Source organism: Microtus ochrogaster, chromosome 21 (assembly GCF_000317375.1).
Source record: "Microtus ochrogaster isolate Prairie Vole_2 chromosome 21, MicOch1.0, whole genome shotgun sequence".
NCBI lineage: Eukaryota > Metazoa > Chordata > Mammalia > Rodentia > Cricetidae > Microtus > Microtus ochrogaster.
This window is the reverse complement of record NC_022022.1, coordinates 16713200-16854218: the sequence shown is the minus strand read 5'-3', so window position 1 is coordinate 16854218 and position 141019 is coordinate 16713200. Positions and strand designations below refer to the sequence as shown.

General features: G+C 38.2%; 1 protein-coding gene and 1 pseudogene across 4 annotated transcripts; both read left to right on the top strand.

The window, feature by feature from the left end:
* Positions 1 to 41559: 41559 nt before the first annotated feature.
* Positions 41560 to 42033, top strand: LOC102000905 (annotated as a pseudogene).
* Positions 42034 to 61912: 19879 nt separating this feature from the next.
* On the top strand, positions 61913 to 123183 carry Ptbp2 (polypyrimidine tract binding protein 2). 4 transcript variants are annotated; one of them, XM_005357202.3, is made up of 14 exons: positions 61913 to 62087; positions 63733 to 63763; positions 79055 to 79130; positions 86013 to 86185; positions 87096 to 87239; positions 92801 to 92965; positions 93053 to 93163; positions 100795 to 100990; positions 115388 to 115527; positions 116957 to 116990; positions 117407 to 117499; positions 120909 to 121125; positions 121231 to 121308; positions 121461 to 123183. In XM_005357202.3, exons 1-14 carry the CDS (start codon positions 62080 to 62082, stop codon positions 121588 to 121590), a joined length of 1596 nt encoding a protein of 531 aa, XP_005357259.1. In that variant the 5' UTR covers positions 61913 to 62079; the 3' UTR covers positions 121591 to 123183. The 4 variants fall into 4 exon arrangements, with proteins under 4 accessions (XP_005357259.1, XP_005357258.1, XP_013205484.1 ...); XM_005357201.3 differs by having other exon boundaries at positions 121458 to 123183; XM_013350030.2 differs by having other exon boundaries at positions 115373 to 115527.
* The last annotated feature ends 17836 nt before the right edge of the window (positions 123184 to 141019 follow it).

Here is a 141019-nt window from a genome sequence, read left to right as displayed (position 1 = left end):
CTGCTTTTTCGTTCCCACCCCCACCCTCGCTGTCAGAGCTGGGACCCCTGTTGGGTTTGAACTTTGGAACTTAATTTTCAAAAAGTTAAATATAGTCTGTGTCTTAAAAAAAAAAACTATAATTATTTCCTTAGGAAGACCATTTCCATTTTCTTAGTAAGAACAATGTGGTGATTCAGTATGCCAGGACATGCGGTGACTGTCATTGTTCTGGACATAGGCTATCTATAAGGTAAAAATAACATTGGAAGGGCATGCCATCATGAATGCCTCCTGTGGTTGGGCAGACCCTGCTCTATTCTGCTCACAGAAGTTCTGCTTTCCACGGGATGTGCTTGATCATCTTCCATCCTTCACACAGTGTTTAACCTGTAACCTGCCTGCCCTCTGTGTCTCAAGGCAAGAGCGGTCTCATTCCTTTTTTGTGGGTATTACCTTCTCAGTGCCTGGTGCATAGTTGGTACTTGATGAGTACCTGCAGAAGGCGAACCGAGGAAAGGATGTGTATAGATACCACACACTTTCTGTTCATGTACTGAAGGCCTGCATAAGGAGTCATCCGGCGAGGCACGTTTGTAGCCTGTGGCCTAAATGACTTCAGGCGTGATTCAAAAAGCCTGGAGGCAAGGATCTATCGTGGCAAGTCTTCCTTCTTTACCCAGAGACTCAAAGATAACCTTTGATTGGTAGACACAGCCTTCTGTAATAGAAAGGGCATGAGTTTACACAGAAACTGATTAAAAGCTAGGCCCTTGGTACAGATACCCTGGGACTCTAGAATACTAAGACATTCAGACATAAGAAGAAGGGGAAAGAGATGGGAGAAACTGTCTGGACTCCACACACACACACACACACACACACACACACAAACACACATACACACAAACCCTCTTTGTAAAGCTATAGAAGGTTTGGAAGAATTTTTTAACATGAAGGAAGAACAAAGGAACTCAGAAATTCGCAGCTTTCTCAGAAAACAGGACCTGTAGGAGACAGGACTCTGATTTCAACAAAGATATGTGGGTTTGAAATCCAAAAAAGAGAAGCTGCGTATGGCCGTAAAGGGCCTTTCTTCTCTTTCCCCGTTGCCATCCCCTCAGCCTCTTGACCTCTGTGTCAAACAGGGAAAGAATTTCAGTTTGGCTTTGTAGATGGAGAAAAACAAAGTAAGTGTTTATTTCTGGCCTTGAACTAGAGAGACACAGATCTCCATTCAAATTTTAATTTAGAGCTGGCTTCAATCCCCAGCACCCACAGCATGGCTCATAAACAAAGAGTGATATGTACCTCCAGTTTCAGGGAATTGGAAACCTTCTTTTGACCTCTTCTGGCCGCGCACAGATATAAGTGCAGGCAAAAGACTTCAACATGGCACGGAACACATTAACCAAGCTTGGGTGTTGCAGAATATTTGTTCCCTGTGCATAAATAGCACTATGGTGTTGCTGTGATTGGTTTAATAAAGAGCTGGAAGGCCAATACCAAGGAAGGAAAGAATAGGCAGGATTCCCAGGAGAGAGGAAGAGGAGGAGGAGTCAAGGCACTGCAGATTTCAACCAGGATATGTAGCATGGCGGTGAGGTGACAGGTGTCACGCAAGAGAATGTAGATTTAAAAATGTGGGTTAATTAACTTATAAGAGTTACTTGAAAAGAAGCCTAAGCTAAGGCCAATATTTCTCAATTAATAATACGCTGGCACTCCAAAGATAGTCCCACAAGAAAGTTTGCTACACTTAGGGGTTCCTCTAAGCCTTAGAGTTCAAGGGCATGGTTCTGAAGAACTGAAGACTTAGCCCAGGCTTGGTGTCCTGAGTGTTAGCTGGTTTCCTTTACTGTAACAAAGACCCTAAACAATTCACTTTAAAAAAAAAAAAAAAAAAGGAAAGGTTTATCTGATTCACACCTTGGCAGACTCATTGTTTTGTACCTGTGACTTCACACACCATCGTGCTGGAAGCCTGTGAGAAGGAGCTTCACCCCAAAGCAGAACATGAAAGAGAGGCAGAGACTAGGGTCCCACAGTTCCCTGTTAGGGCCTGCTCCTGAAAACCTAGATGGTTTGCTAAACCTGGCCTCATAAAGACCCCACAGCTTCCCAACAGCATCAAGCCTTCAACATGCAGGTCTTTAGGGAACATCTAAAATCTACAACATACTATCCTAGGGACTTTGAGTTTGTTTATGGAAAGACGGTTGATAAAAAAATGACCCCTCAAGGCTCTTGTGAGGGTGGTCTGATTTATGAGGTGCAAAGTTCCCTGTTAAAGTAAAGGTTCAGTAACTATTAGCTCCCTCCCCTCCTTCTTCTTTCTTTTCCTCTCACATTCTTCACTATAATAGGGATAATATGTTAAATACACCTCTGCTATTGGTTAAATTAACTGTCAAAGAAACAAATATAATGTACATGTAGATAATGTTAGAGATAATTTTCTATAATAGCAGAGAGCGTATGGGATGATTGAAATCCATGAATTATCTCAAATCACCTCCTGAGCCATAACATAAACCTTCTCCCTATCAATTGCTTTTTAATGAGAATTAATAGGAATCCATTTTTCTAGTGCCATATTTCACAGTTGCACGGTATAGCACTGGAATCAGAATAAAGATCTCCTCCCAGCTCAGCTCCATCCACATCAGTCCTTCAGGGATCTTAGCATTCACTGCACAACCACAAAACAGTGTCTCCTGTGTTGTGTGTGTTTAACAGACGATAAATCATAAGGATTGGTTTTGTTTTGCTTATTTTTTTTATAGTCAGTTCAGACGATAGCAGCTATACAATGCATACCAAGTGCTCTGAGTGGGAAGCTTCCGCATTTTCTAGGAAATTTTCTCCTGAAAACCTTGAGAGACTGTCAGAATGTCTGTTATGTAAATTAAATCTCAGCCTTGGGCAGCAGTGAATTCTGGGTCATTCACAGTATAAGGCAAAATGTCTTACTTTCTCTTAACTAACATGAATTCCCTCTAGATTTAAGGTAAGAGGTGCACACAATTACATAATAAGTATGGAAAATGCAAAGGATCAGGCTTTGTAGTCAATCACATTATAAAAGAGTATAGATTTTACAGACACTGAATAGTGTGTTTCCCATCCCTCCCCCCCCCTCTCTCTCTGTGTGTGTGTGTGTGTGTGTGTGTGTGTGTGTGTGTGTGTGTGTGTGTGAAAGGGCAAAAGATAATTCTTTCCTTCCACCGTGTGGGTTCCAGGGATTGAACTCAGGTCATCAACAAACCTCTAGTCTCAGGTTTTATTATGTAAGAAGCCATTCCTACTGCCTTCCTTCATCACAATAAGGAGCTGAGTGGTGTGGCAGCTTCTCAGAACACTGCTGCGGGAGAGCCTTCGATTCCTTCAGCCAATAGCTGAAGACCACTGGGGCGTGGTCTCTTATACTTTAAAAAGCAGCAGGAACCGGGCAATCTCTCTCTTGCTTCTGGCTCCCATTCTGGTGACTGGGCTCTCTGTCTCCTGTTTGCATGAGAGGACTGTTGTTTGGGATGGTAATCTGTAAGTTTTTCCACTCAAATAAATAACCCTTTTTATTATCCCTAATTCTTAACTGGTATGGGATTGTTTTGTGACTTCATCTGGTTTTAGAACCACCAGCTGGACTGCCTGCCGCCAGCCCAACTTGGCACCAGCCCTCCCTCAGCAGACCGCTGCCCGTGCGTGGAGCCAGCAGTTCATATAGAATCATGCACAGCGGCTTTTCTACAGATCAGCCGCAATTCTTTTCCCTTTACAGAACACTACAAATATGAACAGTCACACCAGTCCCTGTAATCTAAAAGGACGATAATTCCAGTTAGACTAATGTTTGAATGAGGGTCAATGACAATAAAATATGGCATTCTTTGAGCCCTAAAGTTTTCAGTGAGTGTATGAGAATATTGAACAGGGATTAAATTCATGATTGTAACACTGCAATGCGTGTAAAGGGCTTATCCGAGATAGTGATGGGATGGCAATGTATTTTAGAAGCTGATACTGTTCCCATGTGGTAAGTTGTTCTTCTTGCCAAGTACCATAGGAATGGTTATTACTAATATTAATATCTAAAAAGTTGTTTTATTCATCATACACAGTTAGGACTATGGCTTTTGTCATGAAGTAGCTAACCTAATCATTTCTTAATGCTTTATTATAACATTGCCACTATATGTCTTAAAGATTTTTCAAATGTTTCTAAATGTCCTGCATTGTTCTTTGAAAAAAACTACAAATATATTCCCATGTAATTTATATTATATCTTAAAGTTTTTAACTAGAAATGTTAATTTAAAAAATTCTTAAATATGGAGGTAGAGAGATGGCTCAGAGGTTAAGAGTACTTGCCGCTCTGCCAGAGGACCTGAGTCTGGATTCCACCACCCACATTGGGCAGCTTACAACCATCTCTAACTCTAGCTCCTGGGTGCCCAATGCCCTCTTCAGACTCTGAAAGCACCTTCACATACAAGTTTGCATACACTCATACAAACACATACAAGTAGACACACACATAAAAGAAGGGAAGATAGGAAGGAAGGGAGGGAGGAAAAAAGGAAGGAAGGAAGGAAGGAAAGAAAGAAAAAGAAGGAAATAAGGAAGAAAGAGTCCTTAAATTCTCCACAGATCTACACAATATTTCAAGTCATATTTATTCAATGATATGTTTTAATGAAAGTTCTAGATACTGAAATAGAAATAAATAAATGGTTACGATCTTGTTAATTGCGTGTGTTTTCATAAATCTGGTTTACTATTTAAAATAGTAAAAATGTAACATTTTAGAACATATTCTATTTTTTTCTCTTATAGCTTGAGTGGTTTGACCCTTCATGTTATGAACACGGTATTGTAAAGAAAAATTTCAGCCATGTTACTGATACTTTTGACTTTGAACTTTTTCTTCACATTCTTTTCACATGAATTATGCTTATCAGGAAACATTTTGAGCAGTTTTCACCCAGACAGAGACTTATTACAATGCCTAAATAAAAAGCATAGTTATTGTTGTTTTGGGAAGTCCTTCTGTATATGCATTGCTTTTATTAGGTAATGAATAAAGAAGATGGCTTGGCCTGTGATAGGGCAGAGTAGAGCTAGGCAGGGAAAACTAAACTGAGTGCTGGGAGAAAGAAGGCGGAGTCATGAAGCACCATGTAGCTGCCAGAGGAGAAAGATGCTAGCTGCCAGTTGGAACCTTGCTGGTGGGGCATGGACCTTGTGGTAAAATATAAAATAATGGAAATGGTTTAATTTTAGATGCAGGAGCTAGCTAGCAATATGCTTAAATGATTGGCCAAGCAGTGACTTAAATAATATAGCTGTCTGTGTGCTTATTTTGGTGGTCTGGGCAGCCAGGAAATGAACAAGCAGCCTCCCACAACAGTGCATAGTGGCCCATGTCCTTAATCCCAGCACACGGTAGACAGAGACAGGCAGAAGATTTCTGTGAGTTTGAGGCCAGCTTGGTCTACAAAGTAAGTTTCAGGACAGCCAAAGCATTAAATGAAAAGTATAGAAATTTAGAAGGAAATATGTGTGACCTCAAGTTAGATGCAAAGTTTCAGACAAGGCTCTGAAAGTAAAGGAAAAGAATGTCGGGCATCTGCTAGCTGAAATGGACTTGTTCAGATGACGAAAAGATGAACCAATGGCCTAAAAATCTATTTACAAATCCTGTATCTGTGTTAAATGAAATAAGCCAGTCTCAGAATGTTGGATCCTGCAGGATTTCACCTATGTGACATTCAGTGGAGGAGGAAAAGTGGGGAAGAACAAAGTAACGGCTCAGAGGTTGTGACTGAGAAGAGTGACAGATGTTAGCAGGAGGAATAGTCATTGTGGTGACAGATTAGTCCTGTATCCTCAAGCAGAAATGGCTACATAAATACGTATGGATGATAAAAGTAATAGAATTATACACAAAAACATAAGGAAAAAGGCTGTAGGTCCTCAGGACCCAATGAAATCTGAAGAGTCCTATTATTAACTAATTAGCAGTGACAAGTTTCCTGGTTTGGTAATTTAATATGGTGATAGCAGATGATATTGGAGAAAGCTGGCTAACGGAATGCAAAGGAAATCTTCACACTGTTTTTGCAAACTCTTGTCAGTCTTTCTTCAAAATAAGTTTGTTTTTTGATTTGTTTTGTTTTTTTTTTGTTTTTTTGTTTTTGTTTTTGTTTTTTTTTTTTGTTTGTTTGTTTTGTTTTTTAGAGACAGGGTTTCTCTGTGGCTTTGGAGCCTGTCCTGGAACTAGCTCTGAAGACCAGGCTGGTCTCGAACTCACAGAGATCCGCCTGCCTCTGCCTCCCGAGTGCTGGGATTAAAGACGTGCGCCACCATCGCCCGGCTAAGTTTGTTTTTTTAAGTGTATATGTGGGATCAGGGAGACGGATCTGTTGGCAAAGTGTTTGCCGCACAAGCATGGGAATCCGAGTTCACACCCACCACATCTACAGAAAAGCCAAGCCTGGCAGCAGGCTTCCGAGAGCTTGGCCTCAGAAAAGCAGAGGCAGAGCTCCCTGGAGCTCCCTGTCCAGCCAGGCCAGCCATTCAGTGAGCTCTGGATTCAGTGAGAGACCCTGTCCCCAAACGGTAATGTGGCTCAGCAGGTGCTTGCAGCCGAGCCTGAAGACGTGAGTGTGAGTCTCAGATCCACATGATGGAAAGAGAGAACAGACTTCCCAAATCGTTCTCTGTCTTTTACATGTGTATGCATTCTCTCTCTCTCTCTCTCTCTCTCTCTCTCTCTCTCTCTCTCTCTCTCTCTCTCTCTCTCATACACACACACACACACACACACACACACACACACACATTAAATACACACTAAATAAATGTAAAACAAAACTGGATTTGGTGGCACATGTCTTTAATCCCAGCACTTGGAGAGTAGAGGCATGGTATTTTTGTGATTTGAAGACAAATGAAGATAATGTATCTAATTCTAAGCTAGCTAAAATAACAAAGTAAGAGTCTATCTAAAAAAATGATAGTAACATGAAGAGTGACTAAGGAAGACACACAATCTACACAAGCACACACAAATATGTATAAGAATAGACATAGGCACACATGAACATGTATGTATACGTGCCTACAGAGAAGACACACACATGTGATGTGGTGGAGTCTAAACTTACTCTTACCATCAGCAAGCTCAAATCTGTTTGCATAGCCATATGATTCTAAACAGAAACTGAGCATAGAGACTAATATTGAAATCCATAACAAACCAGGGCTGTGCGGAACCTGAAGCTCTAAGTGATGCCTCTGACAGTGCTAGACTTCTTGACGATCAGAAGAGAATGAAAAAGACGTGACTGTCTTGAAAATAGCCGGGCCGCTTCTTATTCAATGTAGCACATACACCCAGTCTATTGCACTTATTGTTTTCTAGAAACAATGTTTTTTTAAACCTAATAGGATAAAAATAACTCATAGGGGAAATTAGGGCCTGGAAATTGCTTTGGAAACAGAAGGAAGGAGTAAGAAGATTTGAAGTTAATATTGAAGGCTTTGTTGGAGATTAAACTCAGAGCAGTAGACACACACACACACACACACACACTGGAAATTGAGTTTCATTTAGGAAGGCTAAAGCCAAAGATCAAAATTTTGACTCTAATTAGCTGTTTTTGTTATTTGTAATCATTTAAATTAATAATTAAAATCTCTGGAATTTGAAGTTCTGATCTTTTGCTTTTTAAAGGATGAAATCTGTGGGGCTGGAGAGATGGCTCTGTACTTAAGAGCACTTGTTGCAATTGCAGAGGGCCCAGATTTCCCGCTCAGCACCCACATCAGCCAGCTCCTAACCACCTGTAACTGCAGCTCCTATAGAGTCTGCTGACGCTTTCTTCTTACCTGTGCAGGCACCCTCATATATGTGCACAAACACACATCAGGAAAAACACACATACACATAAATAAAAACAAATCTTTAAACTCAAATTTCTTGCAGTTTGAAAATTATATTTGTATTAGTCGCTTCAAAAAAAATCCTTTTAAGTTCTGTGAAATTTTGCAGTGGAAAGTGTTACCTTGTGGATGAAATTGTTTGCATAATGTTTTAGCATCATAGAAATATCCCTGGATTTCAAACACTTCTTCTAACAGCTAAGAGTAAACCCCTCCATGTAGGCGTCCGGATGTGGGTCCACTCAGCCTTGATTAAAGGTCAGAGAGCTTGATCCTACTCTTGTTCTTTCAAAGTTATTGACAACGGGTCTGACTCAAGGTGTGGCTACCACCAAGATATCCTGATTTCGGGTATGGTTACTTGGTAATTTGGGTATTGGGGTGGCCCAGAGAGGTGGATCCACTCCACCTTGACCAAAGGTCAGAGTATTCAAGCCTATTCCTGCACCTTCAAGGAGATGACAGGAGGTTTGACCCAGGGAATGGCTGCCTACATGATGCTTGGTCTAAGGTGTGGTCACTACATGTCCTGTCTAAATAACAGAGAGCTTAACTAAGGATATAGTTGTTTGATGCTTCAAGTATTGAAGCAAGTGATTGTTCTGTCCTTTGCATCATATTAAAGTAGTCCTTTGCCTCCCTGCCCCTTGTGATTTGGGGTATATAAGTGTATGGAAAATAAATGCGGGCGATTTTTAGTATTCACCGAATTTCCCTCCCAGTGCTATCCTGTGTTTCTGTCTTTTCCTTTGTACTTCTGATTTTTCTACCTGCCATTTTCCAGTCATCATGCTTCCCTCCAAGCAAAGATGAGTAAGTTGGGCGGGACCCGATTGATGTTGTACCCGGTCGCAGGCTACGCCACCTCCGTAGTTGAAGTAGAGAGGAAGGTCACAATAGCTCTAGGTAATTTTTTTTTTCATACTGCAGAACATTTCTAAAATTCTCCATCCTTCTTGTAAATTAAAGATTAAGGCAAGGGCATAAGGAAATTGGATATTGGTGATGTGGAAGACAAGGATCAGATCTTGAATGAATATTCAACGCCCCAGATTCTAGACACTGATGCAGCTGCTCTTGCAGCAAATGGACCGCAACTACATATTTTGAATTATTGAAGCGGTGGCTTGAAACTACTCAGTAGATCAGATGTATTGCCTTCCTCCGTGAGATTGATGAGAATTCAGCTCCACTCGCCACACTCCAGTGCAGAGGACTGGAGGGCATTTAACACACTGAGAAAGGTCAGAGTCAGACCGCATTGCTTTCTGAACCTAAGAAATTCCCAACTCCTTACTACGCATTAAAATGAATGAAGAAAAGCTGTGTTGCGATGTGTAGCGTCCCAAAGACTTGCTTGAGGCATAAGGGAAAGAAGCTACGAGGCTTAGCCAGCGAGAATCTCGTTCCGTGCCTTCCGGACCGTGTAAAGAAAGCGTGTTACTGTGTGCTCTCTCATCCCTGGGACGTTATCATCATCTCACAAGTTATGTGCAGCTTAAATAATGAAGATTCCAACATCGAAAATACATTATTACTGCAGTTGGCCCTACTTTCTTGGCAGATATTCCAAAAACAAAATAATAGCAAAATGATTTTGTGATTTGAATTGATTGCAAAATGGATTTTTCATGCAAAAGCCTGGAGTCTGACTTCACTGTAGGCAAGAGTCCACAATAGTTTTTTAGGATGCTAGGCTCTGAGAAAACATTTCCACTATGATCAAAGGCAGCTAACTCTGAAGTTCGACTTTGCTGTTTGAGCCACAACAGTACTAAATAGTAGTACATCATTATTTCCTAAGTAAGGTATACCCTCCACTAAAGCTGTAAGACAACTTTTGCTTCAGCTGAAGTGCTGTGGATTTGAAAGAGAGGCTCACCTTCCCCCTCCCTGGTTATTTCCTTCTGATTAGCATATCTGACTGGTCAGGATAACAAGTGGACACAATTCTTTAGTCTCTCCTAACAGAAAAGATGACACAGAACTCAACACAGTTTTTTTTAATAATTTTGTTTCTTCTTCTGAAGGAAATATGGTATAACAAACATAGACACACACACAGACACGCACACACATACGGACATACATACACACACCACAACATATATCCTTATGGTTCCTTTCCTTATAATTGACATCCAAAATTACTTCTAGTGTCCTCATCTATATTAATTAGAAGGTTCAAAATAAAATCTTCCATTGAGACCCCATGATTGACAAGCTCCTGGAGAAAGAAAGAGAAATATTTATTAGTGGTAATTGGGAAAGCCCAAGGTAGTTGAGAAAAGGCAAGTGGTAGTCAGTGAGGCTTCACTGACACTCTGTTACTGGCTAATATCTGACACATTTGTAATCATTTATTTAGCACAAATAATTTATGAGACACAAATTTGAACAGTTACAAGCTGAACTTTTAACTTGAAGCTTTTAACCAATGATGTGGCATCGACCCCATGTATCTCTTTCCTATACCATTTGTCTCCCCCTTGACACAAGACAGAACTGTGAAACTTTCCTTTACTCTTCCCATAATTTTTCCTTATAGCTCTAAAAAAAATGTGTCTTGTTGTTTGTTGTGGGGAAGGCATGTGCGTGTCTTTGTAACGTGTGTGCAGATGCCTATACACGAATGTGAGTGTGGAGGTCAGAGGCGGATGGTAGGTGTCTTTATCTATCACACTCGACCTTATTCTGTTTTGAAACTGTCTCTCACTGAACCTGGAATTCATAGATTCAGTTAAACTGGCTGCCCAACAAGTCGTAGGCATCTTCCTTTGTCTATCTCCCCAATGCGGAGATGTGGTCTCCTGTATCTCACTTTTGTGATCCTAAGCTGGGGATCCTAACTCAGGTTCCCAGCTTGAATGGGAAACAGCTTACTCATTTCCCCCTTCCTCATGGCTTTTCATCAGCAATTTGTTGGATGAAACAGTATTTTGTTTGATGAAGGAGGGTAGAGATTTGTAAAATAGGTAACCATTGTAGTTACCACTCTGTTATTCGCTTGTCCAAGCAATGATCTAACTCAAGAAGGAATCGATGTGGTTGCTGGTAAGTGTAGGTCTATAGTTACTTTTCTGTTGCTGTGACAAAACACCATGAGCAAAGTTACTAATAAAATAAAGCGTTTAATTAGACTTGTGGTTCTAGGGGGTTAGAGCCTGCGGTGGTGGAACAAAGGGATGGTGGCAGGAACAGCTAACAGCTCACATGTTGACCTCCAAGTAGAGCCCACAGTGGGAACGACAAAAGACTTCTGAAACCTCAAAGTCTACCCTAACTGACACACCTCCTTCAACAAGACTGTACCTCCTAATCCTTTCAAATCAGTTTACCAGTCAGGACCCACGCATTTGAATATCTGAACCTATGCGGGCTGTTCTCATCCAAACCAGCACAGTGGGGTATTCATTTTCACTGTCACATGAAATCACACAGTAGGAGCACCATATCAGAACATGGGTGGACATGCCATTCAAGCCTTTACCAACTCAATTGGAGGCTGAGAAATTGACCAATAAATTGATTTTGATCAGTATTGCCTCTTGATGAATTATAATCTTTCAAGGAAATAAGCAAAAAAGATCCCTGGGGTCCTTGGATTCTTGGAGGAGGGACACTGGGTCCTTTAGTTAGTATGGTGGTTTGAAAGCAATGGCCCCCAAAAGGAGTGGCACTCTTAGGAGGCGTGGCTGTGTTGGAGGAGGTATGACCTTTTTGAAGGAAGTATGTCACTGTGGAGACAGGTGTTGAGTTCTCGCACATGTTCAAGCCATGCCCAGTGTCTGAGACTACTTCCTGTTGTGTGCTCATCAATATGTAAGGACCCTGAGCTGCTTCTCCAGCACCATATCTGCCTGCATGCTGCCTTGCTTCCTACCATGACAAAAATGGACTAAACTCTGAAATGTAAGCAAGCCAGCTCCAATTAGTTGTTTCCTTTAAAAGAGTTGCCATGGTCATGGTGACTTCACAGAAATAGAAACCCAAACCAAGACAGTTGGTTAGCCATGTCCTTGGACCTATCAATTATTGTTCTCTTATCTTTTTATTCCTTCGCTTTGCTGTCCATTTTTCCCCTGTGTACCAGTTTTGTAACACTGCATCCTGCTTCATAATCACTCTAAATGAACATGATTTGAGTTTTGGATTCTGGAAAAGAAAAACAATTTTTATCTTAATGAACAGAGTTGGCATTTTAAATTGAATCACACCTGGGCTTAAATTTTGATTCTTCTGTTTTCTAATTTTGCGATCTTGGATTATTAACTCTCCTGTGTTTCAGATTTTTTTTCCTTTGAAAAGATGGAAATAAAAGCATGTGTTCATAAGATTGACAGCGCTGTTAAACAGAGTAAGATATTAACGCTCACCATTATGTCTGGCCCAGAGAAGGTGTTGCGATGTTCAAGAAATAGAAAGATTGACAAGTCAATAAGCAAGGGAGTGAGCAAAGAAACCACAAGTGAGCAAAAAGGGAGAAAAATGCTGGCAAAACGATGATGGAAGTCAGATGCATGTACCTTCAGCAGGGGCTACTGAGGCCATGAAGGTCCAAATGGCTTCCTTCTCCATGGGATGCTACACTGCACACAGGAGTGTCCTTAGAACTGGATGGCACCGCAGCTTGCTCTATAAAATCCTCATTGAAGAAGATAAGAATGATCTTGTTGAGCAGGGTCAGAGGGACCCTGATCGGGAACTTCCTGACCAATGGCCCTCTTCGGAGCTCCCTGATGGGAGACTGAAGCACAGACGTCAAAGAAGCGGCCTGAGTGCTCTAGCTTTTGACAGTCAGAGTTCTAAGCAGGACCACGCTGGAAACGCAGCAGGTGACCTGCTGCCGCCATAGCTGCCAGCCACAATGGGAACTCCATGACAATTCTTCACTCACTGGCCCCATCTCTAACCTTGTTTGCACACTCACCTCTACTCAGTCTCGGCCTCCTGTACTCCTGTATAGACTCCCTTCTGTCCTGGGTAGGAAGTTCACCAGAGAGGGCCTCTTCAAAGACTTCCTATGGCTAAGGTTTCGAGCCAGACTCTAGGATTCAGCCAATGAGTGCCTGCAGAGGGGCTGATTCTGGTCTCTTCCACCAGTGGCTGCAGCCTTTGAGACCTGCTGGTGACAAGAGACCTGTGGCTAGTATTTCTGTCAGTGTCTTGTGGTGTGACCTGCAGGCTTGTTATGCAAGGGTCTGCTCTTAAAGACCGTGAAGCTCTTCAAGAGGGGCAGGTCTGTAAGACTTGCAAGCTCCGGGATGAGCGCCTCAAAGCCTACTAAGGGATTAGAGGTGAAACACTCACAATTTCCTAGATGGAATCCTGTTGCTGCTAAGGGCCTCAGAATTCTTACTTCCTGTACAAATTGTTGCTTACATATGACAAATCATGAGGTGGGGGGGGGAGTCCCTGCAAGCATCCCAGCAGGCAGGGAAATAAACTGTGAGAGGCAAGAAGCAAAATTCAGTTTGACTCAACTTAGTTGGCACTGGGTCAAACTTCTAGTGAGTCTAACCCCAGAGGTAGTTTATTATAAACACAGTACAAATTGGGGGAAAAAAAAAAAAGGTTTTCTGGTGCAATACAATCCCTAGTGTACAAGGAGGCATAATTACGCCAAAACTCAACCCAGAGGACATGGCATTTCTTCCAGGAAGTTGGGTTCTAGAGATAGGCCACATTTACTAGCTTAAGGGCCTAGGGGATTTGGTGTGGGTTGGGTCACACAGATAGCCTAGAGGTCATTTGGGCTATACAGCTCATGTGACATCTCCCCTAAGAATGGGTTCTATTGACTGAGAAATAAAAGCTAAAAAAAAAAAAGTCTGGGGGTGGGGGGGATAGTCTGGGATGAACATTTGGGGGATGGGGCCAGTGAGGTCTGGCTCTACAGAGACCAAAGGTCACCAGGTCACCAGCGTCCTGGGTGGAAAATGAATGGTTCCTCCTTTGAAGGGACAAGCCTGCATGATTAACATTCCTGTTCCCCTAATGATCTGTAGGGACAAGGGCATTTGTGTAACCAACAAAAATCAAAGCTGCCCTTGTTTTCCCTTTATTGTCTTGCCCACCCCATTCTTTCGAGGCCAGACAAGAACCTGGGGGGAAACAGGAGGCTGTCTCTACTGACCACTTCGGTGTGGCAAAAATGAAGCTTTTGTGTTTTGAATGTCCTGACACAGTCAACCTGAGCATCAGTCTGGATTTAGAATCACCATGGAAACAAACCTAAGGGCATGTCCAGGAGGGACTTTCTAAATTGGGTTAACTAAGGTGAGAAGCCCCACCCTGAGCATAGGTGGCGCTAGTCTCTGGAATGCTGGGTCTAATAAAGCAGAACTGAGCAGCCGCATTCATCCCGCTCTGCTTCCTGACGGAGGAGACAACGGGACAAGCTGCCACCACGATGGCCCCACACTAAGGGACAGGATCCTTGAACTCTGAGCCCAACTAAGTCCCTCCTTCCTTAAGGTGCTTTGGTCAGGCATTTCGTCACTGCAACAGGGAAAGGAACTAACGTAGTTGCCTTGCGTAGTGCTACTGTTTTATCTCAACTAGGCATGGTGCAGTCGGACCGGACTTGGAAAATCTAAGACACCTCACCACGACAGAGCACGTACGTACAGGAATCGAATGAGCCTGCCGGCTTCTCCTCAGGAGAAGACGCTCTGTATTAGCTGCTTTTCTTCTCATTCTGGCTGAATATCTGAGAAGCATCTTAAGGGAAAGGGGGTATTTTTGCTTACAGTTTAATTGGCACCACGTGGAAGTCACGGCAGCGGGAGTTAGACAGGTGCTCACCTTTGGAGTCAAAAAGAGATGGAAAGTGAAAGCCAGGCTTTAAAAATCTCCAGGACGCCTCCTGTGACTGACTTCCTCCAGAGACGATCCCCCTGAAAGTTCCAGCACCTCCCAAACAGCCCCGTAGGCGTGCCTGTGGAGGACGCTTCACGTGGAAACTGCAAAAGTTCTCCTGTCTAGTTCCCTGACTTTCTGACTTACCTCTACTTTCTGATCTTTGTTTTCAAAAGCCCTACTCCTTTATATGAAGAAGTTCTGTGCAGCCTGTGTCTAAATCCCTTTCTTCTCACTTTCTGGACATCTCTGAAGAAACTGTCATTTTGCTTGACTGTTGGGTATGGATAGAAGAAGCTATGCCCAGCTTAGACAGAAGATGTTATGGTTTATGGTGGTGCAGGTGACCCTGGCAGGGTCTCCCGACCCTGGAAGATGGACAGAGAGCTTGGGTATAGAGTTTATTTAGTGGGTATTGGGAAGGATATAAGGATGGGGAAGTTATGGAAGGGAGAAAGAGGGACAGAGAAAGAGAGGAAATAAATAGGGTGGGGAGGCAGAGGCTGCCTCTTCAGAAGAAGGACAGAGAGAGAAAAAGAGAGGAGGCACAAGATCAGCTTCCCTCAGGGTGGAAAGTGGGGAATTGGGAGTAGGCAGAGCTTCTCTTAAAAGACAGGGTACCCAGGTGGCAGGCCAGGCCAGCATTAATTATAATTGTAACACAAGATCCATAGGATTTGTACAGTGAAGTCTTTCTGTTAGACATCACTGTTAATTTGAGTAAGCCATGGATCAGTACACGGACCTTAAACTTGTAAGTTTCAATTTCTTTCAGTACAATTTACAGGCGAACACTTAATGAAAGAACAAGAAAAAAATGGCTCTGTCCTACCAGATTCTGCCTACCTACAAGATTGAACTTGATCAATCATGGTCATTCCAGCCCTCTTTACCCTTTCTACATCTTGATTCTCTTTGAATTGCCCACAGTTGCCTCTAGATGATGATTCTAGATCCAGATGCCTAGAAATCATATTCCCAAATAGAGTGAAGCTCTGCCTGGAAGCTTGACTCTATGTCAGAGTGATTTTCCTTTATTTCATCTTAGTAACCTTAAGGGGAAAACTGTACCACCAAGAGCCTGGTAGTTTTTTACATAACATCTCAGCAAGCCTCTCTTCTCATTACAAGGAATCTCTGAAACACAGGACAGACAGACTTTGACCTGCTGGCTTCATGGCATCCTTAAGACTAGCAGGCTAATAAGAAAACAATCAATAAACAGAAGAGGTTATATACAGCATGTGACATATAAAAATTACAAACTTCTCATCTTATGCCATGTTGTGTATCACTCGTGGTGGTTACAGATACTAAAAACCTTAATACAGCTTTCCTGGGTACATTTGTGGTACCCCATCTCATGCAGTATTCCTGAATGTTCTCTAGGGACATTTGTGTTACCTCATCTCATATAGTATTCCTGAATGTTCTCTAGGGATGTTTGTGGTACCCCATCTCATACAGTATTCCTGAATGCTCTCTAGGGATGTTTGTGGTATCCCTTCTCATGCAGTATTCCTGAATATTCTCTAGAGATATTTGTGGTATCCTTTCTCATGCAGTATTCCTGAATGTTCTCTAGGGATGTTTGTGGTACCCCATCTCATGTAATATTCCTAAACATTCTCTAGGGACCTTTGTGATACCCTTCTCATGCAGTCTTCCTGAACGTTTTTGCTCTTTCTCTCTCATCATATGTGACTGTCACTGTGAGCCTTTCTCAAGCTATGGGTATTATTTGTTGTCTGCTATTTACTTTCAGGTCTATGCTTTTTGTTTTTGTTTTGTTTTTCAAACAAGGTTTCTCTGTGCAGTCCTGTCTGTCCTGAAACTCACTCTATAGACCAGACTCATCTCAAATTTACAGAGATCCTCCTGTGATGTGGGAGTGATTTCTTATTAATAAAGAAACTGCCTAGACCCATTTGATAGGCCAACCCTTAGGTGGGCGGAGTAAACAGAACAGAATGCTGGGAGAAAGAAGCTGAGTCAGAGAGTTGCCATGATTCTCCCACTCCAGGCAGACGCGGGTTAAGATCATTCCTGGTAAGCCAGCTCGTGGGCTACACAGATTAATAGAAATGGGTTAGATTAATATGTAAGAGCTAGCCAATAAGAAACTGGAACTAATGGGTCAGGCAGTGTTTAAAAGAATACAGTTTCCGTGTAATTATTTCGGGGGCATAAGCTAGCCGTGTGGGCGGCCGGGTGCCAGGGGACACAGCCCCGCCGCTCATATTACAACACTCCTGCCTCTGCCTTCTGAGTGCTGGGATTAAAGGAGTGTGCCACCACCATCCAGCTCAAGTCCCTGTTTTGTTCTCTCAAATGCTAGGATATGTATGTGGAATAATTGTTGGGCTGGAAGACAAAAAGTAAAATCTATTTCCTTCCCAAGAACAAAAGTAGAAGACAAGAAATAAAAGCCATGGGGCTGGAGAGATGGCTCAGTGGTTAAGAGCATTGCCTGCTCTTCCAAAGGTCCTGAGTTCAATTCCCAGCAACCACATGGTGGCTCACAACCATCTGTAATGAGGTTTGGCGCCCTCTTCTGGCCTGTAGGCATACAGACAGAACGTTGTATACTAAATAAATAAATAGATATTTTTTTTAAAAAAAAGAAAGAAAGAAAAGCCATTTCTTTTCCAAGAACAAGCACGTCAGCATTACTCTGTTGTGCTCCGGGTATCTCATCTCCTCACAGACGGCCTGCCCTCTGCACTATAAGGACCCTCCCCTGGAAAGCAAAAGTGCAAGAGTCTTCATCTGGATACTTAGTCTACATTAGAATTATAAGCTTGTTTTTCTTGCATAATACTAAGTCCAGCATTCACTGTGTCTTTCAAATGCCATGGAAAGAAAACCTAGGTTCATTCCATCTTTTTGCTGTGTGTACTTAATGTAAAGATTCTTTTCTTTCATTTGCAAAATAACGACTTCACCTCCATGCCTCACATCTATGTTGAGAGAAGAAGGAAGCAGAAAACTAATGTGCCCTCCTCTCAACAGGGTTTCTCTTCTGGGCAACTCTCTCCCCTCTGATCTAAACTGATATTACTCCTGATCAAAACTGTGTTCTCCTGGACAAGCCAGTCTGTAACCACAGCCGGGGCGCGAGTTATTTTAATTTTCTAGCCTTTAAAATAATGAAGTATATTTTACAAATATATCACCTCTTCCATTGATTTAAGGGAATTATATTCATCAATTTAAGGGAATTATATTCATGGGCTGTATATACTGTGTGTATACTGCTGTGTATATAATGATGTCTATGTCTTTTACATTTTATATTGGATTCGACGAGGCTCCTTCCCTAAGGCACTACAAGTAATTCTCAAGCGGTCAACATTTTGCAGAATAATTTCTTAAAGATCCTACTACAGAGCTAGAAGTATGCAAAGGGGGTAGGAGAAAGCGGCAGAAGGCAACAACGGGGAAAGAAACACTAGAAATGAGAGGCAGAAGAAGAGAAACTGAATCAGATGTCAGGACAATAAGTTAACAGCCGCCACAAGTGCTTGTTTCTCAAAATCAGAGTCAGGGCACACCCAGTCTCTCTTCCCAGGGTGTTGATGAGGGCACTGCCAGAAGAGAAACACATCCAGATGTTTCAGTGCCTCCGCAAAAACACATATGGAATGTTTCTAAAAGAGAGAAATTGTTGATTACATTATACCGCACAAGAATATTCAAACACAGACAAAGATAACTTTTTCTCTTTTGTCTCTTAGGAATTCAAAACTAGCAATAGCCTTTAAACTGTATCCAAAAGAGACCTGCCAACAGTATGCCGTGTACAGAAACTAGAGGGAGTCCAGCTGAGGATGCAGCACAGTTAACTGGGAGAGGATTTGTCTGGTGAGCATGCATTCCTGTGTTCCATCCCCAGCACCACAGAAACCAGGGGTGGGGATCAGAAGTTCTAGGTCGGCCGGGCGATGGTGGCGCACGCCTTTAATCCCAGCACTCGGGAGGCAGAGGCAGGCGGATCTCTGTGAGTTCGAGACCAGCCTGGTCTACAGAACTAGTTCCAGGACAGGCTCCAAAGCCACAGAGAAACCCTGTCTCGAAAAACCAAAAAAAAAAAAAAAGAAGTTCTAGGTCATCCTGAGCTACACAATGAGTTAATGAGTTAAAGGCTACTTCTACATGAAAAAGAAAAGACATGGCCATGAGTCAAAGCTCACGTCACTCCAATTTTATACTCCAGACTTCAATTTTATATTCCCTCCTTCCCTTGCTCTTTTTCTTCCTACACACACACACACACACACACACACACACACACACCGAATCTCTATATCCCTCTAGTGTTTTGGACAAATACACACAAATTTTCAAAATAGCAATATGGTTTTGCAAGTAAAGGCAAAATATTAAAATATTAGAGAATCCTGTTTAAGGAGAGGAACATTTTTAAATTATTCCCTTTAGTTTTATGTCTTTAAAAATTAAAATGGGCGCCGGGCGGTGGTGGCACATGCCTTTAATCCCAGCACTCGGGAGGCAGAGGCAGGCGGATCTCTGTGAGTTCGAGACCAGCCTGGTCTACAAGATCTAGTTCCAGGACAGGCTCCAAAACCACAGAGAAACCCTGTCTCGAAAAACAAAACAAAACGAAACAAAAATTAAAATGGGACAAAAAAACCCACTCTAATGTCTTGTTCTTCTTGTCACAGCTTACATCCTTAGGCATGAAAATACACAGATAATTTACCACACACTTATTATGCAATCATGAAATAGTAGCAAAAATTGTTATTTCCTTTTAAGGTTTATGTCTCTAGCATCTTAATACTATATTTAGCTCTCACTTTCAGAAGCACTTCAAAATCCACTTTTAATATGTATCCATATACCATGATTCCACAATTACAAGTATGTTGCGAGCTTAAAATATTGCTCATAATTAATACATTTAAGAGAGATCTCATGAATAGTATTTAACATTTTATCACAGTAGGATGGTCACATTTTAAATTCATTAATTCACCTGACTTACTCGTCTGCACCTGAGATGTACGAGTATTTGCGGTTGCGTTTTTCTTCCTGTGGTCTGTGCTAAGGAGACTAGGGATAGACTCTGCCATCTTCTCTAAACGCCGCCAGCATCTACTGTGGTATCTGGACACGGCTAGTGTCCAGCAGACATTTCGGAATGAATGGATAAGACCAGCCTGCATCTTCAGCATTTGCTTCTGCTTTCTGCTGCATTTCTAGGCAGCGAGGCAGCTGATTCCTTCTCTCTCACAGAGCAATCCACAGCCAGATAGGCTCATTTGTCTATCTGTTGCTTTCATTGGTTAATTAATAAAGAACAAAAAAAAAACAACAAAAACAAAAAAAAATGTTGAACAAATCCTGTAGATCAGCTAACTTCTAGATAGCTCTTAGAACTTCTACTGTCTACAGGAATCCATATTTTTAAATAACAATGAATGAGAATTCTAATCCTGTTCTGTCACTATTTTGTTTTGTAATCTTTTTCTCATTCCATCATAAAATATACATTAACATAAGTTTCTTAAAGGGGCCTATGAGGTCTAATTAGTATTTTAGTGTGTGTGTATGTGTGTGTGTGTGTATGTATCAGTTTTGGAAACTCAGAGAAGAATTATAGTAATTCTGATAGTATAGTAACAGTATATGCTTATAGTAATTCTCTAAGTTTATACATATGTAACATATAGTATTTTTATATATAATTCTACATAGTTATAAATATATAATATGGTAATTCTATATAGTAATATAGTATATAGTAATATATTATATATAATATACTCAAGTTACAAAGCAGCTTTATAACAATACATATTTTTAATGTGACTATTTTAGGGTTTTTTCCTTATGCCAATATTGGAATCTAAAATAATGATAGTAGCTTTGCTTCCCGAAAACAAAAGTAGAAACACCCTTTTCTTAAAGCACCCAATGCCCCTAATTTCCCAACCATTGTTAAAGTAATAACCTTAGTACTTTCTATTAAGAACCAAAATCATAAGCAATAAATTCAGTGTGAGTAAGGAACATGGCTGCTACACTTGGCTTGAGCTCTGGGTGTTTCTAATGACATACTGACACCATCCATGATGCATTAATGTTCTATGAGTGGGGTGCTCAGGATCCATATAACAAGCCAAATGTTAATTTAAAACAAAGCTGAATGAAGCAATGCCTATGGAGAAAAAGGCAACAATACAAAGGGGTGGGGGCAAACTCTGAATGTCACGGTGACAACCCCAAATTTTCTTCTGTTTGTTCTGCTGAACTGAAAGCAATAACAGCCATCATGCATCTATTATGGATTGATTCCCATAACTTGTCAGTGACTAAAAGGCAAATGTCCAGTCATTTAAATATTTCCAGTACATATCAAGAGTGACAGTATCAGATTCCCTCAAAGTATAGATTTTGTTATCACAGAATCCAATTCCTTTGCCTGCCAAACCCCTCATACATATATACACATAACATATACAAATGTACATATATGTCCATAAATATATATACTAATATATATAGTGACATCCTTCTAATAACAGAATTATTTGAATTCAGCCTGCCTATCTTTTTCTATTCTCATCATTACTACTAATCAATAATGTAATTTCATCTGCACTCTGGGTATTACTGCTTCTGTTTCTACAGCCTGTCACTGAAGTCGGCCCTGTCTGTTGCTGCCAAAATAACTAATTAGAGGAATTAAGAGTGGAGCTAGAGACCAAGGCGAGATTGCAGGGTGGGTGGACTGAGGGTTCTGATGTGACTTTGTGCTGTGCATCAGGGTGGAGGTGACTTTTCAAGCTATGGTTCTATAAAGGATTCACTTCAAAGAGTGAAGTGTAACTCCACAGCATGACAGTAGGTTCAGTGAAGTCCAACAGCGCAACAGCCGGTAGCTCAGGATAGAAACACTACCATAATTCAAGCCTCTTCATCCCATACCTATTCACTCCACATCTGTTCACACCACACCTGCTCACCCCGCGTGGTTGTGTACATTCCAACCCAAAACACTCATTTTTATTGTTTCCTCCTTCAGATAGCACCATAGTTAGGGACACAATTGGAGGGGTGTGTGTGTGTGTGTGTGTGTGTGTGTGTGTGTGTGTGTTGCTAGGGTCTTACCCAGAATCTCCTCCAGGGAAGGTTAACATTCTATTATTGAACTATATGCCTAACCCTTCATTATTTTTTTAATATCTGTTCTTCTACTATAGTCTTAGCTTAGTAACGGTAGGGACTTTGTCTTTTAATCCTTGTGTCCTCAACAGAACCTAATATATCATATAGAATTCATGCATCTTATATAGTGAAGACATTGTCTAGGATATGACAACGTTCTAGTAAAGAATATAAGCTACATGGAGGTTCAGTAATCCTGCAAGTTTCCAAACATGGGTTTATCATATGGACCAGAGAAGCCATAGGGGGAAGCAAAGTTATTTACAGGATTGTCTACACAACACTTCTAATCACACACACACACACACACACACACACACACACTTTTCTGTGGCCCATACAGAAAAACTTACAGCATTTTTGCTCCAAAACTAAAATATGATTGTTACCAGTGAAAACTTTTTCTGTAAATATCTAGACTTCTAATTTGAGGGAGGCAATTCTCCCATTGAGCTTTCTTTTTAGCAGATGGCTCTAGGTTTACAGATGTAAATATTGTAAAACTCTATATAAGGAGAATGATAGCAGAGACTTTAGACCTAAGGAAGAGATGGAAAAGACAACTCTGCCCAAAAGAAAGACTCTAGAGAAATCAGTGTGTTCCTTCCAGCATGGATCTCTTGGCTCTGCTTCCTTCCACTCTCATTCATCTAAGCTGTAACAGTCATGATTATAAAGAGAAAACCCCAGATGTCTACCAAATGCATGGAAGAAAACTATTTGGAAACAGATTGCCCAAGCATTGGTGCGAACCATTGCAAAGTACTTAAACATTAATTTGTTGTTTCTTAGGACTGCTCCATAAGGTATCTATAATCTGACAGGTTAAAATGGTGAAGTGATCAGTCCATCCTCACAGACCTCAAGTGCAAAGATAGGAAACTAGGAAGTTTTGCTCCATACCTCTGTATTTCTTACCACTAAAGCCTCAGTGGAAGAAATCCAAGAAAATTCCTCATGTTGATTCCTTTGGCTTTCCATTCATTAATGGAACAAGAAGGAAGAAAAACAAGACACTTGAGGTGGATATGTAACACCAAGTAGAGCAGCTAACATAATCAAACAGAACAATTAACACTATGGGAAGCAAAGTAAGTCAGGGAAATTATTTAGTAGATGTCTAATAATATCCCTTAAAAAGATTCAAGGGGCTGTTACCTTCATAACAATTCATATAATCAAGCTGTTTTGAAAGATGAAAAATCAGAAAATAAAAAAGATCTTGAAAGTCTAAAATATTGTTGAAATTTTCAGAATACAATTACTCTTGAAGAATAAAAGAGACACAACATGAAACCAACTGCTAACACCTGGTCATGGTAAAGTAATCCCAGAAAATTTAGCAATAGTAGCATACATAATGTTTAATGTGATTGACACCATTTATATATGAGAAGATGATCTAGGACAAGGTGTCATAGTTAGCTCCATCTGTAAACCTAGAGCCATCTGCTAAAAAGAAACCTCAATGGAAGAATTGCCTCCCTCAAATTAAAAGTAAGTGCCACAATGCCTGACAACACCCCAGATTTAATAAGAAGCATCTAGGCAAGTGAGAAAGCTCTCATATAAAAGTGCTTGTCTGCAAACCTGATCTCCTACAGTTGATCCCTGGAATCCACTGTACATGAAGAGAAGCACATCCCAGAAATTGCCCTCTGGCCTGCACATCTACACTGTAGTATACACATGCTTGCGCGCGCACACACACACACACACACACACACACACACACATCATATAGACAAAATCAGTATCATTTCAATAAAAATATGATTCTAGAATGTCAATCTATTTTGCCAATAGAGAAAAGAAAACTCAACAATGAACTCAAGAGAATACATAAAGCTCTACCAGAAAGCTGGGGTTCTAAAATGAGTCAGGGGTTGGGGGAATGACTTTCTGTGATCCTTTGTAAATCCACTTGACATAATATTAGAACGTTCAGTGTTGAGGAGTGTAATTTTAATCACATATGATTGTGTTTTCCTTTTTTTAACCGGTAAATCACACAATTTGGGTACTGATGTCTCATGTTCTATAATTAGTTATAAATATTATTTTTAGCTTATAACTTTGAGTCGAAATATTTTCAAAATCACAAAAGTTCTGATTTTACTTATAAAATGTGATTCAAAATAAATAATTTCCTACAATGGACAATATTAGAATGACAGAATTTGGAAGACCACCAGGAGTGCTGGAAGGACAAATTAAGGGACTTTACTCTTCACATTGTGTAAAAGTAACTCGAGAGATTCTACTGAAATACGATACACCAAAAAAATAATATTAATATTTAAAATTACAGCTGTTCTAGTTGACCTTGTATCAGGTTAACCCATGCTAGAGTTACCTAGGAAGAGGAGATCTTAATTAAGAAAATGCCTGCCCAAGATTGTTCTGTGGGCACGTTTGTGGGGCATTTTCTTGATTGGTGTGGGACAGGGCAGCTTTATCTCTGGGTGGTGCCACACCTGGGCTGGTGATCCTGGACTGTGCAAAAAAAAAAGCAGGCAGAGAAAGCCATGGGAAGCAAGGGAGTAATCAGCCCCTTCCTTTGCATCCTATGGCTTCTGCTTCTGTTCCTGCCTCCAGGTTCCTGACTTGAGTTCCTGCTTTCACTTCCCTTCCTAATGGACTCTTTGTTACCTGGAAGCCTAAGATAAAATAATCTTTCCTCCCCAAGTTGCTTTTGGTCACAGGGTGTTTTGTCACAGCAATAGAAACCTAGCTAAGACGATGACAATCAACGCTTGGGTAACTAATATAATAAACGGAGTGGGAGGGAAAGAGAAGGAGATTTGGATAGAAATGTAATTGGGGTCACTCTCAATTTGCAGCATTGTTTTCGTCAATATCATCTAAATTTAAGAGCAGCTGGTGTACAATGTTATTAAGAGATATAATGGAAAACTTCTAGAACAACAAACTGTAGGATACATAAACAAGCGTTCCTATAAAATTAGTAAATATCTTGGCACCTTGGTAACACCTGGCTAAAATAGTAAATGGAGAAATTAATTAGTCTTCAAGTCATATGGCTCAAAAACAACATGTTTTTACAAATTGAGAGCATATATTGTGAAAACAATAAATTATGTGACATTAATTCCAGAATAGTGACCATTTCTTAATTGAACTGAAGAATAAACAATGTCAGATAAGCAAAGATACATAAAATAATAAATGTATTTAAAATATCTATTTGTTTTAATCACCAGATTTCTCAATAACAAGCTTTACTGTCATTATCACTATTTGCATGCGAATTAGAAGGTCATCTTGGACAGCTTCTTCAGTATTTGGGCCTGGTGTGGTTATAGAATAATCTAGTAATAATCTGAAAAGTGACAGCCAGTCGGTGGTGGCACACACCTTAAATCCCAGCACTTGGGAGGTAGAAATAGATGGAGCTCTGGGAGTTTGAGGCCAGCCTGGTCTACAGAAGAGTTTCAGCTCAGGCAAGATTATACAGAGAATTTCTTAGTATATATTTGAAAACTTCAAATATAAAGAATACAACATGTAACCCCACTCCAAATTATCATACAGCAATTAATCTTTCCTTTCACCTACCAAAAGAGAAACTGTCATCATTTTATTTACTTAGTTTTAAGGCTTTGCTTTTTAGGAATGTAAGATTTACAACAAAATTTAAGAAAAGGCATAGACATTCTTACCTCCCTGAATAGGTATGATTTCTCTTTTATTTTCTACCCCACCAGAGTGGCACATTTACTTTATTTGATGAGCCTAGACTGTACTTCTCAGTTACCCAAAAGTCATAATCTACTTTTCGTGTTCAGGTTTTGGTGCTTTGAGGTTATTTTCGTTTTGCTTTGTTTTTGTTGTTGTTGTTGTTGTGTTTTGTTTTGGGTTTTTTTTTGGTTTTGGTTTTGGGGTTTTTTTTTGAGCTTTGAAGCTATTTTTGTTTTGCTCTCTTTTTTGAGATAATGTCTCATGTAGCTATGACTGGCCTCAAATTCATGTAGCCAAGGCAAGATGAATTTTTTTCCTGATGTATTTCATGAACAATCATTTCATTCCTCACTATCATTGGTATTTTAAATTATTGATTTGTCATTAATTCATGAGTCAGGAATACATTTAAAGTGGGGTTAGTACAAGACATTTTAGATGGGAACATTATGAAACAGCACTTCTTGCAGCCTGTGAGATGGTCTGTGAAGGAGGTTGGAGGAGTTTTGCTCTTGTGATCATGGAAATGTGGATGAGCTTATGTGTTGGCGTACAAAAGAGTTCCGCAATAGCCTGGAATGGAGTATAGCAAAGGTTTATTTATCTGGGGATAAACTCACAGAAAGAGTAGTGATCTGCAGTCCTCTGTGTGCGCTGGGAACTGGAAGAGAATCCAGCAGCCAAGAGGCCCTCATACATTTTTGGTCTGCAATTATAGACCTGAGACTATGCCCAAAGTGGGCGGGTATCTTAAAGGCTGGAGGAGTTCCCACAGCACTTAAGTTCTAAGACAGAGCACTATTTAATGAATATTTAAATGAATAGCTTTTGCCCAAGGAGTCTGTTGCCTTGACCCAAACTACCTGAACTTCAATCTGTGACTCTTCCTTCTGATTCTGTTTTCCTCTTCTCCCTCACAGGTACCAATCCCACACCTCACCAAATCATCCCTCAAGGTCATAAATAAGTCAACTCAGGAGAAAGTCTAGGATTTGAGGATCATGGAAGCCTTTATAGAATTCTTATAATAACCAAGATAGATGCATTTATTAGCTCTGATGGCATGTTCATACATAAAAATATCTATGTATGTGCATTTAAACATACAGAAAGGAGGAAGCAAGGAAAGGAGGGAAAGTGACAGAATTCAGTTTAACATCTTAGAATTTTTATTATATTGGGACTGGGGAGGGTAGCAGAGCAAGGTGATCTCCAAGTAGCTCTTGGACTAGGTTTCCATATGTTGCTGGGCCCCTGGATTGGAGATAAAGAAAGAACCTGAAGAGAAAGAAGAAAAAGATCAAGAGAAATATGGCTGACTTGTCTTTTGGCCCATGTGGTTCCTGCTTCTGAAAGGGAATCCAGCTTGTTGAAGGTCAATCAACCCCATCTGAAGTTATCATCGTTACATCTCAGGGGCTAGGAATTACTTACATTTCTTTTGTCTTGATGGTAAGTCATGCTTGTTTTTGTAAAAATGTGTTTTACATAAAAAGGTTTTATATGAACTACCGCCTTCTAGTAGAGGTCAAAGAGAATTAAATTTGCCAAAGATTTTTTTTTGTCAGAAATGGTACTTTCTTATGCTTAAGCAGCTCTCGAGGGTGTGCTTATGTGTCTGTGAGTTTTTTGCAGTTCCCTTCTGTTTCGCCTCCATTACACTGGCAACAATGCTTCAGATAGGCTATGTTTTTCTGATACCACGTTTTTCTTTGTATGTCAAACATGTCTCACAAGTTGGTTCATTGTTATTTTATTAATATAAACACGAACATCGTATTTGAAAGAATACCTGGAAGAATACTAGGTATAAAAACACAGAAGCTACAATGAATAAATGCTGGGAATTGACTGATAAAACAGAACATTTATTTGGAGTTATTACAATTGTCTGTCTTCAAAAATGCAAGGACATCAAAAATGGTCCTTTAGTGTGGTCTGTTAAGGGACACTATCTAGACATCTGTAGGATTTACTAGAAAACAAATTAAATGATGGACTAGAGAGATGGGCCAGTGCTTAAAAGCACCTCCATCAGGAGGTTTCCCTCTCCCTGTAGCTCCAGCTATAGGGGATTTGATACCCTCTTGCCTCTTCTATGCTCCACAGGTATTGCTCTCTCTCTCTCTCTCTCTCTCTCTCTCTCTCTCTCTCTCTCTCTCTCTCTCTCTCTCTCACACACACACACACACACAGAGAGAGAGAGAGAGAGAGAGAGAGAGAGAGAGAGAGAGAGAGAGAGAGAGTATTAGATACACAAGATCCATTAGGAGCCTCCACAATAGAGAGGGGGCCAAAGATTAAATGAAGAGCCTGGAGAGTCTGGGTAAGACAGCCCTTGTCTGGATTGTTTTTGTTCCAATTGTAGTAGCACCTAGAGACCAGAGAGAAAATACACTATTTGGTGGCCTATATTCATTATGTTTATATTGATGTCATGAGGCATGATATTGGGTTCAGCACACAATAGTAGCAACAAAGGTTTGCTAAGTGACCATTTAAGTGATGACGACTGGGTAGCCAGATCCTGGAAGTGCATCTGCTTGTGCCAACAGGAGAACTAGGCTCTGCGGACATTGGATCTGATGCAACATGCCTGGCAAGTTTTCTTTTTAGATGTCATAGTAACCTGGCAAAATTCACTTTAATAATGAGTGTTGGCAGGATACTGCCAGTGTGATTTCATCGGAGGTTAAGAAAAAAAAAATCCAGAGGTTAAGATGAATCACACATAATAAGTTCACTCCTGCTTTCTTTTTTAAACAAAAAGAGGATCCTGGAAAGACAAAATGTTGCTTTCATTACTTTAATTAAATATACAAATATCTAGCAAAGCACTTACATGTTATTAAAATGAAGTACAATGTGGGTAGGGCTGGTAAACATTTTCTATTTTGTTTCCAGACCAACCTATAGCCTAATTACTGGAGATAATTTGTTTCTGTTGTTTTTATGCTTCTATCTGGAGAAGTCCAATAAAGCACATGCCACCGAAAAGACAGGGTTTCTCTTCCCCATTTCTGAAATAATTCCTCCTTAAAAATGTCCCTGGCTTAAAGAAAATTTGAAAAAGCTTTTCTCTTTGAAAAAAACTCACATGATTGAAGAGATTTCACCTTCAAAGGGTTTGCTTTCCAAAGGAGCCCCCTTTGAGAATTTTAAGTATTGCATGGGAAATATATTCTTTGAAGATTTTCATGTTAAAAAACAGTTGCGTGTCTTGGGTATCCTCTTTGAAGCTTTTTTTAAAAAACAATATTTAAAGGATTTCCCCCCTTCAAATGTTTTCATGATACAGAGACTGGTTTTCCAGGAATATATTCATTCTGCTAGAGCCATTTGCTTTTCTTTCCTCCTCTCTATTACTCTACCTTTGACTATTTTGTTCTGGTGAGACTACTATAACAAGACTTCTAAATACTATGAAAATAAGATGGGGTTTCCCAGCCTCTTCCTGTGTCATCTCAGATTTAGAAGTATTATAAAATTACTAACTCCTAAGTAACCAATGTAGAAGTAATGCCATGTCCCATGATATAGCTATAATTCTAGATATTCAGGAACTCGATGTAGGAAGCTTACAAATTTAACACCTGTCTGGGCTGCAAAGCAAGTTCAGGACCATCCTGAGCAACCTAGCCAAGCCATGTCTCAATAATAGGAAAGAAGTGAGGATGTGGTGTGATAGTAGAGCATTTAGACAGCATGCATGGGAAGTCGGAGTTCTGTCTTGGGGTTCTTGTTCTCATTAATACATGAATTTAAGAATGGACTCAGATCGGAAGCACACAAATAATTTTATTAGAGTTTAAAGGAAAACCTCCTAGGCCAATAAAGCTGTAAATATTATCAGCTTTCTGGAAGAGAAGAACGGAAGAGAGAAGGGAAAAAGTAAGCCACATTGTGAAAGCCATGACAGAAGTCACCCATGTGGCAGACAAGAGTCCCAGGGTGGGGAGGATGGGTTTAGAGAAAGAGTGATTGACGCCCAAGTGTCCTGGTTAGGGTTACTATTCTGTGACAAAACACCATGACCAGGATGAACTGAGGAGGAAAAGGCTTATTTGACTTGCATATTTTGAAGCACAGTCCACTGAAGGAAGGCAAGGCAGGAACTCACACAGGGCAGGAACCTGGAAACAAGAGCTGATGTAGAGGCCATGGGGGAGTGCTGCTTATTGTCTTGCTCCTCTTGGCTCACTCAGCCTGTGTTATATAGAACCAAGACCACCAGCCCAGGCTGGCACCACCCACGATGGGCTGGCCCTCCCACGCCAATCACTAATTAAGAAAATGCTCTGCAGGTTTCCTAAACTGGCAGAGGTATTTTCTCAGAGGAGGCTCCATCTCTCCAGTGATGCTAGCTGTGTCAAGCTGACATAAAACTAGCTGACTCACCAAAGAAATGGGAAAAACATCCTTAACTTGTAGCCAGCATTCAAATGAAAGAACTGGGAAGAGAAAAGGAGAAATTCACATCTTTCTGATCCCGATCTCAGAAAGGCAGGAAGATCGGCTGAACATTAGGGTGTCTCACTGAGACTATGATGAGGGCTGAGCAGGGTAAGAAAAAGTACAGTGTCTTACTAAGAACAAAATATCCCACTGCCACTTTAGCATGGTTTAAAGAGAGTTCATCTTCTTAGGAATGGCCCTTTAGCCAGGCGATTGACCTGGCCCAACGTAGCCAGACATTCTAGTCTCTTGGCCAGGAGGTATTTTCACTGATCTCTATTGCTACTCTGATGTAAGGGAGTAAGGCAGAGGCAAAGGTATCAAAACTAAAGAAGTTTGTAGGAACTGGGGAATGCCTTAGGAATTACTTAATAACCTCAAAATTGATTACAGATAATACAATATCCTTCAGTGAATGATATCATCCTAGTCATATTTTGAAGTCATATATAACTCAAGAAGAAAAAATCTCCTAAGATACATTGTGTGATATATATATATATACATACATATATATATACATATGTATATATTGTGATATATATGATGACTTGGGATGATTAATATCAAGTTTCTTTCATTAGACTAACTTCTTAAAAGACTCTAATATGTCCTGGATGCCAGAGTGCTTAAAATAAAGCCCTAGTCTTCCTCTCAAAGAGGTTATGTTTGATTAAGTCTCTAAAATGCCCGCAAGTGGAATCACATAGAATTCTGTGTTAATAAGCACAGGGGAACTGAAAGACTGTATTAGAGTTTAAGGAAAGGAAGACGCAGGATCAAGTCTGTATTCAGCAGGTAGCTTTGGGTAAGCACTACAGCAAGGTTTTCCATAGACACTCATGATTCATGAGTGGACCAGGAAGCAATTTGATGGAATACAGCTCTGCACTCATTTTAACAAGACAGAATAGTAGAAAATAGACTACAGAGCAATAAAAAGATGATATGCATGTCAGTCTCCCAAAGTAAGAGAAAGTGTGCTTTTTTTCTTGAATTTTTCTTTTTTTTTAAGTTTATGTTTGTGTATGTGTTGGGTTGCAATGCTATTATCGCAGTAGCTCTCAGCAAAACAAAACTGAGAGAAAGTGAAAAGCTACTATGTTTAAAGATGGAAACATTTGAAGAAATTAATATGGGAGAAAAGACACATTAGACAGAGGCGAAAAGGTGTAGACAGGTTGAAGGACACAGTAGCTCACCTTCTGGAAGACAGGGTTCACCAAACGACAGAGGGAAGACTGGAGAAATAAAACAAGTGGAGGAAAGGGGGTGAACTACAGAGGTACTTGACATCAAAGCCAAAGATTTGGGGTATTATTCTGAGCACAGAAGAGGCATTGATGGGTTCTGGACAAGCAATACAGAAGCAGAGCTATGCATCAGGATAATTGAAGTATTGTAATAGACTTTAATGCAAGATATTAGCATTAAAGGAGCAATTATGAGGTATTTCAATACTAATGGAACAAGCATAGTGTTTGTTATTTCAAAAATGAAATATATATGAAGAATAAATACTCTGTGAGTTTTAGAATACCAGCATAGAGGAAACCATAATCACAATAATCACTGCAGTCCCAAATAGATTTTCTTTCTATTTAAAAAGTGGGTTTCAAAAAAATCTTCACTTTGATTATGTTCTTTCAAATAGGATGTATGAATTTTGAACTACAGTGGGGCTGGAGCAATGGCTTAGCGGTTAAGAGTACTTGCCACTGTTCCAAAGGACCTGGGTTCTCTTTATAGCAACCACATGGCTGCCCACAACCATCTGTCACTACAGTTCAGAGATTCTGATGCCCTCTTCTGGCCTCTATGGGCATCAGACACACACAAGGTGTGCATATTCATACATTCAGGTAAACACATATACACATAAAATAAATAATAAATAAATCTTTAAAAAATAATTAAAAAGCATGCCATAGCAACAATAAATAAACACTAAGCCTCGGAAATTAGATTCCATCCAACTAATTTTGGTTCTCTTAATATTAACTTGAGACATCTCCCTATTTGTGATGGTTTAAATATGAAACCATAACTTGTCTCCCACAAGTTCGTGTGTTAAATGCTTGACTCCAGCTGTGATTCTGGGATATTCCGGAAACTTCAGTAATTGGTACCTCCTAGGAGGGAGCAACCACTGGAAGTGAGTTGTTAAGCACTCTTAATCCTGGCTCTTTGTCTCTCACCCTTTCCCCATCCACCGTGAGGTCAGAAAGCCTCTCTCACACACGCTAATACTACAGGTACTTTCCATGAAAACAAGAGAAGTGGAATTCGGATCCCAGAACTCACATAAAAACTGGGTGCCTGCAGTCCCTCTTGCTATTCCAGCCTACAAATTAGAAGAGATCCACAAACCAAGCTGAGATCGGCTGAGAGACTATAGAAAAGAATACGTTGAAAGCATAATCATAGAAGAATCTGACATTTACCATGTGCACACACACACACACACACACACACACACGTATGTGCCATGTATACACATGAGAAGAAGAAATAAATGAATATTATTTAAAGGAATGAACTCCTTTAAAAGCAACTCTTCATTCCATTCTGATAGCCTATGGCAACCGCTCTTTCTGCCTTTCTCATCTTTGGCTTCTGCAGAATCCCCATATAAGTAAAATCACACAGTATATGATTTCATATTTTGGGATTTCATTTAGTTTGATGCTTTCAATATTCCCTATGTTGTATCACACATCAGAATTTCATTCCTCTCTAATGTGACTATGTCTTTCTATTCCAGCATCTCATTAATGCTAACTTAAGGATTCCCTGAAATCCTCTTGTAGACTTTCCTGCTTTATCTGACTCTAGCACTCAGCAGACCAGAGATGTGGGGTTCTTCCTGCTGCCTCTCTGCAGGCTAATCGTTTCCAATCTCCTATTTAAAAAAGGGGGGGAAGCTAAAGGAAGCCTTTGGCAGCACCACCTGCTGAAGAGCAGGTCAAATACCCACACCCTTGTCTGTTCCCAGTGCTGCCACACTTCAGTTTCTGCACTGAGGAATTCAAGAACCTGGACCTTCCTGAATGTCTCACACATTGCCTGACCATTTATCTCCTCGTCCCAAGCTCCCAAAGCATCCTTCCCAATACTTCTGGGGTAATCGGCTATTGTGATATATTCACTAAGCATTAACATGTTGAGATTTGCTAAGAGGATTGGAATTCTTTATTATTTTAAAACACTTGTAGTCACTGAAGCATCGCAGGTCACTTGGAAGAATGCTTGATAATCGCACATGTAATTCCATGGTGACAAAAAAAAACTCTCTGTGAATATGTTTATATGATAATATTTTGAAATGGCTGAGATATTTAATTTCCAGCTCCATTAAATCAGTTTTGTACCATTCTCTATATACCTGAGCCGGTTGCTAAGGAACTATTCAATGTAAATATCAAGTAATTCAGATTTGGGCTTCAAAGGGCAAAGTGATAAATCTGAGAGATCAGAGAGAGATAATGGTGCTTTGTTTTCTTTTTCTCTTTTCTCCACTTGCAAATGCACAGAGATATCCTGAAGCCTCCTTTGTTCCTGTGTTAGGGGCCCCTATACCTTGCCTGTCACTGCACTTATCCCTCTTAGGATGCTATCAGGCCTCGGGGAGAATGTCCACAGTCGCCTAGGTACCGCATGAAGTCTGTCTTGTGTTTTTTTATGTTTCTTTCAATTTTGTCATTCAAATTGAAGCCTGACAACAAGCTTAGGCCTATTGTGGATTCTCAAATATCTATTTTAAAATGAATAGATGGCTGAATAGACCAACGGAATCCACTCTTTCTTCCTTTCCTAGCTTTGCCTCCTTTCTCTTACAGAAGTGACAACTGGGTGTGCAGGTCACTGAAAAGACCATACAAGTCCTCCTTCTAGGTTCCACTCTACAGCAGTTAACTCGAGTAGCAATATGGTTCAAGGTTGACCAGGTCAAAATCAATACTTGGTTTTTCTTGGAGTTCGTGAGAAAGGAGAGAATCTTCTTATAGAGTGGCTGAATTAAGAAACTATACCTCAGAACCGAACAGAGCCAAGCAGAAGAGAAAAGAGCTGGCAGCTAAATGGAATGTCTCAGGTTCCCAGACAGATTTAGGATCTCTGAAGCCATGTCTTTCTGACCTTTCCTGTGTGCTATCAGTTCTGCGAGCCAATATATAGCCTTTCTATTAGCACATTAGTGGAAATCTGCTGTCATGTACAAATTAGATCTTGCTGATTGTAACAGCAAGCTTTAAAGTAGATGATACATTTGAAAATCCATAGTAATTATGAGTAAAGCACGTCAATGTAACTGTAATTGTTAAGGCATTGTTGTTAACTTTCGTGAGCACCGTTGTTCTGCACAGCAAATACTGCAGTGTTTTACTCTGTGGATTGACTACATGTGAGCAACAACCTCTCACTGTTCTGCTCCTTGGAACCTCCCAACTGTTCCCACTCTTTTGTGGAAGCACACAACATACCTTAGCTCTCATGATTTGCTGGACGATGAGTGCAGGACCTTAACGGATGCCATCCACCCTAGGAAAGAAACAGTGCTTTTCCTCAATGGTCTTAACCACATTCCTGAGACCACTAAGAACAAAATGAGAGAAAGAGTACTCTCCCTGAGGAGTGTGGTGATGGGAGCATGCTCGTAATTAGGCCCCTGTTACATTTTTTTTCTAGTTACCTATGGCTGTTCAATACTAGACAATGCTTAGGATGTACACATACTAACAAGTAATAATAATCACCTTAAATTAAATTTAAATGCTGACATATAACTAATAGATAAGCTACTAAATAGCGTAGCTCTGAACTGAAAATCTCTCTGCTGTCCCTTCCTAGCCGAATGATTATGGTTACGTGCATGAAACTTTGGTCTCAGGTCTCTTGCCTTTAAGACAAAGTAGAGTACCTAAGAATCCTCCAACCCTTAAAATCATTTCAAGCTGTCCAGTAGTTTTTGCTACAAGTTTAGTAAATTTTGTAGGAAGTTTGATATTTTGTAAGGCTGTCCAGATAGTATGAAAGTTTCTATATTCTTTTTTAAAGTAACACTTATAGTAATTTTTTCTGACTTCTGTGTAGAAAGCACACTATAATGTTGAATATACCCCCTACAACCCCAGATTACTATGTTGATCTTAGCTCCCAACATGATAGTAGTCAAAACTTTGACTGGTGGTACGTTAGGAAGCCATGATCATGAAGCCTTTGTAAATCACATTCTTACCTTTAGAGACTTTGTGAGAGGCTTTCCTGGGTGTGCGTGCACACACACACACACACACACACACACACACACAGAGAGAGAGAGAGACAGAGACAGAGACAGAGACAGAGACAGAGACAGAGACAGAGACAGAGCTGGGGAAGACAGAGGGAGAGAGTCCATTTACTTCAGAAAGAGAATCCATGACAAGCCAAGTTACAACCTGGTGAAACAATGAGTTTTTATGGGGGTTACCGTCAGGAGTATGCATGAGGACATACATGAGCATGTTATCAGTTATCAGCTGTCTAACTGAAAAGCCTACCTCAACAAGGGCTAGGACTCAAGAAAGCTACAACCGTGGAGCACCCTACACAGCTTTCAGACAGCTCCACAGGTCCAAGGATTTCCTCTCTGCTGGTTGGCTGGCTGGAATCCTCCCAATCAGTTGTTTACTCCCATTGACGCTCAAGAAGAGCTTAGAGAATCTTCCCAGTCTCTCCTTCCCCAAACATGTGATGTTTTGCTTCCTGCCTTCATTTCTGGAGTCTCCCTCACCATCCTAGCTGGAACTTTCCAATACAGAACAAGCAGTTCTTCCAGAGAAATGTCAAGGTTCCTTTACCCTGCACCCACGAGAAGACACGATTAGAGGTCACCATCCCGGAATCTGGGAAGCAGGTTCTCACACATTGAATGTAGCAACACCTTGGTCTTCCAAATAGACTGCTGCTGTTTCTCAGAACCTGAGCCTGTGGTGTTTCAATACATAAACCTTGACTGGTTAACGCGGAACATGGGAGAGAGGTGATGATGTAGGAAAGCAGAAAAACATGTAGGGAAGAGAAACTCATTTATAACTAGGATGGCCATATAATTTGGACAAACGGACAAAATCATGACACTTTAGACAGGGAGGACACTAAGGATAATTCCAGCGGGATGGCATCTGGGAGTTAGAACTGTCCCAAACAAACTAGGGTGTGTAGTCACTCTGTGAATAATTCACCAAGGCATTTGAAAGTAAACCACCACCAGCATGCGAGAAGGTCAACATGACTTGGTTTGTAGACGGGTGCCATCCGATGTCACAGCCCAAGGATAAGTTTTGTAGCATGCAAGGAAATAGACGAGATTGCTTTCAGCCAGTTCTTCAAAAATGCCTTTCCCCCGAGCCAGACCTTTGAAAGACACTGAATAACAATGCACTCAAGATTAGGTACTACGCAAACGCATCTCTTGAAAATTGCAGGTTGAAAACAGACCTGTGCATTTCCCCAGTCAAAGGAAAGGTCAGAACAGCGTCTCGTATTATTAAAATTAGCAGTGGCATATGGGAATGTTTACTATCACTTTAATTCTAGAAAAATGGAAAAAGTTCTTATTTCTGTGAATAATAATTTGCTTACACGTGAGAAGGTGATTGAACTGTGACTTATTACTGATGATGCTTTATAGTTTCATAGCGCTTGGAAAATAAGATGGATTTTTAAAAGATGGCACTATTATTTTAAGGTCTAGAGATGGGCTCAGGGGTAGAGTACCTGCTGAGCATGTGCAAGGCCCTTTCATTGAATCCTACATCACAAAATAACCAAATAAATAAAATACTATCATTTTGCTGCCAATTCAAACAGCTACATGCCCTTCTTCTACTTTCATTGTGTTTCAGCGGTGTTTCTAAGTGGATGTTGTGGAGTTGGTTCTGCTTTTTCCTCCGGGAGCAAGATATGCTTGTCTCCATCCCTCCAGGGCTGGGGTGGCAGGTGTACACAACAATGTACAGCTTTCACGTGGGTGCTAAATATTCAAAGTCCAGTCCTCGAGGCTCACAGAACCTGAGCTCTTATCCGCTGAGTTGTCCCCCGATTATAAGTTTTAATAGATTATTTTTAACACGTCTACATTCCAATATGCCCACCTAGCAACTTTTACAATTCAGGTAAATTTAAAATTCTAAACTCTGGAAGCGCCATGTTATTTAAAAAGCAAACCCAAATGTATATTGGATCTTATGTAATAAAATGGTAAAAGAAAATAACCTTCTTTTCACAGATGTAGGTTTCCAATCCAGGGCTTCATGCATTCTAGGCAAAAGCTCTCCCACTTGAGTACATCATCAGGCCTGTAATAATGCTTTGTGTTTTCTGTTCCTGATCTCAGACTTATTAATGCTTCATGATCTTTATGCTGCTTTTTTCTTTAAAAGTTTTGAGCCTATTATAATATCTAAAGTATCTGCTAAGCTCCGTCATCTAAGGCTTGGGTTAGAGCTCAGCTGGGGCAGCGCTTGCCTGGCGTGCACAGAATTGTGTGTTCAGCAGCACACACCTGGTTGTGGTGGTGTAAGTCTGTAATTTCAGCACAAAGAGCTTGGAGGCAGGAGGATAAGAAGTTTAAGGTCATTCCTGGCTTCATAGTGAGCCTGAGGCCAGTTTGGACTATGAGATCCTGGTTCAAAAGTAAATAAAAACCATCACCTCGATAATTTATGCATATAATTCTATCGATTGATAGCTCTCTGATAGGAGACTCATTTTTTCTGCTTGTTTGGATGGCTTTCAGTTTTATATTGTATTCTGGACACGGCAGTTTTTACATTGTGTATGTTTGTATTCTTTCTCCCTCTCTCTCTTTCTTTTTCCTATCCTCTTTTGTCAGTGCTGAGGGGTTAATCAAGAACCTCATCCATGTTAAGCACTTGCTTTACCACAGAGCCACACCCCCAGCTCTCGTGTTTTTTGGTGGATGTTGACATTTGTTTGGCAGACATTTAAGGTCTTTTTGGATGAGACCGAAACTTTCAAGATTCTTTTTATAGCTTGGGTAGGGATGATCGTGAAGAATCTTAACACCAATTCAGGCTCATAGCTCCTCTGTGGCCTTTCATGGATCTCTCCTGAATACCCAGGGGGACAGACTCCAGTTTGCAGGGATTCTAATCTCTCTCCACCTTATGTGGCACTGGGGTGTCTCAGCTGACACCTCCTCAGTCACTCTTACTGCTCTGATTTCCTCTCTTTATTGAAAATACATTATTTTCTCATACCATGTATCTTGACTACAGTTTCCCCCTCCCTCTATTTCCTTCCCATCTTCCTTCCCAACTGGATCCACTCCCTTTCTGTCTCTCATTAGAAAAGAACAGGCTTCTAAGAGACAACAACACAATAACAAAATAAAACACAGTAAGATAAAACAAAACCACCACGTAGAAGTCGGACAAGGCAAACCAACAGAAGGGAAAGAGCCCAAGGGAAGACACAAGAATCAAAGACCCTCTTGTTCGCACACTCAAGAGCCCCATACAAATACTAAGCTGAAAGTTATCATACATGTACAGAGGGCCTGGGGCAGAGCTGTGTAGTTGTTTCCATCTCTGTTCTTTTGAGTCTCTTGAGTTCTTACGAGCTTTGCTCAGTTGATTCAGAGGGCCTTGCTCTCTTGGTATGCTTCATCCCCTCTGGCTTTTACACTCTTTCTGCCTTCTCTTCCGAGGGGTTCCCTGAGCTCTTAGGGGAGGGATTTGATGTGTGTTCCAACGTCTCTCTCTATATAATGCCTGGTTGTGGGTCTCTGTACTCGTTCCCATCTCCTGGTCTTGTAAAGGTGCAGCTCACTGAGCACCAGCAGAATTGGAGATCACTCTTTCTGATGGCTGGACCTTTTCTATGCTCCTTTAGCATCCCGTCCTCGGCACTTCATTCCTGAGGTGCCTTAGCTTTGGCCAGATCTGAATGCAGCAATATTGTCTCTGCTTTGCCTGACTGTCACCTCGCGGCAGCCCCATAACCGCTTTATGGTTTGAGCTGGAGGGTTCCCAGGGTTTGCCTCAATGTTTCCCTTTTCTCGCTTCTGCACTATTTGTCCAATATATGAAAACACTGTTCTTTGCATTTTACAGAGTTCCCCCACTGCTTCCGATTTTAAATCTTAAGGTGTGCTAAAGAATAAAGACATTATTCTCTAAAAATCCTATTTTTTTTAAAGAAGAAAAAATTCTTTGTGATATTCTTATATAAGAAGGGAACCATGTCTATCAGAGCTCCTCAGGGAAGTGCAGCATTATTCGAGAGCATTATTTCTTGGAGTTAATGCTAAAGGCTCCCAACACCATGTGTCACTGAAATGATACGTAAGAGATAGGCGGGCTTGAACAAGAAAGGAGACCTAGCACTCAGAGACACCAGCTCAGTGCCTTTTCTTTGTGGTCAATTTGTTTTATTCAGCAATGAATTTTCTATTTTCCATTCCAGCCACTGAAGCTGGGTTAGGGGGTTAGCTGAGAACCCAGATATTCTCATGTGCAAATGTGTTCAGTTTGGGGGTCACAGACTGAAGACAGTGATCTTGGGTGGGGAAAAAGGGAAAGAGTACTGCTCCCTGCGGCCATCATCACTCTGGCTCACGAACCTTGTCCCCACTCCAATTAGGCCAAATGCCCAGACTGTGGTGAACCTTATTGCTACCAGAGATTCACGCAAGCTCTTGGCCATTATTTTTTTACCCAGCTGGTGCAATGTAATTAATATTTTTGAACTTTTAGTACTGTAAATACTTATATGCTATGTTATGTACTTACATTAAAGGTTATGAAATATTTCATAAAACACATACTTATAGTGAGATAAACTTTGTAAATATGAAATTCATAATTTCCATTTTAATTTTTTTGAGTTGGCTGCTCCTATAAATACTTTGTTACCAAATAAACAACAAGCAAAGCAAACATAGGTTGGGGCAGGGGAGGTAACAATCTTCTTTCCAATGGATCATCAAATTTAAAGATAAGGCATACAGAGACTTAGGGAGGTAATTAGAACATTGTCGATGAGAATGGATGGTGGAGAACAAGGGATACTACCATAGCCCAAAGGGAAAGGCTCTTGTGTAGAAGTGAAGCAAGCAGATATTAGTTAGGTGAAGGGTAGTGTAACATGATGTGGCATAGTTGATCATGGGAAAGCTAGAAGATGTTAGATAAGGGCACCGAAGCAAGAGATGGTGTGGATGATGCTAGTATCAGTGCCATAAAGTGGAAGGCTGGAGTACCTGGGAATGAGACTCACCGTTATAAAGGTTTCATCCCGTGCTAACAAGATTAGACTTCATCTCTAGTGAAAGAGAGCCATCAAAGGATTCTAAAACATGTCGTCCTATAAAGAGTTCTAGATTTTACGTAGATTGGAACATGGAGCTAATTTAGATAATGATGACTTTAACGATCCAAAAGTTACTATAGCAAATAAATAAAGAGGTGATCATGTCTGCCCCCCCAACAAGGGGCAGTCTATAATGAGGGGTATTGATGGAAAGGAGAACACAGCACAGATGGGTACATCATCAAGGAACTGAAAGCTCTTCACCCTCAAGACGAGAGCCAAAGGATTGTGTGCATTGATCAGCATGAGGTCTGCTAGCTGAGAAAGGTTCACCTCACAGTTATATATTCGATCTGAGTGGTCTGCGAGGGAGCAGATACATTACTAAGATGTAAGCAGGTTTAGGGGGGGCAGGTTCAGTGCAGATCAAAGGGTTAGTAGGAGAAACGATTACGACAAGTGTTATTATCTAGTTGAAGGTTTGGAAATATAATGTTCTGGTGGAGCAGCCCAGGCTGGGATACTTTCCACTAGTGACACACACGTGTCTGAGTGTAGGAAGGAAGACTACCTGTAGAAGCCTGGTTAGGGTTTGTACTGATCGAGGTGGGAGCACGGAGTTTCAGAATTTCCGTGGGCAGCAGTCAAAGCTTCTTGAGGTTATCAAAATCAACATTTTCGTCATATCAAAAAATAAAAAGGAAAACTCTATTTTTTAAAAAAGCTTGTCTGTAATATTACCATAATGTAAGGGAATGTTACCTATGAGAGGTCCTCACAAAAGAAGCAAGGTACAGTATTATTTGAAAGAATTATTTCTTGGAGTGGATTCTAAAAGCTCCCCAAACCATGTCTCACTAAAATGATTTGCAAGAGAAAGGTGAGAAATTCCATTTTGTTCAATTGGGAGAGGAGAGGGCGTACAAATCAGGAAGACAGAGGGGGAGAAAAGACCGCAGAAGTCAAACACTGCTCCAGAGACCTCTTCATTGTCATCTTTAAGAGTATGAGGCCAGGGTGTCGGGAAGAGACTTCAGTGGATAATAGTGCTTGCAGTGCAAGCAAGACCTGAGTTCAGATCCTTTGCATTCATATAAAAACACAATGTGTGGCTTGGCACCTCCAGCACTGAAGGAAAGATGCATAGATAATAGGACCACCAGGCAGTCCAGCGAGCTGATTCATGAGCAGCACAACTCCGCTGAGCCACCGTAACCCCCTGTGCACAGCGAGGACTTGCTGCATCACAAGAAGCTCAAGAGTGAGGCTTCACTAGGGCCCCTCAAGTGTGTTCTCCCGCTGAAGCCTACAAGACTGGGTCCCCACAACTCAGACTTGGAAAACATTGAGCGTCGCCGCAACCACAACATGATGGAGCGCCAACGCCACGACAGTGTGCGCTCCAGCTTCCTGATCCTCAGGGACCTTGTGCCTGAGCTGGTGCACAATGAGAAAATGGTCGTCCTGAAAAAGGCCACCGAGTACATTTGCACGCTGCAGACGGATAAGTATAAGCTCCTGATGGAAAGGGAGAGACAGCAGTTGCTGAGGAAAATCAAACACTCTGAGATGTACTAAATGTTTCTTAAATGGACAGTCACCGCTACTTTGCACATATTGACTTGAAAAAAAAAAACTATTGTGTTGACAATTAAGAATGCTGGTATGCCTTCATATTAGTCCTTTGTCAAGTTTGGAGTTGGATAGAGGCAAGTCATGGAGTTCTAGTGGTGATTTCTTTCTTTCCAACCGCAGTGATGACCATGAAGGTTCAGGAGAGTTGGGAACCTTGGAAGGCAATTGAAGTCATGTTTACTCCAAGTTTCCAGAGTCACTTCTCCTTTTTACAGGAGTAATAATTACATTCTAATAGATGCCACAGAAAGGGAATCCTCTTTTGATCTCCCTGGGGGAATATTTCTGTAAATTCCATAGACTCACCCACCAAGAGATCCGTGTTACACTGGAAGTTCACACCTTAGTATCATAATAATACCTCAATGTTAGAGGAGCATGTTTTGTATACAGATATACTGTCAATCTCTGTTACATACTGTACTAATTCTTACACTGTCTGTGGTGTACTTTAGTCTGATGCTGATACGTAACTAAATTTGATATTTATGTTTACATATGGAAATGAAGAGTGAAGGTTTTTAGTAGATATGACTTTATCACTTTTTAATTGAGAAACTTTTTAAGGAAATTATATATGTACATGCATATTCCCTTTTCTCCAAGCCTATCTCTTTCTGTTAGTGCTCATGTGTGATGCGTACAAACGAGTAAATGCGAAGTTGTGTGCTCAATTTCTACAAAACATGTGCCCTTTGAAGTACCTCATGTTATTATGAAATAAATAGCAATGAAATGATTTTTGAAAGAAAAAAAAAAGACCACCAGGACTCAATGGCCAGCCAGCCTTGCTGAAATATCAGCAAGCTCCAGGATCAATGTCCTGTCTACAAAGGACAAAAGGAAGAGTGACAGATCATGACACCCAACATCCTTTTCCTCTGGTCTCTTTGGGTGTGCATGCAAGCACAGGCACCTGCACACACACATACATACATACACACACACACACACACACACACACACACACACACACACACACACACACAGAAGACAGCCTGACAAATACCTAGAGAATATTGCTTCATTTGTGTAAATAGACAAGGGACTGAACTTCACTTGCACATCAGGACCAAGTGTAAAGATGCAGGAGACAGACACACGAACTGTAGCCAGGGTTGATCAGATGGAAAAGAGCCCCCAGGCCCAGGCAGTGATGCTTCACATACAGTGTACTTCAAAATTAGGATGATGCCCTGCCCCCTGCAGCTTTGTGTTGACACAATTCAAAGATTCCGCTCTGTGTCTCCTGACCTCCTTACATAGGCCTTATACCCCCAAGGATGCTTACTTGATAGACACCATTTCGAGTCATCTTTCTCAAGGGCATCCGCTACCTTTTCTAAGAGCAGCTGAAAAGAAAGTGACTGGATCCCTGACCTTTTATTGCTTCTAAATAAACAACTTGAAGCATAGCTCAGTACTGTCATTTTCATATAACACGGCCATGACATTTTCAAACAGCAGAGCACTGTGAGTGCATATGAGCACTTTTTGAGAGAGCTGTACGAGCAGAACTATTCTTGCGTTCTGAGCCACTACAGACTGTTGGCACTGGACTAGGCGAGAAAGCCACACTCATAACGACCCTCTGTTCACAGATCCAGGCATTAGCCCTTACAGGCATAGGCTGGCTGTCAGGTCACTGTTGGTGGGCCCAGGACATTGTTTGGAGAAGGCTCATCAAGTCTGTCGCTATTATAGCTAGGCTGGACTAACCTGGAATTAAGCTAAATGTGTGCTCAGGCTGTCAACAAAGCAGGGCCACCATATTTTTCTCTTTTAAAGAAACAGTTCCAAACTGTGACTGAAGGAAAAATGTGTTGGGCATGGTTTAGAGTTTGGGGGATCTGGGAACCTATCAGAGGTTACAGAGGAACTCAGCTGTGCTTTTGTGAGTAATTATAACTTCAAGACTTATCACTTGTGTCCGTGAATGGGTGTTATCAGCACACTTGGTGGCATTGGGTGATGAAAGAGTGGATTAACTGAACAGGTTAAGGTAACTGCAATGTGATTCAAATGTCTGCTACTCTGATAAGTACCCAAACTAAACAAATTAGGTGGAAGAAATGCTTGCTTTGATGCATGATTGCTGGGTTCGGTAGCTTTGGGGCAATGGAAAGGCAAAACATGTAAGAGATCTGTGGTGGTACAAACATGTTTAGCTCGTGATGGCTAGAGAGGAGAGAAGGGAGAAAGGACGCCATTCTTCCTAGCCCGTGAAGGGCACGCCCGATGACTTAATGACCTTGCCTGAGACCCTACTTCAATCACCTCCCAAGAGCTGCACCCTGGAGACCAAACTTCCAACCTTTCAGAGATACTCTGGATCCAAACTCCACCCACCATTGAGAAGAAAAAAGAAAAATGCCCGAGTGCATTTGACAAAGATAAAAGGCAGAAAATAGTTCATAATTTCAGCTTCATCAGTTAACTCTTAAGTAACTTAAACTCTTACAGCTAACAAACAACATATTAATGAATACAAATTCTTAGGGGGATGATTTAATGGATAGATAATAATTATTCATAAATGAATCATAATTAGTATATCAATTGTATTTAAATTCCCTACTTGTGAAGTACTTGAAGTTGTTGAAAGTACTTAGAAACAGTTTCTGTTCTGCGCTGTTCTGAACACACTGTTTAGAAATAAATTGTAATAACTGTAAGCAATGTGGCAAAAATTCAATTTTATTTAAGTCCAGTTCTGCCTCAGAAATCCTAAATTATTATAAAATCTAAATGTTGTGGAATTTTAAAGGTAATTTGATTTTAACTTTTTTTTTTTTTAATGGGCATCATGGTTTGAGTGTGAAATGTGTTTTAGCTCCTCTCTTCTAGTTGTGATAAAATATCCTCACCTCTTTTCTAGTTGTGATAAAATATCCTGACCTAAGCAACTTAACAGGAAAGGGTTTATTTTGGCTCGCAGTTCCTAGGGCTATGCCAAGCATGGATGGAAAGGCATAGATAAACAGGTAGAGAAAGCTTGGCAGGCGGCAGGAGCAGGAAGCTGGCTAGTCACTCTACACCCACACTCAAAGAAGAGTCAGAAGGTGGAACTCAGCTATAAAGCTTCAAAGCCTGGGGGCAGCGGCCCACTTCTTCCGGTGAGGCTCCACTTCCTGAGGGCAGCAACACTTACCATTCTAACTCCATGTGGTCTACAGAAGTGAAGTCAAGAAAACAGCCGCAACACAACCAGACCCATAGCCAGCAATCTTAAGTGATTAAAAGTCTCAGTAAAGACAATCTGAAGGCTGGATGGATTCGCTACTGAATTCTAGCAAACTTTTAAGGAAAAATCAAATTTTGAAGGAGTAATGCCAATACTTCCTCCAACTGTTCTAACAAATAGAAAGGGATGAAACACTTACAAACTCATTCTGTAAAGCCAGCAATAGTCAAAATAACAAAGCTGACGTAGACACAACAACAAAAAGCAAACAACGTGCCAGTTCCCCCAGTGAACACAAATGAGAATGTTCTCAACAAAATTCTTTTTTTTTTTAAAGATTTATTTATTTATTATATATACAGTGTTCTGCCTCCATGTATGCTTGCAGGCCAGAAGAGGGCACCAGACCTCATTACAGATGGTTGTGAGCCACCATGTGGTTGCTGGGAATTGAACTCAGGACCTCCGGAAGAGCAGTCAGTGCTCTTAACCTCTGAGCCATCTCTCCAGCCCTCTCAACAAAATTCTTGCAACTGAAGTTAAGAACACAGACGATCATGCAACATGACCTTGCGGGTATAACCCCAAGGATGCAAGTTTGCTTCAGCATACACAAATCATTAAATATTATACAACATATAAATAGGCTGGAGGACAGAAATCATATAGTCACTTCAATAGACTCAGACAGGCATTTGACAGAACTCAAAATCCCATCATGACAAATAGCCTAAAGAAGTTCGGGTTAGAAAGAACAAACCTCAACAGAATAAAGGCTACACACAACAAGCCATATAATAGGCAACACTATACTAAATGCAGGAAAACTAAGAGCATTTTTTTTTTCAAATTTAGAACAATATTTGGATGCCTCCTCTCTTCACTTTTAGTTGGCATAATGCCCAACGTCTTAGCTGAAATAATAAGAAAAGATAAACGAATTAAAGGAATACAAATAGGGACAGGAAAATATCCCTATGTAGATGACATAATTCTTTCTATACCTGAAAGGTCCTAATCACTCCATTATAAAACTCTAAATTCTTATAATGTCTACAAAACCAATATATAAGACAATAACTCTGCTACATATCAATATTGAACTTGTTACGAAAGCAGAAAAAAGCAGTCCATTAACAGTAGCTTTTAAAAAATACCTTGAAATAAGCCGAACTAACGTGCAAAGTGAAAGAACTCTATCATGACAATTTGAAGACACTGAAAAAATAAATTGATGAAGATATTAGAAAACAAAAAGGTCTCCCAAGCTCAGGGGTTGGAAAGATTAATATCATGGAAATGGCTATGTTATTGAAAGATGTGTACAGATTAAATGCAATCCCTTATACACACATTCCAATTAATTACTCACAGAATTAGGAAAAAGTGATAAAATTTGTGTGCAAACACACAGGACTCCAAATATCCAAAACAGAGCTAAGCAAAAAGAAGACCGCTAGAGCTATCATAATATCGGACTATACTCCAGAGTTACAGTGACAAATACAGCATCCTTTGGGAACAAACACAGATGAGTAGACCAATGGAATAGAATAGAGGAACTAAACCCACACAGCTACAGCCATCTATTTTGTGACCAAGGTGTCAAGAACACACATTAGAAACAAGTCAGCCTGCTTGATAAAGTAGAGCTGGGGAAATTGGATATACACACAGATGCACGTTTCTCAATGTGCACGAAAATCGATTCAAAGTGATTCAAAGACATGAATATAAGAACAGCAATGTTGAAATTGCTGGAGAAAAAAAATTGCTAGGTAAAAAAATCTTTAAGATATAGGCGTAGGCAAAAACTTCCTTTCAAGGGTAGAAATAACCTCAAATAGCAGTAAGTGGTATTGCATTAAATCAGGTACTTAGCACAGGAAGCAAAAAAAAAATCACCAGAGTGAAGAGTTTCATATCTTGTTGTTATGAGGACACAGCCTGACAGAAGCTTCTTAGAGGAGAAAGGGTTTATTTTGGCTTGCTGGTATGTGTTACTGTCCGCCAGAGTGGGAACTCACCATGGGCACAGCATGAAGGAGCTGATCACATTACACCCATGATCAGAAAGAAAGAAGAAAGAATGCATATGTGTGTAGTGATATTTCGTTTGTCATCTAACAAATAAAGCTTGTCTGAAGATCAGAGTGCGGAGCTAAGCCACTAGTTAGCCATAGAGTCCCGGCAGTGGTAACACACACCTTTAATCCCAGCACTCAGAAGACAGAGGCGGCAGACAGGTCTCTGTGAGTTCAAGGCCAGGAGATTGACCCAGTCGGTGATAGCTGGTAGCTTTAGTTCTAGGATTAAAGTATTTGGGAACCACAACCTTTAATCCCAGCACTAGGGAGGTGGAGACAGGAGTGATATGGCTGGGCGAAGAGAGGAATATAAGGCAGGAAGAAAGAGGAGCTCAAAGCACTCAGTCTGAGGTTTCAGTCTGAGGAAGATTCGTGGAGACAGGGTCTTGACCCCTTTGGGTCTGAGGATTCCGCAGAGGTAAAAAGTCTCTCTTAGTGGCTGGATCCTTCATTTCCCTGATCTTTCACCCTGATGTCTGACACTGGATTTTATTTATTTATTTATTTATTTATTTATTTATTTATTTATTTATTTATTTATTTTTGGTTTTTCGAGACAGGGTTTCTCTGTGGCTTTGGAGCCTGTCCTGGAACTAGCTCTGTTCTGTAGACCAGGCTGGTCTCGAACTCACAGTGATCCGCCTGTCTCTGCCTCCCGAGTGCTGGGATTAAAGGCGTGAGCCACCATCGCCCGGCTGACACTGGATTTTATTATTATTATTATTGGTATTAGTATTATTATTATTATTAAGACCAATTAGAATTCGCCATACATGCATGCTTGTACTGGGTTCACTTTTTCCTTTTTTGTTCAGAACAACTCCCTACTAGATGGAATGGAGCCACAGTTGTCTGTAACTTCAGTTCCAGGGAAGTAAATGCCCTCTTCTGGTCTTTATGGGCTCCTGCACCTATGTACAAATACTCTTACACGGACACGCATAAGAAAAAGTAAATAGATATTAAATCTTTCTTTAGAGACAGCTAGAAAGGGGACGATGGGCAGAAGAAAAACTCCTATGTGGGCGAGAGTGGGGATAAAGTCCACGTGGCTGGATGAGCTCAGAAGCGGGGCTGTGGGAGGGGGGAGAGGGATTAGCAGAAAGCAGTTAGGGAGGTCAGAGAGAAGGGAGCGGGGAGGTGAACTAAGGACGAGAAGGAAGCGTACGTGAAAATGCCAGGATGAAACCCATTACTTTGGACACTAATTGACAAGTCCAGTTCTTTTGCTGGCTGGGCCTCACTATGAAGCCCTGACAGTCTTGGAACTTGGAATGTCAAATCAGGCTCACAGAGCCCCACCCAAGCGCTGAGGTTAAAGACTCGCAATACCACAGGTGACTTAAAAAGTCTCTGATCCCTAACACCTGTTTTATCACAGCCACACCACTACTACCAGCACCTAAACCCAAAAAGACGAAAGGGCCGGGGAACAGGGAGGACCAACAGCAATGAACAAATGCCACCCCTCCGAGTGAGTAGGATGTAACAACTGCCTTACGGAAAATGAGACTGCATGGCACAATGATGATATCCCCAAATATGTAATTGTAGAACTTTGCATTGGGTACACGGTGATGACGGGCAAGGCAGTGATACATTTTGAGAGATGTTATGTAACTTATTTTACAATTTATAGTCTCTCATTCCAATTAGTGCAGAGAAAGGACCATAGTTTTACTATTTTTACGTAAAGGGTGGAAGATTTTTGTGGATTCAGTCAATTAAATACAAATGAGGGGAGGTGAAAATCAAAATAAAATGTTTATGGTTTAAGACTCTTACACTGTACCTAACAGAAGTAATTAGTTACCTTTAAAAAAAATAGAAGGAGGTAAAAAGGGAGAGAGAAAAATGCTGGGTGCAGAGAGGCAGGGAAGGAAGAAGAAAACAAAAACTCAAGGTACCAGTATCAGATGGGCCTTGGCAAGTCCCAGAATTAAGGTGTGACAATCCAGAGCCTAAGTATCCTCTGTCCCTCAAGCCCCTTCTACCGTGTTCTCTTCTCTCTACACTGGCTTCATTCTTTTGCTTCTGAAGAAGTATCTGCCTCTCAGCATGAATTAGAAAATGGCTGTTCACTACTCCTCTGTTAGGATGCCTACAGACAGATCACTGGAGTCTTTCTCTCTGAATTTGTAGGCTGTAATCTACGACTAGACAAGCTGCCTGTTCATGATCAAATCAGCTATGGCCAAGAGGATTCTGCTCACAGAGTGCAAGCACTGGAAGCCACTCTGTGCGAAGAGGGTTTAGGATCTAGGAAAGACACGGCATAGAGAAAGGTTTTGTTTATGGAGAGCCCACAGAGTCCACACTGAAACGCATTATGACACATTCTAGAGTAGAAATCACCAGGTCCGGCCAAGGCTTTGCCCAGCACAGAGGTACCTTCTGCCCTCAATGACAGACACACTCAGCTCCTGCTTGTGCACCACCACAGCAGAGTTGACTTAAGCGGGAGGCAGTTCATTCCAGTGTGAGGCAGCTTCATTGTTAGAAGTTAGTTTTTATGCTGAGCTGAAATTTGCCTTTTTATAACTTTAATCCACTCTGCTCTGTCGAACAAAAGCTATGCTATGCCTAATTCCCCCTTTTGTATATGGCAGCACTTTGTTTGTCTGAAGATAAGTGTTGTGTTCTTCTCTGGTTTTCCACAGGGTAAACATCACTAACTCCTTCCAACCTACTCCGGATGTCATGGATGGTTCATTCTTCATTATTTTAGTAGGGAGTTGACTTTCAGATGTCTAAAAACATATTCTGATGCAAACACATGAGGTGTAAAAGAATTACCTTGGCTCCCACCAGATTCAGTGTTCAGAATATACGTGAGCAGGCAGTGGCATTATTCCTTTGTGCCTCTCAAGGTGTAGGGAACAGCTACCGTTCACCAGGTGTCTTACATTCCAGGGAAGGAAGGCAGAAACCAAGAAATGAATATTTAAAAAAATTACTATATAGCATGCTCTAATAGTAACATGCGCTTTCAGAAAGTCAATACTACAAGGGCAGTATATTTTCAGGTGGTTATTAGGTAGCTAATCAGATATTAGCAGGCTAAAAGGTCCATCGTCATTAGCAGCTGATAAAACCTGAAACTGAAATTTCAGGACTTTGATTACTAGTCAAAGAAGAGATTCTGAGTAACATCTTATGTTTCTCAGAAACATGGCAAGTTCTAAATTGCCCCCAAAGAATATAAAATTGCTATCTAGCTGGATGCTTTCTGGTAATGAACAACAACAAAAACCCATACCATTTGTCCCTCCCCTTAAGAGTTAATTCACAAGCTCCTGTCAATCGCCTAGGCAGGAAAACAGTTTCAGGAAGGCTCTATGTGCTGGAGACTTAAGGAAAACGTTTAAAGCCTACCCTAAAAATGTAGGTTGATACAATGGTCTCTTGGGCCTTTGCCCACTCTCATGCCCCACTTTACTAAAAATAACCTCTATCTTTTACTCTATGCTCTGTGTCTCATCTGAATTCTTTTGATAGAAACATAAGGAGGGCAAGGGAGTTGAACAAAGGCCAGCATGGGATCCTGATAACATGATTTGGGTAACCCTCTCAGATGGCAGGGGTTGGGGGGGGGGTGAATAAAGACTGAGAAATGAAGGCATTATCTGTCAGGGAGACAAGAAATACTGAAGGAGAACAGAACAGCTTATACTAAAACCCTAAAAGGAGATGGGCTCTTGCATGCCAACCACATCAGGGACCGTAGAGGAGGCTGATGCTCTGGTCAGGAATGAACAAACAAGAGAGGAATGAGGTCAGAGAGAGGACAGCAGAGCAGTGCATACTGGCTTCTAAACCTGTTAGGATATTAGTTTGTACCCACATGAGGGAAGGTTTCACCTCAGAGGAGTCTAAGCAGAGAACTGAGAAGGCCATGCGTCCTAAAATGATCTCCTCAGTTCTTAGGAAGAACAGGTGGCTAAGGCATAGCACTGTTTTCTTCCTTTCTGCAGGCTTTACATTTAGGTAAGTTTCCGGTGTGCTCTGTGTGGTTACTGGTGTCCATCAGAGCCCAAGTTCCCAATGAATGCATTTGTGCCATCATCAAGCATAAATTTCAGGGTTACTGATTTACCTCTGAAGCGATCTCTGCTTCAGCTTAGTTTGACTTTGGGTCTTACCAGAGCTATCATGGTAGCTGGAAAACATTACCTTGATTAGCTTATCCCAGCGCTAGAAAAGAAGGTCAAATGCATCGAAATTGTTGGCTACTCCTTAAGGGAAGGAGAGAATGAAAGTAAATCTGCCCATCACAATACTTTCCACATTCATCTTTACATAAATAGTATTCGCTTTCTTAATGCTTATTCTAATTCAAGACAAACAGTCAGCAAAATCTGAGTAGATGCCAATGGGACTATGGTGCCCTTAGTTGAGTGCATTAATTTCATTAACAGGATCTAACACTTTAATTGCTTAAGGTCAGTGTCTCACGTTTTCTTTATGGGAATTGTTATAAAGGCACGAATCTCCTGGTATGTCAAGCACTTAACATAGCAGTCATTTGATTTTTTAATGAGATGTATTTATGTGTGTGTGCCTGTGTGTATGTGTGTTTGCACACGTGTGGATGTGCATAGTATAGCACATGTGTGGTTTCAGAGGACAATTGTCTCCCTCCATTTTTTCGGGGCTGGGGATGAAAAGTTTATAGTCTTCACCACTTATCGAATTCACCCTTTTTACTTTGTGCTTGCTGTTGAAGATGTGATCTCTCACTTTCCTGTTTCAACTGCCTGCTGTCTTGCCTCCCACACCATTATGGATGCCTCTCTGGAACTGGAAGGCAAAATAAACTTTCCCTATAATATCTGAAGTATCTCCTTTTGTTTGTGCTATTTTTATCACAGCAACAGAAAAGTAATGTATTAGGCGTGCTGACAAGCATCTTTTTCTACTTTGCTGTCTTGCTGCCCTAATATTTTATGTAGTTCTGTTTTTACATGTATTTATTTATTTGGGGGATGTCACAGAACACATGTAGAAGTCAGAGGACAACTTGTAGAAATCTATTCTCTTCTTCCATGATGTGTCTGGGGAATTTGTATCATGAATTCTAGTTGGTCTGAATAATAAAAACCCATATTCAGATATAGGGGTTAATGAGGAAGAACAGAGAAGCAGAGAGGCCAGCACTAGAGAGTTCTTTTTTTTTTTTTTTTTTTTTGGTTTTTCCAGACAGGGTTTCTCTGTGGCTTTGGAGCCTGTCCTGGAACTAGCTCTGTAGACCAGGCTGGGCTCAAACTCACAGAGATCCGCCTGCCTCCCCCTTCTTTTACCTCTACCAATGCTCAAACCAAAGGGGTGATCTTGTCCTCAGACTGCATCTCCAGACTCCATCTGACTCCACCAAACCTCAGACCTCAGGCTGTGCTGCGCTCCTGACTCCTCTGGCCTTATATTCCTCTCTCTGCCCAGCCAAATCACTCCTGTCCCTACCGCCCTAGTGCTGGGATTAAAGGTGTGGAATCCCAAGTGCTGGGATCACCTTTATGTGACCTCTGTTTCTCCTTTAGACAGAGTCAATCTCCTGTAGCCCAGAGCAGTCTTGAACTAACAAAGATCACCCTGCTTCTATCTCCTGAGTCTGAGATTAAAGGTGTGTGCCACCACTCCCTAGCCTCTAGTGGTTTAGCTCTGTGCTTTGATCTTTGGGCAAGCTTTATTTGTTAAAACACAAACAAAATATCAGTACATGAATTGAAGACAGGTAACTGAAGTATTGTTTTAATCTAAATGAAAGATTTTGTGTGTATGCTCATGGTGCAGTCCTTTCAATGTTTTGTGTCCCTTATTTTACTTTTGTAGTATAAGTCATCTATCACTTGAAAATCCGGTTACCATTATTTATTGGAAATATTCAATAAGAACAAAATTGCATTCCCTTTCTTTTCTTAACTTCTTAAAATTCCTATGGTTAAAAATAGGCATGGGGTGAGAAAAACATAGACTCGAGGAACAGTGCTCCATCAGAGACATCTATTATGAATCAATTAAGGACAACCACATTGGGAGTATTTTCAACCCTCATTTCTCATTTCATCCTTTCTATCACTAAAGAGTCAAACTACTTTGCAAGCTAGAAATAGTGAGAGATTTTTAAGAGGCTAACTACTTCTGTTTGCAATGTTCCTTTTTTGGGTAATATTTGTTACTTAGTCTATGAAAATTTCTCCCATGTAGTCAAGATATTTTGATCATATCCATCCTACACTACCTCCATCCAACTCCCACTAAGGTGCCATCTTCTGTTACTCCCAATTTCATATCTTCCCTTGTTGTTGCTGTTATTAACAGCTTTCTGAATTCAATTGGTGATACCCATATGAGAATGAATGTGGGGGTCATGTCCCAAACGAAAGTGACTCTTACCAGCAGTCATCAGCTTTCAATAGTTCCTCATTTCGAGAGTGGAATCTCGAGGGTCCTTTCCCAAGCCATGCTGGAGTTCTGACTGCCTTGACCTAATATTGGTCTTATGTAGGTAATAACAACTGCTGTGAGTTAGTATGTATAATAGCCTTGGTCAGAGTCAGAAATTTGGATTTCACAGCTCTCCTCATTTGTCAGCTCTTACATTCTTTCTATCCTGTATTTTGTGATGCTCCCTGAGCCTTGGATTACCAGAGGTTGCTATAGATGATTTAATTATAGCTAAGCATACTAAAGTTACGTATTTTGACACTTTGACCAGTTATTAGCCTCTACAGTAACTGTTATCCATGACAAAAGGAAGGTTCTCTGAGCCAAATTGAGAGTAACACAAGTCTATGGGTATAAACTTAAATATTTAAAAGCTGTTTGAGAGCACGACCAGTTAGCAAAACAATAGCAAGTTTCCTGTTAGAGCCCATAATCTTTCCCATAATGTTTGACCATGCTTACAGTCCTGGGAATGACATCCCTCTTGTGAAACAGGCTATAACCCGTCAGAAAGTAGTTGGTGACAACCACATCATTCATGCCACTATGGCACCCATAGGATCATCTTGTCATGCAGGTCAGCACGGTCTCATGCGGAGTCCAGTGCTGGGTGAAACCACTGATGTCTTTTTTTCCTCCAGAAGCCAGAATCATACAAAATAACATAGGCTACTGCCATTACTCTTGATTGCCTATTGTAGGGAGCCAGATTGTTCGTCCCGGCCACCCAGCTAGCTTAGACCCGAAATAATGACACAGAAACTGTATTAATTTAATCACTGCTTGGCCCATTAGCTCTACCTTCTTATTGGCTAATTCTTATATTAATTTAACTCATTTCTATTAATCTGTGTATCACCATGTGGTAGTGGCTTACCAGGTAAAATTCCCAGCATCTGTCTCTGGCAGATCCATAGTGTCTGACTCCGTCTTCAGTTCATTTCTCCTTGCCTACCTAAGTTTTGCCCTATCAACAGACCAAGGCAGTTTCTTTATTAACCGATGAAAGCAGCACATAGACAGAAGGACCTCTTACTAAGTGATAAAATTCTATTGCTGAAGACATCCTTTACTTTGGATGCAGGACATTAAAAAAAAAGCAAGCTCAACTAACCATGAAAACTTTCCTGCTGGGTAGCTTACGTAGTGATGAAATCTGGTTCCTTTCTTTGTAAAGTTACAAAAGAATTTAATGTGTAAGCCTTACTCTTTCCTGGTATGACCTAAAATCTGTATATTCACAAATCACTACTCTTAGCTTCCATTTATGTGGGTGTTTGCACACAGCCACATATATTACGATATGGATTTCAGATTTCATTTGATGGCTTATAGTATTCCAAAGTGAGGTGATGTTGTTTCCTTTGTATCTCATTTCCCCACGTCTCTTTCACTTTTCTCCGTGTTCTTTATTTTCTGTCTCACCCTTAGGTTGAGTCTTTATGTGGTATCATTCTGAAAAATGCTGATCCAATCAAAGGTATTGTATGCTCTTCTAGGAATAATCTTTATCATGTGCACAATATGGGAAGGGCAACCATCTCTGCTGAACTTTCCTTCAGTAAACGTGCTGACAAGCAGTACTGCTGCTGAATACAAAGAAGGCAGCAGTGCATTAAAACCATACTTTGCTCCCTATGACCTAATCCCTTTTCCTTTCTTTCTTTTTTTTAAACTATTTATTTATTTTATATGCATTGGTGTTTTGCCTGCGTGTATGTCTGTGTGACGATGTCAGGTCCTCTGGAACTGGAGTTACAGACAGTCATGAGCTGCCATGTGGGTGCTAGGTATGGGACCCATGTCTACTGGAAGAGCAGTCAGGGCCCTTAACCACGGAGCCATCTCTCTAGTCCCTACCCCAACCCCGTATGCTTCTCTTTTTCAATCTAATACTTAGTTTCTATCAAAGTAAAACATTCACATAGCTTTTAAAATAAATAGTTCTGCATGATCCGTGAGGAAATAAACTGAACCCAAACTGCACTTTAGTGACTCAGGTAGGAGTGACCACTTTCAAGTTTCCCACATTTCCCTGACCTAGTGACCTCCTATTCCTCAGCTCTGGTGTACTTGCTTATCTGCCATTTCTCAGCTGTGGATTGTATACAAACTATCTGCTGATTTCTTGCTTCAGAAGATGAAATATTTTAACCCTAACACGTTGGAGTTATACATGTGCACACACATGTATACACACGCATGCACATGTGTGCACACCCACACTTCTCTACTATTGTCTGCAAAATTGCTTCACAGTCTTAATTTTGAGTGTACTATGATGCTATTTCATTGCTTTTTAGTTATTCTGGAATTTTATGTTTTTAAAATCTGGTTTGGGGAAGATGGCTCATCTGGTAGAGGCACTTGCCTCTTAACCTGATGACCTGAGTGGATCCCCAGAACCTACATGGCGAATGTAGAGAACCTGCCTCTTAGAAGCTGCTGTGCACTTGCTCCCACGCTTGGACAGACGCAACACAGGATAAATACATCCATGTTAAACTTTTTTTTAAAAAAATCCATATATTTTTGCTTCTTTTCCTATGTCAAGAACCTCAAGTCTCTTTTTAATGGATCTATATATTTAGTGCCTGTGCACTCCATGTCTTTCCTGGAGACTTTCCTGCAGCGTTTACTCTCTGTTCCTTCCACAGGAACATAGGGGCAGTTTATAGCTAGGACCTGGGGCTTCTCTCGCCCACATCTGATGTCCTCTTGGGTCACATATGGATGTCAGCTTTTCTGGAAGCTGCGTTTCCTTCTTTCCTGAGCACTGAAAGACCTATCACAACAAAAGACCTTGGGTGTGTGGAAGAGCTTGGTGGTTGTTAGTTCTGGTTTGTTTTACTTTAAGGCATTGAAAAGGAGTATTTTTTTTAAAAAAAATTATTTTAATCTATGTGAATGTGTGTGGGTATCGGCAGGTGAGTGCAGGTGCCCCTGGAGGCCAGAGGTGTCAGCTTCTCAGAAGCTGGAGTTACAGGCACTACGAGCCATTGGACATGGTGCTGGGACCCAAACTGTGGTGCTCCAAAGCAGTGGTACAGGTTGGGCTTTTAACTTCTGGGCCATCTTTCCAGCCCTGAAGCAATTTCATTCTGTCTTCACATGTTGATGATGGCACAGAAGAGACTCTTCTTCCCCAGGATTCAGTTTTGTGTTTGTCTATTTTGAGGGATTAAAATAAAGCAATCTAGTACAGTATTCCCAGGACTTGGTTAAGTAACGCCAAGGATATTGGTTCTCATTTCTGTGTAAACTTTAAATATCCTATTCAAGTGCTTTGCTCATTTTTCTGTTTGATTGCTGGTTTAATTTGTTTACCTTTAGACTGCATTTTTATTTCTTTACTGTGTGTTTGGTATGTATGTATGTATGTATGTATGTACGTATGTGGATGTAAACATGCCATGACCATCTGACAACCTGCAGGAATTGGTTCTCTCCTTTCTCGGTATGGGACTGCCACAGACTTGATGGCACATTCCTTTTTCCTGCTGAGACATCTCCTCTTGGCTTTTGACAATTACTTAATTACATTAGCAAATTCTAATCTTCCCCAAGGGTCTCAAGTCCCATGTAGGGCAATTTAGTAGCATCTTTCACAATTAAGAAAAAAAAACAACCAACGCTTTACCTTTTAGTTTTTATTTATGGTAGTCACCTAACAGTTAGATGTATTCAGGTATGAAAAGTGACTAAGGAACAATGGAATTAATTGCATTAATTATTTTATTAATATTGTTCACAAAAATTAATATAAAGGCCACCTATGGCTTCATTGATGACTAGTTAAATAAAGAATCATTTACTTGCGGAATACATAGCCATGCAGAAAGAACAAGATACTTCTAAACTCCATGATGTATTTTTATCTCTTAGAGCTCAAGGATACATATCTTTAATTTACAAAATAATCCCAGACACATAATGATTATCACCTTTGAGTAAGAGAACAAATATTTTTGTCCTCGTTTAGGTTCCGGTTACTGTGATAAAATAACCGACAGAAGCGACTTGAAGAGAGGAAGGGCCGTTTTCCTCTTACAGTTCAGGTGATACTGCGTCACTGTTCTATCGCTGTGAAGAGACACCACGGCCGACTTATAAAAAAAAGCATTTAATTGTTGGCTGGTTTACAGTTTCAAGAGGATGAGTCTATAGCCATCCTGATGGGGAGGGTGAAGGCAGGCAGGCAGGCAGGTAGGCATAGCACTGGAGCAGTAGCTGATCCACAAACAGGAGGCAGAGATTAAGACTGGACCCCAAAGCCACCTCCAGGAAGTCCACACTTCCTAATCCCTATAGCTCTACCAGTCGGGGAACAGGTATTCAAATATGCGAGCCTGGGGGAGGGGCATTCTCATTCAGACCACTGCAGTCCATCATTGGTAAGGAGTCAAGGCAACAGAAATTTGAAGCCGCTAGTTACATCCACAGTCAAAGCAGAGAGCGAAGGAAATCTCTCATCGTAAAGAGAAACTTTTTGCCTATTTATATCTATTTTACACCCCCATTCCCAGTGTGGAGTAACCTAGTATCTGCCTTCTGTTTCTAATTGTTTTCCATTTCCAGGGCGTTTGCATGCATTTTTATAGCTTTTGAATTTCCTTTCCTCTACTTTGAATTTATATTAGCTATTTAAAAATAAAACATTATCTAATCGGCATTATTATTTTTTCTCTTGTGAAAAGTTAAATGATTCTCTTCTGTACTCTAAGCAGACCATAGTGGGGCTAAGAATAAAATTCTTATGTTGTGAATATGGTCCCATTTCCTATTTTTACTGCATCAATATTAGACCTCATTTTGGCTTAGCTTGTGCTGAAATTTAGATTTAATCATTGTTCACATAAGTGAAAATCTCTGTAAAAGGTCAAAACATTTACCATTCAGATGGGAAAGAACAAATCATTATACTGAAAGAAGATATGGGTATGAAAATAATACTGTCCAGACACTTCATCTTTTTATAGCCTTATCCTGTTCGGAGTCCATAAAATGAAGAGAATCTTGTCAGAAATTACAAAGGTTGGCCACCCTCTACTGTTGAGATTAATAATCCAGGCCATAGTTAACCCATAAAAACCAAACAGATTGAGATTTGGGTGGGACTTTACAAATTCACCCGTGACATTTCCCTTGGTTTATGCATTTGCACACTAGTTTCATTAGTGACGTGTTTAACCTTTGTAAAGAATGTCCATACAGATATATCTATATAGACATGGGCTGATGCAAAAATTCTAAAAAGCCAAATATATGGCCTGTTCCTTCTCCAGAGAATAGACCAGTAAGAACATTAAGAACAGTAATCACGGTGACAGGAGCATTTACTGCAGCCAGTCAAACCCTTTGGGCTTCACAGCCCCTGAGGACGATGGCATCATCTTTACTATCATGTCCTCGAAAGAATTCTTCATCCCTGGGTTATAATGAACATGTCTAATGTCACATAGCTAATAAATGGGACATCTCAAATGTGAAGCCAGGCTCTCATGGGTATGTTCCTGTGGTATATATAGCACATAGTGAATATAATCTTATCCCACCACCAGGAGCCTATAATTGCAGATGGCACCAAACTCGGCATCTGTTATTTCTTTCTGTACATCCATCTTCTTTACACAACTTATGATAAGTTAACTTCACGCTGCTAATAAATTAGACACAACCAGAGATTAACAATAACTAATAAAAGCAGAGGAATGTAACCAATGAAAGCCAAGGGAATGTGGTTTTTTTGAGGGTGTCTTAGAATATCTTGCTGCATTCCTACCTGCAAGGAAGCATTTCCCAACTTCTGGGCATCTGTGGACTGCCAGGATGACTAGCCTTTTGTTTTCGGACCACTGTTGAGTAAAATATGAAGCTCTTGCACACATAAACCCTGAGGTACTAGGACAGTTAAACTGATGAGAGATACCTACCCAGTGACTGACTAACTGGAAGATAGCACACAGCCTTGATACACTGGACGTGGAGATTGTTCAGGTCCCGACTGGACAGAGAGGAGATTTCATTATGCTTTACTTGAATGATGTATAATTTACAACTTCTAAATTGTTTCTTCCTAGAATTTGCACCGAATATTTCCAACCATGGTTTACCACTGAACAAATGGCTGAAACCGAAACCTCAGGCAGGTGTCCAGGGAGCTTACTGCTGTGTGTTGATGCATTACTATCATCTCCAACTTACAATATATTTAATATATTTAAAAAACACTCTTATTTCTTTTTCCCTTTCTTTTTTTTTTTTTGTTTGTTTGTTTTTTCGTTTTTCAAGACAGGGTTCCTCTGTTTAACAGTCCTAGCTGTCCTGGAACTCACTATGTAGACCAGGCTTGCCTCTGCCTCCCAAGTGCTGGGATCAAAGGCGCACACCACCACAGCCTGTCTACACTTTTATTTCTTTACTACACTTTAAAATCTAGTACTTGATGTATGTTAACTTGTGAACTACGTCAAATATTTTCTACGAAGTACTGATTTAAATAAGCCAGCACATTGATTATGTTGAATGTTTGCTCTCCTATACTTTACTAGGAAGAAAAACAGAGAATGTATTTCAACGAATACTTGACACTTGACAGAGAAATTCTGTCCCTCATGACACAGTCTGTCTTCCCCAAGATAAAGCAAGAACCAATTAATCGATATTGATTGAACCAATGTGAGATCTATAGAGTATAAATGCCGTATTCCTCCCCCTCCTTGAGAGTATAGATATTTAATTGTTGAGTGAAACCACATGAACAAAGCCACAACACATGAAAAACTATTATTAATGGAAATTATGATGCGTCCTTTATGTATCATAAGTCAATAGTGTAGTCAAAACAAAGGCATTATAGGAAATTAGATTTGTAAAAACAATTGCCAGTCCCTGAGGCAAATCAAGAATATTTGACCATGTGGTAACTTTGAAAAGTTATTATAGCAACGGAGTGTGTGTGTGTGTGTGTGTGTGTGTGTGTGTGTGTGTTGTTTTTGCTTTTGAAATAGGCTTTCACTAAGTTGCCTCATCCTCTGGAGTAGATGGGGCCTGGTTCTGAAGTATTATTTTAAAAGGTCTATTCACAACCTACCCTTTAGTGAAGTGAAATTCCAGCAGGTAAGGGTAAGCGGTTTTCCTGAAGGAGACATGGGCAGATTCAGAGGGGTCATTGAGAACAATTGGAGAAACACGGTTGGTTGAGTGTTGCGAAGTAGGTAGTGACGAACAGAAGAGGGTGCTGGCATTAGTGTCACCCAGAGAGCATTTTCCAAAAACCCAAACCTTGTTGATGCTACAGATACATTAAAGAAAAACAGAAAACGTGCACTATACTATTAAATTTAAGGTCTTGAGTCCTATGAGAAAAAGAGAGACTTTGTCTAGGCCATTTTTAACATTTTCACCCTCTCTGACCAACGCTAACTCAATTGCTTTCACCCCCATTCTCATTTTTTCCATATCCCCAAAAGTGCTGGAATGTACACCTCGCTCAGCGTGCCACCATTCTCATTTAGGGAACTGGGAGATACGTTTTTTTTTTTGTTTTATTTATTGATTTTTAACAGATGCACAGCAATTACTAACCGAAATCAGGATCACGTTTTCATCCACTTGGCAGGATTGACTCCAGGTTTGGAAGCAAACGCCAATCTGATGAGCTCTCCTTGTTTAGAAGTACTGTTTTTTACTAAGCAGTGGGTCTTGTTCAGTAGGGTAAGACTTTGGAGGAAGGACAGTCTACACACGCCGTAGAGGATGCAATTGTTAAGTATTTTCCCTGGGGCTGAGAGGGTGGAGAGGGTCACCAGGCTGGGGCTGGCTTTGACCTGTGTGGGTGGAAAGAACCCAGCTCGGGGTTGGAAGGGTAAAGTGGAGGCTGCCTGGGAGCAATCCTGCAGCCCGGGCCAGCCTGAGGCATAAGGGTGCAAGCAGGCTGGAGGCTGTCCTACTCACACCGCCCACAGAAGGGAACCCAGGACGCCCAGCCAGCCACTGCAGCAGGTACGTCGCAGAGGGCGGGAGCAGGCGCGCGGGCAGGCGGAGGCAGCCAACGGCGGAGGCGCCCACTCCCCCCGGTCCCTGTGCCCCGCCGCTCGTCTCCCGCCGCCGGGCGCCCGAGCGCTCGGCTCTTTCCGCCGCCGCGCGCTGCCCCGTGCGCTCTGGCACCTTCGGCAATTTCCGTCGGGCCCTGGCCGCCATTTTCTCGCCGCTTGTGTGGCTCGCTGGCTGCGTGGCTCGGTTCTTGGGAGCGAAGCTTTGTCCGGTTCGGCAATGGACGGGTAGGTACCGGGGCCCGTGAGGAGATGGAGGAGGGAGACGAGGGTGTCCGGGCCGCGGCTGGGATCCCGGTCGGGTCTGGGAGCGGGGCTCGGGCGGCCCCTCCCAGGCCGCGCCGCCGTTACCCAACCCCCGCCCCATCACACACACCCCTCCTCGGGCTTCCCTCAGCGGCTCGGGCGGCGAGCGCGAACCGCAGCCGGGCCCGGGAGGCCGGGGAGGCCTCGGGGCTTCTGCGGGGACGCGGTGGGGGCCGGGCGGCGGGGGATGGGGCGGGAAGCCCGGTGCGGCCCTGCCCCCTCGGGAGCCATGTCGACGCCGCGGGGGGACCCGAACCCTGGGGTGGCGGCGGTGGCGGCGGCCGCGCGAGCGCGACTTGGGAACGCCGGGGAGGCCTGTGCGGAAGCCCTTAGCCCGAGGCCCGCCATCCCCGGCCTCGCCCGAGCCACCGCGGCGGGAGAGCCGAATGGGAGCCGCGGGGAAAGGGAGGGCGCGTGGCGGCGGGAGGGAGGAGGGCACATGTCACACTCCTTTGTTTTCATCCGAGTCTGGGAGCGGGGGCGGGAGGCCATCGAGATGCCTTTACAACAGCAACAAAAAATGTGAAGGCTCGGCCCACAGGGCCCAGAAATTAAACCATAAACAAAACAAAACCCCGTGAAGTGTTTGAGGTAGCAGCAACCACATGGGCAAAGGCCACCGAGCCGTGGCAGAGACAAGAACAGATATTCCACACAGGGCTTTTTTTTTTTTTCCCTTTCCTCCCTTTAAAGCTACTTTGGTTAGTTTCTGGGGGGGAAAAACTTAAACGAAAACCCAGTCAAATATGGAAGAGTCGTGATGCATCTTTGCGAGCCTGGGCGTGAAGATAGGATGCAGAGTGAGGAGAGAGCTGTGAGAAAAGATGAGGACCAGAGTCGCGCCCCTGCTAACACCACGTCTCTGAGGACTCAGTTCAACTCATTGTTAAGAGAAGAGGGCATAGGTTTGGGTAAAAATATGATACTACTCACGGCTCATTGAGGGGAAAGGGATTTAAAAGAGACTCAGGTAACATGAATAGTTAGTAAAATGAGTGTCAGGAACTGAAGAATCTAAAGTCAAATCTGAGTTTTTTAAGTTCGTTACCAGTCTAGCGTTTTCTGATTTTTTTTTTAAAGAGTTAATGAAAAGTAACAACAGAGAGTAGAAATCGTGCTAGAGATTACCTTAATGGGATATCGTTTTCCACGTGAAATGAAGATTCAGACATGGTCTGAATTCCCTCCAAACAATTGGTGGCAAAACTTGAGCAGAAATCTTCTTTTCCAATTCCCAGCTTCTATCTAGATGACCGGAGAACTTGAGTTATGCTGCTTACGTCCGTATTCAAGCACTGTAGGAATGGCGCAGTGTTCTGGATTTTTATCTTGCTGCTAAAGGTTCTGAAAAATTAGCCTAAACTGACTGAAACAGCTCATGTTTCAAGGTGTTTCTGAAACTCCAGGTAGATAATAGCTTTAAAACATATCACTGAGCATCTCTGTATTTGTTTTCTAACTTTATTGCCAGTATCTGGAGGATTTCTGAAAGACCTTGAAAGTTTTAGAGTTGAGCAGTGGCCGTGAGAAGAATAAGAGGTTGACCCTGTTCTTTTTTCCTTTACAGAATTGTCACTGAGGTTGCTGTTGGTGTGAAGGTAGGAGATGGTGTTTGGAAGTGAAGTGGAAACTAGACATGTTGAATATACTATTGTCACAAAGAACTGAGAATTTCAGTTAGCTTTGACCACAAAACCCAGTTAAAATCGTTTCCTTTAATTTATAAAGCAGTCTATAGACAACTATGCAGTTGGATAGTGTAAATGACTGTAGGCTTTCATAAGTGTTTTTTTTTTAACTCTTTAAGTAGTGTTAACTTTGTTAGTTTAAAATAGTTTGACTCTGATTAAAGTGAAATTTGTATGTTAGGGATGAAGCCCGTTGGAAATTGCTTGCCCTGACGCCAAAAAGGAAGAGTTGCACAAGTACTTTCAGCTGTCTTGTCTGTAGTAGGTTTGTACTTGCTTCTTGGGTAGGAAAAATGCTCAACCCTTACAGTTGACTCCATGCTTGCTTGCCATCTGGCCCTTCCTGGACGACAGAGATTTTGTCTGGGTGTATTACAGACTTGTTTGCAAGTCTCTCTGCCCTGTTAGGGCATATTCCTTGTCTTTTAGCTTTGGCCCAAGCCTGAAATAAGGACATTTCTCCTCCCCCTCAACCATATTATAAACATAAATATAAAACCCCTCATATATAAGTCCCTGTAGGAAAATTGTTAATATTCCTGGTTTACTGAGGTTGATCCTCAATATTTTTTTGGATCTTAAAAAAATTGAGTTTGTAATGGCTTAATTTTTATAACAGACTAGTAGATGTTACTGTGTTTTCTGTTTATTTCTTGAGTTCACGTTGTATAGAACATTTAGTTTTATTGTCAGTCATTTTCCAAGTTGAGATAGTTAAGAGCTTTGCAGTCAGTAATAGCTCAAGAGTACAAAATGTGTTGATGTTGTAGTTTTTATCCAAATAGATGGCTTCTGTGAACTTCGTAAAAGAATAAATGATACAAGGTATTTTGTACAAGTGACTATAAGTTTGTGGTCTGTTATTAGCAGTTAAGTTTACACACAAAACCTCATTAGTAGTCAGGAAAAAAGGGAGGAGATTTAGGCTAGACTGCCTGGATAGGATATGTTAGCTTTACCAGTTTTTAGTATTCGAGTTTAAGGAGAAACTATTAGAAACTTCAATAAATATACTACCCATTTAAAAGGTTGTTTTATATAAAAGTTTGCAAAGTTAAAATTTTATATACTTTTCTATAACATTGGTTAAATAAATATTTCAGTATATGATCTAATTGCCTGTATTTAAAGTATGCAATGTTTTGCTTATGTACACGTGTGAAGCCACCACTCCAATCGAGGTAGAAACTCATGTTACTCCTAGAAATGCCATTCTGCCCCTGTGTAGTCCTTTCTACTCTCCCACAGAAGCCAGGGATCTGCTGGCATTACTGAGTCATTTGCATTTTTAGAACTTTAAACAAATGGGATCCAAAGGGGAGGTCTTCTGGCCTATTACATGCAACAGAAAATTTTCAGTTATTTACACATGTGTATTGATTGATCCTCCCCCACTCCTTCCTTAATAGTATTATACTACCTGGTAATTAAAAACTCTGGTGGGCATTTGTGTTTGGAGGTATTAAAAGGTTGCTGTGAACATTTTTGCACATTTTCGTGTAGACATACGCTTTTATTTCTCTTGGGGCCCATTGTTAAGAATGGCTGAATCATATGTTTGGCATATGCTTAACTAATTGAGAAACTGCAGTCTTTTCCACAGTGGTTATACTATCTTGCCATCAATAGGGTATGAAAATTTCAGTTCCTCCAGAGACTTCTCAATGCTTTTTAGTGTTTAGTGGGTGTGAAGTGATAATTTAATTGTGGTTTTAATTTGTACTTCTGTGTGGAATCTCTTATGAGCATTTTCAGTGTGCCTTTTGCCAGCTGTTGTTGATTCCTCCTCTTCCTCCTCTTGGTTTTTCGAGATAAGGTTTTACTATGTGCACCCGGGTGGCCTTCCAACTAGACTAGAGATCTGCCTGACTCTGCTTCTCTGTCTCCCGAGTGCTGAGATTAAAAGGCTTGCATTGCCGTGACTGATGTATTGTAGTCAGGGTTCTAGTCTAGAGGAATAGAACTGATAGAATGAATCAGTCTCTCTCTTTCTTTCTCATCCGTGTGTGTGTACACAGACTCACACACATGTAATTTATTAGGATAGTTTATAGGTTGTTGTCTTGGTGTTTCTATTGCTGTGAAGAGACACCATGACCATGGCAACTCTTACAAAAGAAAGCATTTAATTGGGGCTGGTTTACAGGTTAAGATGTTTAGTTCTTTATCATCAGGGTGGAACAGTGTGGCCTGCAGGCAGTCGTGGTGCTAGAGAAGGAACTGAGAGTTCTACATCTGGATTGGCAGGCATCAGAAAGAGAGACACACACACTGGGCCTTGCTTGAGTGCCTGAAACCTTAAAGCCTGCCCCCAGTGGCACAGTCCTCCATCAGGGCCAGTCCTTCTCCAACAAATAATGCCACTCATTATCAGCCTGTGGGGACAATTTTCATTCAAACTACCACAGTTGTGTTTCAGCTAATCTAACAGTGGCAGTGTTCCAGTGGAAAATCCAAGAAACCAATGTTTGTTGAGTTCACCAGGCTGCCTTTCCCAGCTGGTCTTGTGTAAATGTGTGAATCCTGAAGAAGCAGGCTCTAATATCAGTGAAGGAATGCCTCCAGGATATATGAACTTGCCATCGGGATTGAGGGCAAGCAGACAAAAAGCAAAAGCTGCTTTCCTCCATGTCCTTCAGATAGGCTGCCACCAGAAAGTGGTCTTTCATCTGCAATGAACTAACCAAGAAAAATCCCTTAGAGTGTGGCTAGCAGCTTGGGTGTTGGTTATTTTCAGGTGTAGTCAAGTTGACAACTAATAGCTATCACACCTGACTTGTATCTGTTTGAAGTTTTTGTTCGTATTTTACTTTTGGATTTTGACAGGCTCTGGACATGTTTTTTATTAATAGCCTGTACAATGTCTTTCATCTTGTTGCAGTCTTTGCACAATGCTATGAAAAGTAGTAGCTATGGTGAACTCCATTATAGTTCCCCAACTTTTCATTTATGGATGGTGCAGTTTGTCCTGTCTAAGCCTTTTATAACCTAAAGTAAAATGACTTCTTTGTTTTCTAAGAGTTCTCATTTTAGTTTAATACTTAAATCTTGTCTGCGTTTAAGATGAAATTGTTGTTTTTAAGTGCCTTTCCATATTTGTTAGAATAAAAACAAAACAAAACCCTAGAAGGAAGTAGGGGAAAAGATGGTGAAGAAAATGTAGACTACAACATGAGAGTCAGGAAGAAGGGAGCAAAAGTCAAGAGCCCCACAAATCAGAAGTTAAAACTTTTTTAAAAGGATACAAAGCATGGATTGAAAATTTCGATTTATATGTAGACCTCAGTTTTTCCAGCACATTTGCTAAAAATAATGTTTTCTTTATTAATTAACCTTGTTGCTTTGTCAGAAACAAGTTATCTTACAAAAAGTTGCCTGTATGCTGGTACATGCCTTTAATCCCAGTACTTGGGAGGCGGAGGCAGGCGGATCTCACTGAGTCTAAGGCCATCCTTGTCTGTAAAATGAGTTCCAGGACAGTCAGGACTGTTACCCAGAGAAACCCTGTCTTGAAAAACAAAACAACAGCAACAACAAAATATTTGCCTATATATGGTTTTATTTCTATACTCTTTCCTGTTAACCGGTTTTTATCTAGTTGCCAAAAGCATACTGTTGTAATTACATACATACTGACTCTTAAAATCAAGTTGCCTTGATTCGCCAACTTTGTTCTTTTTCAAAGTTGTTCTTGCCCCTGACTCAAAGAAAGCATGCTAGAATTTTAACTTGAACGTGTTAAGTGATTTGAGGAAAACTAACAATTTAATTCTGAATTTTCCTGTTAGTGACAAAATACAGTTTATTTTTTCATTCACAGGGGCCTTTTAATTTTTTTGCATTGTTCTTTATTATTTCACTGTAAAGTTTTATACATTATTAATTTGGGGGGGGATTGGATTCATCCCTAAGTATTCACAGCTTCTGTTGTTATAAATGATTGGTTCTAAATCTGTGGGCTGTGACTCCAGGGGTCACCTAAGATTATTCGAAACAGATATTTATATTAGGATTCATGACAGCAAAATTATGAAGTAGCAATGAAAATAGTTTTAATAATTTAATCCACCTTATAAATCTGATGCGTTTGTTTTAGATTCTAACAGAATTTTTACGTTTACCTTTGTTGTACTTAGACAGTTTTCCCTCTTGGCTGTTTGGGCACCATTTTTCTTTCCTTGCCTATGACAGCCAGTAAGTATTAAGTTGTTAAGAGTTGTCAGCTTTACCGTGTTCTTCCCAAATTATGAATTGTAAGTTGTACAGAACAAATAGTGGAAGGAAGTCATTGCAAAGTGAAGCTCTGTAGGTCTCGGGTTTGTTTTCTCTATGAAGAAGTTTTAAGCTGCATAATTTAATAGAGTAGGGCTATTTAGGCTACCTATTTCTTCTTGGGTAACTGTTATAGTTTGATCTTCTGTAGACTTGGTGAATATGTTTGGATGGAGTTGTTCATTGGACTCCGTTACACTTTATATTGTTTCCTTCTTTTTGAGGTAAGGTCTCACTGTTATTTTGGTTGGCCTAAAATCCTGTGTAGACCAGACCTGTTTTAAGGTCACAGAGCTGCCAGCAAATGAGGCTGGGTTAAAGTTGTGGTCCACTGTGCTCCAGTCCCTTTTGTGCTTTGATAGTTTAGTACAGTGGTTCTCAGCCTGGGAGTTAGGGCTCCTTTGGGGAGTTTTAACAGAGGTCACCTAAGACCATTGGAAAACACAGATATTTACATTATGATTGATAAGTAGCAAAATTACTTAGGAAATAGCAATGAAATATTTTTATGGTTGTGGGGGGTCACCACAACATGATGAAGTGTATTAAAGTGCATTAATAGGAAGGTTGAGAACCACTGGTTTAGAACCTGTAATCACTTGAACTCTCTGGTTTCTAATACTCGTTATTCATGTTTTATTCTACTTTGTTTTGATTGTCAATTATTAATGTTCTCAAAGTGGTCAACTTCATGAAGTTTTCATCATGTTGTTCACTGTGACTTTTGTTACTTTCTGATTCTTCTTCCCACTTAATAAACCCTGTGAAGTAGGACAACATTTAAGAAAAGTTACAAATTGTAACACAGATTTAACTTTGACAATACAAGGCAATAACAAACTTTTGGATGTCCCAAAAGGTTTTATAGCTATTGGTTGGTTTTTGAGAGTTCATGTTTTGAAAGGAAAACACTACAACATTTTCTTAGGAAATATCATAAGTATATGGAAGTTGTCACAGTAACTGGAGGAAAGTTGGTTGTGCTGAGTCTCATACTGTAGTGATAGGTTGAAGATTCCTATAGTTTCTGATGTTATCATTAAAATACAAACTTACAGGAGGAACTGCTTGCTCAGAACTTTTTAAGAATGCTGTTAAAATTTTGCCACACAGAGACCCTATTTTGTCTATATTAAATTGATCTTGAATTCTTTTGTAGTTTTCTTTAAAAATACATCAAAAGTGAAGAATGATCTATTGATTACATTGACACCATTCTTTTTATACAATAAAATTTACAGTAACTTAATATCATGGGTAGTTTTCCTTTGATATTAAGGACAAAAAAACCCAACATGTTGATTAATGTCTCTTAGGTCTCTTTTTATCAATAAATCTCTTTTCCTAATACCTTCTTCTTATAACTCATTGTTAGAGAATCTGAGTCATCTGAACAATTTCTACTCTTCAGTATTCTGCTGATTATATACCTTGTTTCATCTGTTCCTTGTATTTTCTGTATTGATTGTGAATATATAAATTAGATGAGACTTGATCAAATACAGGTTTAATTTTTATCAAGAATATCTTGTATATATGATCCCTATCATTTCTATCATCAACATTTATCAATAGGGTAAGGTGTTATATACTTGTTACAGAATGCTCCTATCATTTCACATTTAGTAATAATATGTAATTTTATTGGTATAGTGAAAATAATATATTTTTCCTCTTCATTTATAAAGTGTCGACAGAGGTTTCTGTCCCGCCTGGTCCTGCAGCCATTAAGTCCCAAAGAATCACACAGAGGCCTACATTAATTATAAACTTACTGGCCTATTAACTCAGGCTTCTTATTAACTCTTTTAACTTATATTAGCCCATAATTCTTGTCTGTGCTAGCCACATGGCTTGGTACCTTTTTCAGTGAGGCAGTCACATCTTGCTTGCTCTGTGTCTGGCTTCCTCTGTGACTAGGTGATAATTATAGTCGGAAACTTCTCTCATCCCAGAATTCTCGTTGCCCCGCCTTTGCTTCCTGCCTGGCTACTGTCCCATCAGTGTTTATTTAAAATATAAGTGACAGGGTACAGACCATTGTCTCACAGCAGTAAAAATTCCTTTAAGAACTTTGCCCATGAATTTTTAGCCACACACCATTTTAAAACTGGAAGTAGGCTGGATTGAATTCTTGGATAATCTCAGGGATGTATAAAATGCATCATAGTTGTTTTCATTCCCAGTTTCTTCTCATTTCCTCTTCCCTTCCCTCTTCTGCTGTAACCCTCCTTTTATTTGTGTGTGTGTGTGTGTGTGTAACCCACTGGTTTACCTGGGATTTCTTGAATGAGCCTGGATGGGAGGTTATTTACTGGAGTATGGACAATTTTTCAGTGCCTATACCACTGTAGAAACTGAGCCCTCTCCCAGCAACCATTAACTGCCAATACTCCCTTGAGGAAGGAGGGATTGGGTCTCAGAAGCTTCTCCCCCATTCCGGTTGTCTGATGATTGACCTCCAGTATAGTTAGTGTGAGTTCCTTCTTTTTAATTGTTACTACCATTATGAAATCAGGCATTTTAATGTTAATCTTCTAGTCCATTGTGGCAACTATTTTTAAAGTGCTATCGTAAATGGTGTGTTGGTGGCATGTGCCTTTAATCCCAACACTCGGGAGGCAGAGGCAGGTGGATCTCTGTGAGTTTGAGACCAGCCTGGTCTACAAGAGCTAGCCAGGATAGCTACGGACTGTTAACACAGAGAAAACCTGCCTCAAAAAAAAAAAAAAAATCAAAAAAAAAAAAGAAAGAGAAAGAAATGCTATTGCATCTTGAGCAGGTGGAGCTTCAAATACCAGTAACTTTGATAATGTGGTTGAAAATTTGTTTTATTTAATCCCAGCACTTGGGAGGCAGAGGCAGGCGGATCTCTGTGAGTTCGAGACCAGCCTGGTCTACAAGAACTAGTTCCAGGACAGGCTCCAAAACCACAGAGAAACCCTGTCTCGAAAAAACCAAAAAAAAGAAAAAAAGAAAGAAAGAAAATTTGTTTTAAAATTTACCATGCTTTTAAAAAGTCTCTATGTCCAAGATGTAGAAAATGTTCTTTAGAAACTGCAATAATGGGGGGACAAGGGGATATTTGCTCTAAGATTGTTACATCTTCAGTGAACATTAGCACTTTTTGATGGAAATATATTATGATCTCTTATTTTCTCGTTTGTATTTAAAGTTATAGTTTTTTCTTGTTGGATTTTTTTTTAGGTTTATTTATGCATGTCAGTGTTTTACTCACATGTATTTCTGTGTATCGTGTGCACGCATCCTCCAGCTGGAATTATGGACAGTTGTGAACTGACCCTTGTGCTGGAAATCAAACTCCAGACCTCTACCAAAAAATGTGTTCTTAAACACTGTGCCATTACTCCAGCCCTGTGATTTAGGGTTGTATCTCTTGTCCCTGAAAAACTTCGTTTGCTAATAACCTTGGTATACCACACGTAGCTCTTTAAAAAACAATAGCTTTTTAAAATACCTTTTTTAAAAGCAGTATTATATTGTACTACACATTTAATATAATTTATTTTTGTAGTCATGTTTTGTCTCTATGATACAAAAAAGCATAGTATAATCATTGAATTTTAAAGTTTATTGAAATTGCTCTTTGTTCTACCACTAAATTAATGGTAGATTTGTTTTTATTTGTAAAAAATTTTAAATTTTCTCTGAAACCAGCTGTAAAGAAATGACCTCTGTAGCAACCTACATTCAGAGAAGGTTAGCTAGCCTACTGTGTTGTGTACCTTCTTACATATATTTTCATTAATTGATTGTTTTATTCAACTCATCCATTATATTTGAGGTTATACATTCATTTTCCTTCCCACAATATGTAGAAAGTAGCACAGTGTGCATAATGTTTATATCTTGACATTTTACTAAATGATGTATATATCTCATATATCTCCTTAGAGGACATGTCTAATAAAGAAACATTCTCATTGCCTTCTGTAGTCTTTCACTGTTTCTACAATTGCTAGTATAAAAAATTGCTGTATTTCTTTAGCTCCTAAACAAGAATTGTTTGGTCAATGTGTAATACAAATACAGTTTTACTAGATATTCCTAAATGTTTTTGTCTGGGGGTTTGTTTACTATCCAGAAATATGAATGCCAGTGTCTCATAGCAAGAACAGATCTTGTAGTCTGTGCCTGTAGCTTCAAGTGGGTGGTTGGGGAGGCAGTAGGATCCCAAGGGCTTGCTTGCTGGTTAACCCATGTGGAATATAGGTTAACCCCAGGTCCCAGTCTCAGGAAAGAAAAAGTTAGAAGTATTGCTAGTCTTGTGGGTGAGAAAGTATTCAAATACAGAATTAATTTGGATTTGTTTTACTGTGAGGAAGATTAAACAGATTTTCAGCTTGTGATTTCTACTTCCTATGCCAAAAACTTCCAAGTTTTTAAGTTTGTGTTTGAAGTTTAGATTTCCTTTATGATTCATTTAAAATCTATTTCAAAGTTTTATCTGGTTAAACCAGTTGAACTTGACTGCATTTTTCTTTTTCACTATGCTTTTCATTAAAAAATCTTACTGTGTTTGGCTAAACGGGATGTATTTTAGAATTCATATTACAGTGGATTTCATGGGCATTAATCAGTATTAGGATGATGTTGAAGGAATGAAACAGATTTTCAGTCTACTGTTTTGAAGTTTTCCTTTGGCCAGAAAGAATATGGTCTCATGTTTTCCTCCTTTGCATATTCCTGTTTTAAAAATATTGTGTATATATTGTCTTTAGAAAACAAATCTTAGACCTGGATTGCTTCTCTTCAGAGTACTCAAGTCTACTTCCCAAGACTCTTGTCAGGCTATAACTCCAGCTCTAGGGATGTGTCCTGCTAGTATTACTTTAGGATGCCTATAGTTATCCTAAAAGAGGGAACCTTAATTGAGATAAATGTCTCTATAAGATCCAGTTGAAGGACATTTTTTTAGTTACTGATGGGGGGAAAGGACTTACTGATGGGGGAGGACTCAGCCCATGGCAGTGGTTCCAAACCTGAGCTTTCTGTCTTGGGCTCTATAAGGAAGCAGGCAGAGCAAGCCATGATAAGTAAGCCAGTAAGCAGCACCCCTCCATGGCCATTCAACACCTTCTGCCTGCAGGTTCTTCCTCCCCTGTTTGAGGACTAAGACAAGATTCAACATTTTTTTTCTATAACCCGTGGGCACCTGTGTACTTATGTGCTATAAATGCATGTAGACACCCATAAAATAGTAAAAATGAATTTATAAATAAGTCTTACTTGGTGGGTAGGAGAAATGACCAGAGGCAAATTTTATGTAGTATCAAGTTGTATCTGTTGCTTATGAAATAATTTTGTGACAGCTTTAAAAATATTTATTTATGGGGGGCACATATATCAGGTTGTGACGTGGAGTTCAGTGGACAGATTCTGGGAATTTCTTACCTTCCACTTTGTTGAAGCAGTATCTCTCTTATTTCTATTTTATTTCAGCCTAACTGGCCTGGGAGTTTGAGGATCACTCCAGTCTAGAGCTTCCGTCTTGCTGTAGTAGCATTGAGATTGCAGATTAGGGGCTCCACACATCCACCTTTAATTATAAGTTCTGGGGATCTGAACTCTGGTCATCAGGCTTGTGCTATTAGCCATTTTACCTGTGATCCCTATACCTGGCCTTATATGATATGATGTCTTAATCTATAGTATTGGTTGTAGTTTGTTCTGATTTTTTTTCTTATTATTTGATTATTTCACAGAAGTGACTTGTTGGGGTTATTAAAATGCATTGTTTTTATTCATTGTTTTCTTCCTGGAACCTTTAATATAATTAATTTGTGAGAATATAATTAGACCCTTATCTGCTACTTAAAAATATGAATGTTACCATATAGGTGTGTATGCCTGTATCAGCTTTTATTTCCCTCTGTATCTTAACATAGGTGTGCTGTGAAGATTTTTTTTTTACTCTTTCCAATTTGATGTTTGTCATGTAAATGCGAAAGGTTAACATGGTCTTCCATGTTCATTGGTTTACGTTCTGCCTGCAGGTAACCTTGGATTGAAAATACTACCTCCAAATTGTTTATGTGAAGACTTTCTTAATGTAAACAATGCATTATCTTAATGTCAGCAGTGCTGTTGACATTGTCTTATGTATTTTTATTTATATTACATATTTTAAGTATTTTAGAGACTTAATGTATATCTGGAGATGTGTACAGGCTATGAGCATTCACCTGTTTGAGCCCCCCTAAGGATCCAAAAGCTAATTCTCCCAGATACTTACGATCTTAGGAACACAAGTGCACAAATGTAATTCATTTTATGAAAATAATGTGCCCATATGTTTTCTATAGTTTGTCTTTTTTTGGGGGTGGGGAGCAGGGTCTTACTCTGTAGTCTAGACTGGCTTAGAAGTCACTACGTAGCCCAGGTTGGCCCCCAACCTGTGGCTGTCCTTCTGCAACAGCCCCTGGTGCTGAGATTCCCAATATGAGCCATTACACCTGACTGTGGCTGTGACTCTGTTTTCATTCAGTGATGATTTCAGTAATTAGCTAAATTATATGTGCAGTTGCATAATACTGTGGAGAGCTCTTCTGTGAAAATGTTCAAATTATCTCATTTGATAGATATTTGGGAAGTTGAACAGTGCTGGTATATGTATGACCGTTTTTTGAAAAGTGTGCACTGAGACTTGAGTATGTTTACTTTGCCCAGTAGTAGTAGACTATTTCCAGTGTTTCATTCTGATATAGGTCTCAGATTAACATAGAAGAGTTACATATCAAGTTCTTACTGCTACTTTAAGTATGTAGTTTGTTAATTTCTGCTAGTCTGGTGTGTTGTGATTTTTTGTTTGTTTGTTACTGTTTTCTCCTGATTAATGGAGTGTACATTGTTTTTGGTTTTTATTTTTAATGTGGAGCTTCACATTAACTTTTCACTTTCAGTGTCAAATATATTTCATACACTTACCTACTACTAAGAACAAAAAAATCATGACAGAATTAGAACTAGAAATACAATTGTTTTATATTTATCTTCTTTCATAACTCATGTTTCATTGACTGCTTTCAGGCCTGTTTAGCCTTTCTTCTCTATAGCATGTTACTTTAACCACATGTACATTTATTACATGTATTAACTACATTTCACATATGGGAGAGAACATGCAGGTTTTTTTTCCCTACTGAGATTGTGTGATCCTGCTTAATACTGTACATTTCAGGTCTATTTTTTTCTACAGATTTTTTTTAGTTTTTTTCTTTATAACAGTATTTTATTTTACTTGTAAATATTTGTTTTCATTATCCATTCGTCTGTTGATAGGTAGCTAGCTTAATCCCTATTCTTTGTTATAGTGAACAAAGCAGCAGTAACCAGGGGGTACAGATTCTCTGGGTATATGATGAGAAGTGAAAGAGTTGGGTCATGTGGTAGTTCTTTGTTAACTGTTGGAGAAATCTCCAAAGTGTTTTCCACATAATAGCTGTATTAGTTTGCACCCCTACCAAAAGTGAAAGGGAAAGAGAGATTTGGTGATGATGGTCATTTTTACTGGTGTGAGGTGGTATTCAAAGTAGTTATTATTTGTGTTTCTTTGGTTGCTAGCGATATTGAATATTGATATTTATTTTTAACACTGTTTATTCTTTGTTATTTGTTGATTGGTTGTTTTTATTTCATTGGTATATAATTTCTGCACTTTGTAAATTTTATATATAGACACTTGTTTGATGTATAGTTGGTAAAGATTTTCTCCTATTTTGTGGGCTGCTAGTTCTGTATGCAAAAGCAATAATCAAGTCTTCAAGTTTTTCTCCATTTTGGTATGCCTGTCAGAAGCCCCTGGTTGTGTGCCATTGCTTGGAATGTGTAGTTTCCACAGTTATCTTCTTGGGTTCACTTAATTTACTAAAGAAAAGGACTTAAAGCTTTATTAATGGTAAGGTGAAGAGGTGCTCAAGGTGAGGGAGAAGGGCTATAGAACTTTTTTAGGTTTCCTGTGTCTGGGATTCTCTACATGCTAACCTTGGAAACCGGACTAGTCCTTTTAGGGTTTTCTGGAGGCTTCATTACATAGGCATGTTTGATCAAACCATTGACTGTTGGTGATCAACTTAACCTTTACCTCCTCCTCTCTTCATCCTTGGTCTTCCTCCAGTGACCAGCTGCTATCCTGAACCTGCCTTGAGCCTTGCAGCCATCAGTAATCTCATTAGTATTATTTTTATAAGGACTTTTCAGAGTTTTATGCCAGAAAATGAAAATAAAGACCATATATGTATATGATGTGCATATACATGTATTTGCAATTTTATATGGACTTTAATCATTTTTAATTTCTTTAATAGTTTTTCCTAGCGGGGATTTTGTGACTACATAGTTCTAGTCTTTACTAGTGTTTCCTTTCAGATTTAATTTCTTTGTAGGGATTCTTGATAAAAATAATTGTTTAAATAAGTTTCTGATGGTGTAAGAAAATGATTTCAACAAGCCAGATTTCTTCCATCTTGCATTTATGATCCCTATGCTTTTTGTTCTTGGCTAATTGGTCTGATACTGTGTAACTGCTAATTTTTCTTTTTTCTCGCTATTATTCCTGTAGGTTTATCTGTATTGTTAATAGTTCTTCACATGTAACTTTTGGTTGTGATAGTTCTGTTTGGTATGTCATTGTTCTGTGTATTTTTATGGGTAGTGTGATGTGCTTTTCCAGCATTTAATGAGAGGTTAATACTCATACCTGTTCAGCTTTTTCTGTCAAGGATGAGTAACATCATTTTCTGAAAGTCTAGTTTTTCTCTGGAACTCGATATTTTTTAATTTTTGCGGGTCATAATTTCTTAGGCTGGCATCTTTAGAGTAGAAAGTGCTTGGCTAGAGGTCAGTCTTCTACCTAGCAGGGCCCATGGACTTCCCAACTTCCTCAGCTTCTTCTTGTTACAATTGGCAGCCCTCAGAACTCTCTGCAGGAAGCAGTAGATGGTAGTTAGGTTCAATTATGATAAACAGAAGACGATTTAATAACAGAAGAAAAACCTATTCATACCTTTTAAATTAATGACAAATGACTTGCATTTTTAAAAAAAATCATATTCATTCCTCTGACAGAAACTTTCTTAATTCAATAAAATAATTTTTTGAAACGATCATTTGTACTATAATAGATGTCTTAGTTTTTCTAATCATACTTATTTACCAAGAGACATTCAAACTCATTTTGATATGTAAATTTTTTAGTGGAGTGGAAAACAGGTTGACATTTTAGATGTTTTGGAGATTACAGAGTACATATTAGGATAGGTTTTGATTCTGAATTTAAATATTACAAGTTTGATTTGGTTTTAGCAGGTACTACAGTGAAACAGCCATCACTTACTATCATTGTGTGATTTTTTTTATAGTATCAAAGTTAAATGACTAGGTTGCGTAAGAGTTCATGTAAAATTCTATTAGTTAATGTAGTAAATTTAACATCAATATTGTAGAAAAGTTTCCACCATATAAAAAATTTTAAAAACTCAACAACTTTACCATACGTTGTGAAGGTTTGTGGTAGGGAGAAGGAAGTGAGTGAGTTAGGGATTTGCGTTAACTCAGAACAGGGATTTCCTACCCATCACGTTGTAGTTAGTTACTGTCTCATAGAGTGGGAAGAAAGGATACAGTGATACCACACATCTGAAAGGATGCTGTGTTTTCTTTTGGAAACTAGGGTATTTATTTGTAAGGATGGTGGTGGATGCTTAGACATTACACTCTGACCCTTCTAAAGGGTTGTATGGTTTCTTTGGCTAAGTAAAGCACTAAGACTTGCCCTTTTTATTTCCTCCCGCCTTTTACTTTTAGAATCAAATATGGAATGATTTAGATAAGGGCTGATTTTATTCACTGTAGGAAACCCCCATCCTATAGTTGGAAGCCAACTTTGTGTATATAATAATTTGATTTTGTCTTTTTATATTTTGTAATATAAAATTATTTTATACTTCATCTTGATTTTTTTGTTCAACTTATTCTGATAAATTCTTTAAGTCAGTCACTATTATTTAGTTATTTTAAATATTAATGTCCATCTAGTAAATACATACATTTAAAAAATAGACAAAACAGTTGATTTATTTTCAATATTAGTCTAGTAAAGTATATTTTTATAAAATCCAGATATTTTCAAATACCTAAAACATTGAGTAATTTGAACATACAAAACATAACCTTTCCCTAAAGAATTTAAAGATGAGTCAATTTCTTTTATTTTGTGCAGTGAACTTTCTCATTCTTTAGATGTTGCTTTTGTCTTCAGTGTTCTCGTTGATGATATTTATACCTTTTTTTTGATTATGGTAACTAATAGCTCCCCGTTTTGAATTTTGAATTTCCTAAAGACCTGATTTATGTGATTGTGTAAAATCAGTAGAATGAAAGATTCAAATAATGCTTTTGAGAAAGGCTATCTCCTCTGTCCTATTCTTTCCTTTTTGGCAAGCAGTTGAGGTGTAGCCTTTGAAAAAATTCTGAAACTTTAACTTTTCCTTTCTTGAATTTTGGGTATAAAGAAGGAAATGAACACTTTCTCTTGATACAGGTGGGAAAGGAAAATAAGAAAAAGGATGAAGTTATCCTTTGTTTTAGGGCATCAGTTCGAATCTGTGGGTTCAGTCTTGACAGGGGTCACATATCAGATAGCCTGTATATTAGGTATTTATATTATGATCCATAATAGTAGCAATATTAGGTATGAAGTAGCAGTGAAATAATTTTATGGTTGATGATCACCACACCATGAGTAACTGTAAAGGACTGCAGCATTAGGAAGGTTGAACCATTGTCTTAGGGATTTGTCATGTTCAGTAGTTGAAAAGTTAGAAATAAAAGATAAGCTTTTGTATTGCTTTTTTAGTGCAGTGTCTTATGGTAATATGGTTTTTTGTTGTTGTTGTTTTTTTTTTATAGAGAGGATCTGACGAGCTACTCTCAGGCAGTGTTCTCAGTAGTCCCAACTCTAATATGAGCGGCATGGTAGTTACAGGTAAGTGTTGCTGGACTTAGCAGCCCTCATTTACTGTTTTCCAGGGCAGAACGTTAAAACTTCGGTCAGAACAGCTTTTGTTTTGAAACATGAAATTGATAATTTTCTGAGGAAGTAGAGTTTAAATCAGATTCAATTTATTTGTCATTGTGATGCTAGGGACTGAATCAAGCACTTTAGGTGGACTTTTCTGTCCCGTCAGCCACTCCCCAAATAACCACGGCCAATAGCTTGGACTTGTTTTTAGCTAGCTCTTCTAACTTAAATGAACCCATTTCTATTAACCTGTGTGCTGCCCCAAGACTCCTTTACCTTATATCCTTACTTCCCATCCTGCTCAGTTTGCAGCTCATGGTGTCTTCTCAGACTCCTCCTTCTCCTTCCCAGCATTTTCTTAGTCTGATTCTTCCACCTAACCTTATTCTGTCTAGCTGTTGACCAGTCAGCTCTTTAGTAACCAATGAGAATAATATATCTTTACAGTGCACAAAGAATGTTGTGCAAGTGCTTACACCTGCCAGGGAAATACTCTACCACTGGGTCATACCCAGTCTTGAGACTTTCCCGTTATCATACTGTTGTTAAAGATTTATTTTTGTTAAGTGACACAGATTCTATATATTTGTTTACAGTTTGACATTAAACACATACACTGTAATGATCAAATCTGGTGGTAGACAATATTTTTATTATTCAAAACCTTGTTGCCTGTACTGTAAATAAAAAAACCAAAATTGACCAACACAATTAATTTCTATGTAGTTTCATCTTCTTTGCGCTAATAATATTTTAATGAATTTCCATTTTGTTGTCTACTTATAAATCTAAGAGGATTTATTTAATCTGCACAGAACTCTTCTTTGGTAAATCTGAAATAATATTTTAATATCTTTATCATTATTGTTATTGTAGGCAGAGGCTGTTTGTTTCCAGGCCATCCAGACTCGAAATAATCACACAGAAACTGTTAATTACCATACTGTTTGGCCTTTTAGCTTATGCATATTTTTAGCTGGCTCTTACATCTTAAATTAACCCATTTCTATTAATCTGTGCATCATCATGAGGTTGTGGCCTGCTGGCAAAGTTCCCGCAAGCGCAAGAGTCCTTCTCCTTCAGCAGCTACATGACTTCTCTTTGACTCCTCTTCCTCTCTCCTCCTCTGTCTGCTTGGAATTTCTGTCTTGCCCTATTCTGCGCTGAAGGCCCAAAGCAGGTTCTTTATTAACCAATGGTATCCACAGCATACAGAGGGGACTCCCACATCATATTATTTGATTAATTTACCTTAAAACTCTACATTTTACACCTATTTTCCTGAAGCCAGTTTTCCTTTTTCTATAAACAAAAAGGATAAAATAAGCAATTATCTTTCAGTTAATTGTTTCTGTTTTGATACACTTTGATGTACACATAAACAATCCTATTGTTTCAATTAACTAAAAATGGTAAGATTATATTTGCTAACTGCAGTATGCTGATGTAAAGATGAATTTCTAGTATATATTAATATTTTTCTGTATAGCAGTTATGAAACTATCGTAGTGTCATATTCTGAGAATGAACACACAAGTTCACATATCTGCAATTCTGCTTTGTTAAGTTTTTTTATTTATAATAGTAGTTGGTACTAGGAATATTTTAAAAATTAAAATCTACAGCTATACATGAGTAACTGTAGTAGCCTTGACTCCTTTTCCAGTCATCTTCCAAATCAAAGTTGGTTGTTGGAGTTGATGAACAGAAAGTATAAGCTTAACTGAATGGAAACCCCTGCAGTGAGCCTCCTACTCCTTCTACTTCTCTGCAAAAAGCTTCCCTGAACCAAGAAACTCATTGGAATTATAAACATGTAGGACTTGGGGGCATGGGTCCTGAAGAAAAGGAAATTGTACAAATTTAGGTAGACGGAATTGGTGTAGGGGTCATATTCAGAATTTTGATACTAGCTAGGTTGCATTTGTATTATAGGCTTTATTATGTAGATGAGATTATGACAACAGCCCAAAAGTAAAAACAAATGGGATTACTTTTGACAAAGTTCTTAATATTTTACATTAAGTAATATAATGTTGACTTTAACATAAAAATATTCTGAAATTGAGCTTATATACTAAAATCTTAGTGATACCTCTAAGAAAAGATAAAAATGTAGCTAGTACATAATGGTGAAAAAGCTGGAAGATTGTTTGATTTTGATAATGACTAAACAAGGTATGCATCTCTGATGGGTTGACCACTAAGTATACGCTAAACTCTTACTATATAATTCTGCGGTACATAGCATACTGTTTTGGGTTAAAGATAAATGAGTTGGTCAGTTGACCACAATAGAGAGAATTCAAAAGTAAGTCCATAGATTTATGGGCAGTAGGTTTATGGGAGGTACAAAGTCTTGTGAGGAGAAAAGAGATTTAAAGGAATACTATGTAGCATTTTGCCTTCCTATCCCATTGCAAGTGATTTTTGGATTTATATCTTCCAATATAGGTAGAAATGAACTCTGTGTTGTAAATGTAAATCTGAAAGTTTTAAAATTTTTAGAAGAAAACAAATTTTGTAGGTAGTGACTCAAAAGTCATTGAAGAAAAGAATTAACTATGTCTGCCCTTCAGAGACAAAGGCAAGCCATGTGTAGCCAAATATTTTTTTACAAAGAGTATAGCTATAAAAGCTAACATTAAAAGCTGTGAGGTGGTGGCACATGCCTCCTAGAACTTGGGAGGCGGAGGGAGGTGGCTCTCAGTGAGTTTGAGGCCTTGCTGATCTACAAAGGGAGTTCCAGGACTTTTTTGTAGAGAAACCCTGTGTCTAAAAACCAAAACAAAAAACTAATAACAAGATTGTATATAAACTTATAAATGGGCAAACTCATGTTTAACAGTAAGATTATAGATTATGAACAACCCAGTTTTAGAAATTGATCAAAATACTTGCACAGATATTAGGCAAAGAAGATAATCACATAAAGTATTGGAAAGAGTTTTGATAATTTTACTGTTGTAATGTAAAATTCTAAAACTACTTTAGAAATTTGGCAGTTTCTCTTTCAAATATATTTAATTTACTCATAAAGTCCATATATATGTTGATGATATCTATCCACCATTACCTCCCTCCTGTTTATTGCCCGTTATCCGGTCCTCTTCCAGCTTAGTGATTCCTTTTGTATTGTTACCAATAACTCCTTTAGTTAGTGCTGTCCATATTAGCTTGACTGTGTGGCCATCTTCTGGGGCACTGGTAATTTGCCAGCAGACATGTCTCCAAAAGAGACCTTCATTAGCCATTCATCATCAGCATGAACAGTTTGTGGCTCCTCCACATGCCATGTTGGAATTTTGCTTGGCTTAATCTTACATAGGTAACCATAGCTGCTATGAATTAATGTGTCCAACAGCCTTGGTCATATCCAGAAATCTGTATTTCACAACTTTCACCCCTTTTCATCAGCTCTTATCTTTCTGCCCGTATTTCTACATATACTGAGCCTTGGATAGGGGAAGGTTAATAAGATGATTTATCCACAAGAAGGCATTAATGTGCTTATTACTTTGATCAGCTGTGAGTCTGCTACACACTGCAAAAAGAAGCCTCTGACCAGACTTGAGAGTAATCCAGATCTGTGCATATGAATAGATATTTAGAAGGTAGTTTGACAACATGACTATTTAGCAAAACAATAGTAGTGAGTTTTCTCCAGGGCCTATGGACTCCCCAGTTACAGACTTTTGAACAGGTTTGTGTAACAGACATGGAATTTCTACAGTAGAGCAGGCTTCAGAGAAGCAGAAAGTGGGTGGTTATTGCTATAGCTGTTTAGCGACTATTACATCAGTGGGCAGCCACATCTTTCTAAACAGACTGGTATTGTAGCATGTGGGTCTATTGCTAGATGAGACCATTGATCTTTTCTCTGCCAGCAGCCTGCATAGTTCCTTCTAGCACTTTGTAAGTAGGGAAACAATTCTGATCAATCAAGGTTGGTTTCTCTATTTGGCAGGATCTGAACTTAAAGCAGTTCACTTAACTATAGGATTCTGCTGTTTTCTCTCCTAGAAATTGTTTACTCACAATAAATCAAGTTCATATTCACTAAATCATATTCACTAATCCAGAATATACCCTAGTATATATACCATATGTGTTTCCATGATAATTCTAAATCCAGTCAGATATACAAGCTTAACCATTACACTGTAAATAAAAGGCTGCAATAGAGAATTAGAACAATGGCTCTGTCACTTTGGTTTGACCCATATTTGTAAAACTATATTGTGTAACTACAGAACAATATTTATATATATATTTAAATTTCAAGTGATTGAAAGAGATCCAGTAAGGGAAGGTTAATAGTCCTCAGTTTGGCTCAAGGAGAATGGATCTCCTGGATGGAGACTGGGGGCGGGTAGTGATGGGAACACAAAGGATCCGGTGGAGAGTTGAATAGAGAAGGAGAGTACTGAAAGAGACGACTAGAAATTTCAGGATCAGGTAGAAATCTGGTGCAAGGGGAAACTTCCACAAATCTCAAAGGATGACCCTAGCTAAGTCTCCTAGCAATAGTGGATACATATCCTGAACTGGCTATCTCCTCTGATCAGATTGCTGACTGATCCGTTTGTTGTCAGTCATCTCTGAAGACCACCCCAGTTGTCATGAGAGAGTCTTCATCCAGGAGCTGGTGGAGACAGATGCAGAGATCCACAGCCAAACATTAGGCTCAGCTCAGAATCCTGCTGAAGAGAGCCAGAAGGGTCAAGTACATCACAAGAAAATCCACAGAAATAACTAACCTGGCTCATAGAAACTCACAGAGTCAGAACCAACAACCAGGGAGCCTGCCTGGGACTGACATAGGCCCTCTACATATAATGACAGTTGTGTAGCTTGCTCTACTTGCTCTACTGCCTGGGACTGACATAGGCCCTCTACATATAATGACAGTTGTGTAGCTTGCTCTACTTGCGGAACTCCTAATGATGGGAGGAGGGGCTATCCTTAATGCTTTGGTTGGCTTTTGAAATATATTCTTCATACAGGTGCCTTGCCCAGCCTAAAAACAAGGGGAGTTGTTTTAGTCTTACTGCAACTTGATACTGTCATGCTTTGTTGATACTCATGGGAGGCCTGCCCCTTTCTGAACAGAAACAGAGATTGGGGTGGGAGAAGAGGAGTGAGGGGAAACTGTAGTCAGGATATAAAATAAATTAATTAAATAAAAGAGAAATAGTCCTCAGTCAGTGATGGTCCCTAAAGGCTGGTCCAGAAAAATGATAGACTTAAAGATGAATGTGCGTGTTTATTTTATTTTTTTAACATTGTTTTTAACCAGAGTACTATCTTAATGCAAAGGTAGTTTGTAATGAATTATAGGAGATCTTAAGAATATTTTGAACAAACAACAATATAAGATAGGCAGTTGTGAGGAAGATAATTAGAAAAGAAGCAACATGATTCTTTCACAGGGTCCAGTATGAGATTGCTCTCTTTACTCATTAAGACGTTGATATTAGGGGCTGGGGAGATGGTTCAGCCGTTAAGAACACTGCCTGCTCTTCCAAAGGTCCTGAGTTCAATTCCCAGCAACCACATGGTGACTCACAACCATCTGTAATGTGATGCATCATACATGCAGACAGAATACTGAGAATACACATAATACTGAGAGTACACATAATAAATAAATAAAAAATTCTTAAAAAAAACGTTGATATTAGATTGAAATAAAAAACAGGATTTGACTTAAGAGTAGAAATCGTTTTTAAAGTTTCATTTGTTTGGATTTTAAGAGTAGAAACTGTCCTTAAAGTGCTTCAGAACTAAGTACTATATGATAAACGGTACGCTTAGAGGCTTCCGGGCTCCTGCTGCCAACCTTAGTAACCTACATGTGATTCCTGGGGCCCACCTGGAGCAGAGCAGTGACTGATGCAAGTTGTCCCCTGACTTCATGTGTACACTGTGGCATCATAAAGTATTTAAATTTTATTTTAAAAAGTATCTGTGAATATATTAGCATGTATAAGAATTTTTCATGTCAAGAGACGTCTTAGAAATACACTTAAGTATTTAGTAAATTACAACCAACTGATTAGATAGAGAGATGGCTTACACACAGTTCCATATTAAATATTATCGAATTTATAGGCATCTGTAATTACAGAGAGTTTTTCTTTTTTTGGTGAAACTTTATAATGAATGCAGATTTATTTATTGAAATGGATACTGCCAGTACTTTAATGATTCAAAAGTACGTACTTTTACTTCATTATGTTGATGTTTTCATTCTGTTTTATTATTTGTTCTTAGTAAGCTCTTACTGTGCCCAATGTAAATTAAACCTTGCCATATGCTTGGAACATAGAAAAACCATCTGTAGAGCTTTCCCTAGCTGTTCATAGATATAGAATGGGGCTTTGCAATGTATCTCTTTGGGTTAAGGGAGTTCGCTGTTATCTGTTAGTCTGTAAAACAGATTAAATGGTGATATACTTATGTACTTGGACAGTTTTTATATGAAATTGAATCTTAGCCAGGCAATAGTGGCTCATGCCTTTAATCCCAGCACTCTGGAGGCAGAGGCTAGGGGAATCTAAGTTCAAGGCCATCCTGGACTGCAAGAGCTAGTTCCCTGTCTTGGAAAAAAAAAAAAAAAAGAAATTGAATTTTAATTTTTTTGCTGATTACTTATTCTCTCTACATAGACTGTGCACATGGCTAAAATTTCTCCATTCTTTTAAAAGCCTAATTTTAGTTTTCCAAAAATTCATACTTATTCACCTATGTTCTAAGATTATTTTTGGCTTTTCATAAAAATAAGGAAAATCTGTGTACTTTTGTCTTACTAAAATATAAAGAGTGTTTTTGAATATCTTTCAGCCAACGGTAATGATAATAAGAAGTTTAAAGGAGAAGATAAAATGGATGGGGCGCCCTCTCGTGTACTTCATATTCGAAAATTACCTGGTGAAGTGACTGAAACAGAAGTCATTGCTTTAGGTTTACCTTTTGGTAAGGTGACTAACATCCTTATGCTGAAAGGAAAAAACCAGGTACAGTTCTTCAAACATTGCTAACATGCTAAACCTCACACAGAATGAGAATTGTCTGTTACCTCATTAAAAAGAAGTCTTCTTTTTTTTTTAAAAAAGCAGAAACGAGGGACACTAGTAGCACCTCTTGCTTATTGGTAGCATTAGTAGAAATCAGTCTTAAATTTTAGATACTCGTTCAGTAAATGTAACAGTAGCAGTAAGGTCCAGATAAATTAAACATGAAATTTTGTTTAAAAATATTTAATGATTCTATTTAGAAGAATTTATGAAACTTAACATTCTCTAAAATATAGCTAATGTTAAAATTATGGCGGCCATTTAAAATTTTTCCCTTTACATTTTTTAAATTAGACCTTTAGGGTAGTAATAATAAAATTCTGGTACTAGAAAATGTTTTATTTTTTTTCTAGTTTTTGTTAGAAAGAAACGGATTTATGGGGTAGAGAATATCATGTAAGTCATAGATGGAACACAGACGTAGTTTGTTCTCAAAGGGTATTGCTTGAATTAGCTCGAACTGTATATTTAAAATTAAAATATTTCTAAGATGTATTATTTTCAAACTATTTATGTGTGTGGGTATATGCATGTGAGTGGAAGTACCTAAAGAAGCCAAAGAGAATTGTAGTTTAAGGCACTTGTGAGGCACTGTATACATGGATGTTGGGGTGTAAACTTGAGTCCAAAGCAACAAGCTCTTAAAACCCACCTCTTCCAGTCCTTCAATAAGATACTAAATTCTCTTCATTAAAATGTTGTAAATTGAGGGTTGTAGTCTAGGCAATGTTTAATTAGCAAACTAGATTACACAGATACTTGAGTTTGGGTTAAAATTTGTAATTCTTATTTAAAGATTTAATTCATAGTTTTTTGGTTTTTGTGCTTTTTTTTTTAAACTCATTTTCAGGCATTTTTGGAACTGGCAACAGAGGAAGCAGCTATTACTATGGTTAATTACTATTCTGCTGTGACACCTCATCTTCGTAACCAACCAATTTACATCCAGTACTCCAATCACAAAGAACTAAAGACAGATAATACACTAAACCAAGTGAGTGTATATAGGTACCTGATAGCATCTTACGAATCTCATAAATAGTATATATGAATAGAAAATAAATTGCTTCATATGCATTTTCTTGTTATCTTTAGAATATTTTAGTTTATATGTGTACATATTGAGTATTTATAAAAATATGTGACTTTCTGATATTCATTTTCATGGTCTAAATTAATATTAGATTAGTTTTACTATTTAAGTACTTTGTCAGAAATTTCTATTTCTTGTTACATTTTAAAGTTTTTTAATATGGAAACTAGAACTGAGAGTTGGTTGTACATGTTTGAGGTCCTGGGTTTATTTAGTTCCTAGTACCAAACAGCAAAACGAACAAACACTGACAAGTATCTGTAGTCACAGCTGGAGCTAGAGTTAGATGTAGGAGGGGAAGCCAGAGAGGTTGGAGAGACCATTGATGAGATTGAACTTGTTATTATAAATTACACTATTCTGTTGCTTAAACTTAAGTTAGGAAATGCAGTGTCTGCGATTGATTCTTAGTATTCTTTTCATTATCAAAGTTTTTTGCTTTTATTTTTTACCCTAAAGATATATTTTCTTGGAAAAAACTAATCAAGATTGTATGAATTTGTCTTTTGAAAATATAGTACAAAAGATATTTTAAATTAATGTTAAAATAGATAAGAATATTTTTAGACCCAAACATGTTGAATTGCCATAATGGTCTAAGAACTTTCATTTTCTTTAATTTAGTACTTTTAATGCTTACTATATGTATTTGCTTCAGTAAGATAGGGATGTATCTGGCTATCAAAAACTTCATTTCTTGTAGATTTTTCTCACTTTGTGAAAAGTGACTTGAAATTATTTTTAATAACATACGAAAAAATAAGCTGTAAAACTTTCTTAAGGGATAGGGTTAACATGCCATGTGCTTTATTGCTTTAATTTGTAATAAAGATTTCATTCACTTTGAATCAAAGAAGTCAGAAAGTATGCCAAAAGAAGTTATCTGTTCTGTACCTCTTATTTATGTTTTTTTGCATTTATTTAATATCTATTGGCAAATCATGAATGTACGTATTTAAGGAGTACAGTGTGATATTTTTATATTTGTCCTTTGTGGGTAATCAGATATTAGCTTCTCTACTACCTGAAATACCTAATTTCTCAATGGTGAGAATGTTTAAAATATTTTGAATTTACAAGTAGCTGTAATTTTCATGATTTGTCATAGACCACTTAGACCTATCCTGATCAAAGATCATCCTTCAAGGGTCCTTTTTGCCCTTGAAGCCAGTCTTCTTGCTACTTTATGAGCTTGATTATGTGAGGTTCTTGATGTGAGGTCATGTACAGCATGTCTTTCTATATGCATTTTATTACACTTAGTAAACTGTCTCCTTAAAAAGAAACTTTTTTTTTTAATATTTATTTATTTATTTATTACGTATACAATAGTCTGTGTGTTATGTCTGCAGGCCAGAAGAGGGCACCAGACCTCACTACAGATGGTTGTGAGCCACCATGTGGTTGCTGGGAATTGAACTCAGGACCTTTGGAAGAGCAGGCAATACTCTTAACCACTGAGCCATCTCTCCAGCCCCCTTAAAAAGAAACTTATCCTAGTTTTATTTATTGTTTTAATTTTTGATATTTTGAACATACCATTCTGTGTATTATTATGGATAAATTAAATCCAATGTCTTGAACCTGGTAGTTGAATACTCTCACTGGGCTGTGCCTTCCATCATCAGTTGAGAAGATTGAAAAGAAAGAAATATACAAGAAAGGGAACAATAATAGGGAATTCCTAGATAGATAATTTTAAATAGTAATGGCTACTTAAAGCTCCAAATAGAGGGGACTTTAGCATAATGAAGTTCAAAGTGATTAGGGAATAAATCACTTATCTAGTCTATTTGATTACATACAGAAGGAATGTTCAAATTAAGTCGTTTTTAATTTTCAAAAGCCCTTTAGTGTTTTTGTTTGTTTTGTGTGTTTTTACATTGTAGTTGAGCACAGAGAATACATTTCAGTTCTTTGAAGATTCTAAGTACAGTTTATTTTTAAAATAGTTTTGCAGAGTTTGAGTGGTATCTCCTTCAGTTTTACCTTTTAGTTTATCTTGTTCTTATTTTCCTTTCTTGCTCTTCATTTTTATTCAAGTTAGAATGCAAAATTAGAATTTTCTGAGACTATATGATTTTTCTCCAGACTAAAGTGAGGAATTGAATGTCATGGTAGAGCCGCTCTGCCCCACCATCCCTGTCACAGAACCATTTATTTTGAACTATCAAACATGCCTTTTAGGACCTTTGATTCTTTTGAGGGATATTTTGTTGTTTTTAGTGTTGAGGTGATGAGTCAGAAGCAAGAATTGTGTCTCTTATTCATCTTCTAGACTTTCTATTAATCTGTGTTTGTGCTCCCTATCTTGTCATCCTGCCAGTTGTTGCTCCGATACCTTTCTTTTGTTGTTGTTGCCAGTTCAATTCCCAGCTTACTGTGTGTTCACTGTTTTCTTAGTCTGTTTCCATTCATTTTCTTTGTTCTGGAAATTTGATAAAAATCATTCTCAGCCTGTTGTTAGTATTTGATGCATTGTATTCACTTAATAGGCATTTTGATATTTCATAATAGAAGAGAGGCAAGTAAATATGTGTTACCATAAAGTACTCTAAAAATGTCCTTCAGAATATATCTGGAAATTTTTTCAACAGTTATACTAGAAACCACCTTAATTTATTTTTACTTTTAATTTTTAAATTTATCTGTTTTTTTATATCTGAGCTTTGGCCTCTCCCCATTCCCCAGTCTTTTCCCACCACCTCCCCTTTTCTCCCCCATCCCCTAGTCCCCTCCTCTTTAGTCTGCATCCAGAAAAGGGCTGTTCTCCCATGAGTATCAATAAAACATGGCTTATCAAGTTGCTGAGCACCTCCCCATTTATTAAGACTGGATAATAGGATTCCAAAGCCAATAAAAGAGTTGGGGCAGCCCCTGTTGTAGCTGTTAGGAGTCCCACAAGAAGACCAAGCTACACAACTGTAACATATATGCAAAGTGTAGGTTAGTCCCAGGCTTCCTAGTTGTCCGTTCAGTCTCTATAAACTGAGGTTGGTTGGTTATGTGACCCTTCGTGAGGTGTTCTTGTCCCTTGTCTCCTCTGGTTCCTACACTCCATTCTCCTCCTCTGGATTCTGAACTTTGCTGCCTGTTTGGCTGTGGTTCTGTGTATCTACCTCCATCAGTTGCTAGATGGCGCCTTTTTGATGACAGTTGGGCTAGGCTCCAGTCTGGTCACAGGAGATGGCCAGTTCAGGCTACTGCTATTGCAAGGTGTCTAAGCTGGAGTTCTCCACTTAAGTCTCCTGGGATATTCCTGTGCCAGACTTCTACCTGACTCCGAAATGCCCCCAAGAGCCCCCCCCCCCCCCCCAGCACTCTCCCTCTCCACTCATTCCCCTCCATCCTGATCACTCATGTTCTCATCCCCACTTACCCTCAGTCCACTCATGAAATCTCTATTTCTCTTCCTAGGGAGATCTGAGTTGTCCTCCTTTCCTAGTCTCTCTGGCTCTGTGAACTGTAGTAGAGTTAGCCTTTATTTTACAGCTAATATCCACTTGATGAGTGATTACGTACCATGTTTGTCTCTATCTGTCTGGGTTACCTCTCTCAGGATAATTTTTTCTAGTTCTGTCCATTTGCTGTTTTCCTGGTGTCTTTAAAACCATTCCTAGATTGAGGAAAATCTAGATTGTTTTCAGGTTCTGGCTATTACAAATAAAGCTGCTATGAACATACTTGAGCAGTTGTCCTTGTGGTTTGAATGATCATCTTTTGGGTTTATGCCCAAGAGTGATAGAGCCAGGTCTTGAGGTAGGTTGATTTCCAGTTTTCTGAGAAACCACAACACTGACTTCCAAAGTGACTGTACCAGTTTGCACTTCAACCAGCAATGGAGGGGTGTTCCCTTACTCCACATCCTCTCTAGCATGAGCTGTTGCTTGTGTTTTTGATCTTAGCCATTCTGAGTGTAAGGTGGTTTCTCACATTCATGTTGATTTGCACTTTTTTGATGTCTAAGGATGTTGTACTTCTCAAGTGTTTCTTGACCATTTGAGATTCTTCAGTTGAGAATTCTGTTTAGATTAATATCCTATTTTATAGTCAGATTATTTGGTTTATTGATACCTAGTTTCTTGAGCTTAATATCTATTTTGGAAATCAGTCTTCTGTCAGATGTGGGGTTGGTGAAGATCTTTTCCCATTCTGTAGCTTGTCATTTTTGTCCTATTGACAGTATCCTTTGCCTTACAGAAACTCCAATTTCATGAGGTCCCATTTATTAATTGTCAATCTTAGTGCCTTTGCTCTTGGTGTTCTTTCAGAAAGCTGTCTCCTGTGCCAATGTGTTGGGGATTATTTCCCATTTTGTATTGGTTTCAGTGTAACTGGATTTATGTTGAGGTCTTTGATCCACTTAGTTTTGTATGGGATGATGAACATGGTTCGATTTGAATGCTTCAGCATGCTGATATCCAGTTAGATCAGCACCATCTGTTTAAGATGTTTTCTTTTTTTCTATTGTACAATTTTGGCTTCCTTGTTGAAAATCAGGTGTCCATTAGGTATGTGGATTTATGTCAGGGTCTTTGATTCAGTTCCATTGATTTGCCTGTCTTTTTATGCCAATACCATATGGTTTTTATTACTATTAATACTATAATAACTATGGATGGCAATACCTCCTGAAGTTCTTCTCTTGCACAGGATTATTTTATCTATCCTGGACTTTTATTTTTTTCTATGAAATTGAGTGTTGTTCTTCCAAGGTCTGTGAGAATTGTGTTGAGATATTGATGATTGGATTGAATTTGTTGATTGCTTTTGTTAAGTAGCCATTTTTACTACTTTAATCCTATGATCCAAGAGCATGGGAGATCTTTCCATCTTCTGATACTTCCTTTAATTTTTTTCTCCAAAGTATTGAAATTCACGTCATAAATTCTTTCACTTGGTTGGTTAGAGTTAATCTTTTATCCAGCTATTTGACTAAAGGTGTTTTATTGAGTATTTCTGTACTTAATGTTCCTGAGTGAAATTGGTCTGTAATTCTCTTTCTTTGTTGAGTCTTTTGTGGTTTGGGTATCAGGGTGACTAGGTCCTCATTGAAATAATTTTGCATATTATATACTTGTTTTTAGTCCAGTGTCCAGTTGCTAAGATTGCATTAGAAATAATGTTAATGGTAATTTTAATGAAAGACCATTTATAGTTCCTTCCTGCAGTATACCTGTTTCATCAAGTGAATAATATGAAGTTAAGGTTTTGTAATTCAGTGAGTTTCTCTTTGAATGGTTTCTGGGTGTAAATATCTGCCCAGGTATGTTTTTTGTTTGTTTTTAAATAAATGGCATTGCCTATCTGTGTCAGCATCGGTACCATAGTACTTAGGTAACTGTTTTGAAACAAATATAGTAGAATATTTGAACCATAAAGAGACAGTAGTATAATATGCAACAAAATGTAAGTGTAAATAATGGCTGAGCTACTAAGCTTCTTGTCTTGTCAAATTTCAGCGTGCTCAAGCAGTTCTTCAAGCTGTGACAGCTGTCCAGACAGCAAATACACCTCTTAGTGGCACCACAGTCAGTGAGAGTGCAGTGACTCCAGCCCAGAGTCCAGTACTTAGAATAATTATTGACAATATGTACTACCCTGTAACACTTGATGTCCTTCACCAAGTAAGTGTAATGTAATTTGCATACTTGCTTATAACTTGAAGAAATAATATAGTAGGTAATAATGCCTTGATTTAAATGTTTTCACAGATATTTTCTAAGTTTGGTGCTGTATTGAAGATAATCACATTTACAAAAAATAACCAGTTTCAGGCTTTGCTCCAGTATGGTGATCCAGTAAATGCTCAACAAGCAAAACTAGTAAGTTTGAGCCTCTTAGGATAGTAATGTGTTTTTCATTGACTTCTGGTATTAATTTAATGTAGAGTTTATTTTTAGAAATAACTGTAGCTGTTATGGTCATTTGTAACATAGACTTGTGTTATAAATTTGTTTATTTGGTACAAAATTTTCTGGTCTTGGTAAGATGGTGGGATTGCATTGTATGTGCAAACAGTTTTAGGTAGTTTTTGATAGGTGTTTGAGAGTAACTTTTCAAGGTAATTTGGTTCAGATACTTCAATGTATAGTGCAGATATTCTGATCAGCTGTAGTTACATTGTTCTTTAAGCAGTTTTTAAAGAATTCTTAAGAGTTTATTTTTAGATTCTTAGTCTGTGTTATAGTCATATCATTTTTTTTATTTTTAGATATGGAAGGTTAGACTGTAGAGAAATAAAATTACCACTTGTTATGATGCCATTGGAAACTCAGATTCTTTCTGAATGCCTAAATCTTTCTGTGTAATTTATTCAATGATGTTTTTACTGTTTAACTTTTGTCATACCATCTCATTTAATTATTAAACCCTTAAAAATTCATATTAACGTAAATGTTTTGAAACTATTAAGTCAGCTCTATCTAGTCTCAACCTAATTTTTTTTACTTTTTATTTTATTTTTGTACTAATCATGTTCTTTACTACTTCATTGATTTCTTCAGATCAAAATTATCCATGTGAAAGTTGGACCAATTTTTTTCTTGTTTTCATTTGCTTTCACTTACAGTGTCATATTTGGCTAGTAAAAAATGCTTCAGATGGCAAAAGGCTATAGTAACAATGGCATAATTGTAATATAGCACTTTTCACTTTCTTAATATAAAACAGTATTAAGACTTAAAGAGCTTTATTATTTCTAAACTTTTCAGGGATTTCAGTCTTAAACTGCTTGTTCTCAGGTTATATAATCTTATTTCACTATGCTTTTCTTTTCAGATACCGGTTAACTATTAAAATTCTTTCTTGCCCAAAATAATTATTCTTCACATGCCTTGCCTCCCAACTATGGACAGTATTTATATTTATCGAGTTGCCAAAATTAATGTGGTATGAAATTATACTATTGGAAATGACTAGACACTGTGAGTTTATAGCATTTTCCACAATGTCAGACATATTTGTAAATCGTATACATTTTCTTGATATGTATTATATATTTGTTTGTTTGTGTCTGTGTATCTCTTATCTGCCTAATCCAGAGGAAAATACTGACAGAGGATCAGTAAACCAGAGTGATTAGAATTTATGCTACATTTGTTGCAGAGAAAATAGTTGTTCTGTGTATCTTGTCTGATAATCTATAGTTAACGTTGGTAAAGAACCAGAATTGTTATATATATTCTTTTGTACAGATAATCATCCAACCATACACATTTATGATTATTTATATATACTCACTAACATTCTTTATGATAGAAGTCTAAATAAGTGATAATTTTAAGAGTAATAACACTTTTGCGGAGACAGAGTGTCTCTGTAGCCCTAGATACCGTGGAACTCACTCCATAGAGCAGACTCACCTTGAACTCACAGATATTCACCTGCCTCTGCCTCCCAAGTGCTGAGATTAAAGATGTGCACCACCACCACACAGCTCAGTAATACACTTTCTTAAGTACACATTCTGGCAGCTCAGCCTATTACAGAAGCAAAGGGGTGTTTACTTTCCACACTTAACTTGCCCTGTTTTTTTGCCATGTAAATGATATCGGAAACCCTTTGATGATTATTACATACAATAATATTATCTGGTACTTAACATGCTTTCTGTTTTGTTAGTGTGGTAAGAAAGTATTCGTTCTTGGAGCGATCTTTGCACAATCTTTTAGTCGGTAGCACTATTATACACAGTGCCAGATTACACTTTGCTGTGTCTCTCCTCACTTTTAATTTGTCTGATTTTTTTTTAAAACATCAGATGGGAATTCTAGTAGTTTCTAGCAAAATCTGATACTTATACCTGACTTTCTAATAAAAGGCATATTTCATCACCTGTTTAAAATCAGTAAAGAACAGACTCATAGACCTCATTCTTTACTGCCTTGGCCTCTGTTAGTAATAATTGTCTCATCTACTTTGATTTTTATCTTCCACTTTCAACAGCTTATCTCCAGGATCTCAAATATGCTCAGCTCTAGTGAATTTACTTCAGATCTTGCTGATTCTACTGCCCTACATGTTTCTCAATCCCCCATCCTTTCTTCGTTTTTATTTATAATCAGACTTAAGAAAGCTGTTTGCTGCTCATCTTTTATATCCTCCTCATTTCTCTGTCTACTGTAATTTGGTTTTATTCATGTTTACCAAAACTCCCCTTCAGCTGTTAGCCGTGGTCATTAGAGTAGTTCAGTTTAATTAGTAGTTTCCAGTCTTTATCTTGTTTAATCTGTAGATAATATTTGACACTGAGAATCCCACATCTATTGATTGATTGATCTTTCAAGACAGGGTGTCGCTGTAGTTTTAGAGTCTGTCCTGGAACTAGCTCTTGTAAACCAGGCTGACCTCAAACTCAGAGAGAGATCTACCAGCTTCTGCCTCCTGAGTGCTGGGATTAAAGGTGTGGTGCCACCACTGCCCAGTTTGAGAATCCCGCTTTTTTGTTTTGTTTTTTTGTTTTTGCCTTGTTTTTTCCCTTCTGGTCTCTCACACTTTTTACCTAGACTTCTCCTTCCTCTGCAGTGGTTCTTTTCCCCTTTCACAGCCTGATTCTGTTGGGTAGACTTCTATTCATACAGCTTAGTTAGAATAGTGCTTACGCTAACTTGTCTCGCTCAGAACTTTACTAAAAGACCCAGACTAGGATTCTAGGCAATCATTGTACACTTTCAAACATAGAATGTTCACTGCAACTTCAGGTTTCTCGTTTTTCCCTATCTCAGCACAAGATGCCAACATTGTTCTCATTAACAAGCCAGAAAACATGGAGCTATTATTCTTTCTTGCCATCCTATTTCAAGATACTCATTCTGATTCCTGAATTCCTATTTGTGTGTTCCTCAACACTGTTTTCATCCTAGTTTGAACAGGTGTTGCTCAAAATGCTTTCTTCTTCTTTTTTTAAATTTTAAACTTATGCCAGTGTGCAAAATCACATATTTGTAGCTGTAGTTTACTTAGTGCTTATGCTGATAGAACTTTTTTTGAGTGTTTAAAAACAAGTAATGCTGTATATTTTGTCTTGTTTTAATAATGCATATAACCTTTATTATAACATTCATACCTATATAGAATATATTTTAATCAAACTCACCTATTATTACCTTTTTTGTTCTCCTACCATTCCTATTGATCTCTTTCCTCTTCCATACTAGTTCCCTTTCTATTTCATGCAAACTGCTTGTGTGCATGTCTGTGTGTACACTTATGCACCATGTATGAGTATCATTAGGATCACTTACAGGAGTGTGTGTGTCAAGGATTATTTACAGGAACAGGGGTCTTAGTTGCGTTTCTGTTGTGAACAGACACCGTGACCAGGGCAACTTAGAGACTTTATTGAAGACTTAGAATTCCAGAGGATTAGAATAGAGTCCATGACTATCATCATGGCAGGGAGCATGCAACAAAGAAGGCAGGCATGGTCCTGGGGCAGTAGCTGAAGTTTCCGTTTGATTCATAAACACAAAGCAGAGACAGTTAACTGGGAATGACATATGCTTTTGAAAGAAACCCTACTTAGTGACACACTCCCTAATCCTTTTTTACACTTTCCATCAACTAGGAACCAAGTATTCAAACATGAGCCTATGAGGGCCATTCTCACTCAAATCACCACCAGGAACAACGTACCATTGCCTACACTACTGAAGAAAATGCCTGTTCCTAGTTAATCATAAATGCCTGCAGATTCTCACTGCCTTCTTTTCTCTCTGATAGGATACTGGAAGGTGCAGTCTTACACACATCTTGTACAAATAATTGTAGATGCTGAGGGCTCAATAATGCAAGTCCATGTCATGCCCAGAAGACAGTTTTCATAAAACTCCACCCCTTCAACTAGCTCTTATATTCTGTGCCTTCGAGGGAATGATACAGTTTTGTTATTTAGTGCTGAGCACTTGTGTGTGCAGTAACTGCTACTTACTGCCAAAATAAGCTTCTCTAAGCCATAGGTAACAATAATACTTATATGGTCATTAAAAAATACCTAAAAGGCAGTTAGAGAATATCAAAATTTTTGATACAAAGTCATTTTATACAGAATGACCTGAGCTGCTGGTCCCTGACCAAAAGTATGAGTAGCATTGGTCTGAGTCATCAAGACATCATCCTTTTGCAAATCTCTGCTTTAGCATCTGTGGTATTCTTTTGAAATCCACCAGTTCAAGATCTTGGCATTCCCAATATTTTTCCACAGACTACATACATGATGACCTCAATTTAGTCCAATTACTTACATTCTTAATGTCCTTCACTGATTACATTTTTGTCCTTAGAATAAAGTCTGTAGTCATTAGCATGGCTTAGGAAATTGTTTCTCAAGTCTCATTTCCTTCTTTTTCATCCATGTTAAATGTCTTTAAATGCTGTGTAGATGTATATTCTCTGATCTTGGAGACTTAATTGCCATTTCATTTGTTAATAATGGCTTTTCTCTTCATCTCTTACAAAACTTCAACTGGGTTTTATTTTGTTTGTTTGTTTGTTTTAACCAAATTCCAGCTTAGAAATTTCTTCGTAGAGAACTCTTTCCATATTGTACTTTCAATTATATTTGCTCTTTATAATTATTTATTACAAGGAACTTTTTTTTTCTATTAGAATGAGTAGATACTATGTCTACTTTGTTCTTTGCTTCATTTATTGAACTCTGACGTTTAAGGTGATAAACTGAAGCCATAACAACAATTTTTAAGCATTTTCATAAAGTATATGGTCTTCATAATTTTGTAAGAAAACTCATGCAGTATGCTGGGAAGCAAAGGTATTCTTTCCATTGCCTTTCTAATAACAATTTAAGAACTGGAATGAATACAACTAATTGCATTTACATACCCCAGTTCTAAATAGCAAGATACGTGGTAGAATTTAGGTTGCTTTTTGCAGCGAAGTTATAACACTAATGTGTGAGTACCAACATTTTTTTGTTTTTATTAGAAACAGTTTCTCATGAATGTCTTCCTTATAGATACTAGATGTTGATGCTGCATCTTCTAGAGTCTTTTGCATACTTGTGGGTTACTCTTCAGCTTTTATTAAAACAGCAACAGTAAAACTGAGATGGTTGTAGTACTAAGATCATGTCCCTCAGTCCTTCTTACAAAGAACTCACAATTTTATGCAGATGTTTTTGAGAGACATAAGATCATGCTTTGTGGATGGTTTACTTAAACTTGCTTAATACTACCTTTTAGTTTTTAACTTTCCACCGTCATAAGAATTTATAGTGGTTCAGTTTTATATTTTTGATGAGTATTTTTTTTTCTCACAGGACAGGATAGTAAGATTTTCAGAGAACTTGGACTTAACTTATAGCTCCCTAAAACATCAGCTAAGTCTTATGCCCAACAGTCTCTCAATATAACAATCACATACAATTAGTGCACATGGGAGTATCTGCAGATTTCACTGCACACTTATTATTGTATACTCTATTTTAACATTTTAACTATTTTGGTCTATAAATTTTAATTTTTTGTGGCTAATTTTTCCCAGTTATTTTTGCTTAGTGTCTAAACTTTTATTGAAAGTAGGAACATTTGAGAAGTCTGCTTGCTACACATTATCTTGAGCTTTAATTGCCAGAAATCTTTGTTCAAGTCAGATCATTGCATTCCTAATGGTTCCACCACAGGACGGGTTTGTGTATCACTTCCTCTTTAGAGTTACAAGCACAGCTTGAAATGAAGCTTGCGTAAATTTTTTTAGGCATTAGTTTTCCTTCTCCCTTTCTTCAGAATCCTTTTGAAAAATGTCTGGATTTCTGCTTTGCTCTCCTTTGTTCCACCTGATTATAATTTCAATTTCGTCTCGGTGTTTCTCCAGCTCGTACCAGTCTCTGTGTAACTGTGTATCTTTCATCTGCATGCAGATATTTTCTAAAAGTTAAAATTGAAAATATCAAAAGGTGTTGTAACAATTGCTACATTGACTGTGGATAATTTGGAACTCTACATTTCTATTGCTTTAATTTAAAATAATGCTTTCAGAAATCTGTTGTAGGTTGGGTAATTTCTGTCAGTACTGTTAGCATTAACCTAGGAATGGTGATCCAAGCCAATTCTTCTCAGATGTTATTTTCTCTTTAATAATAATCAAATAATTAGTATGCTCCCAGATAATATTTAAATGTTTACCTATAGGAGTAAAATTTGTCTACTCACCCACTGGTAGACATTTGCAACACTGATACTAACTGCATTCAGACTGCATAGAAATTGCAGATTCTGTCTCCTGGCTCGCATTCTCCCTACAGTAATGCCTTTACTTATTGTAAAGAGACACCTATTTTTGGTGCGTTAATTGCCTCCATAGCAGGATGTTGGATTATCTTACCTTAAATTGTTGATGAAGTTGATACATTTGGTGACTACTTTTAGATGATAGATTATTTTGTGATGATTTGCTTGATCCAAATGTCATTTGTCATAATGTGTATAAAATGCCTTTAGTTTTCACCATCCCTGTCATCTTCTGATTATGAATTTTTTTCCTGCTCTTTAGTAAATAGTCCTAACATTTTTGTAGATCGAGGGGAAAGGATTATTGTTCCAGAGAGTACAAATATTTTAATGTTTTGAATGAATTCCAAATTTTATGTACTTTAAACACCTAACCAACTGTAGAAGTTTACCTTTTTATTAATAGACGTTTTCTCTCTTCTAATTAAAATTAACTCATTATTCCCATTTATAGTTTGTTTCTATAGTATATCTTGGTAGACTAGAAATGATTGATATACAACAGCAGCAAGTCATGATAATAGTAACATAGTAAATAATTCATGATAAACTTTCACATGTGGCATCCTTAATTTATTCTTAACAATAGCCCTGTAAGGAAACTTAGTGGCCGTTATCATTTTTATTTTCTATATTACTATATTGATACTCAGGGTTAAATAGTGGTTTAAGTCTAGGCTTTTAACTCTAGACTTGACGCTCTTTTATTCCAGAATTTCCTGGAATGACATTGATCTTCCTAATTTCATCAGGATATTCTGATTCAGGTCAAACAATTAATCTTAAATGTTTGTTTTTATTTCATTTCATGAGATTTGTTACAAATCTTGGGGCTGCATTTATTTGGTATGAGGCAACTTCATATGGTGTGGCATCCAGTAGTAGTCGTATCAACTCATATTAGTGTTACCCTTAATAAAATGTGTGTAAATATATTGTTCAAATGAATAAATGTTATTGGGGCTGACTGTATGTGTAACTATTATGTGGTTTTTTTTTTTTAAGCTCTTAGCACTCTTAGCATCAATGATGAAATGTTGTATTTTAGAGTTACGTAGCATTTCCTATTTAATGAAGGCAGTGAATGGTAAAAACTAACACACTTAGAATGGAAGTAGCCTGGCTTGATGTATGAAATTGTAATCCCTTTCCTGTTTTTGCTCATTTTCAAATTTAAAATGGCTGATTCATTTTATTCACTTTCACAGGCCCTAGATGGTCAAAATATTTATAATGCTTGCTGTACCCTAAGGATTGATTTTTCCAAACTTGTGAATTTGAATGTAAAATACAACAATGATAAAAGTAGGGATTATACACGACCCGATCTTCCATCTGGAGATGGCCAGCCTGCATTAGACCCAGCTATTGCTGCAGCATTTGCCAAGGAGACATCCCTTTTAGGTATGATTTTTACTGTCTATACCACCTTTCTTCCATTGTTCGGTGGAAAAGTACCTGTTAAACTCCTGTAAGTATGATTAATTTTACATATTAAACCTTAAAAAATTATGTTCATAAAATGAGTTTTTGTTTTGTCTGTTCAGAAGAGTATATGAATTCCATTATAAGGAAAGCTTTAACTTGCTAAGTATAATTAAAAGTATATTCATTTATCCCCTTTTTGTCACCTCATTTTGTCCTTATAACTCTCCTAAAACAAAAGGAGAAAAATTGGATGAAAAAGAATGTTAAGTTTATCCAAATATGTATGCTTCAGATTTGATATTTAAGCCTAAGGCCTTTATGCCTGCTTCTTAGGGTTAATCTGATTGCTTTAGCAGTGTGCAGAAATAACAAAAGTATTAACACAGTTAAAAATAGGAGTGTGGGTAAATGGAGTATTTAAAAGTATAATGTACCATAAATCTTGAAAATTTATCATTGAAGATTTTTTCATAAAATGTGTATTGCTCTTCCTTTGGACTCTTACCTTACCTGCAGTGCATTTGTGCTAATTATGTAAAATGCAGTGTAAAATAAGCAACTGATTGTTGATGGACTGAAGATTGGAGAAAAATTTGTTAGAATAAGCAGCCTGATTTATAGTGTCAGAATTAATAGTTTTCATGAATTTAATGTGTTCTGGGAATTTTTATTTTGGTATTTGTAGTATTTTCATTTTTATTTATGTGTGTTTTCTCTGTATATATGTCTGTATACCATGTGTGTGCAATGCCAAGGGCATCAAATCCTACGGAACTGGACGGAACTCCAGATTCTAAACCCAGGTCCTCTGCAAGAGCAACAGGCGCTCTTAACCACTGGACAGTCTCCATCCCCAACTAATGCTACTTTTAATTTCAGATTATTATCTAAACAGAATTCAAGATTTATGGTTGAGAAAGAAGAAAGTAGCTCTTAAAATTTTAGTTTTTAAGTTTATGCCCATCATTTTAAAAACCAGACAGATGTTGAAAATACAGTAAATATGTAACTATCACATCTACTTGCAAATAGGTAAAATGGTTGGTATATGTATGTGATAATGAGTTTAATGTTTGTTGTTATTTGAAGTCCGTTCTAATGAACACAAAAACTGACCCCTTATAGTAGTATTTGGTATCTCTAGTACAACCACTACTTCTTATTGTGACTGAAATAGTACATGTTTTAGGTTACTAGGAGTGTTCTTGACAGAATCTTATTTGCTATGGGTCTTGTTGAAGCCTTATGAATTCATAGTTTAATGACAAAGTCAAGATTGAGGCCATAACAAGTGATAGCTTTTGCTTTTAATTCTTATCAGAACTTGTACAAAAGAAGAATAAAGATATGTAATTGAGTAGCTTGTGGGTCTTAGGCATTCTCTGAATACTTGATAGGTATATTAGTGAAACTGAAATAGCCAAATAAAGTAGGCAGTGGCATGAAGATTTTACAATCATGTACCATTTCTTTAAAAAAAAAATTGAGGGTAAAATACAAAAAAAATCCATTAAAACATTGTTTATATATAACATAGGATTCTAAGTAGCTATGTATGTGCTTAGATCTGAGTAGAGGCCTGTTTTGAAGTCATTTCGACTTTTCTGGGGAATGTGTAGCTTGTATATATTTTTGTGGTGATTTCAAGGCTTTGGTGAAAAACATTTTTTACACACACAAATCTTTCATAAATTGAATCTAGGAGATGACTCAGTTGGTAAGTGCTTTCTCTGTTGGTGTGAGTTCCTACGTTTGAATCCCAAATAGCCTTATAAGAAGCACAATGATGGCCATTTTTAACTAGGTGTATGTTGTGTTAGGAGCAGCCGGGCTGCGTCCCCAGCACCCTGCCGCCCGCATGGCTAGCTTTATACCCGAAATAATTACACAGAAACTGTATTCTTTTAAACACTGCCTGGCCCCATTAGTTCCAGCCTCTTATTGGCTAGCTCTTACATATTAATCTAACCCATTTCTATTAATCTTTGTAGCCCACGAGCTGGCTTACCAGGAAAGATCTTAACCTGCATCTGCCTGGAGTGCGGGAACCATGGCGACTCCCTGACTGAGCTTCTTTCTCCCAGCCTTCTGTTCTGTTTACTCCACCCACCTAAGGGTTGGCCTATCAAGGGGCCTAGGCAGTTTCTTTATTCCTTAGCCAATGAAACCAACAGATTGATATATGACACTCCCACATCAGGTGTAGGGTAGGGGCAGGAGGAGATGGAGATTCCTGATGCTTATTAGTAGGCATTATTAGTGAGCTCCAGGTTAAATGTGGGGACTTGCACTCGCTTTCCTAAATTCTGTCATCTTTTACTTGTTTTAATTGTTCTACATCTGTAAGTGGGCTTTTTACTTTAACCATCCTCAAATGGTTTTAAAAGTAGGTGAGTTTAACTTTCAAAACTCCACTAATTCTGTAAGTTGTGGTATTCATAAGAGATAACATTCGTATGTTTTTGTTCTATCTCTCTTCTATTAGTACATTTTGGTACGAAATTAAAACCATTTTTAGATTTTGAATTTTACTGTAGTTGCCATTTAACTAAGAACTTTTAAATAAAAATGATAATTTTGGTAGTTTATTATACTGGATATATATTGTCATTACTTTTTTTTTTACTGCTGCAGTACATTAAATCTTTGAAAGTGGACATTAAAGTATTTAATCAGGTGACTTCAGACTATAACCAAAGTAATAGTGACAAGATTTTTTTCTTAGTCTTTCTGAGAACTTCCAAAACAATTGCTACAGTACTCCGAACTATTCCATCAAATATTTTGGGGTGTTTGCTTTTTACTTTCATTTTTACTTTAGTTGCTTCAATGAATGTCATTACTTTTTAAAATCTGTATTACAAGTGTCATTTTAAGCATTAATTACTTCTAAACTATTGCTTATACCTGGTCTCCCTGCATCTTTTTCTAGGAATCAGATTGTTTTGGAAATTAGTTTATTCAGAGAAGGGAGACACAGTGCTTTGTAGTTGGAAATGTAACATCTGAATGCATTCTTATTAGCTTGCCACTCCATTTATTTACTCACATACTCTTTTTCTGAGGAGGTGGTAAAAAATTACTGATTATAAATTAAGACATAATCATTTTTGTCTAGGTAAATGTTAGTGTATTAAGAGGTGGACAGCTTTAGAAAATTGCTAGAGTTAACTTTTCATGATCATGTTGCCACTTAAAAATATTAGAGCAACTAATTCATTAAAAGAATAGAACTTTTTGATATATTTCAAGATGAATAAAATAACATCCATTCTTAGAATAACAGTTATCAGAGGCGGAATAAACAGTTGATTTTTATGAAGAGATTAAACATTTTTATAGAGTTAATTTGTATTTCTTGTGTGCTGATGCTTTCCAAACTTGTTTGCTATTCAAATCCCCACTGAAAATCAGTGGGAGTCATAGAGTTTTTAATATCCAAAATACTTTAATAAAGCTAGAGTTGAAAATTAACTGCTATTGGAATTTTTATACACTAAATTTTGGGATTTTAGTATTTATGAATGATATCCTCATGACATGCTTCATAACCATTGTACAGTATTTTAATATTTTTGTCATAATTTGCCTTGGCACAATTCTGATATTACTTTATTGTTAAAATTGACTTACTGTGTTTCTTCTTTTGTATGCCTAACCTTAAAATTCCCAAGTAAGCTTATTTCAAAACTCTAAAGCTTTTATCTGTTGCTTTTTAATGGGTCATTCACATGGTAATGCTTTACAGTTTGCATTTATATTTCAATCACTGTCTGTCTTAGAATGAATCCTGCATTTTTGTAAACACATTAGTAATGATAGCCTTGGGTTTACTTGGGGTTTTTAATCAAAGCATTGATCCCACGTGTTACATCTCAACTATCACCACAGTATTCCCAGATTTTCTTTCCAAAACCTAATATATCTCTACCACATCAAGAAACATCTGGTTAGTTTAATAGAAACAGGGTTCTCACTGTGTCTACAGTTTGGCCTTTTAAATCTTAGTAGTACATACTGCCCTCAGACTTAAAATGTTTTGTTTGTCAGCCTCCTGCATGCTTACATAACCCAGACAGGCAGTGGATTTTTGTTCTTTTTTAAATTATTTTTTCATTTATTGAAAATCGATTTGTTTTTATTACATAATATATCTTGATTATGGTTTCCCCTCCTTCTACTTATTTCAGTTCCTCTCCCCCAATCTGGATCCACTCCCTTTCTGTCTCTCGTAGAAAGTACACAGGTTTAAAGAGTAATAATAAAATAAAGTAGACGACAAAGCAAACAAAGAACCCCCACCCCCACCCCCAAAAAAGGCATAAATAACAGAAGCACAGAAACTCACTTGTTCACACACTCAGGAATCCCATGAAAACACAAAACTGGAAGCTGCAACAGAATATGTAGTGTTATAAAAGACAAAAATACAGAAGAGGAAAACAAAAGGCCTTGAAGTGATATTATAAAACAAAGAACCTATAGAAATACTGTGGAGTTCATTTTGGCCATCTACTGCTGAGCACGAGGCCTACCCTTATGAGCAGTTTGTTTCCCCAGTAAGGCTCCCTAGGAGAAAATTTAATTTTCATTTGCAAGAAGGTATCTATTGGAGATTGCTTCTTGGTTAGGATAGGGACATGTTCAGGGCATGTGTCCACTTTGACTTTTAGTTCTAGGACCCCATCTGGTGCAGACACGTGGTGACACTGTGCTTGCTGCCTTTTACTATGTGTGCTGATCCTCTTTATTTAGAAGGCCTTGTTTCCTTGGTACCTCCTTTCCCCTCCAGCTCTTAAATTCTTTGTACCTGTCTTCTGCTGAGTTTCCTGACCCCTGAGTGGGGTGGGATTTGATTGGGACACACGGACACACCTTTAATGATCGAATGTTCCAAGGTCTCTCACTCTGCATATTGTCTGACTGTAGGTCTCTGTTCGCATCTGCCAGGCAGCAGTTTTGTAATATGACCAAATGTCTAGCCTGCATTAAATTTTATTTTTTTAAAAGTATTTATGTTTGATATTTTAGGCAGAGTTTTATGTAGCTCAGGCTGAATTGCTCTGCCAGTCCCTGCATTTAAAAAAAATGTTTTGTTTTTTTTTTAAAGGTAGCTTTGTGCAGAGCAGGATCCTAAAAAAAGATCTTGGTGTTGGTTGTTGCTGTCTCCCTAATTCCTTTTCATCATGTGACAGTCCCTTTTCCCCTTTGCCCCAACATCACTTTCTTTGGCTTGATAAGCCTTAAACTTTAAGATGTTGCTAGTTTTATGTTGCTCTGACTATTTCCTTGTGTATCATAATTTGTTCCTCTGTTCTCTGCATTTGGGCTTATCTTGGAAAAAGATAACATCTGGTTCTTCCACATTTACTAACTTAGTTATGCTGGAGATTGATTGTGGCTCCATGTGTTAACATGAAGCCTTCATTCTCTTCTTCAGCTAATGGGTTTAGTAAGGAGTCCTGCCTTACTGTCTTTCATAAAAACCAAAAAAAAAAAAAGAGTGAGCGAGCAGTTATAAAGATTGCTTCCCTTCACATACTTTTTTTCCTTTAGTTAGTAAAATCTAGATTTTTTTTCCTTAATAAACTAGACCTATATTTTATATAATAAAGTGTGTGCAGAACAATTCTGGTTTTCCTTTCACTGACTTTCAAGGCTGAAGGTGGTACTGGAAATTAAACCCAAGACCTCAGTCCTTTTTATTTATTTATTTATTTTTATTTATTTATTATGTGTGCAGTATACAATATTCTGTCTGTGTTTATGTCTGCAGACCAGAAGAGGGCACCAGACTTCATTACAGATGGTTGTGAGCCACCATGTGGTTGCCGGGAATTGAACTCATGACCTTAGGAAGAGCATCTCTCCAGCCCCCTCAGTCCTTTTTAGAGATATGCTGCATCTCTCAGCTGTATCCCTAGATGTCTATAGAGCAATAAATTCCTCACTCCCTTTGCTAAAGAAAATAGTTGCTGGACATAGCATTTGCTGTAAATAATTGTATTTTTACAATAATTTATGAATGGATGGGTACACGTATTCTTGCCAAGTTTATGTATTGGTTTTTAATAAATAGCAGAGGAATTTATATCACATCTCTTTTACTATGGATTGTGGGAACAAAAGACACAGATTGACTGTGAGCTAGTAAAATGATAAAAGTTTGTAATGTCTTTTAATTATAGTTGATTTGACCCTCTATTTTCCTTGTTTGCCCCTCCTTTCCCGTTCCTCTTTCACTTCCCCATCCCTACTTTCACGTCTCTTTTTAGAGTCTAAATCCATATATGACAGAACATTTGGGCTGGGCCTTTTCATTTTCCACAGAATCTTTCATAGAGCATGTTAATCGTTTTGATGAAGTCTTAATTTACTGGCTTTTGTCTCGTTGACTTGTGCTAGATTGTGAAGGTGTTCTTCAGTTACATAGTTTAATTTCATTATCCATTTTGAATTATTTTTGTATGAGGAATGAGGCTTGGGACAGTTTGTTGTTGTTTTTTGTGTTGTTTTTAAACTAGGAGATTCTCCTAGACCAACCAAGACTAAATGTTTGTTGAGTTACATTTTTACTTTTTCAAATAATAATTAGAAATATGGTTTGGATTTAGTTTTGGTTGTATGTTTGTGTATGTGTGTATGATCAATTCATGCTTCCATGTTTTTGTCAGTACCAGATTGCTTTGGCTATTTTAGCTCCATATTAAGTATTAATATAAAAAGGTTTCCATCATTTTGTCATTTTCTTTTTCAGGATTACTTTGGATGTGTTAGTGCCTTACTGTCAGTTTTCTCTTTTTTACAAAGCATTTCCTGAAATTACATTTGCCTACTGGCCTGCTTTTTTGTTATTCTGTGACATACACAGAAAAGCTTAAACAACTTTTATGAGACATTATATGTGTTATATTTATTTTATAACAGTCACAGGAGAAAAACTGCAGATGCAGACAGTAGCAAATGGGCACTGGATTGGTGAGGAATAGCACTGGTCTCATTGTTTCAAGTATTTGTACTAGTACCTGTGCTTTTGTGTGTTAGAAAAACAAAGATTGTTATTTTTAGATACTATTTTTTTCTAATTTGTTCAGAGTTTCAGAAGTGAAATCACTCCAAAGTGATTGCTACTTCTAAAGTGTCTTACTGAACCATTAGTAGAACTGTTGCTTAGAAATACACAAATGCTGCTTATTAGTTTTGTGAGTAAGCAAGGCTCCTTCCTATCAATTAATTAAGACAATGGTGGAATTAAGTACCTTTCTAAAAAGAAGCGCCAATGAAAAAAGTTGTAGGCACATGAATCTTAGATACAAGGATTAGCGCGCTCTCTCTCTCTCTCTCTCTCTCTCTCTCTCTCTCTCTCTCTCTCTCTCTCTCTCTCTCTCTCTCTCTCATCTCTCATCGCTATTTAAAGTTTTGGCCCCACTGTTAAATACCTAGACAGATCCTTTCGGGAATAGTTTTTACCTGAAGAATGACTAGAAAAATACCAGTTTAAAAATAATGATTTAAGATTCCACCTCTATTTAAATTTCTTCATGTTATGTGTTGTGGCGGAAACATGAACTAGAACCACTGAGTGTTTCCTTCAGCAATGGGTTCATCTCATGAGGATGTTCCTGTAAGATTATTATGTAGCTAAGAAATTCTACTGTTTAGTAATATTATATCACAGTGCGTTATAAAACAGTTGTGCTGCCCACTGTATAAAGTGCAGTGCATATAGTAAATGTACAGTATGCAATACTTGATAATGTTCTTCAATGACTTGCTGGCTTATATAGTTACCATACCTTTTAAACATTATTTTAGGAACACCAGTTACTTCTAAAACTTATTATAAGTTAATATGCCATGTTATTTCAGCAGCAATCTTAATGCATCTCCTGTTTGTGAGTGTGATATTTGAACAAAGATGATCTTAGACAGTGTTGTAGAGTGTTGATTTATTAACCAGTCTTCTATTTTACTGTAGTTGAGTTTTAAGTTGGGGAACAACTGGTGACTCAAGTCTATAGTCCCAGTACTCAAAAGAGTTAGTATTTTAAAGACTGAGTAGTAGCCTGAATTCCATGACAGTGCACTCTAAGGTTAGAACAGATTTGTTAAGATGAAACCCACCATAGTCATAAACACATGCAGTCTTTTACCTGGAGGCTGAAGCAGGAGTGTTGTTGGGGTCTTCAAGAACTATCGGGACCACCTAGTGAGACCTTATCCCCCCAGAATAATAAAACAGAAATTTGTATTTTTAAAAATGGACAGGTACAGATAAGAATGAGTAAATAGAGAAATGTTTCTAAAGATATACAGTTGAAGATGACATGGTATAAAGTCTGTTTGTGGCTTGAGGTGAAGATTATGCAGGAGAGTTTCACAAACTAGAAATCAGAAGATGCAACAGAACATTCCAATTAGATTCTTGATTTTTAAGCATTTTTTTTCTTAATGTTATTGTGAAGGTTTCTGATCTCACAGATTTTGTATTCAAGTGGAAAGAGGTTAACAAGACTGGTTATAATTGAAGGTAAACAAATAGACATATTGTGGTTTTGAGTACAGTGAAATGAGTGATCTTCCTTTGGGAGGTAAACAAATACACTATAAAGCTTCTGTTGTATTTTATGAGAGGCAAATATTTTGAATGGCATATGTAATAACTGGGAAAATATGAATGAAATGGTGCCACCAAAATTTTTACAGAGCAAGATCTTAGGAATGATGTTATCTGTGAAATAAGAATTTTATATTGGAATTATTAGCCTCTTAGCATCAAAAGAGAAGTTTACAAGTATTCTGTAACTATCTCATTAAGATAAGATACAGTTAATCAAAATAATTGGTTAAGAACCTTTCTGTGAAGGAAGGATCTGTTAGAGCGATTGAATAAGGATGATTATTTAGGTTTAAACTGGTTGCTGGGTATATTTGGGAGCTAAAAACAAGAGTACTAAAGACTTTTAATAGAGTAAAATAGTAGTATGAGATGAAGAAATGTGGGAAAATAAGTGCTAAAGTATTATATCTTAATGATGATTACTTACAAGAATGAAATATGAATATCTTTATCAGACAATAGGAGATTTAGTGTAGAATTTTGTTTTGAAGCAGGGTCTCACTGTGTTACCCTGGCTGATTTAGAACTTACTATATAGACCAGGCTGGCTTCCAATGTACAAAAATCCATCTACCTCTGTCTTCTAGTGCTGGGTTTAAAAGCATGTACCACCATGCCTAGTTTAATGTAGAATTTTGAGTTTTAGTGTAAATTTTGGCAAGGTTTGTGAGTTTAGAAGCCAGAGATTAATACAAAAACTCCACAATTTTCCAAATATAGGAGAACAAGATAAATGTTGAAATCAAATTTTGGAAATATACATCATATTGTGTATCAAAATAAGATTGAGGCTGGGAAAATAGTGGTAAAATTTCTTCCTTACTAAGTTCAAGGCCGTGGTTTCAATTTCCAGTACTCAAAATGAAATTGAGGCTGTAATAGTTAGGATTAAAATTAAAAGTAGCTCTTCAATGCAGTATGTGCCATAAGATTATTCACAAAAAATAAAATGTGTATTAGGAAGAAGTAGATGATATTAAAAGACAACAATAAATTAATACCCAGAAGATGTGTGTCAAAGCAAGGAGAAATGGCCTAATAAAGTAAAGCATTACCCAAGGGAGAATATTTGCAGTGTGGCAGAATTCACTTGGGAGTTGAGCTCCAGCATTCCTACATTGAAAATCTGACTTAGCTTTACTGTCTGGCTTACACATTTGCAATGGACATAATGGCGATAATCCATAATTAAATACAGTGATGCATATGAAGGGTTTTACTCAGTGTTTAGCATGTAGCAGATGTCTGTTAGATGTTGGCAGGTATTTGTTTTCCAGGTTAAAATGGCAGGTACTTGTTTTTTCAGGCTAAAATTAACAGAATTGGTTGTATATTGGATCAAGAAATAATGAAGATATTAAGGCTAAGAAAATACACCTTTTAGATAGGACCATTATGAGACCTAGAAGGAATTTTTATCATGTTCATACTGAAAGTTAGGGCCAAAACAATAGCTAATGATAGTTTAGATATTGTTTCTACAAAGGTTTGTGGTTTAGAGACTTGATCAAAGCCTTTGTGGCAGTATTAAGAGGTGATGACACTTAAGTGGAATCTGGTAAGAGATTCTTGGGGGAGGTCCTGTAAAAGAATTGTTTTAGTGGTTCTCTTGAGATAAGGTTTCTGAAAAACAATGGGACAAGCCCCTCCCTCATACCTCCCCTTGCCATCTCTTTTCACAGGTACTTCTTTCCTAACACCAGTACCTAAAGGCGCTCATACCATATGTGACTGCCTAAAAGCCAAATAAACTTCTTTTCACAGTACCTGGTTTCAAGTAGCTTGTTAGAGTAATGGAAGATATGTTAATGTATTTAGCTTAAAGAGTTTCTAAATCATTAAAATTATAGTTTATCCTCCTTAATTGTAAATCTTATGTATATGACGTGTTTAAGTTTTACAAAGGAGCAATTATCTTGTAAAATACTTCAGTTGGCATATATATAGAAGTTGCAATTTTATTGGTAAAAATAATGCACCGTGAAACATTTTTTAAGTTTTCTTATAGCCACAAGTACTTAAGTAAAATCTAAAAAATGTCTGTGTTGATCAAAGATAATTTCCCAGAGAATTATTTGGGAAGAAAAGCTGAAGTTTGTCCACAGAGGCTTTAATGTTTGTTAAGTGCTTAAGCTATGCCTATGGGTTGGAAGTGGAGGTAGTTTTCCTGTTGCCAACCCTAGGAGAAGAAACTATAGAAGAGAAAAGCGTAACATGTTATTAAGAAAAGGTAGTGGTTGCCACAGGTCTTAAACCACTGGGTCCATACAGCAGGTTGTGTATGACGTAACTGTCCACGTCCTTTGACATAATTTGATTAACCTACTTTGTAGCTTGATAACCAAGGAGTAGTGATAATAAATAGATAGTGAATTATCATTTAAATAGATAAAAATAGTGTTGGGGTCTTCAAAACTTAAATTTTACATTTTGGTAATATTTTTATTACCTCCTTTCTTACTAAGAGGGAGGTAAGTTGCTTCTGTTCTGAACTCAAACTTTTCTTTCATGTAAGCTTTCTTTTTATTAAAGCATATGTATTGAAATCAGCTGAGACTGTTTAAACTGTCTCTTGAGTCTATAACAATTAACTTTTGCCTTTTAATTCTCAATTATTTTAGGTTCATTTAGGTAATTTTTTTAGTTTTATGGCATTTCCTGTTCTAAAGCTTTATCTAAATATTTTACCATTAAGTTTGCTCCCTTATAAAAACCCAAAACGCAAATTTAAAAGCCTGAAGTATTTTTTAAAACTATTATGCTTAAGTAGTTAGAGGTTTGAATAAATTTTAATTAGTTTTAAATTTTTGATAATTTTGTTAGATTATTGAATCTCTGTCATGGTAGAAATGTATCTTAAAAGAAGTTTTTTTTTTCTTTCTGCCAAAAGTAAAGTAGGAAATCTATTCAGAAAATTTAAATAGATTTTGTTTATATTTTAAGAATAATTTTTTTTGAGAACTCAACAGGTAAATGAGTAAGAAATGATTTAGAACTGTCTTAGTAGTAATTTAACCATATACCCTGGTATTCTTTTGCAGATGTCACTATAGTGTTTTCTTATCTTTACAATGAGTTATTTGTCTTTTAAATTTCTTTGTATATTTTATATAAAGCATAATGTTTACAAAGTGTTACTGAAGATTGTGGGCAGTCTCCTAATGTTTGTTGGGGTCCACAAAGTCAAAATTTCTGACATTAATACTAAAATAAGTTTTGCCTTTTTGACTTTGATTTTCTTACTGGTGTATTTAGGGGTTTTGTTTTCTATATCACCCTTAAGTCTAATAGAGTGCATAATTGTATGTTATTTTTAATTTTATTGTAGTAAATGTCAGTAGATATAATTCAGGTAAATACTTTAGTTAAACAAAAGCTTGCTTTTCTCAGTAATTTTTAAGTGTAAAGGGGGACATGAAACCGAAAGGTTTCAAAATTTCTTTAGCTTAGGTATAAAGCTCAGGAAAACTCTAGTATGTAAACAGAAGATGCTAAGTTAAGAGGCCAGATGTACAGAGAAAATACTAGGGGGTTGGGGATTCTTGATGTTATTTTATTTTTGTGTTATGATTGGTTTTTCAGGGAAAATTTTTCTGGGTTAATGGCTTTGAGAGCTTTTCCTTGCTTGTTAGAATTGAAAGTAGCCTATAAATGAAGTTGACTTTATGTATTATTGTGGGAAAGAACTTATCAAACAATTGTTTTTGAATTTTGAAATCCTTGTATTAAAATGTGATGCTTAACATGGAGCACTTGCTTTTCTATTGCACTCAGTATATTGCAGTTGGTGGCTTTGTTTTTGTTTGTTTAATTTTGCCACGACTAATTCTGAGTCTCATAAAGACCATGGAATTTAACAGCATTTTAAATTAGCTTTTCTTCCAAGAGGTAGTCAATTAAAGCCACTAAAACAAAGAAATGATTTGACAATATAATTACTACATCTGGTATTTCCACTATTATTAAATAATTGTATTGTCAACCTAAGTTGAATGCTTTGTACATTCAGCCAAACTGCCTGAAAATACTGGGTGTTTTCCTAATGTTGTTACTTTTTTTCCTAATCACGCAAAGGTCACTTAGCACAAGAATGTAAGAAAAATATTACTGAGTACAAGTATCTGTAGTTAATAAGTGTATATACATACCTTGACAAAATATACAATTATATTTTGTTAAATGGACATAACCTGTGAGATGTCATGAGAAGTATATTTAATAAGTCAGGGACAAGGAGATGGCTTAGTGGGTAAAGTGCCTGCCATGTCAAGCCCAAAGAACAGAACCCTCAGAAAAAGCCTGGAGTGGCAGTACTCCTGTAACCCTAGTGCTAGGGGTCAGGGGCTGTGGAAGCTTATCTGCCAGCCAGCCTAGCTAGCTGAGGTAGTGAGCTTCAGGTTCCGAGAGAAACTAGCTTAAAACATGAAGTCTAAGAGCAAAACAAAACATTGGGGCCACACACTTCCATTATCAAGTCCACATACCACATACAAGAATGAATAAAATGGCTTAGTAGCCAGTAAAAGGTTGGGCCGGGATTACTGGACACATAGGATGGTACTTGGTGGTTTGTTACTGTATTCTTATTTTTCTTTAAGCTGGAACATTCTGAAATAAAACGTAACAACCAAGGAAAGTGGGCAAAAAGCTGCAAAATACTCCCACCCAGAACAACTTCATAAATGAGAATCTTCATTCTAGTGATCAGGAAACGAGGAAAAGCTGAATGAATTGGAGGAGGTGACCATGTCAGAAACTTAGGAGTTTTGTCCTTAACTCTAGAGACTTTCAGTGGAAGATCAGAGCAGTCTATGTAAAGCTCACCTCAACCTTGCTAAGAAAGTATGTGTCTGGCCGGGCGGTGGTGGCGCACGCCTTTAATCCCAGCACTCGGGAGGCAGAGGCAGGCGGATCTCTGAGTTCGAGACCAGCCTGGTCTACAAAGCTAGTGTATGTCTCTGGTCCTGAAGGTAGCTGCAGCCTCACAGGAGCACGTAAGAACGCTGCAAAGAGAGAAAGAATTTGCACAGCCACAGCAAAGGGCTCTTTCTAAGCAAGTATGTTATGAGATCTGTGCCATTTTCATGGGAAAGTATAAATTTTGTGTTGTTAGCATTGTACTTAAACGAGAAATAGGTGAGTAAGAATTTTAGGTTGAAGTAGATGGGCTTTATTGTGTGTTTACTTGAGTAGAAATTAAGGCAAAATGTCCTATGATTTTCTTTAGGATTTCATGTGAATTGTTTAAGAGAATTTGTCTGCAGTAGCTGAATTTTATAGGAAAACAATTATTTATAGGAACTGAAGTACATATTTGTTAAGTGCAGAATGGTTTTAAAATTAGGTTCTAAAAGAGACAACACTTGTAGAAATGGGATGATGGGTACCCTTGTCTTGAAGGTTTTCTTATATATACCTCTCACTGGAAATCATGGAAGTGAAAATTGACTCTTCATACTTTGTTAGCTTTTCCATAGGGAAGATACAGAACTATCATGTCTGTAATATGCTAACATTTTACAGGTATGTACCTTAGTTCAAATAATAAATGACTGTTGAAATCAGTTATTTTTCTATAACTGCTCCACACCAACAAAACATTTTTCTAAACATCTTAAAAATTAACTTACAGGAACCATTTGGACCGGCCAACCATAAGCCATGCAGCCATCGTGCTTAAATTGGTTTTGTAAACGACTTGTGTGTGTTTCGTAAAATATGCTTTATTTTAAAATTAGGGCTTCCTGTTGCAGCTGTTCCAGGAGCTCTCAGTCCTTTGGCTATTCCAAATGCTGCTGCAGCAGCTGCTGCAGCTGCCGCTGGCCGAGTGGGTATGCCTGGAGTCTCAGCTGGTGGCAATACAGTCCTGTTGGTTAGCAATTTAAATGAAGAGGTTAGTGAAATAATTTTTAATGCTTTTTCATCTCCATTTCATTTGTGAAAGTTTTCATATTTATTTCATTTTGCACTTGCCTTTCCTTTTATGTATATTCATTAGCCAAAATATCTTTTGTATTTCTGCTTCTGAATAAAATTTACATACTTGTTTAGGTAGTACTGTTTTTTTAGACAGTCATATATCTATATATGTTTATATATTTTAATATAGCTACCTATTTTTCCTAAGAAAAATATGGTGAAGTACCGTAGTTTGGCTTTTTATTTTTCTGTTGTTCTCAAAGGCAAATGTGATCTAATTTTGCAAATGTAACTCGAAAACAATTTTGCCCTTTGCCTTTTCTAATGATTTGCTTGTTCATTTCATGCTTATGTGTCATTGCATTTTTTTTAATCTTATTTTGTGTGAACTACTCTAATACATTTTTCTTTGAAGGTTCTTCCAAAGATCTTGACGAGGCACTCTTCCAGTCTTTCTTAGTAATTTTTTCTTTGCAGTTTTTAGTCATTGTCTTCTACAATATATTTCAACTTTACCCTGCTCCCTTCTTGTTAAATAAAGTTGCTGTTATTTTCTTCAGTTGTACATTTTATGTCTGGTATATTTTATTTTGATTGCTATGAAAGCTGGTATGAAATGTGGGACCCTCAAATGTATCAGTTTATGGTGTCTAATTTGAGTATTTGTCTCATTTATGATTGGCCTCTGTTAATAATGGATATAACTAATTTTATCATTTAATACTGTTACTATTCACAGTTCTGCATGCTAAAGTGTTTGAATCAGAGTGCCTTTGTTTTAAGACTTTTGCCTGCATTTCATAACCAGCCATGCTTATGCAGTTAAAGTTCAAAGTTTAAAATTCCTGTGCATGCATTCCTTCCCTATGTTGAGATGAAATGCTGTAATTTACTCTTTGATATAGATGTACTTTACCCATATTTGTCTTGGATGACTACATTTTGCTCAGTTTTTCTTGTACAGTACATAAACCAACCATTTTCTGACCAAATTCCTGCATTTCCTATGTACTGACCTATATTTTATTTTTTTTTTGTTCCCCGATTCCTTATTTTTTTCTTCTGCATTGCTGTTTCCCTTCCCCATTTCATCCTTTTCCCTGTGTGTTCACCTCCCCTTTCCTTGTCTTTTCCCAAATGCCCATTCCCTTCCCTGTCTTATCCTTTATTTTCCTTGTCCTTGTCTTCATTCCCTGTCTCCATTCCCTATGTTCATGCTTCTGTGCTTGAACAAATGTTCCTCGGACCAACTTGCCCCAATTAACCGCCTTGAACCATGATCCATGACCACCTCACCATTCTGCGGGAACCACCCTTCGTTATGGATGATCTGTTCATCTCCGCTCTTCCTCGACTCTTCTCTCTTCTTGTCTTACGCTGCTTGCTCTTCTCTCCTTCTAAAGATGGTTACGCCCCAAAGTCTGTTTACCCTCTTCGGTATGTTATTGTTAGCACTATACTTTTATTATTGATTTGATTTTTTTTGTTTCACCTTAATTCTTATTTGTAGCTAGCACTTTGGCTTAAAGTTGAATAGTAAATCTTTTGCTATTTTTCTTTGCTATTTAAAACTCTCCATAGACACAAAGTTTGTTTTAATGCATGCTGATTTATTTTGCATGGTTTTTAATTTAATATCATTCACATAGCTTTGAGGGTTTATCAAAATTATTCTTTTCAAAATTCACTGTTCAAAATCTTGTCCTTCTTTATTCATTTGTGCAAATGGTGAGATTGAGTGAGTGATCATGTTGATGTCTGAGTGTTTCATTGATGTGTCAGATAATCTTTAGCTGGCTTGCATATAAAATTAATTCCATTTCTGGATTACCTCTTTGTGGCTCCACAAAAAGGTGTTTATGGAGATGTGCAGCGCGTGAAGATTTTGTACAATAAGAAAGACAGTGCTCTGATACAGATGGCTGATGGGAACCAGTCACAGCTTGGTAAGAGGAATATTCTGAATTCATTTTAAGATTTCTATTCCTTGTTCAGATAGGTCATAAAACCCTGGTTAATGTCCCTGTATTCCAAGATCATTTATAAATATCGATTCAACTTAGCAATGAAAAGGAAAATTCCTTGGAGATGCTAAGTTTTACAAAATGAAAAACCTTTGCCAGTAGTTAATGGTAAAATGTAGTCAGTCAAGTTACATATATATTGTTGTTTTCTACATGCTTCAATCTAGAATACACCTGTATACTTAGCACATAATAATCTGTAATCTGTATTTGCATCACCAAGCTAATTAATTAACAATTTAATTCATTAAGATTTAAGTGATGCTACCTTATTCTGCTTGTATTTACATTTTTTTTAAACTTTGAAATTTACTTTTTTAATGAAATTAATGTGTTTTGATGTTATAACTGTCTGAAACTGTTAACTTAGCTCAGTTAAAATAGAAAACTATCTTGAGTTTCTGATTTAAAATGACAATACCCATGTTAAATGTGCTATCTTTTAGCATAGGAGTTTGGGCTACTGCTTTCTCCTTGGTTTGTGTGCGTGTCTCTTTTTGAGGTGACTCATTGACATTATTTTGTTATCACTGAGTAGTTTTTGTGTTTTTTGGTTCTGGAAATCAAATCAAGAAATCCAGAGATCTTGCATATACTAGGCAGGTCTTCTGAGCTATAGACCCGTCTCACTGTTGTTTTTCTACAGTAACTTTTGGGGGGACGGGTTCAGAACAGGGTTTCTCTGTGAAACAGTCCTGGCTGTCCTGGAGCTCATTCTGTAGACCAGTCTGACCTCAAACTGAGAGATCTACCTTTGCCTTCCAAGTGCTGGGATTAAAGGCATATGCCAGCACTGCCCGGCTACAGTAACTACTAAGACTTTAAACAAATGATATTTAGTTTTTGTTGTGCTTGGTTGCCATAACACGGAACTCAAAGTATGAATGATTGAGTTCTAGACCAAGGTGCTAAAATACATGGAAGGCTGTCTTGTTGAGTTTGGATAGTGCCACCCTTACTTGTAGTATTAATGTTTTTACCCATTATGAGCATATTGAATATATCCGCTTCTTTCTTTGCGTCAACAGAATATCTGACCAGAAAAACTTCAGGGGAGATAGGGTTTATTTTGGTTTACAGTTTAAAGGTACTTATTTATCACGGTGAGGTACTTAAATCAGTAAGAGCTTGAGGCAGCTGGCAACATTGAATTTTTAGCCAGGAAGCAGAGAATGATGAATGTTAGCTGGAGTTCAGCTTGCTTTATATAACCTTGTCTAGTCCAGGATGCAAGCCCATGTTGCTGTCCATAGTTACTGTGGGTCTTCCCATCTGAGTTCATCTTGATCAATGTTATGACCCTTTAATACATTTCATGTCTTGGGGACTCCCACCATAAAATTCTTTTTGTTGCTACTTTATAACTAATTTGTTACCTTTATGAGTCATAAAGTAAATAGCTGATATGTATGTTATCTGTTGTGTGGTCCCTGTGAAGTGGTCATTTGACTCCTAAAAAGGGTCACAACCTACAGGTTGAGAACCCCTGATCTAGATAATCCTTCAGAAGCTTGTCCCCTAGATATTATAGCTCCTGTCATGTTTACTATCGGTATTAACTATTGTGTTGTTTACAAAGTGAAACAACCCCACTTCTAATATTAGGCAAGTTCTCTTCTTTGAATGACAACCTGACAGGTACATCAGGAAGCCCTGTGATGTCCTATTTTTACACTACTGTGTAGGCACAATTGTTTTGTCTTTATGTGTGTCACAAATTGAAGGGAGAAAATAATGATTTTAATAAATTTTGGTGAATTTAAAGGTATAGGATATCCATAAAGGATATTTAATGAGATCTGAACTTTTACAACATATGATCTAAAAAGCCTTTTTGTAGAAGGGACTTTTAAAAAATGATATGATAAAAATCTCAGAATGCTTTCTAAGTAGAGAGCATATAATATTATCGTAGTCCAGGACCAGCCCGTACCATAAATTATTTCTCTGACCAAAGTGGAGGCGTGGGAAGAAGTACAAAACTCACATGACTTTATTGGGAGGGGTTTTTTAGGGAATCCCTCAAGAAATCCTGAGTTCTCATCCAGAAAATTTCACCAGTTGTTTATTCTCCAGACAGCTTTTATACCCAAATGCAAACTGAGGGCGAAATTCATTAGCATTCTGTTTCCTAGGTAGCCAGGAGATTAACTGTGGCCATGTCCACACCTATCTATGCCCATTTTTGTCATGTCTTCCTACCCATGCCTGCTCTGTCATGGACTGAATTAATGCCTCTTTTCAAAATTACAAAGAAGGAGCAGAGCAACATTAGCCTATCCTGGCCCTTTGTTTAGAATGGCATCAGTTTGTCTAGAAACACTAGGTGACCACCTCCAGTGTGACAGTCTCAAACTGTGGCCTGAAATTTTGGCTGCCATACCATATAGAAATAATGGGCCTGTATAATATGGCCCTACATAATATAAGAAATACAGTCCTAGATGCCACTCCATAGTGGCTTGGATCGTGTCTTAACTACTTCACTGCTTCCCAGCACTGATACAGTAGTTGGTATTATCTATCATCAATAAATATCTGCAAATAAGCCAGAAAGTTAATAAGGCTCAGACTGGAAGTATAACTATGTTAAAAAGTAAGTTTAGGTATTGTTCCTAGGTATTTGTACTATTAAAGATCAGGTTCATAACCTGTGAAAGTCTTTTACTGCTCTGTATATACAATGGGTGGGTGGGGTAGATAGAAGAAGATTCAACAGGAAGGCAGATAAAGAATTGAGTTATCCAGTCTTTTAAAAAAAATGTTGGGGGCTGGAGAGATGGCTCAGCAGTTAAGAGCATTGCGTGCTCTACCAAAGGTCTTGAGTTCAATTCCCAGCAACCACATGGTGGCTCACAACCATCTGTAATGTGGTCTGGTGCCCTCTTCTGGCCTTCAGGCATACACACAGAAAGAATATTGTATAATAAATAAATAAATAAATAAATATTTTTAAAAAATGCCAGTGGCCAATGAGAAATAGAGGGAACATAAATTTGATAGGGAACTGAGAGGAATCATTGCAAAACCCTGCTGACCAGGAGATAGAACACAGTAGGAAGTGAGCAGCAGGAGGGTGGGAGCATTAGCAGTGACCTAGCCCAGTTTTCATTAGTGTTATTGCAGAAGACCGGTTTGTAGAGTTTCATTTTTTGTGAAAGAAGCTCTTTGCTACAGTACCTTGTCTAGTAGAAATTGAAAATGAAATTTAAGTTTTAACTACCAGTTCTTATGTAAAATTCATGATTTATTTTTAGATTGTAAGGAAATTCAAATTTTTCAAATTAGAAATATTACTTTCATATTTTAATAGATAGTCTTTATTTTCTAGCCATGAATCATCTTAATGGGCAGAAAATGTATGGAAAAATTATTCGTGTTACTCTCTCTAAACATCAGACTGTGCAGCTACCTCGAGAGGGACTTGATGATCAAGGGCTAACAAAAGATTTTGGTAATTCCCCATTGCACCGTTTTAAAAAACCTGGATCCAAAAACTTTCAAAACATTTTTCCTCCTTCTGCCACCCTTCACCTGTCTAATATCCCGTGAGTATTTCAACTGCTTGCTGAGGATATTCATCTTGTTTAGCAAAGCATGATTCTTATTATTAGATTCTATTAATTTTTGCTCTTTCTGCCTATCTTTTTTAGTCCTTCTGTAGCAGAAGAGGATCTGCGGACTCTGTTTGCTAACACCGGGGGCACTGTGAAAGCATTTAAGTTTTTTCAGTAAGCATGCTTCTTTGTCTTTAAATTCATGACTTGATAGAAATTAAAATTTTCTTCAAACATTTTTCTAGTCTTTGTTTAACCTCAGATGAGTAAAAATCAAATGTTTAAACTCTTATGAAGTATCTAATTTCATAATTTTGTTTCAGAAGAGATCACAAAATGGCTCTTCTTCAGATGGCAACAGTGGAGGAAGCTATTCAGGCTTTGATCGACCTTCATAATTATAACCTTGGTGAAAACCATCATCTGAGAGTGTCTTTCTCCAAGTCAACAATTTAAGGAAGGGAAGCTGAAGATTGTGGGCAAATCACATTGTTCGGTGTCATCACCTATTGACTGTTCAGAAAAGTGGGGACCAGAGTTTGATTTTTTTTTCATGCTGTTACCATTCCTTGGTTATAAAATGAAATGGCGTATGTAAAGGCAGAGTTACTAACTGCTGTGTTTCATCTGTTCTATAGGGAAGCCATTTTTCTTGTCTGTTTAAATTTTTAGTTTAAGTTTGCTTTTTTTCCTTTTTTTCTACTTAGTTGACATACGTGCCTTACAAAGGAAAACTAGTGTTGCTGTTGTGCATTTACTAGGAAAGAAGAATTGGTTGTTTAGGGCACATCGTTATATGGGAATTAAAATATGTTTAGGCAGGGGTGTGTCAAAAGGTTAAGTTTTTGTTTCTCCTGCTTGGAACTTATTTTGAATTATTGGCTTATCACATTTCTTTCTATTTACTCTAATAAGATACTTGATACTGAAAGAATAAAGCAGCATTTTTAGTTTCTACTATCTTAGGCTTTATTGCTTTTGAAAACATTGCCCTTTTGTATCTCACAAATCTGGTCTAGATTCAGTTATGAATGTAGGCATTAGTTAAAATTAACAAGATGCAGAGTATTAATTTCTTAAGACAGCAAGTGATTTCTGTAAGTTTGAGCCCTATGTGGAAAGCGTTGTGGAACCTTAACCTTTTTGTACACACTCTTGTGGGACGTATCATATAAATGTCAGCACTAAGTAATGTCTTGTTTGTGGCTGAATATTTTTCGTAGATGTTTTTGAAGTTGACATGACTTACGTGCATTTAAATATATATTGCCATCCTTAGTTTGTAATTAAGATTTGGAAAATGGTTGTGGATTTCTGAGCATGTGCAGACTGGTCTAGCTAGTTCAGGAACTGGTGCATGTATTTTTCAAAGACAAAGAAAGTGTACTGCGAAAACTTGCAGGAAGATTAATTTTGTGGCAGTTTTCTAAAACTGACAACCAGGTGGGACCAAAGTTTATGTGCCTTTAGTCTTAATTTACCTTGCATTGTAATATTCAGTTTTAATAAATCTTCAAAATATTTTGTATTTAGGAATAGATCTGACTTTAATAAAAACATGGCTCAGAATCTACAGGTCAAATTTATTTGAACAGTTCGTCAATCTGAATTGTTGATTCTGTTAATGACCAATACTTTTTGAAATTGATGTACTTAGTTTCAAGATTCATAGATTCTGTTATCTATGTAGACAGAATGGTCATGTATATTTTCTATTAGTTGAGTTTTTACATCCTTAGAAATGTAAAATTCAGTATAGTTTGAAAGCGGCACAATTAAAAATTAATTTTCTAACAAAGTTGGGAGGTTTGATGGTTGTTTAATTTCATTTTGTGTGTACTCTGCTTACCTCTGTAGCATGCTCAATAAACACTTCTGTAGCTCTGTATTCACCTTTCTGTCTTTCTCTGCTGCCTTTTCTCTCTCTTCTTTGTTTTCACTCCACTGTGCTTCTGAATTCATGTTTACTCTCTGCCAGGGTGGGAAAGGAGTAATAATATTACAATCCTATGGCTTTATACCATAAATAAATCTAGATGCTGTGAAAATGCACCAGCTGTTCCTTTTTTTAATGCAAAAGACGGTAACTGCTTTTTCAGGAGGACACATATTAAACATTTCCCACCCTGTTTATAATCTGCTTTAAAGACATAACTTCTATTGTAGCTCGTTAATTCTCTCTATCTCTTTTGTTGTTGTTGTTGTTTTCCTGTAGATTTATGCACTAATAGATCTTCTGGATTTGCCATGCTCTCTTGCTGCAGTTTCATCTTTCATTTTTGTGTCTGCTCAAGATTTCCTACTAATTTTAGACTACCTTCTGAGCTACAACAAAGGGCTCTGGTGTGACTGGAAAGAAAGGACTGTGTCACCTGCCTTTAGTTGGGTGGGGGATACATACATTTACGTTATTTGGGCAGACGGTATTTAAGTTCTGGCATAGCAGTGTTCACTCTTTCTACTGGTACTGTCAGGTGCTAGTTAAATTATTTCTTTGCTTACCTTTTATAAACAAATATTGGGATTGACTCACTTGGGAGTTACACATGTATACCTCAAAGTCACACAATGTAGACATTAAGATGATTTTTTAAAATGAAGAGCATGTTTAAAAGTACTGTTCTAATGCAAGAGTTCACTCAGCCCCAAGAAATAAATAACAGTAAGTAAAAAATGATTCTGTTTTAGAGTTAAGAATTTGCCGGGCAGTGGTGGCGCACGCCTTTAATCCCAGCACTCGGGAGGCAGAGGCAGGCGGATCTCTGTGAGTTCGAGACCAGCCTGGTCGGCAGAGCTAGTTCCAGGACAGGCTCCAAAGCCACAGAGAAACCCTGTCTCGAAAAACCAAAAAAAAAAAAAAATTTGAGTGTTGCTTGGAAGCCGTGAGTGATCATTCATGTTTTTTCCTAAAGTGGTGTGGCAATACAGTGACATGGTATGGGAGATCGCCTGTGCCTTAATTCTGTTATTTTACAACCAGTGTTTTCCTCAGTATTGCATGATGGTTCCAGGACTCAAAAGGGGTTTTTACCTCCATTCCAGTTGATGACCTTGAAGAATTTGCTGATCTCTTAAAGAGGATAACCCGAGACCAAGTTTTCCCACTCAAGGATGTGATGACTAGTTTTTACCCTTTTTTAATAGTTTTGCTAACACAGTCTCATTTTAAAAGTATCAAGACACTGAAGTGGGAATTTTGATACTCTAGAATTCCTTAAGTTCAGTGCATTAGATTAAAATAGCCCACTTTGTCAAGAAAATTTTAAATAAAAGTACTATCAATTTTATATTATCACTGCCTCAACCTTCCCTTTTCCAGTAGCTAACGTTAAAATAATGTTAGGGATAACTATTCTGTTAGAAGATTTGCCGTGGGAATTTAGAAACAAATAACTTGACTTTAAATATGTAGTTGAGAAAAACTGTTTCTTTTCATATTAGATAAGATTTCATTTGAAAATGTGTTTCAAATCACCTCCTTAAGTAGGGGGTTCATATTGCTTACATTCAGTGTTGGAAACTTAGTTTTGTGTGTGAAAGCAACTAAAGACTTTTGCCAGGAAGATTGTAACAAACATCTGTAAATTATTAAAAGTTATACTAATACTAACGGTATTGAAGATTTAAGGTTAGAGTAGAAAAGTATTAATTAACTTAATTAGTTCATGTAGATCTATTTGGACCACCAGGTATATAGTTTTCAAGAGAAGAATAATTTTCCTAAGACTGTAAGTAAAATTGAGTCTGTACATTTGTTGCTTCCTTCCAACGGTTTTTGTGAAGTTCAGGTAGGATATGAGCCAACATGCTATGCTTTTGGTCAGTTCTTAAGTTTATTTTATAAGGTTACATCCTAGCACTCAGGAGGCTGAAACAAAGGATTGCTAGCCTGGGATAAGTGAGACACTGTCTCTAAAACAAACGAAAATATTAAAATTCCCAGCCTGCCAGGTTTGCCTGAAGTAAGCCTGGTTACCAGCAATCCACATCATCCCAGTGTCTTTCTTACTATTGTAAAGAAATGTTTGTTAATGTTTTAATCGTTTAAGTGTTACTTGTTTAAGGAAAGGGTATAGCATGCATTTACAGAATACATTTCAAAATACATGCCCAAGAAAAGGACTCTTTGGATATAGCTTCAGATTTCCATTTCTGCTATCTGATAGTTGAGTAATAAAGTATAGCTATTTCTCATTACAAGACTACCCAAAAAAAGGAGATTGTTTATAAACCTTTAAAATTTGCCATGAAACTTGAAGGCAATGCTAACATTACTTAATAAAGGTTTTTCAGTGTAAGATGGAAGAAACAGCGTATTTTTGTGAGTAACCCAGGAGATTTAACGGGAGCATCAGTCTTCATTTAGAAGATGAGAATATAGAATTGTTTGATGAAATTGAGCACATGTAGGATTCTGTTTTAACTGAACACTCGTTTCTAGAAAGTCTGAAAAGAAATGAGAAAAATTATTAAACTGGTATTAGAATATTTATTAGTTGTCAGTCTTCATTACATAATCATTTCAGAATCTTGAATAGTTAACACTTACTCTGATTTTATTTCCCTTAAATTATCTTCTTAGTTTGGTTTTATAAGTAATATATATTTTATAGATTATCAACTACTCAGAGTGAAAACAAGTCTGTAAAGATGAAGAGAAAAAACATAATGGATAGAAACCTGTCCACTCAGCTCTGTTGAACCTTGCAGACTGACTTGCCTGCTCTTTTATGTGCCTCTTTTCTTAGTACCTACCTCATTTTGCTACTGAAGACAATCATTCCCATGAATTTAATATTTTATTTAGTAGTTTTTTTTCAAAGAGTTTGTTCCATATTCTGTCATTGTGTATGAGCCTTTCCTTCTTAGTAAATAGAAGTACTGTAACAGCCAAGCTATTTGGTATAATCTCTTTGTGCTTCACAGTTCATAATTGTGATTATTGCAATATTAAGACACTGATACTTTTCTAAGGAAGTTTTATTCTTTTCAGTGAATAATAGTTTTCTTGACTCTCAAGTGTTTCTGAAGATACATGTATATATCTGAAAATAAATAAGTGGTCATGACTAATGAAGAACTGCTATATTTAAAGTCTGCATATAAACTTATCAATCAACTGCACAAAGGTATCTTGCAACCTCATTCCTTTAGGACACTGCTTTTTCTCTTTCTCCTTTTCTGTTTCAGCTTGTCCCCTTTATCTGGTATTAGTGTTGTATAGCATTTGTGTTCTTAAATCAAGAAAATTAGAATTTTTTTATTAAAAGAAATTGAAAGAAATACAGCAGCCTTATATAACCTTGGTTTTACTTCCCCCAGCCTTCCCCCATTTTAATGCATAGCCCAAGAACCTTTTTCAAGACTGTACTTCACAGTATTTTCTCCCTTGTTTCAGATGTCTCTCCTTTTATATCTAAACTCATTTAACTTGGCAGCCTTGCATTTCTCCCTTGCTACCTAACATAAAACCAAGGACAGTTAGTACCTGTTATCATAAGGAACCTCTCACCAGCTGAGAGACAGCATGTGAGCAGGATTTCTGGACATAAAAACATGAGGTACACTGTAAAACAGGAGTGGATATGGTTTTGTTTCTGGTTTTCTTCCCTCAGGATATTTTACATTTCATAGGAATTTTAAGTTAGAATAGACAATTCTGGTGAGACAAGAAGAATAAATAGCATGCCACATATGTTAGTAATGACTTAATTGTAATGAAAATTCAGGTTCTGGGCTTTTAGTCCACATTTGACTTGAATTGTACCGATTAAAGGAAATGCAGAGTTGCTGTTAGTATTAATAAACAATATTTGAGTTGATAGGTCAGTATGATTGAAATCGTTGTGTATTTAATACTTATTTAAATCTGTATTTAATACTTAGTGTTAGCATAGAAGGGAGGGAAATTTCCCTAGAACTGACTTAAATATTAGTGTAAATTAACTCTAGCCCTAGCTTGGTCAGTGTATTAAGAGGGAAGGCATCCTTGGGTCTTTTTAATAGTTAATCATTTTCTTTTCACTTTGCACCTTTTAAATGCCCCTTTCACTTCCCTTGGAAGCACAGATAGCTAAGGCCTTAGCTGGTGAGTACTGTGCCAGCAGGGGCCGCTCCCCCACACCTACAGTACAGCAGGTGTCTGTTCTGTCCTGCTTTGCCATTGCCTGTTAACCTTCCTCATTGCTGTGTCAGCCTGGTACTGCTTCAGCCGCCCATCCCTTCCCTCTTATTTTTCCATTTGTGTCACCATCCTCTTTGAAGTGAACTTTTTTCTTGCTTCTCTGGTTTATAATTTAAAACTGTAATCAATTAGATTAAAAAAAGTTTCTAATAAGTGACAATGCATTGTATGTTTGTAATAAGGTGTTTTACTTTGTCTTGTTGGACTCAATAGTTTTCTTGCGTACAGACACACACACACAAGATGGCGATGGTTCACACCTCCTGAAACTTTAAATTTCAAGGTGTTTTGTCCCTAATGTATTCAGTCTTAATGGAGAGAAGTTGGTCAAGTTGGCTAAAGAAGTCACAGTTCTATGAAGCCTCAAGTTTGTAACATCAATAGAAGTTGCCTCAGGGAGAATATATAATACTGATGTGGTTTTAGCCCCTTTCTAAATCTGGAATGTTCTAATGTGAAAGTATACTTATAGTGGCATCTTCTAAAGTATAAGCACTGATGACACTAAATGTTACTGCCACTGCGGGACCATGAGCCTGGGTTTTCTTAATCTGCAACATAGAGATAACCACTGGTTGCCTGTGAAGGTTATGTAAAATAGTTACATTTCATTGTCAGTTTTATTTTTCCCATGTTACGGACTTTTGACATTCCATTTAGGAAGGAGGCCCTGCTCCACCTCAACTGATTTTTGGCTTATCTTAAATCTTCAAGAGATACTTGATGTATGTTCTCAATTGTTGGGAATACAAAGACAGAAAAAAAGTCCCAGTATAATTAGTTTCTTAGGACGTCTTGAAAATAAAAATGTTTGACCTATCCGGGAACAGCTTAAATAGATGTGAATTTCTTGTTTGCTTATATGTGAGTCTTGAGATGCTATGAATGGAAACAGGAAGCCACCCAGTTGAACTAAGCTGGGTAGGAATATAAAGATGCCATGTATACTTTATCATGTGTGGGCAGCTTCTGAATTCTGCATGGGTTAAGATGCACTCATCTTTGGTGCTAACTTCTTATTTCAGCCAATCCTCCTTCCAACACTTCACATCAGGCTACAGCCCTCCTGTGCCCTCTCCATCAAATACATCCCTAGGCCTTTTCAGAATAGAGTGTCAATAGCAGTAAACATTTCTTAGGCCACTTAACATGGAAAATTATGCTGGTGTTTAAGTCTTTGTGTCATTGAAGATTTTGAGTGTTTTATTGCAACCTTACCATTTTTCCTTATGTTGTATTTTTGCCTGTTGTGATAAGAAGTAGGGATACTGTTTTGTTTTTTTAAAGTGACCATTTAAGGTGTTGCAGCATATAGCAAAAACTGTTAAGTTGGATGTTGGAAAACAAGATTGAAGATGTTTCCAGTGTAGCTCGGACCAAACAGGTCAGCCACCCAAGCCCCTTCCTCATCAATGAGATGAAGCTGATGCTAATCTGTCTTTATAGGTGAAGTTTTTAAAGGGAAGCCTTAGTAAATCCACTATAAATTATCAAGTGCTGTGGAAATAAAAGCTTAGTAATGGTTTTTGCACTAACTTTTAGATGATATTACAATTTTCTCAGTGAGCAGATTTTCATCCTCAAAACACCTGCTATTTCTATATTGTAGATGAATAACTGTTAATTGCAAGAGAGCAAAAGAGGCAAAATTTAGCCTTAAGGATTGTATGTCATGTATTCCGGTGGTATGTTTTCAAGGCAAATAGCCCCTTTTAAAAATTAGAATTTCTGCCACCACAAACATCATAGTGTTTTGTTTCGGTGAGAGCGGGTACACACGTGCATGCACATGCCCAAACAGGTGTCCATGTTTGAATTCATGTGAACCTGAAGCTATTGCCCTATACACTAGTTTGCTTAGCTAGCTTGCTCTGGAAATTCCATCTCTGCATTCCTTCTGCTGAGATCACAGGCATAATTGGCACGAATACCTGACTTCTGTACGGGTACTCTTCCTGTTTCCCATGTCATTTTAAAAATAGTAGAAATCCTTTGCTAACATGTTTTAGCCACTTGAGGTTTATCCCTTCAACATTACTACCTAGTAACATGGTCAGCATAGAAAACTGGTGGTGGATGGACACAGATACATTATTGTCCTATAATGGGGCCTTCAGCCCAGTGTAAAGTAGTACAGCTTAGTAACAATTTGTGTAGAAAGAACTAGACTTTGCTGGCATATACTCACCTTTCAGAAATTAGGATTCTTGGGAGTGAATTATCCAGGTTTTGGAAATGGGCACAAATGTAGATAGAATAGTTAAGGAAAAAAATAAGACAAGATAGTGACATCTTTTAGAAACTAAGAATTTATCCCATCAAAATTGGATAATTATTTAAAGTAACATTCAAAGTATTAGAATTGTGGCATTTCCCAGCGGTGTTTACCCAGTGGTTCTGCCGACTAAAATCCCCAGCCAGTCTGTCTTTATATCCTGTAAGTCATTTCGCACCACCACCCTCACCCTCCTCTGCAGTTCCTCAGTCTCTTCTCTCATGGTCTCTTGTAGTGTTTTAGACTTTTCCACACTCAGCACCTGCATATAGTACATTATATGCATAAATTGCAGACTTGAATCTGCATACTCAAGAATGGGTTTTGCTCGGTTTGGATCACCTGCTCAATAATGCTTTCCAGATCCATAATTTCCTAATTTCCATTTTTATAAAAGATGTGGTGGGAGTGTGTGAATGATTGCAGATTCCTCCTGAGAGCAGAAAACTCTCATGGGCTCCTTGGACCTGAAGTTATTAGTTGAAACTGAAACCAAACTACACAAGAACTTGCATGTAATTTGCCACTGAACCATTCCTGGTTCACATAGTTTTATTGTCTTTACAGCAAAGTGCCATTGTGTATCTGTGCCACATTTTTTTTTTCTGTCATAGACTGATGGAAGTTTAGGCTGGTTCCATATTCTTGCTATTATAAAAACCAAAAAAGTGAACAGAAATAGGCTTACATGAGACAAAATGAAGAGAGATGGAATGGTCAGGTTCTGGGCCCTACTGAAATGCTTACTGTTCTAAGACCAGTGATCATACTAGAGATTTTAACATAAAACTGCTGCTTTCAATTCTTGTCTCTGAGCACGTGTGTTGTTCATCTAGTTAAAGTTTTTGACTTGGCTTTTCCTCTTTTAAATTTTATTTTAATTTTTTGAAGCAGAGTGTGTGTAGCCCAAACTGGTCTTGAACTTAACCCTGATTATGTAGCTGAGGATGACCTATGTCCAAGCCAGAGAGTGTTTGCTTTGTTCATAGACAAAGAGTCTTGATAATTGGCTCAAACTGCCTCTGTCTCTTGAGTGGCACAATTTGAGATATGCCTTAGGATTTCTATTGCTGAGATAAAACCCCATCACCAAAAGTGGGAGGAAAGTGGTTATTTCAGTCCACATGTTCCAGTCCTGGCCCATCATGAAGAGAAGGAACTCAAGACAGGAACCTGGAGGAAGAAACGGAAGCAGAAACCATGGGGAAATACTTAGAGGCTCCCTAGTACCACATCAAACATCAATCAAGAAAATGCGCCACAGATTTGCCAATCTTACAAAGGTGTTTTCTCAGTTGAGATTCTTTCCTTTCTAGTGACTAGCCTGTACCAGGTTGACAATATATATATATATATATATATATAGCCAGCACAAGATAAGAGCCACCAAACCTGACCTCAACTTTTTAAAAAAATAATTGATGTTGTCTTGGGGGGGTAGATGCATGAATTATTATTTAATTATTTGAGACAAATGAAAAGATACCAAAGAGTATCACATAATGTGTTGATATTTCTGAAAGGTACCAGATGAGCCTTTTTCTTGTAGGCCTACACTATCCAACAATCAACTCCTCGTGCATTAGGGTCTAGAGTTACAGTGACTCCTTATCTGTCCCCAAAGGATAAAACATTTTTTTTTTCAGGAGCTTATAGCAGCTGTTGACAACTTGTAGAAATTACAGTATCTATTAGATACTAAACTTTTACTTGCTATGATGAAGACACAAAATCAATTTGGTGTCTGTCCAGGGATCTATGCTTTGTTAGATTTTCACTACAAAAGAACAAACCCCTTTAGGTTGTATATTCAACCCAACACTGAAAGTAAAGCATTTGATTGGTTCCTTCAGTAAAAGATGAACTCCCTCGATCTTAGCCTTGGTTCTCTACTGTGTCATCTCTGCCATTATTTGATACTGTTGTCTGCTAGCTCTCCTTGAAAGAAAGAATTCCAGAACAAGAAGTCTGCAGTTCACCATGTTTAAGATCAATTGTAGTCAGTATTACACAGAAGTACAAAGCCAGAGCCCCCTGCATAATGTGGGGAGGGGCCCCAGATAGAGCACTGTCTGGATTTATATGCTTTTTGTTGTTACTTTGAGGCAGGGTTTCTCTCTACCTCTGACTGTCCTGGAACTTGGCTTTGTCGACCAGGCTGGCCTTGAACTCACAGAGATCCATCCACCTAACTCTACCTCTGGCGTGCTGGTATTAAGGCATGCAACACCACCACCTGGCCTTATATACTTCTTTGGTTTTTCAAGACAGGTTTCTGTGTGTAACAGCCCTGGCTATCCTGAAACTGATATGACTGTATGATGCAGAGTCAACTAGGGACCTTTGAAACTGAGGGAAGCAAGCCCATGGAGCATAACTGTTGTCCATATCACTGGCCCACAGGGCAGCTGCAAGGGAGCCTAATTAGTTTACCCTGTGGGTCATCTGTGGCCCTCAGAGGAGTAGGGAAGGAAGTTGGCTCACTGGCTGAGAAGAGTCCAGCGAGCTACTACAGGGGGAAAAGGCTCGGTAATCTGGAAGGTTTGGTTGGACAAGAGCCCAGGAGTAAAATGCTCTGAGATCAATCTGATTGAATTTAAGTAGGACCTCTCTTCCTAGACATCTACCTATTTAGGAATTAACCATCTCCCTCCTCCCCTCAATACTGACATTCCTTCTGTCCTTTGTATATAAATCCTGTACATTTTATTCATGGGTAGGTATACAGTACACATATGGATCATACAACCAGTATATAACTGAATAATTTTGAGTAAAAGTCAGACTTTTTTTCCTCAGCTGTCTCCTATCTGTGTTACAGAATCAAACAGGAAAAATATCAATATTCCCTTTTTAATAAAGCTACAGGAAATGTTGAAGCAGTGACAACAAGAAAAATACTTGATGTCCAGTAGGTGTGGATTGATCTATCTGTTCTGTGACATGTTTAATGGGAGAAATAGATAGCATACTTTTATTATCACAGGCTGCCCTCTATCTGCATTAGCTCACTTGAAACCTGTGACAAGTGTGAGGCACATCTTGGGGCACAATGAGGCTCAGTAAACAGCAAATGGCAAAGCCTGGCTATGTTTTTAACAAGATTTCCCCCATCACCCTAACCCAGACCTTTAATGGTAATACTTTGTCATGTTTATAGAAATACCTTTTGACACTTTTTTGAAAACCTAGTTTTATTTCAGGGTTTACCTGATGTTCCGGTGTTCAGAGTCAGGCAATAGGACAAATAACTGTGCCAGGCTCGCTTCTTAGTGGATCTGAGTTTCAATTACTGTTGAACCTACAAGTTGGGTAAATACATCAAAAGTGCAACCTTGCTGTCTAGTAGGGATGTGCTGTGTGCACAAACTAATCACGGTCCACTTCAGACTAGTTGCTATCTCTGTGCATTTTTTTTCTTTTGAGTTCCATTTTTCTCTCTCCAAAGCTTGCTTTCTCTAGCTTACATCCTTTCAGTACCAACTGTAGCCTTTCCAAAATCTTCTCTGATGTCTAACCACACACTTTTCTCTTCATAATATTTATTTGATCGTCTCCTTCTTTCAAAATAGACCTTTTATTGCACATGTCTAATTGCCAGGAATGCATCTACATTCAGATGTATCCTTGTGGTACTCTTCATTGTAGCCTCTCTAGGACAGCATTAGCTCTACCGTCTGTTCACTGACTAAGAATCTCAAAGGATTCAGGATCTGTTTTTTGTTTTGTTTTTCTTACCAAGCTCTAGATGTCTGATGAAAACTAATGTTCAAGTTACATTGACCTAAACACCAGGCCACTACCCTAGCATCCATATCTATGCAGGCTGCCAGACCTGCTCACTTGCTGTGTTCTGATTTTTAAGGACTTCAGGACGGGGAGGCCTCCATTCATTCTGAGTTTCTTAATGCCCTAGTTGCCATTTTCATAGGAACCTACCCTTAAACTGTATAAAGTAATATTTTATTAGAATTCTGAGATGACAGCAAATTTGTACAAATGTAATAACTATGAGGAAAGAGAGTGTTGAAAACCTTGCTACAGAGTCATGGCTTTTATTTTTTGTCTTTAATTTTCCTTTACATATTCTGGTAAAAATTGAGGAAATTCCATTAAGTCTTGCTGTTCAGAATAAGAAAATAACCACTCGTGTCAGCTAAACAGCACAGATGGACTAATTCCATCCCGACTGCTTCCCAAACCAATTCTTTGAGTTCCAAAAGTTCTGTCACCTACTCATCCCTGTGTTGACGGAAATTTTTCTCACAATTACCTCAATGATATTTTTAATTCCACGTTCTATAATTCATACATTCTTTTTAACTTTTTTAACAAAATATGGTATAAAATATAAGCTATCACATCAAAGTTGGACAAGGGAAACCAACAGGAGGAAAAGAATCTTAAGAGGAGGCAAGAATTAGAGACCCACTTGTTCACACACTCAAGAGTCCCATAAAAGTACTAAGCTGGAGCTGGAGAGGTGGCTCAGTGGTTAAGAGCACTGACTGCTCTTCAGAGATCCTGAGTTCAATTCCCAGCAACCACACAGTGACTCACACCCATCTGTAATGAGATCTGGATCCCTCTTCTGGCCTGCAGGTATACATGTAGGCAGAACACTGTATACATAATAATTAAGTCTTTAAAAAAAATACTAAGCTGAAAGGTATCGTATATATGCAGGAAACCTGTTGCCGACCTGTGTAAGCCCTGTGCTTGCTATTTCAGTCTCTGTGAGTTCATATGAGCGTTCCTTAGTTGATTTAGAGGTCCTTTTTCTGGTGTCCTCCATGCCCTCTGGCTCCCATGCTCTCCATTTCCTCTTCTGACGGTTTCCCTGAGATCTCATTTAGAGTTGTGTGTTCCAATGTGTAATATCTGGCTGTGGGTCTCTGTTTTGGGGGGAATCTATTCTTAGTACTAACTTCCATGAGTACGCATCAGACTTCTGTTTTCCCTTGAACCTCAGCTTATTAATACTAGATATTATTTAGGAATTCCTGTGTACTAACTGGACACAGAATACTTGTAGTGTTTCCCAAGTCTAGGTAAAGCTGCAATTTTACCTTCAGAAGAACCTGCCCTCATTTGCAGTATTGTGACCCTTAAAACTTGCAAGTCACCTAGCTCATTCTTAGACTGCTGTTCACAGGGCTAGTTCACGCCCTTAACATCACTTTACTCTTATTGCTGTATGCTATTGTGCTTCTCTGAGCAAACTCTCTACTGCCATTCTCTCCATGGTTCTGTAGCTACCTTGCTCCATAAACAGATCCCTGAATGACTATAGTGTGCTCTACTGCCTTTCCCACCCCAGAAATACCACCACCCAGGAGTTCTCATTTCATATACATTTTAAAGGTGAGCCCCCTTTTTTCTTCATGGATTCCATAAAAGCCTCTACTTTTGGAAAAACAGAACAACAAAACCAAAACTGTTGAATTAGGAGTGGCGGAGCTGCATCCCCAGCACCTGGCCGCCTGCACGGCTAGCTTTATACCCGAAATAATTACACGGAAACTGTATTCTTTTAAACACTGCCTGGCCCCATTAGTTCCAGCCTCTTATTGGCTAGCTCTTATATATTGATCTAACTCATTTCTATTATTCTATGTAGCCCACGAGCCGGCTTACCAGGAATGATCTTAACCTGCCTGGAGTGGGGGAACCATGGCGACTCCCTGACTCAGCTTCTTTCTCCCAGCCTTCTGTTCTGTTTACTCCACCCACCTAAGGGTTGGCCTATCAAGGGGCCTAGGCAGTTTCTTTATTCCTTAACCAATGAAATCAACAGATTGATATATGACACTCCCACATCACAAAACAATGGCTACAGTGAAGTATTTACTAAATCTGGCAACATCCTAACCATGCCCCCTTTTCTACCATTATCATCTCATCAACCTTGTTAATTCCTTTGTATGCACTGAAGCCATTTGCACAGGTTTTTTTTCCTAGCCAACTCCTGCCATCCCATTAACTTCTCTCATCTTTTTGATTTGTAAACAGTCGATTTTAGCCTTGGAGTTTCTTGTTCTCCTTAACTCAGAGGATTCAGATCCCCACTACAGTTTTCCTCTCTTCTCATGACAGTGTAAGTAAGGTCATGTATTTCCAAAACTGCTTTACTCCTAGAAACATGAATTTCATCTTGTCATTTTCCCCTCTGCACTGAATCTCCAGAACGTAAAGGTTATTTGACCCATGGAAATTGTTTCCTACGTACTGCATCCATGAATTGAAACATACAGTATCTCAATTCTAGTAGATCTGCCTTTTGAAAATAGTTTATTTTCCTGGCCCTATGTAATCTGGAACCAAAAGAGCCATTTAACCCACACTCAATAAAATCTTCACTTCTGTTGCCATATGTAGCATGTTTCCGACTTTACCTCTAGTAGATGCTTTGACATCACAGAAGTGAGCGCCTGTCATTCTGCCTGGAATGCTTCCCAGCTGTCTCATTTGCACTTTTCTCCAGGATTGAATTGTGAAGCTGTTTCCTTTTTCTTCTTTTTCCCCATCCTTGGTGGCCCACCACCCTGCTATCCAATAGATACCTGGAGACATACGGAGACTTATTCTTACTTACGAATGCCCGGCCTTAGTTTGGTTGGTTTCTAACTAGTTTTTCTAACTTAAATTAACCCATTTTTCTTTTTTGCCTCTGGGCTTTTTAACCTTTCTTTATTCTATATGTCTTTCTTCCCTTCTTGCTCTGTGGCTGGTTATGTGGTTGGGTAGTTGGCCCCTGGCATCCTCTTCTCCTTTTCTTCCCCCTTGCTCTTCACTCTTCTTCAAGCCTAGATTTCTTTTCCTATTTATTCACTCTGCCCGGCAGCCTCGCCTGTTCCTCTCTCCTGCGTAGCTATTGGCCGTTTTGCTCTTTATAGGTGTTTTAGGCAGACAAAGTAACACAGCTTTATAGAGTTAAACAAATGCAACATAAAAGAATGTAGCACATCTTTGCATCATTAAGCAAAATTCTACAGCATAAATAAATACAACATATCTCAAACTAATATTCCACAGCAGAATTATGTCATGGGATGCATCAATAAGCAGAAATTGTAAAGATAATAATAATAATAATAATAATAATAATAATAATAATAAATTAAATAAAAGTATTCCATAGCAAGGTTGAATAAAGTAAAAAAAATCCATATTGCACATGGTCACAACACATACACACATTGATGCATGCACTATATGCGTGTGTATGAGTTATTAGAACAGACAAGAAGATAACTCATAAGAGGAAGTGATATTAACTTTTGAAGAGTCACAAGACGTTTACCAGGAGGAAAAGACAGCCAGGAGGATGCCATCTTGGGTACAGTGAAAGATTCTTGAAGTAAGCAGTTGAATCTAACAGGTGAAACATGGCAGAGGAAAGACTGCAAAAGTGGGTCATCTCATCTATATGCAGACAGAAGAGTTTGCCTTCCCTATAGATAGGAATAGCAGATATTTAGACAGGGGTTCTGTATGGTCACATTTCCAAAAGTTATAAGAAAGATGACTGATGGAGATGAGGAGGGATTGCAGTGACTTATTAACTGAAAAATGGGGAAGTTTATGGACCATTGCAAAGCAAAGATGATGCTATAAGCTACGGCAATGGCGTTTTGAGGAAAATATCACAGATGAGCTGGGGATGGACCGAGAAGATGTGAAGAGGAAAGAGTTGGCCAGAGGGTTAAGCTGCTATCTGTGTTAGGAAAAGTAGCTCTTGCTGTATGGTACAAAAGAGGAGATGATGACTGCACGTTAGTTTGAGGACTTTTGTTGGAACATCTCCTTTAGAAAAGTATACATGAATCACAGAAAGGAGGCAGGAGCAGAGTCCAATACCTGCAGGGTCTTTGGACTCCACCATAGGAATAATCGCTTTAATAGAACGGAGAAGACTGCTATAGAAAGGGATAGATGGTGGCATATTTATCTGATTACTTTATTATCGATGCTTTCTGCTGAAATTAGATTGAGTTCACCGAGGGCATATGAGCTCAACCATACAGCCTATCCCACTAAAAATTGAACATCACAGAATGGTACTTCCCAATGAAAGGTATCTGGTTAAGCAATATGCTCTTTTGTGCTGTCTTGTTCTTTGCTTCTGCACCCTGCTCAATTCAACACAGGGTAATTTAGAAAGTAGTTCCTGGTGAAGTGTACAGTGTAAAGAAATAACCACCCTAGGAAAGGACTTGGGGTACTCTATAGACTCACTACGTAACGGTCGACAACTTTTCAAGAACATGGAAAAGTTTTTGTTGTTGTTGTTGTTTGGCAAAATGATGTTGACATTATATCTCAACTTGTAGTTTAACTTTGAAGTTTAAGTTTGATGCTAATCTGGAAAACTACAACATACAAATCAGTTTGAGTACTGAGTGCCTTTTACCACATATATGAAAATATACATGGGCCGTTACTGTTTATTCTGTGACAAAAATTGTGGAGATACTATTAGCAAATAGGCTAAATCTAAATTTATAGACGCATTAAATTTTTTGATTTTTTTCTTTACATTTTCCTCTATTTTGGTTAGATGAGTGTTCTTCCTTGCTCTCATTCTCTTTTTCTCTCTCCACCCTCACTCTCTCCTTGTTCCATTAAGACCCGAGTTAAATAAGCAATTTCCCGAGATGTCCTTGTCAAGCGACATTATGGAAATTATTTGAATATCATTGCTAAGCCAGGTGAGCCATTTAAAAATGTAAATAGCTTGCAATACCATGAATCCAGCTGATGAAGAACAACCTTAATGCTGATTGATTTATTAGAATCTTTGCCTGATTAGTAATTGCTTCAAAATCTCTTTTCTGTGGTTCAGCTTCTCATTCTAGTGTCAACTCTTAATATATAACTGTGTAACTATCAAGTCTGCAATAAGCCTTTTCCGGTGTTAGTTCTCCCTGCATTGCCAGCCAGTGGTCGAGGTCAGAAACTGTCCCTTCTAGCTATTGACTGCACACCTTTAGTGCCCGGCTGGTCATATTAATGATATGATTTATAAATATGTAAGAACCCTGCACTGGTCCTCCTCAGCACTGTTTTTTTTCCAGACTTGTCTACTTTTAAAGTTACTATGGCAGCGAAAGAACATTCAGGTTATGAATGAACTTTTGGATTTTCACTTATTCCTCAAAATTACTCTAAAAGAGAAGAAAAGTATAATCATGACCTTGAGACATTTGAACTTGAGCCTCGCTGAAAATTCACAAACTTGATTATGATTTTATGCAGCAGTGTCTTAGAGTTGCCTTAGTTCTGTAATGAAGCTGCCAGGAGTTTTCATTTATTCTCAAGTTAAATCTTAGGAAAGCTATCTCATCATAGAAAATCAGCCAGAGCTAAAATACTGCTCTGACTCTGGAGTTCAAATTTATTTGTAGAACTCCTGAGAAATGTCTATCAGTCAATCACAGGTATTTTATTGCCTATCATATTTATTTTTAATATAAATTTCAATTTAGCATTCTCTGATGGTAAGTACTCTGTGTATTGCTACTTTATCATGGGTGTATCGCCCTTCGTTTAACTATAGGTATGTTGGGAAGTTTGCCAAAGTCTTCATGCCATTGACTTTGGTGGTATTGTGAGAGCTGGACTGAGTGAAATACATGTTCATTTTAAATTCTATGATTATGACAAATTTTCTGTGTCCTAGTTAAAAGAAATAAAAGACAAAGTGCACACCTTTACTTGGGCTGGCAAGATGGCTAAGCAGATAAAGGCATTTGCCACTAACCTTAGTTTTAGCTCTATGACCTCCACAGATACACATCCAAATTAATTAATTAATTAATTAATTAATAATATAGTTTTTAAAAAGTTGTGGTGAGTAGTGCACATGCCTTATAATCCCAGGGCTTAGGAGCCCGAGGCAAGAAGAATGGCAGGTTTGAGTCCAGCCTGGCATACATAAAGACCCTATCTCAAAGACAAACAACTGCAGTACATGGGTGGCAATTGGAGAGAGAGAGAGAGAGAGAGAGAGAGAGAGAGAGAGAGAGAGAGAGAGAGAGAGAGAGACTAGACTATAAGAATGTCTGACAGTTTGGAATGAAGATTGTTGTGAAGTTGTTTTGATGGCTGTGATGATCATAAAAGTCAAAATAAACCTAAGGCACATCTACATTTATTATATCCCTGAAAATGAGGACAAATCATTTACTATCATAAAAGCAAGTTTATACCTCTTTTACTTGTTTACCAGTACTCAAATACTTAATATACTAGCACTGTTTTTTCCAAAAATATTCTCCTATGAAAAACGTAAATCTTTAGCTCCAAGGAGCTAAAAAGATGGTTCACGGGCTAAGGACATTTGTTCTTGCAGAGGACACAGTTTCAGCTCCCAACAGAGACAGGGCAGTTGACACCCACCTGCAGCTCCAGTTCCAGAGGTATAAATGGCATACATACGTGCATACATACGCTGCTCACTCATGCTCTTCTTGTGGTTTTCTATTGGTGTGATAAACATCATGACAGAATGCAACTAGGAGAGGAAATCTTCCAGCACGCACTCTATCATGAAGAGAAGTCAGGGCAGGAACCTGGAGGCAGGAGCTGATACAGAACCCATGGAGGGGTGCTTTTATGGGCTTCCTCTCCATATCGTGCTCAGTCTGCTTTCTTAAATCACCCAGGACTTCCTTCACAGGAGTAGCACCACCCACAGTAAGATGGACACTTCCATTTTAATAATTCATTATTCGAGAAAATGCCTCTACCAGATTGCCCTGTGGGTAAGTTTGTAGGGCATTTTCTCTATTGAGGTTCTTCTCCCTACACAACTCTAGTTTATCTCAAGTTGACAAAAAACCAGCCAGGATATTGTTTACTGCTCTAGAGGTGGTGGGACCTGGGTGGCAGAATGGAACTCATAAATGAGGTAGGTAGACTGAAGTCTTAAACAATAGTCAACTTTATTCGGAGATTAGACAATTTGAACTCACAGGGTTAAGAGGAGCCAAATGAGTACAGTGCACAGTCACAGGGGCAAGCCCACATAGTGGACAAACCACACACGGCAAAAGCATGTTTTTCCATAGATGCACATAAATGAATAACAGCAGCCAATTTTAATGAATAATCTAAAGTAAACTCTATCTGCTTATCTGCTATACTTTGGAGGGGCACAGAAGCATAATCCAAAAATAATTCCATGTTTTTGAAGAAACTGAAGTCATTAGTCACTCATAAGCACTCAGAAATCTCCTCACATGCCATTCTTGAACCATGTTCTAACAGGATGCAAATTCTCAAATTTTATTAAAAAGAATTAAAAGCTTGCATATCACCATAGAACCTTCACCTGGTGATGGATGGGGATAGAGACAGAGACCCACACTGGAGCACTGGACTGAGCTCTCAAGGTCCCAGTGAGGAGCAGAAGGAGGGAGAAC

Excerpts from the sequence above, each read along its gene's own strand:
- Ptbp2 (XM_005357200.3), top strand. Across the intron at positions 79,131-86,012 it reads GAGCGGCATGGTAGTTACAG|CCAACGGTAATGATAATAAG; the intron begins GTAAGTGTTGCT and ends AATATCTTTCAG. Across the intron at positions 86,186-87,095 it reads TGCTGAAAGGAAAAAACCAG|GCATTTTTGGAACTGGCAAC; the intron begins GTACAGTTCTTC and ends ACTCATTTTCAG.